General features: G+C 42.5%; 4 protein-coding genes, 2 long non-coding RNA genes and 2 other non-coding genes across 15 annotated transcripts in view; 4 read left to right on the top strand and 4 right to left on the bottom strand.

Moving 5' to 3' along the window:
• Positions 1-13,135: 13,135 nt before the first annotated feature.
• On the bottom strand, positions 13,136-51,880 carry LOC132407650 (uncharacterized). 3 transcript variants are annotated; one of them, XR_009516549.1, is made up of 4 exons: positions 30,997-31,826; positions 25,910-26,041; positions 14,543-14,643; positions 13,136-13,231 (listed from the first exon to the last, which is right to left on the bottom strand). It is a non-coding gene; the product is annotated as an uncharacterized LOC132407650 (long non-coding RNA). The 3 variants fall into 3 exon arrangements; XR_009516554.1 differs by lacking the exons at positions 25,910-26,041; positions 30,997-31,826 and adding an exon at positions 51,451-51,880; XR_009516553.1 differs by lacking the exon at positions 25,910-26,041.
• A 6,889-nt stretch (positions 51,881-58,769) lies between these two features.
• On the top strand, positions 58,770-66,529 carry LOC132407646 (uncharacterized). Its single transcript, XR_009516547.1, has 3 exons — positions 58,770-58,864; positions 62,497-62,605; positions 65,173-66,529. It is a non-coding gene; the product is annotated as an uncharacterized LOC132407646 (long non-coding RNA).
• Positions 66,530-69,644: 3,115 nt separating this feature from the next.
• Positions 69,645-84,109, top strand: LOC132407621 (eukaryotic initiation factor 4A-II). 2 transcript variants are annotated; one of them, XR_009516539.1, is made up of 12 exons: positions 69,645-69,767; positions 70,359-70,407; positions 70,491-70,623; positions 71,027-71,166; positions 76,906-77,074; positions 77,415-77,524; positions 78,038-78,181; positions 78,273-78,410; positions 80,431-80,520; positions 80,734-80,813; positions 81,041-81,235; positions 83,999-84,109. XR_009516539.1 is itself a non-coding variant. In XM_059994406.1 (11 exons), the coding sequence occupies exons 1-11, from the start codon at positions 69,742-69,744 to the stop codon at positions 81,183-81,185; spliced, it is 1,224 nt and encodes a 407-aa protein (XP_059850389.1). In that variant the 5' UTR covers positions 69,645-69,741; the 3' UTR covers positions 81,186-81,924. The 2 variants fall into 2 exon arrangements, 1 of the variants encoding a protein (XP_059850389.1); XM_059994406.1 differs by lacking the exon at positions 83,999-84,109 and having other exon boundaries at positions 81,041-81,924.
• On the top strand, positions 70,770-70,840 carry LOC132390663 (small nucleolar RNA SNORD2). The gene has a single exon (XR_009510981.1). It is a non-coding gene; the product is annotated as a small nucleolar RNA SNORD2 (small nucleolar RNA).
• Positions 77,634-77,800, top strand: LOC132390662 (small nucleolar RNA SNORA81). Its single transcript, XR_009510980.1, has one exon. It is a non-coding gene; the product is annotated as a small nucleolar RNA SNORA81 (small nucleolar RNA).
• On the bottom strand, positions 82,366-106,751 carry rfc4 (replication factor C (activator 1) 4). 3 transcript variants are annotated; one of them, XM_059994423.1, is made up of 11 exons: positions 106,492-106,751; positions 102,809-102,934; positions 98,167-98,245; positions 97,518-97,597; positions 94,176-94,295; positions 92,613-92,756; positions 88,537-88,657; positions 88,066-88,191; positions 87,098-87,178; positions 84,369-84,485; positions 82,366-83,728 (listed from the first exon to the last, which is right to left on the bottom strand). In XM_059994423.1, exons 2-11 carry the CDS (start codon positions 102,925-102,927, stop codon positions 83,639-83,641), a joined length of 1,077 nt encoding a protein of 358 aa, XP_059850406.1. In that variant the 5' UTR covers positions 102,928-102,934; positions 106,492-106,751; the 3' UTR covers positions 82,366-83,638. The 3 variants fall into 3 exon arrangements, with proteins under 3 accessions (XP_059850406.1, XP_059850415.1, XP_059850398.1); XM_059994432.1 differs by having other exon boundaries at positions 106,579-106,751; XM_059994415.1 differs by having other exon boundaries at positions 106,488-106,746.
• Positions 106,752-110,041: 3,290 nt separating this feature from the next.
• Positions 110,042-118,887, bottom strand: LOC132407614 (zinc finger protein 639-like). Its single transcript, XM_059994389.1, has 3 exons — positions 118,529-118,887; positions 116,514-116,585; positions 110,042-114,849 (listed from the first exon to the last, which is right to left on the bottom strand). The coding sequence occupies exons 1-3, from the start codon at positions 118,584-118,586 to the stop codon at positions 113,696-113,698; spliced, it is 1,284 nt and encodes a 427-aa protein (XP_059850372.1). The 5' UTR covers positions 118,587-118,887; the 3' UTR covers positions 110,042-113,695.
• Positions 118,888-122,992: 4,105 nt separating this feature from the next.
• LOC132407605 (uncharacterized) overlaps positions 122,993-124,281 on the bottom strand; it is a 134,723-nt gene continuing 133,434 nt past the window's right edge. For all 3 annotated transcript variants that reach the window (XM_059994370.1, XM_059994379.1, XM_059994360.1), the window contains exon 11: positions 122,993-124,281. This exon is cut by the window's right edge and continues 744 nt beyond it. The gene's annotated coding sequence lies outside the window, so the exon portion shown is untranslated.

The following is a 124,281-nucleotide window of genomic DNA, read 5'->3' as shown; positions in this document are numbered from 1 at the left end:
TGTATCGTGCTCCCCATTTTCATTCCTGTTTTCTGCAGTCTAGATTGGTCAAGACTAGATGGTGCCAAATTCCAGTAAGTTTTGTGCAGTGATGCTTGAAGCAGAAAGAACCAGTGACAAGTGAACAGAAATCCAATCATCATCGTTTACCTCATCTTTTGTGTGGTTGTGAAAATAGTGGATGCCGGAAAGACTCAAGTGTAATATAAAACTGAGACAGCTGGGGAGCCTCATAAATACAACATAAGAAATGAAGTGACGTGTGTATATTGTACAAAAAGAGATTACACCTGAACCCAAGGGGGAACCAGTATCCTCATGGGTAGAGCCGTGACTGGAGCCGTTCAGGAGGGTTTCAACAAGTTTGGCAGGGGCGTGGGAATTTGGGTGGTAGGCCTGAGGATGAGAGAGTTGGTTTACACACAGGGGCAGTGTGTAGTGAGACTGCTAGCAATTACAAGCTGTTGATAGAGCAAAGTGCAGCTCATCTCACGGACTGCAAAAGTAAAAAAGGGGGACAAAATCAAAAAGGGTGATCAATACAGGACTGAAAGTGTTATATTTGATTACACGCAGTATACAGAATTAAGTAGATGAACGAAGAACAGTTAGAGATTGGTATGTATGATGTTGTGGGCATCACTGAATCATGACTGAAAAAGATTATAACTGGGAGTTTAATATCCAAGTGTCAGGACACTGGAGCAGGGATCCAATCGCAGACCCAGTACTGTGCACACGGTGATATTAACAGAATAACAAATCCCAAGGTGCAAACAAAGTCAGTGTCAAAGTTCAGGCAGAGATTAAAACATCCAGAGATATCCAAAAACCAGAATCGGGAAACAGGCAGAGTCAATATTCAGACAGAGTACTGATACAAATGCTGGAAAGGCTCAGGAAAATTCACTAGTACAATCTGGCATCAAACAGGTGAAAACACAGGACTGAAATACACTGGGCAATAAACAGAGAGGCAGATGATAGGTGGAGCACAATGAGACACAGGTGGCAGCAACACAGGTAATAATGAGAAACAGATGGGAGACGGAGTACTCAGTGATAATTGAAAATTGAGAAAAGAAGAAAATTGCAAATATCATTACACTCTTCAAGAAGGGAGAGAGGCAGATGAGAGGAAATTAATGGCCAGTTCTCAATGGTTGCGAAGATGCTGGAGTCAATTGTTACAGATGTGGTTTCATGGTACTTGGAGGCACGTGATAAAATAAGCTATAGTCAGCATGGTTTCCTGAAGGGAAAATCTTGCCTCACAAATCTGTTGGAATTCTTTGAAGAAGTAACAAGCAGCATTGACAAAGGAGAATCAGTGGATGTTGTGTACTTGGAATTTCGGAAGGCCTTTGACAAGGTGGCACACATGAGGCAGCTTAACAAGAGCCCATGGTATTACAGGTAAGATTTTAGCATGGCTGATTGGTAGGAGGCAAAGAGTGTGAAGAAAGAGACCCTTTTCTGGTTGGATGCTGTGACCAGTGGTGTTCCACAGGGGTCTATGTTGGGACAGCTTTTTATGTTATATGCCAATAATTTGGATGACAAAATTGATGGCTTTGTAGACAAGTTAAGGGTGAAGGGAGAAAAGTTTAAAGGTGTTACGAACCCCGTAACTGGGTCACTTACCAGCAAAGATAGAGAGGTCCGTTGAAGTCTGATGGTACTATTTTTAACAGTATTTATTGGTAAAAATACACAAAAATAATATCAATGCAAACATACAGATAATATACGTTGTCAATACTAAATCTAAAAGTGCGGGTATAATAATAATCAATAAGAAACAGCTCTATCATTGTCTAGGGGATAATGTATTGTCCGATGGAAATATCAAAGTCACTTAGTTCATTCGGGCTGCAGCCTTTGGTTGGAGTCAAGAGACAGATTTTTAAAACTTGCCAGCTTTTCCTTTTTATGATTTCGATCCTTCGAGAGTTTAGTTTTTGTAGCCGGTCCTTTAGCTAAGCCGTTCCGTGGAAAACTCGTCATCCGGGCAAGGATGGACACGCACACGAATCACCACCGGCTGTCGCTATTAAACGCTGTCACGGGATTTCTAGCGTTTCTCCTGGTGCGTCTGAAGGGGTTGTTCCCCAGAACCTCTTTTATCCTCACTCACGGGGTCTCAGATGTCAATTAGGTTGGGATGATGCAATCCCTCAACCAGCCCATTCTGATCATCTCTTGAGGGCTTCAATGAATAGTACAGTACTCAATACACAATTCCGTCTCCAAGGGACAATGGCCGTTATCCATGGCTTTGTCTTTCGGAGGCCCAGGACACATTCTGCATGTCTCTCTCTCATTTCCTGGGTCCCAGACCCGAATTAATAGCGATCTTGCGATTCTCAAAAAGAAGGGGGCTACTTTGTACTCAGAGTTGTGGCACATTTGTAACAAAGGGAACATTGGAGGGGCTTCTTCACACAGAGAGCGGTGGGAGTGTAGAATGAGCTGCCAGTTGAAGTGGTAAATGCAGGCTCACTTTTAACATTTAAGAAAAACTTGGACAGGTACATGGATGAGACGGGTTTGGAGGGATATGATCCAGGTGCAGGGCAGTGGGACCAGGCAGAAAAATGGTTCGGCTCAGCCAAGAAGGGCCAAAAGGCCTGTTTCTGTGCTGTAATGTTCTATGGTTCTAAGTTTGCGGATGATACGAACATAGGTGGAGGGGCAGGAAGTAGCGAGACTATAGAAGGATTATCAGAATGGGTAAAGAAATGGTAGATGGAATAGAGTGTCGGGAAGTGTATGGTCATGTACTTCAGTGGAAGAAATAGAAGGTTAGACCTCTCTTTAAATGGAGAGAAAATTCAAAAATCATTGGTGTAAAGAGACTTGGGAGTTCTCATGCAGGATTCCCTAAAGGTTCATTTGCAGATTCAGTCTGTGGTGAAGAAAGCAAATGCAATGTTAGCATTCATTTCGAGAGGACTAGAATATAAAAGCAAGGATATAATGTTGAGGCTCAGGCCTCACTTGGCATATTGTGAGCACATCTAAGAAAGGATGTGCTCAAAGGAGGCTGATGAAAACAGCTTTGGGATTGAAAGGTTTGCATATGAGTAGCACTTGGCGGCTCTGGGCCTCTCCACTCTGGTATTCAGAAGAATAGGGGGGGGGTCTCATTGAGACCTATCAAATGGCGAAAGGCCTCAATAGAGTGGATGAGGAGAGGATTTTCCTATGGTGGGAGAGTCTAAGACCAGGGGACACAGCCTCAGAATAGAGGGGCACCCGTTTAGTTAGCCATGAAGAGCAATTTCTTTACAATAGACAATAGGTGCAGAAGTAGACCATTCGGCCCCTCGAGTCTGCACCGCTGTTCTGAGATCATGGCTGATCATTCACTATCAATACCCAGTCCCTGCCTTGTCCCCATATCCCTTGATTCCCCTATCCATCAGATATCTATCTAGCTCCTTCTTTAGCTAGAGGGTTGTGATTCTGTGGAATTTGTTGCCACAGGCGGTTGTGGAGGCCAAGTCATTGGGTATATTTAAGCAGAGGTTGATAGATTATTGAGTAGTCAGGGGATAAAGGGATATGGGAAGAAGGCGGGAGATTGGGGCTGAAAATGGATCAAGAGTGAGAGGTTATTCCGTATTTTTTGATGATTTGCTAAACCATGATTATTGCTCTAAATGGATACCAGAAGAAATGATCAGATCAGCACTGTTGGAGCAACATATTTTTGAAGCATTTTTATCCAGAAACTACCCTCCACCCTTTTGGGGGAAGTATGGAACAGACTAGCCATCAGTATGTTAATGGGGTGTTTCTCCATGTCACAGGAGCACTGTAGAAGTTACCAGCTGAAGGCAGCCTCCCGGGGGATCGTGCTGTACATTTAGTCCCTTTGCCACCATGTGTGGGGACAAGCCAGGCTTTGATTGGCAGTTTACAGAACCCAGTTATGTGTGCAATAATTGGGTGGCTTTTCTGCAGGAATAACGAACAAATCAACAGTTCTTTCCAGTGATGTAATGTACACACAATCAGACCCAGCAGTGCTAATACTTCCTGCCTTCTCATTTATAACTTGTCCCTAGACACGTGCTCGACATTTTTTTTTGCCAGGTCTGATGAAGTAAGTTGCTGAAAAGAGTTTATTGGTCCGATTAGTGTATAAAGTCCACAGGCATGTAGAAACATTGTGGGACACAGCCATCCATTGTTTTTCACTGTAGTTTCACAACACAGGAATGTTGTTCTCACAGGAGCTGATTCCACTTCAGACTGTTTAAATTGTTCAAGAGAGCTACTGCTGAACTGCAAGTTCCTTTCACAGAAACACAGACTTTAAACCTACTGGAGGTCCACCCACCGTCTCTGTATCCACTTTTCAAATTACAGTATAATTAGGAGAGAAGTAAGTGATTTAGCATATAGATTACAAGGAAATCTCAAAATTAGTTGAAAAAGGTTTTTAAATTGTGCTGTTCTACCAAATTTAAATTATAAATCAGAGACGATCCAAGCCCAGTTGCTCTCTCACAAACACCAAGTCTTGCCTGAAGCGACACAGTGCGTGATTGTATATTTCTATTCAGAGATACAGCATGGTAACGGGGAGCCAGTTCCACCCACATGACCAATTACCCTACTAACCCTTACGCCTTTGGACTGTGGGAGGAAACTGAAGCACCCGGAGGAAACCAGCACGGTCACGGGGAGACTGTACGAACTCCTTACAGTCAGCGGCAGGAATTGAACCCAGTTCGCTGGTGCTGTAATAGTCTTACACTAACCATGATCGCCATGCACGATGAAATGGGCGTAAACTGAAGTGTATAAACAGAAAGTACAGACCAATGCTTCACTTGTTCTGCTATTTCCTTCCGTATCTCTGCACTCGTTCCCTTTATCCATTGTTCTAATCCTTTCCTCCAAAGCCGGAAAAGTGCTTTGAAAATCACCTCCCCTAGTAACTAACACGGGGAATGTGGTAACTTTACATCCTCAGGGAAATGCAAATACTTTTTCTGGATCCTTTCCCTCTTAAAAACATGGTGTTAGCGATTATTCTGCAGTCAGGGAACAAAGTATTGCATGATTATGGACAATTTACAACCGTTAAACATAAGTTTTCAGGAAATTGAACCCATTGAGAATTTAACTTCTTCTGAAACTTTAGTCCATTGAAACCAGTTCTGATGGTGTTTAGTTAAAACTATGCAAACTGTACAGGGGAAGACAATAGATGGATGTTCCTGTTAATTGGTAGTCATTGAAAACTTCAGGATGTGATCAGGGAAGGCATTAATCATGTAGGTTTTTGCAAATAGAACAAAGTGAGTCTTGACAAAGGGTCTCAGCCCGAAACATCAACAGTGCTTCTTTCTATAGCTGCTGCCTGGCCTGCTGTGCTCCACCAGCATTTTGTGTGTGTTGCTTGAATTTCCAGCATCTGCAGATTTCCTCATGACAGTGAGGCATTTTATGTTTAATGAAACTTGTAACACATTGTATTGACCTCCAAAGTCTACACACAAAAGCTCACCAAAACTCTTTATGTCATTGTGACATCACATCACACCAGCATCTTAAAGTGAAACCCCAACTCAATTTCAATGGTTGTGAATTATGTACATTTCTCCCAGTTATATTACCCTACACAGGCCCAGCCCCCAAGAATTCATCATAACTGGCATTGTGAGCTGTCTGGAGCTCATTCGAGCCTCCCAGCTCAAGTCCTGTGTTCCATGAATGCTTCTGACTCATCCAGAGGTTTATTGTCACACTGGGTTGAACTACATATACCTGTCTGGACACGCCCCCTGATGACTTCTCTTGTGGCTCCTCTCACAGACCCCGGTATAAAGGCGATCGAGGCCTGAGCCCGGCCTCTCAGTCTCCAGGATGTAGTATGATGGACACTCACTCCTGGTTCCTTCTTCCAGTCAATAAAAGCTGATATCTCGCCTTACGTCTCAGAGTGAGTTATTGATGGTGCATCACACACTCATGATCATGTTTCACCAAGGGCATGGCAGCGGAATCCTCCAAATCTTGGTGGGCTAGTTTAAGGCGATCTACTGAAATACATTCTGGTTTACTCCTCTTATCTATGATAAAAGTCTTTTCTCTTCATTCCAACATGAGGAATAGGCCATTGTAAGGGGGCCTAAGGGGATGCGGCTGAGCGACATGGCAGACGAAAAGCAACGAGGCAGAATGTAGGTCAACAAGAACCCAAGAGTCAATACGCCATGATAGGAGGTAGGAATAGGTGCAAGGGAATTGAATTTACTGAGAAGGGTGGTACACTGCTGGGAGGCCAACCAGGCAGTTGTGGTGTCAGGAATAAAATCACTTATATACCAACTATGCGATGGATGACTTCAAGTCCTCTTTTGGAGCTGTTCTGAGATCCAGCAGGACCCATGGGAGGTCATCATGTCAACACTGTCCATCAGCAAAACCCTCAGAGCAGCATGTTAAGGAATGGTGAAGCCGATTCCATAGGCCATTTCACTACGGGTGATACGCTGTGGTATGATGTAGCCTAACACCAAGGCTCTGGAGCATTGTGACCCAGAGGTCTGAAATGAATTGGGGACCATAACCATATAATAATTAAAGCATGGAAACAGGCCATCTCGGCCCTTCTAGTCCATGCCAAACGCTTACTCTCGCCTAGTCCCACCAACCTGCTCTCAGCCCATAACCCTCCATGTCTTTCCTGTCCATATACCTATCCAATTTACCATGGTGAGAGGAAATGTCAGATGGGGTATCAAATTGAGTAACCCAGGTGCTGATGATTGCCCGAGTCACTGGTGCTAGAGGGACGGCCTCTAGTCACCTGGTGGTATGATCACCATAGTAAGAAGGTGCATGAAACTGTGGGGGGGGGGGGGGAAGAGGACCAACAAGGTCCACATTGACATAGTCGAATCATTGTTCACCTCAAAAGCTGCCAATGTTACCTGAAAATAATGGTTAAATTTTGCCCGTTGGCACTCCACACAAGCTGCAGTCCAATCGCGCACATCCTTTCTGAAGCCATACCAAACGAATTTTAATGCAACCTGTTTCTGCGAGGCCTTCCAGCCCAGATGCGAGTATGGAGTCAAAAACAGTCCATTTCCAGTTTGTAGGCACAATGGGGCAAGAGTGACCTTTTCACGCAGGAGAGAAACCCCAGCTTCCACAAACTTGACGTCAGCCAACCGCAGGCCCGTGACTGCTGTTCAGTAAGTCTGGACCTCTGGGTCAGTAGCTTGGTCGGCTGCCATGCCGGCAGAGTCAACCACAGGGTGTACAGCCTCAGCGTCTGGTTGTGAGAGGCAATCAGACATTATTGCCCCCTTTGATATATTTTATATCAGCTGTTGACTTGGATACGTAGGCCAGATGGCGTTGCTGCCACGCAGACCAAAGGGCTGATATTTTGGCCATCGTGTGCACAAAGTGTTTGCGGTCAATGATCGCTGTGAGAGGGAGACTGTCTAGAAGAAAATGGCAGACAGCCAAATAGAGCCCGAGAACCTCACGGTCTAACTTGATGTGTTTCCTTTCGGGGGGACGGAGCTGCTGACTGAAGAAGGCGAGCAGCTGCCACACACACCCGACCAACTGTTCAAGCACAGCACCCACAGGATAGTCTGAAGCATCGGTCATAATGACTATGGGTGCGCTGGCGAGCGCGCTGACCTGTCAAACACGTGATTAGGGCACTGCCTGTATGTGCACGATACAGGGGAAGCACAAGTTCATCAGCACGCGGTTTGAAGCGGCGGTAGGAATTTACCATATCTAAAAACCCCTGTAGTTTTTAGTAGTGCGAAGCGATGGGAAATCCATACTAGCGACTACTTTTGATGGTTGGGAGAGCTCTCGCACCTTCTGCTGAGATGCGATGGCCAAGGAAGTCAATGGTTGAGAACCCAAACTGGCATTTAGCAGGGTTAATAATTAACCTGTGTTGGCCTAAGTGCTGGAAAAAGTGTGTGGAGATAAGATACCATTTCAGATTTGGACCCATGGTGACAAGTATGGCATTCAGGTAAACAAAAAGAAAATCTGTCTTTTAATACGGAGTCCATCAGCTGTTGAAAAGTCTGTGCTGCGTTTTTCAGTCTGAGTGGCAAGGGCAGAAGCTCAAAAAAGCCATTTTGGGAACGTCCTCCGAGCACAAAGTAACCTGATTGAAGTCCCTAACTAGATGGAAAAAATTAACTTTCTGGCTAAACGTGAAGAAAAGTCTTGGATGTGTGGAGCCGAGTAATGATTGTGGGTGGCGGTCTCATTAAGGCGTTGGTAATCACCACATGGGTGGCAACCACCATCAGCCTTGGGGATCACATAGAGGGGCAAAGCCCAGGGGCTATTCGACTGGCATTCAATGCCAAGTTTTTCCACGTTGGCAAACCCGGACTTGGTGGTCGCCAGCTTTTCTGTGTCGGTCTACACGCTCGGGCATGGGCTGGCGGGCCAGTCGTGGGAATGTGGTGCTTGACCCCATGTTTGTGACTGTAGTGGAGAATGTGAGCTTGGTGAGGTCTGGGAATTCGCCCAGCATCAAGTAAGCTCACATGAGGCGGTGCACGTGTTTGACAGAGTTGTTGTGGTCGGACCCAAAGTCGTTGACATCCAGAAGCTGGCAGTTCTTAAGATCAATTAACAGTCCTTGGGCACACAGGAAATCTGCACAGAGCAGAGGTCTGGCCACCCTAGCCAGGACAAAGTCCCACGTGTAACATCACCCACTGAAGCAGAGTGTCACCCATCGTGTCCCATAAGTCTGGATCCTGCTGTGGTCGGCGGCCCCCATTGAAGTTTCATTACTCTTTGTCTTCTCATCAATAATCAATGCTGGCAGCAAACTCATCTGAGCACCCTTGTCACACAGGAAACGTCACCCTGAAAGGGTATCCATAATGAACAGGAGACGTCCCTGGCAGCTGGAACCCACGGTGTTCACTGGCCTTTGATGTTCTGATGCATTGGAACTGTCGAAGCTGCAAGGCAGTCGACACTTCCTCGCGCTTGTACCAAAGTGAGTGTGGTAAAAACACAGGCCTGGCATCATACCACAGCTGTCTTTATGTTCGGGGCTTGCAGACCCGGCCTATTGAGGTAGAGAAAGGAGGAGGAATGATGCATCGCTGCCCGGCTGAGTGTAGACTGTCAGCCATTTTAGCAAGCTCCCTATAGTCCATCACAGGTACATTAACGAGGAATGGATCAGGCATTGCTGCATGAAACATTCTTTAAAAATAAAACAGGGTGGTGATTTCCCGGGAGAGACAGCACATGGCCCATTAGCCACGATGGCTTACCATCGCCAAGGCTTGGCAAGGAGAGCAACTGGTTGGTGTGCACAGACTTTGATAGTCCAAAAGAGTGTAAAGGTGAGTTTTCAGCGATCAGTGTCTATCGTGTTCAAGTGGGTGTTCTAGCAGACTCACCACCCTTGCAGCCATGGAGTTGGTGAGCAATGCTACCACATAGAAATATTTGGTGTTGTCGCGAATTGAGCCTCAGCTTGTCCAAACCAAGTGACGGCATTTTGCTCCCAAAGCTCTGGCTCTCAGAGAGACAGCATTGGTTGACATGTTGACTATCTCTGGAATCATCCTTAGAACATCAGGGTCACCAGTGTAAGTTTTCACAGATAAAACAACAAGCATTTTATGTTTAAAGAAATCCGTACCACATTTTATTGAACTCCAAAAACTATATACAAAAGTACACTTAAACTCTTTACGTAATAATGTCATCACGTCAGATCAGCCTCTTAAAGTGAAACTCCAACTCAATGTCGGTGGTTGTGAATTATGTACATTTCAACCAATTACATTGCCCTATAATAATAACAACTGATTTTAGAGTACTTTTCATACGGACTATGTAGTTCAAAGTGTTTTACGATGGGATAAAGTGCAAACCTGAAAATAAAGGACAAAGCAAGGTTAAGTAAATAGGATTTTAGCTGGTGTTTAAAAATGTCACCTGAGGCAGCACTCCACAGAAAATCAAGGCTTGATGAAGGGTCTCTGCCCAAAAATGTCAACTGTTTACTCTTTTCCATAGATGCTGTCTGGCCTGCTGAGTTCCTCCAGCACTTGGTGTGTGTTGCTTTGGATTTCCAGCATCTGCAGATTTTCTCTTGTGTAAGACTGCATCTCTTAGACCAGCCTTTCTTAAACTTTTTGAGAACCCTTGAAATAACTTTCAGATCTCAGGGAACCCCTGCGTAAAAATGATTATTTCTGCAGCTCACAGAATGTTTGCAGGATCAGTAAGTTGTTGTTATAATAATGCAAAAATAATTGTCAATGCACTTTGGAGTAGAGAATAAATTTTCAGCCAAACTTTCTTCGGAAAAAAAAAACCTGGTAGATAAGCTTAGCTTATCTTGCTTGAAATAAATCTCTTTCTTTCCCTTTCATAAATTTTAAAAACTCTTAAAGCAAACTACTAAGTTTCAGTTAAATAACTGGAATTTGGGGGAGGTAATTCGGGAGGGAGAGGCTGAGGTCACAGCCCAAGTTCAGCAAGTCTATTCAATGCTCGCAGTTTCAGTTTAAGAGTGTAGTTAAAAAACTGAACTGGCAATTATCTTTTGAGGGAGGTTGTTTAAGTGGCCGTCTCCTCTATTGACAAAATGTTAAAAATGTATCCCTACTGTTCTGACAAACTAGAGAAAATCTGCAGATGCTGGAAATCTGATCAACACACACCAAATGCTGGAGGAACTCAGCAGGCCAGCCAGCATCTAGGAAAGAGTACAGTCGATGTTTCCGGCTGAAATCTACCACACTGCACAGATCAAGAGAGGTCTGGTTTATCATGTAATATTCTCTCTGTTTGTATATTCAGAGAGTCATTCCTCAACACTACAAAAGAGGTATTTTCTGGGTGTTTGGAATTTGTGCTCAGAGGTTTTCAGACCAGCCACTCATACTCAAATTTTCAAAGTGGTTGAACTAGTTGGGATGTGCTCCCATTGTAAATGTGTAATTCTGCAAAGTTACCTGTCTATATTCAAAATGTTAAAGTTGACGAAGAGATCATAGCAATGAAAATGTCAGTTGATCGCTTATTATGTCAACACTAGAGAGTCTGCAGATGCTGGAAATCCCGGGCAACACACAAAATATTGGAAGGGCTCAGCAGGTCAGGCAGCATCTATGGAGAGGACTAAACAGTCAACGTTTTAGGCCGAGACCTTTCATGAAAGGCTGACTCTTCTGGAAAGGACGAGGGACGAAGCTAGAATACGGTGGGGGGAGGGGAGGGTTATAAACTGGCAAGTGTCAGGTGAAATAAGATTTGGTAAGATGGCAGCACACTCCGTCAAGTGGCCTTTCTGGATCCAAACAAAGGTGTAATTGATTGTAATGTCATGATGTATGCAATTCACGTTTTTTTTTACATATAACCAATAACCAATTAATTCAACAAACAAAAATGCTTAATCTAACAATATATTTACAATATTTCTCAAATATTACTGAAATATTAAATGCACAACACTTCTCCCACGTAGCTATAAACTCTAATCAATATAGAATTCATCTCATCTTTTATATACTATACTGTATAATACTTTGTGTAGTAAATTTTAAATTGTCCCATTCAAGTCTAAAGATTTAATCACTGGAGACTTTTTTATGCTTGTGGGATAACATCTTTCCTGATGAGGGGGGATCACTCTGCTTTGCAGATGAGACTTGTGGCTGTGAAACAATCCCTGGTCCTGGGCGTCCTCGTGGTGGTTGTAGCAGTTGACGCTGGGCCTGTAGGAAGTGGTTGTGACAGCTCTGGACACCTTTTTTCTGGATGTGTTGGCATCCTGAACAATGCATCGTAAGCTTCACTGGACAGCGTGTATCATAATGTGTGAGGACAGTGTCTGATGTCACTATTTCCTTTACCTTTTTGGAGAGCCTCCTCACACTGTTTTCCCCTTTGCCATTTCTTCCTGATCTGTTGTTATGATTTCAAGCTGTAGAGTACAGTAGACAGATTTGGCAGGAATCTGTTGTAGTAATTGACAAACCCTATAGACCACAACTGTGACAAATGCCCTTTGGCCTTGCAGCATCCGCCTCTGCTTGAATTTTCTCGGCACACTTGTGTAATTCTTGTGCATCAATGGTGTGACCACAGTAGGTGATGCAGGATTCCCTAAAGGTTAATTTGCAGGTTGGGTTGTTGGTAAGGAAGGAAAATGTGATGTTATCATTAACTTTGAGAGGGCTGGAATATAAACCAAGGATGCAATGTTGAGAATTTATAAGGTACGGGTGAGGCTGCACTTGGAGTGTTATGAGCAGTTATGGTCCCCTTTGTTAAGGAAGGATGTATTGACATTGGAGAGGCTTCGAAGGAGGTTCACAAGAATGATTCCGGATTGAATGGCTTAAATGATTTGAGGAGCGTTTGATGGCTCTGGGCCTGAACTCACTGGAATTCAGAAGAATGAGGAGGTATCTCACTGAAGCCAATTGGATGTTGAAAGACTTGATAGAGCAAATTTGGAGAGGATGTTTCCTATGGTGTTGAGTCTAGGACCAGAGGACATGGCCTTGGAGTATAGGGACATCCATTCAAAATGTAGAAGAGGAGGAAAAGGAGCAGTCAACGTTTCGGGTTGAGACCCTTCGTCAGGACGGATTTCAATGGATTTCATCCTCCTTTCAACGGATGCTGCCTGACCTGCTGAGTTCATCCAGCTTTTTTGTACGGCTTGATTTGACCACAGCATCAGCAGTATACTTTGTTTCCAAATCCAGTTGGTGCAATTTGGTAGGGAACCAAGCAGTGGTGGCTTCCATGTGTTCCTGTCATCATTGCCCTTCTTGAAAGGAAAAATAACAGGCTTGGGAAATGCTGATGACAAGGCCATGCTGAGTATCTGCAGTATGTTTCAGGGTTGGTCTGGAGGATGTAACTTCAGGGTGTTTACCAATGTAGTCAGCTCAAAGTCTTGGACTGTGCCAAGATTGTTGAGTGCTTTTGGAGCTGCATCATCCAGAGAAGTGCAGGATATTCTTTCACACCTCTAGAAAACAGATGAGAAGGAAACTGCTTGTGAATGTTTCGCATGAGAAAATTGCACCGAAAACAAAGATCTTCACACACATTTTGAATCGCTTGCCTGCATTTCCTGTTCAAGAGCTGCTCAGTCAGAAACTGGACCTAAATTTCCTTTTGTGATTCCTATTGACACGCTGTCAATTCCCTTTTGTGTTTCCTGTATGCAAAAACATTAGGAGCATGTGAGGCATCAATCAAATTGTTTACTTAAAGGAACGGAATCTAAAGATTGAAATCAATATCCGTCATTGCTGACTCTCAATACAAGTACCTTACATGAAAAGTGACACAGCCTGTCCGTACTTACGTCTTTGTCCCAGGCTTTTTAACATAATAAGTACTCTAATGCCGGGATTTCATTTATAGATTGAAGCAACTAGGCACTGATATCAGCCACAGATTCTCAGTCTAGAAGACCCTCTCACACTCCTCCCATTTTCCTCAGTCCCACCCACCTCATATCTTGCTGAGATCCCCCTGCAACTCTCTCCTGCCCATTCTCTCTAATTCCTATAACTGTAACTGAGCATATGCATAAATAATACACATTTCATTGTGCAGCACAGATCTTACCATTTTCCCAAGGGAGAAAACTGTGTTTTCAAGAAAAAAATGACCATTTCATGATAATTGTGTGACAGATGATGGGCATTTAGTGTACCAACCTGTGGTCATTGTGCAAGAGGAAAATGTTAAAATGTCAAAAATAAATATAATTAACTGAACATAATAACTTAATAATATAATAAAGGTTAATGGATTTGATTCAGTAGCTATTGACCAAGATGGTTGCAAGGTGTTCAAAGCTTCAAAATGGACATTTGAAAGTACACAGCCTTTCAAAAAGACAATCAGAATGAAAAAAGAGCAGGTGGACAGCTCCCATAATAAAGAATGTCAAGAGGAGGGTAATAAACAAGCAACTTAGATGAGAAAATAGGAACTGAACAGAGATAATATTTGAAAGGAACAGGAAACAGATTGGAAGTAGGTTACTAAACGGGCTATATTGTTGGAGAGAGCATCAATCAGAGTGTGAAACAAAGGCAATACTTTGATGTGGAGGACTTTATTCTTCATAGTTACTGGGCAAGTCAAATTGGATAAGGCTGTTCTGAGGATATGTTCATGAACTACATATGAGACGATTTCCTGGAACAATGTATTGCCTACCCTGACTAGAAATAAGCAACTTAAATATGGTCACATGTAATGAGACAGCATTAATAATAATCTCAAAGGGAAGGATCCTCTGGAGAGGAATTACCATTTCATAACAGAACATTCAGTTTGGGAATAACAAACACAGATATAGAATTAGCAGCTTAATAATAAAGGTGATTGCATGACTTTGAGGGATGGGTTGGCCATAGAGTGAAGAGTATAATGACAGACATACATTGGCAAACATTTCAGGAAATGACATTGGCAAAGTGGTATGCCTGGTAAAGCCACCTCTCTCACTGACCAGAGTTCCATCCTGATCTCCGATGATACTTGATTGATGTTTAAACATTTTTCCTAGGGCCTTATGGGTTTTCTGCAGTTGCTCAGATGTCTTTCCACATCCTAAAAATATACAGGTTAGTAAGTTAATTGATCAGTGTAAAGCCTGTACTTCACCTTGTGTACCTCGATCCCTTTGTGGTTTAAGTGTTTGTCAGTCCCCAGCTTGAATATATTTAAAGATTCCACCTGCACAGTTCTCTAGAGTAGATAATTCCAAAGAGTCATGACCCTCTGAGTGAACAATTTTCTCCTCATTGCCATCTTAAACAGGGGAACTTATTCTGAAACATTGTGCCCTGGCTCTAGATTCAGCCACTTGGGGAAACATCCTCTCAGAATCCAGCTGTAGTGCTTCAGTGAGTAGAGTCGAGACATTATACAGCTCAGAAGAGGCCCTTCAGCCCATCACACCTATTCTTCAAGATCTTGCTGATCTTACCTTTGAGTCATCTTGCTGCACTATTCCTCAGCATGCTGAACGGGTTCCATGACAGACTTCACAGCTCTCCAGGGCAGAGGTTTACAGACATTCACCACCTTTTCTCCTCATGTCAGTCCTGAAGAAACTACTTCTTATTCTGAGATTGTGACTCCTTGTTCCAGACTCCGTGGTAAGGAGACAATGCCCTCCCTATATCCAACCTGTTGAGCATTGTGAGGATTTTGTCATTTACTTCTCTTGTTTGTCTAAATTCCAGAGATTGCAGTCCCCATCTATTCAATCTCTCTGCAAATGGCAAACTTGAATCTCCAAAGCCAGTCTACTCGATCTTTGTGGCTTTCTGCCATGGTGAGTATATCCTGTCTCAGAGACCAGCGTTCTACACAATGCTCCAGGTACCATCTCACCAAAGCTTATGTTGTTGCAGCAGGACGTCCATGGTCCTGGAGTCAAATCACAAGAACTTGGGTGCAGGAGCAGGGCACCAACTCCTCACCCCTGCCCTGCTGATCAACTCCCCTTCAGAGCCATTGTCCACTATTCCATTCATTTCAATTTGATACAATCCTTCACTTCCTTGTTTACGGACTCCTTCCTACTGCAACATACCTTTGCTGAAGTTTACGAAGCATCTCTTTAAACCTTTGCCGATACTTGTCTATTGTTATCTAGTTTAATCTTTTTTTGCCTTGCCCACTTTACCTAACATTGACATCATCCCAATGCAGATGCCAGCATTTAGGCTGATGACCTGAATCCCAGGCGCAACACAGTTGTTGGTAGGATCTCGGATACCAGTGAGGAGGCGTGCGGGAATGAGATAGGTTGACTGGTTGAGCGCAAGAACAGCCTTGCACTCAACATGAATTGATTGTGGACTTCGGGAAGGGGAAGTCGGGAGAGCACAGTCATCCTCAGTGAGGGATCAACAGCGGAAAGGATGAGCAACTTCAATTTCCTGAGTGTCTACATCTCGGAGGGTCTACCCTGGGCCCAACACATTGAGACAATCGTGAAGGAGGCAAGTCAGTGACTATTATTCTCTGGGAGTTTGAGCACATTTGCTATGTTGCCGAAGTCTCTAGTAAATTTCTACAGATGTACCGTGGAGAGAACTCCAACTGATTGCATCATTGTAACAGTAAAAAGTAACATTAGCAAATTTGCCGATGACACAAAGCTGGGATGCAGTTAATGTGGATAAATGTGAGGTTATCCACTTTGGTGGCAGGAACAGGAAGGCAGATTACTATCTAAATGGAGTCAAGTTAGGAAAAGGGGAAGTACAACGAGATCTATGTGTTCTTTTACATCAGTCGATGAAAGCAAGCATGCAGGTACAGCAGGCAGTGAAGAAAGCTAATAGCATGCTGGCTTTTATAACAAGAGGAATTGAGTCTAGGAGTAAAGAGGTCCTTCTGCAGCTGTACAGGGCCCTGGTGAGACCCCACCTGGAGTATTGTGTGCAGTTTTGGTCTTTAAATTTGAGGAAGGACATTCTTGCTATTGAGGGAGTGCAGCGTAGGTTCACAAGGTTAATTCCCGGAATGGCAGGACTGTCACATGTTGAAAGATTGGAGCGACTGGGCTTGTATACACTGGAATTTAGAAGGATGAGAGGGGATCTGATTGAAACATATAAGATTATTAAGGGATTGGACACGCTGGAGGCAGGAAGCATGCTCCCGCTGAGTCCAGAACCAGAGGCCACAGTTTAAGAATAAGGGGTAGGCCATTTAGAACAGAGATGCGGAGAAACTTTTTCACCCAGAGAGTGGTGGATATGTGGAATGCTCTGCCCCAGAAGGCAGTGGAGGCCAAGTCTCTGGATGCATTCAAGAGAGAGTGAGATAGAGCTCTTATAGATAGCGGGGTCAAGGGATATGGGGAGAGGACAGGAACGGGGTACTGATTGTGTATGATCAGCCATGATCATAGTGAATGGCGGTGCTGGCTAGAAGGGCCAAATGGCCTACTCCTGCACCTACTGTCTATTACCTATTGCCCTGGAGAGGTCAACTACTCCAATGTCCTTCGAGACAGATGGATGCCGCCTCATCATCACCACAATTGATGGAATCTAATCATTTGTTTGATACTTCGATTTATGTACGTGACAAAATTTTGGATTGGACCTCAACTCATTGCTGTCTATCCTGACAAAATAAAGCCTTGAAAAGAGATTCAGATGGGTGCAGAGAGATATTAATTATAAAAAATTATATTATACAAGGCAGCACAATATTCACTGTATTCCTCCCTTCTCAGCCTGCTGTGTCTGACTGGAACACAGCTGTGTAAATTATCAGTCCTTACAGGCTGAAAATCAAACTGGTTTGTTTGGATGTTCTGGAATCTGGAACAAAGGATACCTGAGATGATTATGACCGATCAAATCCACTTTCCAGACAATCAAATGCCACAAATGGAGACATGTGGCAGAGTTTAAAATAGAAACCATAAACAAAAGCTCAGTGGAAATTGGAAAGAGTCCATTTTACAGATGACGCATGTGCAGACACTTCTCACCCGCTATAACAAGCTTCCAGGTGTCTGGTACTTGGAGCTGTGACAGTCGTCAATGCAAATAACTCCTAAACATGCAGGCAGAATCTGCTTTGCTAAATTGCCATCTCTAATTGTTTCTTGATTCATAGTATGATATGTTTTAACCTACAATTTGAAAAGGAGAAGGGAAAATCGGATGTGTCAGTATTACAGTTGAACAAAGGGAACTATGGAGCTATGAGGGAGGAGCTGGCCAAAGTTCAATGGAACAATACCCTAGCAGGGAAGATGGTGGAACAAAAATGGCAGGTATTTCTGGGAATAATGCAGAAGGTGCAGGATCGGTTCATTCTAAAGAGGAAGAAAGATCCTAAGGGGAGTAAGGGGTGGCCGTGGCTGACGAGGGAAGTAAAGGGCAGTATAAAAATAAAAGAGAAGAAGTATAACATAGCAAAGATGAGCAGGAAACTGAAGGACTGGGAAGCTTTTAAAGAGCAACAGAAGATAACAAAAAAGGCAATACGTGGAGAAAAAATGAGGTACGAAGGTAAACTAGCCAAGAATGTAAAGGAGGATAGTAAAAGCTTCTTTAGGTATGTGAATAGCAAAAAAATAGTTAAGACCAAAGTTGGGCCATTGAAGACAGAAACGGGTGAATTTATTATGGGGAACAAGGAAATGGCCCATGAGTTGAACAGGTACTTTGGATCTATCTTCACTAGGGAAGACACAAACCATCTCCCAGATGTAATAGTGGCCAAAGGAACTAGGGTAAAGGATGAACTGAAGGAAATTTATATTGGGCAAGAAACAGTGTTGGATAAACTGTTGAGTCTGAAGACTGATAAGTCCCCGGGACCTGATGGTCTGCATCCCAGGGTACTTAAAGAGGTGGCTCTAGAAATCATGGACGCATTGGTAATCATTTTCCAATGTTCTATAGATTCAGGAACAGTTCCTGCTGATTGGAGGGTGGCTAATGTTGTCCCACTTTTCAAGAAAGGAGGGAATTATAGACTGGTTAGCCTGACGTCAGTGGTGGGAAAGATGCTGGAGTCAATTACAAAAGAGGAAATTACAACACATTTGGATAGCAGTAGAAGGATCGGTCCGAGTCAGCATGGATTTATGAAGGGAAAATCATGCTTGACTAATCTTCTGGAGATTTTGAGGACGTAGCTATGAAAACGGACAAGAGAGAGTCAGTGGATGTAGTGTACCTAGACTTCCAGAAAGCTTATGATAAAGTCCCACATAGGAGATTAGTGGGCAAAATTAGGGCACATGGTATTGAGGGCAGAGTACTGACATGGATTGAAAATTGGCTGGCTGACAGGAAACAAAGAGTAGTGATTAACTGGTCCCTTTCGGAATGGCAGGCTGTGACCAGTGGGTTACCGAAAGGTTCGGTGCTGGGACTACAGCTGTTTACAATATACATTAATGATTTAGATGAAGGGATTAAAAGTAACATTAGCAAATTTGCTGATGACACAAAGCTGGATGGCAGTGTGAAATGTCAGGAGGATGTTATGAGAATGCAGGGTTGGACAGGTTGGGTGAGTGGGCAAATGTATGGCAGATGCAGTTTAATGTGGGTAAGTGTGAGGTTATCCACTTTGGTGGCAGGAACAGGAAGGCAGATTACTATCTAAATGGAGTCAAGTTAGGAAAAGGGGAAGTACAACGAGATCTATGTGTTCGTGTACATCAGTCAATGAAAGCAAGCATGCAGGTACAGCAGGCAGTGAAGAAAGCTAATGGCATGCGGGCTTTTATAACAAGAGGAATTGAGTATAGGAGTAAAGAGGTCCTTCTGGAGCTGTACAGGGCCCTGGTGAGACTCCATCTGGAGTACTGTGTGCAGTTTTGGTCTCCAAATTTGAGGAAGGACATTCTTGTTATTGAGGGAGTGCAGTGTAGGTTCACAAGGTTAATTCCCGGAATGGCGGGACTGTCATATGTTGAAAGATTGGAGCGACTGGGCTTGTATGCACTGGAATTTAGAAGGATGAGAGGGGATCTGATTGAAACATATAAGATTATTAAGGGATTGGACACACTGAAGGCAGGAAGCATGTTCCCGCTGATGGGTGAGTCCAGAACTAGAGGCCACAGTTTAAGAATAAGGGGTAGGCCATTTAGAACAGAGATGCGGAAAAACTTTTTCACCCAGAGAATGGTGGATATGTGGAATGCTCTGCCCCAGAAGGCAGTGGAGGCCAAGTCTCTGGATGCTTTCAAGAGAGAGTTAGATAGAGGTCTTATAGATAGCGGGGTCAAGGGATATGGGGAGAGGGCAGGAACAGCCATGATCACAGTGAATGGCGGTGCTGGCTAGAAGGGCTGAATGGCCTACTCCTGCACCTACTGTCTATTGATTCTTTTCACCTCCCCCATTCATGGCGAAGTTGTTGTGAAAATGGGGCGGGGGTGATTGGAGTGGGGAAGGGAAAATATTTCTTAACCCTGTTTAATGTGGTAGTTCAAATTTACTAATTTATCACATACATTGAACCATACTGAGAAATGCCACCAACTAACATCAACACAGGGTGTGTTAGGGACAGCCTGCAAGTGACACCACACATTCTGCTGCCAATGTATAAACAAGCAGCAACAACAACAGCACAACAAATGATTGGTTAAGCTTCTTCAGCCCTTTAATTATTTGCACCCCGTTTCTCACTTCATCTTTCATCCACCATCCACCCACTTTGCCCCTCACCTAGTTTCACCTGTCAGCTTGTATTCCTTCCCCATTCTCTTCCTCCTCCTCCTCCTCCTCCAGGCTTCTGCCACCTTCTGTTTCCAGTCCTGATTGGGGGTCCTGACCTGGAACATTGATTTTTTTTCTCCCCCTCTGTAGATGCTGCCTGACCTACTGAGTTCCTCCAGAATTTTGTGTGTGGTGCTCTGGATTTCCAGGGTCTGCAGAATCTCTTGTGCTTTTGATTAAGCTATGCATTTCATGGGAAATGATGCAGGAAAATCACTTGTAATAATTAGAGAAATTTCAAATATTTTGTGAAACTACAAAGACGTAACCATCACTTTTTTTGTTAAAAAAATCAGCATTCAAAGGAAGGGGATTTTTAAATGCTCCCAGGCTGTGTAGAAAATTGTCCTGTTGGTCACAAGAGGGAGTAAAACATAGCAGATGCTAATTTCTACCATAAAAATATTTATCAAATGCACAGCAAAGAAAGGGATCCGAAAATAAATGAAATTAGTTTGTAATGGAGAGGAAAGGAGAATAAAAACAAATATAGATTGTGCTGTATAAACAGAAAGTTAATGAATGTGACAGTCAGGTTCTTTAAAGGATTTGCTGGACTTTAGCAAAGAATTTTGTTTACATTAAAGGCTTGTGGGGCTCTCAGGAATCTGAAAGAAAATTGCAACACAAAGGCAAGAGCTGCTAAAAACAACATTGTCGGTGGAACAAGGAACAGTTGATTTATCCGTGAAATGCAGCAAGAAAGGCAAGGGATCACATGACTGTAGCAGCAATATTTGCACACGGTAAAACATCAGAATCGGGTTTAATATCACTGACACATGCCATGCAATTTGTTGTTTTTGTAGCAGCAGTACAGTGCAATACATAAAAAATAACTATAAATTACAATAAGAAATATATAGTAAAACCCGGTGGCATGAATATTGATTTTTCCTTCCAGTAAACAAATTATGCCCCTCTTCCTCTATTCCCCACTCTGAACTTTTACCTCTTCTCACCTGCCCACTACTTCCCCCTGGGTTCTCCCCTCCTTCCCTTTCTCCGATGGTCCACTCTGCTCTCCTATCAAATTCCTTCTTCTCCAGCTTTTGATCTTTCCTACCCACCTGGCTTCACCTATCACCTTCCAGCCAACTTTCGCCTCCCCCCACCCCACCTTTTTATTCTGGCATATTCCCCCCTTCCTTCTCAGTCTTGAAGAAGAGTGTCGGTCCAAAATGTCGACTGTCTGTTCATTTCCATGGATGCTTACTTCCTCCAGCATTTTGTGTGTGTTGACACATATTGAAAAATTAAGTTGAATAAGCAGTGCAAAAGTGATCAAAATAGTGAGGTGATGTTCATGGGTTTGTCCCTTGTCTGCTTGTGTGAGGTATCGCCAACAATGATCAGAAAATTGACTGTGAAAACCCTATAAAATAGAGAAGACTTTTAGAATGGGTCCATTTTGTTACTTGTTTCCCTTTCCTCTTGATTATAAACAATTTTTCATTAATTTTTCTCATGGATTTTCTGACTTTCTCTTTGTCATGCATTTTGATAATTATTTTAACATAAGAACTTAAGAAATAGGAGCAGGAGTAGACCAATCAAGTCTGCTCTGCCATTCAATAAGATAATGGCTGATCTGTCCATGGACTCATCACCACCTACCTGCCTTTTCCCCATAACCCTTAATTTCCCTACTAAGGAAAAACTATTTACTGAGGTTGCCTCCACTGCTTCATTAGGCGAGTACTTAGGATGTGTGCAGCACAATTGGCAAATTGACAGTTGGGTTTACAGACATTTTTAATCTCTCCTTCTCCCAGTCTAGAGTGCCCTCCTGCTTCAAATTATCCACCATTGTCCCTCTACCAAAAAAGACCAAGAAAACATGTCCAAATGACTGGTGTCCTGTCACACTCACCTCAATAATAAGTAAATACTTTGACAGGCTGCTCAAGGACTACATCCGTAGCTTGCTAACACCCAAACTGGACCCCCTACAATTCGTCTACCAACAATAGGCACAGCTCTACACACCGTCCTTGCACATCTGGAGAAGAAGGATGTTTATGTGAGAATGCTATTCTTGGACTACAGTTCAGCATTCAACACCATAATTCCCTCCGGGCTCAGCAGGAAGCTCAGTGACGTCGGCCTTGACCCTGCCTTGTGCAGCTGGATCCTGGACTTCCTGTCAGATCGCCAACAGGTTGTAAGATTGGGCTCCCTCACCTCCATCCCTCTGACTCTCAACACAGGAGCCCCTCAGGGCTGTGTACTAAATCAGAATCAGGTTTATTATCACCGGCATGTGACATGAAATTTGTTAACTTAGCAGCAGCAGTTCAATGCAATACATAATCTAGCAGAGAGAAAAAATAAATCAATCAATTACATATATTGAATAGATTAAAAACATGCAAAAATCAGAAATACTGTATATTTTAAAAATAGTGCTGTAGTGTCCAAGGGTTCAATGTCCGTTTAGGAACCAGATGGCAGAGGGGAAGAAGCTGTTCCTGAATCGCTGAGTGTGTTCCTTCAGGCCTCTGTACCTCCTACCTGATGGTAACAGTGAGAAAAGGGCATGGCCTGGGTTCTGGAGATCCTGAATAATGGACACTGCCTTTCTGAGACACCGTTACCTAAAGATGTCCTGGGTACTCTGTAGGCTAGTGCCCAAGATGGAGCTGACTAGATTTACAACCTTCTACAACTTCTTTCGGTCCTGTGCAGTAGCCCCTCCATACCAGACAGTGATGCAGTCTGTCAAAATGCTCTCCACGGTACATCTACAGAAGTTTTTGAGTATATTTGTTGGCAAGTCAAATCGCTTCAAACTCCTAATGAAGTATTGCCACTGTCTTGCCTTCTTTATAGCTACATCAACATGTTGGGACCATATTAGATGCTCAGAGAACTTGAAACTGCTCACTCTCTCCACTTCTGATCTCTCTATGAGGATTGGTATGTGTTCCTTCGTCTTACCCTTCCTGAAATCCACAATCAGCTCTTTCGTCTTACTGACGTTAAGTGGCAGGTTGTTGCTGCGGCACCACTCCGCTAGTTGGCATATCTCACTCCTGTACGCCCTCTTGTCACCACCTGAGATTCTGCCAACAATGGTTGTACTGTCAGCAAATTTATAGATGGCATTTGAGCTGTGCCTAGCCACACAGTCATGGGTATAGAAAGAGCTAAGTGGGCTAAGCACACACCCCTGAGGTGCACCACTGTTGATCATCAGCGAGGAGGGTATGTTATCACCAATCCACACAGACTGTGGTCCCCTCCTTTAGTCCCTGTATACCCATGACTGTGTTGCCACCCACAGCTTTAATCTGCTAATTAAATTTGCCAACAACATTGTTTGGCCTTATCTCAAACAATAACGAGGTGGCCTACAGGGAAGAAGTCATCACCCTGTAAACAACCTCTCCCTCAATGTCACAAAAACAAAGGAGCTGGTTGTGGATTACAGGAGGAATGGAAATGGGCTAACCCCTATTGACATCTGTGGATCTGGGATTGAGAGGGTAAACAGCTTCAAATTCCTTGGCATACACATCACTGAGGACTCACGTGGTCTGTACACACCAGCTGTGTGGTGAAAAACACACAGCGCCTCTCACCTCAGACAGTTGTGGAAGTTTGGTATGGGCCCCAAAATCCTAAAACCTTTCTATAGGGGCACAATTGAGAGCATCCTGACTTGCTGCATCATTGCCTGTTATGGGAACCGTACCTCCCTTAATCACAGGACTCTGCAGAGAGTGGTGTGGACAGCCCAGCACATCTGTAGAAGTGAACTTCCCATGATTCAGGGCATTTACAAAGACAGGTGTGTAAGGGCCCAAAGGATCATTGGGGACCCATTACCCCAACCACAACCTTTTCCAGCTGCCACCATCTGGGAAATGGTACTGCAGCATAAAAGCCAGGACCAACAGGCTCTGGAACAGTTTCTTCCATCAGACTGATTTGAGTGTATTCTGTATTACATTGACTGTTCTATTTATAATAATTTACTATGATTGTGCTGTGGTGAACTACATATACCTGTCTGGAAACGCCCCCCTCCTCCCCCGCCCCCCCCCCCCCCCGCTGACTGCTCCTGTGGCTCCTCCCACAGACCCCGGTATAAAGGCGATTGGAGACACCGCCCCGGCCTCAGTCTCCAGGATGCAGTGTGGTGATCAATTACTGATTGTTCTTTCTTCCAGCCAATAAAAGCCTATATCTCGCCTCACATCTCAGAGAGTTAGTGATGGTGCATCATGCATATTGCACATTTAGATGGAGATGTAACGTAAAGATTTTTACTCCTCATGTATGTGAAGGATGTAAGAAATAAAGTCAATTCGATTCAATTCCACAGATTCACCACTCTCTGGGAAAAGCAGCTCCTCCTCATCTCCGTCCTAAATCTGCTCCCCCAAAGCTTGAGGCCATCTCAGAGTGGCTTTTAGATTGGTTTAGAATCTGTTTGGTTGTAAGAAAAGTACAGAGAAAGGTTAATGAGTTAATCCCAGGAAAAGGATTAGAGAGGATTTCTGTTTTCAGCTGTAACATGTGACACATGATTTTGGACATGTTCTGCAGTACTTTTTGCAGCAACCAGCACTGGATCAGGTGGTTCCTCTCACAATTTTAAGTAATGCCAATTATATTCGCCACCCTATTTTGCAGTGTGATGACATTAGTAACGTGTGCACTGTGCATGGAAGTACAGGCGCCTGCTGATGCTGGAACCTGGAACGCGAAACAAGTTGCTGGAGGAACTCTGTGGGTCCAGCAGCATCTGAGAGGGGAAAGGAACTGGCAACATTTCGGGTCGAGACTGGTGACAATTCAAGTAAATATTTTAAATAATAGACATCGGCAATAATGGCCTGACTCAAGGTCTCAAACCAAAATGTCAACAAACCCAGTAATGCTGCCTGATCAGCTGTTAACGTGTACTGTATATTTAAGATAGCAATTTGATTAATTTAGGGCCCAGACGTAGATACCAAACAGTTCTACTAGTGTGTCATGCACAATGTAGGAAAATTTACATATTTTATGTATTCCAAGAATATTGATTTTATATATCTGATATCTTTCTGGGTGGATGTATATTGGTTTAGTACGGCAATTATTCTGCACGTGTCTGCAAGAACCTGCAGAGTTGTGGGCAAGCACATCATGGAAATCAGCCTCCCTTCTGTAGACTGTGACTATACCTCTCACTGCCTCAGTAAAGCAGCCAGCATGGTTAAAGACTTCACCCACATTAGATGTTCTCTCTTCTCCCCTCTTTCATTGGGCCGGATGTACAAAAAAACTGAAAGCACAGACTTGCAGGCTCAAGGATAGCATCTTTCACACTGTTATCACTCTTTTGAAAGGACCTCTTGTACAATAAGATTGGCTCTTGACCTCACGGTCTACTTCATTACAATCTTGCACTACACTTTCTCTGCAGCTTACAAGAGAGCAGAGATTTCCGATGAGCGGAGAAAAGTTTAAAGGAGACTACTTTGTTTTTACACAGAGAGTGGTGGTGGCAGTGAATGTATTGCCAGGGCAGAGGGTATAAGAGCAACATTTAAGCATTTAGACAGATCCATGAACAGGCAGAGAATAATTGTATAAAGACTGACCGTGAGTGGGCTGGTGAGACTAGTTAATTTGGCATTGTACTCAGTACTGGTATGATGGGCCAAGGAACCTGTTCCTGTAATCTTCTATGTTCTATGCTCCATATTAAAAAATATCCATTGTCCTTCTGAATTCTATAAAATTAAATGGATACTGGCAGTAGAAAAGGATATTCAAAGTTGTAATTGATAATTAAATAAAAACACAAAATGCTGGCAGAACTCAGCAGGCCAGACAGCATCAATGGGAGGAGGTAGTAACGACGTTTCGGGCCGAAACCTTTCATCAGGAGTGAAGTAACATGGGATGGTCCTAGATTCCAGACCCAGCCAGTCACCTTCAACCACCACTCTTCTTCGCCTCGCGGAATTGGTCCTCACCCTTAATTGAGACCATCCCATGTTACTTCACTCCTGATGAAAGGTTTCGGCCCGAAACGTCGTTACTACCTCCTCCCATTGATGCTGTCTGGCCTGCTGAGTTCTGCCAGCATTTTGTGTTATTATTTATTTCCAGCATCTGCAGATTCACTCATGTTGCCTTTGATAATTAAATTATGGACACAACAATAAATACAGTGAAAGGAAGATTGTTTGCTGAAATTTCAGCTGTGTGAAAGAGTGTTTGAAGTTGAGCTTTAATTAATAAAGGTAGTTGTTCCCTTGCTTAAAGATCTGCCCTGAAGTGAAAATGTTTACTATTAGATGGTGCTTTAACACCTGCCATGAAATACAAACTTTTTCTAAGGATTTACATTTCTTGCAACTACTTAGGGAAATTAGCATAAATATTTTAAAGGAAAGACATTGGCAAAATTTCTATTTTGACTAGGCAATTAGTTTATAACTGCAAAAAGTCTGTTTATTAAATGTATGTTTGAACCTTGAAAGATTACAAGTGTTGTTGCAGGAAGAAGTCTAATTTTTAATTCTTATTATCCATTATTGTAAAAAAACAAGGCAAAGGAAGGTGGCAGATGGGCATTTTTTGACTGGAAATCTGTAACATGTGGCATAAAATCAAGATCAGTGATGGACCTTTGTTATTTTTTAATATAGATATATATATATGACTTGATTGAGATATGATTAGTAAGTTTACAGGTGACATGAACATTGATAGAATGGCAGATGACAAAGAAGATTACTTAAGGATACAGGAGATATAGATCAGCTGAAAAGGTGGGCAGGGCAGTGGCAGATGAAATTTAATCCAGACAAGTGTGAGATGTGCCTTGCAATGTCAAATTCTGGTGGAGTAAATATAGAGAACAGAAAATAAATGTCAGAGACCTTAGAAGCACTAATGTACAGAGAAACCTTAGGGCCCACATCCATAGCCTGCTGACTCCTCAATACTTGGAGCCTAGACTGACATCTACATCATTTATTATAATATTGTAATTTGTCCTCGACTAAGCCTATTGTCTTGTTTATTAATTATTGTACTGCCCTGCACTGTTTTGTGTACTTTATGTGGTCCTGTGCAGGTCTGTAGTCTAGTGTAGTTTTGTGTTGTTTAATGTAGCACCATGGTCCTGGAGGAATGTTGTTTCATTGGTCGAAATGACAATAAACTTGACTTGAAAGTGGTGACATGGAGAGGGAATGGAAGGAACATGTTGTATGAGCAAACATGAGGAAATCTGCAGATGCTGGAAATTCAAACAACAACACACACAAAATTGCTGGTAGAACACAGCAGGCCAGGCAGCATCTATAGGGAGAAGCGCTGTCGACATTTCAGGCTGAGACCCTTTGTCAGGACACATGTTGTATGCTTGTTTTCACTGGCTGGGACACACAAGATAAGAGTTGCACCTACGCAAATAGAATAGTACAGCACATTACAGGCCCTTCAGCCCACAACGTTGTGCCGACCCTCAAACCCTGCCTCCCATATAACCCCCTACCTTAAATTCCTCCATATACCTGTCTAGAAGTCTCTTAAACTTCACTAGTGTATCTGCCTCCACCACTGACTCAGGCAGTGCATTCCACGCACCAACCACTCTCTGAGTGAAAAACCTTCCTCTAATATCCCCCTTGAACTTCCCTCCCCTTACCTTAAACCCATGTCCTCTTGTACTGAGCAGTGGTGCCCTGGGAAAGAGGCGCTGGCTGTCCACTCTGTTTATTCCTCTTAATATCTTGTACACCTCTATCATGTCTCCACTCATTATCCTTCTCTCCAAAGAGTAAAGCCCTAGCTCCCTTAATCTCTGATCATAATCCATACTCTCTAAACCAGGCAGCATCCTGGTAAATCTCCTCTGTACCCTTTCCAATGCTTCCACATCCTTCCTATACTGAGGTGACCAGAACTTGATGCAGTACTCCAAGTGTGGCCTAACTAGAGTTTTATATGGCTGCATCATTACATCGCAACTCTTAAACTCTATCCCTCGACTTATGAAAGCTAACACCCCATAAGCTTTATTAACTACCCTGTCTACCTGTGAGGCAATGTTCAGGGATCTGTGGACGTGTACCCCCAGATCCCTCTGCTCCTCCACACTACCAAGTATCCTGCCATTTACTTTGTACTCTGCCTTGGAGTTTGTCCTTCCAAAGTGTACCACCTCACGCTTCTCTGGGTTGAACTCCATCTGCCACTTCTCAGCCCACTTCTGCATCCTATCAATGTCTCTCTGCAATCTTTGACAATCTTCTACAGTATCTACAACACTACCAACCTTTGTGTCATCTGAAAACTTGCCAACCCACCCTTCTACCCCAACATCCAGGTTGTTAATAAAAATCACAAAAAGTAGAGGTCCCAGAACAAATCCTTGTGGGACACCACTAGTCACAACCCTTCAATCTGAATGTACTCCCTCCACCACAACCCTCTGCCTTCTGCAGGCAAGCCAATTCTGAATCCACCTGGCCAAACTTCCCTGGATCCCAAGCCTTCTGACTTTCTGAATAAGCCTACCATGTGGAACCTTGTCAAATGCCTTACTAAAATCCATGTAGATCACATCCACTGCACTACCCTCATCTATATGCCTGGTCACCTCCTCAAACTCTATCAGGCTTGTTAGGCATGATCAAGATTAGTTAGATTTTTAAAAATTTGTTCATTTACAGGATGTGGGTGTCGCCAGCTAACCAGCGTTTATTGCTCTTCCCTAGTTGCCCTTGAGAAGGTGGTGATGAGCTGCCTTCATGAACCGCTGCAGCCCCTGAGGTGAAGGTACACCCACAGTGGTGTCAGGGAGGGAATTCCATGATTTTGACCTAGCGACAATGAAGGAACGGCGACATGTTTCCAAGTCAGGATGGTGAGTGACAGGGCTGGTTTTGCCGACGTTGATTGCACTTCGTGTTATCTATAGTTCTGATTGGCACATTACACAAAGGACGAGGTAGCAATGCAGAGACTGCAGAAGATATGCACCAGGATGTTGCTGGAATGGAAAAGTTTAATCATAAGGAGAAATGGGAGAGACTGGACTTACTCTCATTGGAACATAAGAGATGGAGGGGTGACCTAATGGAGGTTTATAGAATTATAAAGGGCACAGACAGGGCAGAGAGTCAGAGCCTTTCACACAGGGCAGAAGAGTCTCAAACTATAAGGTGAGAGGAGAGAAATTTAAAGGGTCTGAGGGACAATTTTTTACACATAGGGTGGTGAATATCTAGAATGGGTTGCCAAAGGAAGAGTGGAGTCAGATACAATTATATACTTAATTGGCATTTGGGTAGGGTCATACTACAACATGGGTCCAAAACAGGCAGGTAGGCCTGTTAAATTATTCTGTAATACTCTCTGACTCAGAAATTGCTTTGGACCTATGAGCGATGGAAAATGAATCACTCTGTGTCATAGAGGCACACAGAGACCAGCCAAATAGGACCAACTAGACCATGCCCGCCTGGCTTTCTGCCTAGTACCATCTAGCTGTACCCAGACCATATCCCTCTATACCTCTCTTAAATCAAATCAAAGTAGGCTTATTACCAAAGTATGTATGTGTCACAGTATACTACCCTTGTGAGCATTCACAGTAGGTGCAATGAAACACAATGGAATCAATGGAAAACTGCACATACACAAAGACGATCAACCAGCTAACATGCCAAACTATGCAAATACAAAAAACAATCATTAAAATATATGTAAATAAATATTAATATTGAGAACCTGAGATGTAGAGTCCTTGAAAGTGCATCCATGGGTTGTGGAATCAGAGTTCAGAGTTGAGGTGAGTGAATTTCAGAATCAGAATCAGCTCTATACACACTGACGTAAGTCATGAAATTTGTTGTGTTGTGGCAGCCGAATAGTGTAGCCTTAGCAAACTTCCATAAATCACAACAAAAATAAATACATAAATAGTGCTAATCTAGAACACTGAGGTAATGTCCATGGGTTCATGGACAGTTCCTCAAATTCCCTTTAAAATAAAGTTTAAATATTTCTCCTTTCACCTTAAGCCTATGACTCCTCGTTCTAGCCTCACCCAACGTGAGGAGGAAAAGCCTGCAAGCTTTCACCCGATCTAGATCCTTCATAGCTTTGTGTACCTCTGTAAGTTCATTCTTGGTACTGACACATTCCTCACATCACTTTGAAAATTTCTCTAGTTCATCTCAATGAGGACTGATCACCAGCAATGCTAAAGGGCAAATGTGACCAAACTCCATGTGGTCCATAGCTCAGCTCTCCCTACTCAGCTGTTATCAGAAAAAAACTTCTCAACTTTAATGTGTGAGGCACCCAAACTATTTAACAAAGGAGACATCATTACCAAAGGAAGAGTGAAGAAAACAAAAGGCGAGATTTGGAAGAGTCACTATGTGAGATAAGGAGAGGCAAGTCCAAAGTGTGATATAGGCCCAATAAGAAGTTATTGTCAAGCCAATTTCCACTGGATCATCAAAATTTAAAGATGATAGCATCTTCTACTGTAGTGGTCACCAACCTTTTTAAGCCCAGGATCCCCTACCTTGGCCTTAGTGAAAGGCGAGATCGAGCTCAGATCGATTAGTTACACGCATGCGCACTGGGACAGAAAAGACTGGAAGTAAAACCCCACAACCCGGAAATAGAAATGAAGCATAAACACCGGGGTACCCACCTTTTTTTGCACCGTGGACCAGTTTAATATTGATAATGTTCTTGCGGACCGGCCGACGGGGGAGTGGGGGTGTTAAACATGACGGGAATACAGTGATACTCGAAGCAGGTTCCTTATGTCCAGTCTATCCCGCAATTTAGTTTTCACGGCTCTCGGCACTTAGCTTCTGTCCCGCGCTGCTCATGTTTTTCCCTCTGGAAAAACTCAGCAGGTCCATCTTTAAGTGCAAGGTGCTTGGACTCAGGGTGCCGAAGCAGTTTTGAGGGCTTCGTTGCCTCATTAGACAGTCTCCCGGCCCAAACTCCAGCCTCCATCCGCCCGCCGCCAGACGCCCTGGCCAAATGCGGCTGGTCATGGGTCAGAGGACCCCGTGCCAGGGCACTGGTAGTCACAGTCCAGAGAGAGTGACCGACCAAGCGAGGTGTGTGACAGGCCTGTGCCTGCCCCCCTTGTAGGATCTATCGGCGGACAAAAGTTTGGCTAGAGGGATGACTTTAAATATATCGCAGCGAGGTAGCTGCTCTGTTACTTTCGCAACCTTGAGTCCGAGTTAGGTCGTCTGCGAATATTTTATCATCGGGTTCCCCACGAACCTTCAGTGTGCTAAACAGGTTTAGAGGCAGCGCCCATCTGTCTGCGTTCCGGGCCAGCAGCATCGACACTTCCTACCAGCCGCGCTCCAGCCAGTAGCATCGGCGGTTCTCGCCGGCTGCGCTCCGGGCCAGTAGCATCGGCGGTTCTCGCCGGCTGCGCTCCGGGCCAGTAGCATCGGCGGTTCTCGCCGGCTGCGCTCCGGGCCAGTAGCATCGGCGGTTCTCGCCGGCTGCGCTCCGGGCCAGTAGCATCGGCGGTTCTCGCCGGCTGCGCTCCGGGCCAGTAGCATCGGCGGTTCTCGCCGGCTGCGCTCCGGGCCAGTAGCATCGGCGGTTCTCGCCGGCTGCGCTCCGGGCCAGTAGCATCGGCGGTTCTCGCCGGCCGCGCTCCGGGCCAGTAGCATCGGCGGTTCTCGCCGGCCGCGCTCCGGGCCAGTAGCATCGGCGGTTCTCGCCGGCCGCGCTCCGGGTCAGTAGCATCGGCGGTTCCCGCCGGCCCCGCTCCGGGCCAGTAGCATCGGCAGTTCTCGCCGGTCACGCTCCAGGCCGGTAACATCGGCGGTTCTCGCCGGCCGTGCGAGGGTATCACTGTGTTTAGGCGACTGATGACCTCGCGTGGGTTCAAGTTCAATAGTGGCTATGACAGGGAATGAGGAAAGGTGCAGCTGACTCATATCGTTTCCTCACGGCCCAGTGGTTGGGGAGCACTGAGTACACTGTGTAGTGCAGGGGAGCTATGCACATGCGCACTGAGCAGAAAGAACGGAACTAAAACCCCGCAACCCGGAAACAATCTCTCAACAGCATTGAAGTTTGAATTTCCAGCGTCTGCAGATTTCCTCGTGTTTGCTCTCAACAGTATTTGTGTATTTATTTTTCATTTTTTTCGGGATCTACCAGGAAAGTCTCAAAGATCGACTAGTCTATAGCGATCGACGAGTTGGCGACCACTATTCTACTGGATCAATCAAATTGGTTTCTAATGATCAGAATTAACCTATGATTAAAACATTTGATCCCTTGGTAGCTATAATTCCAACTGCTGCGCAACCTAACTTTGTAACTGTGCTCCTGGCTACAAATTGCCTACGTTTTCTGTCTCAAGCAGGTTACTATCCAAATGTTCAAAGTTTGCAGAAATTCATTATTGCATTATTAGACCACAAGACATTGGATCAGAACTAGGCCATTCGGTCCATTGAGTCTGTTCCACCATTTGATCATAAGTGATCCATTTTCCTCTCAGCCCCATTCTCCTGCCTTCTCCCTGTAACTTTTCATGCCCGGACTTATTAAAAATCTTTCAACTTCTTCTTTAAATGCACTCAAAAACTTGGCCTCCACAGCTCCTGTGGCAATGAATTCCACAGATTCACCAACCTCTGGCTAAGGAAATTGCTTCTCATCTTCATTCTAAGTGGACATCCCTCTGTCCTAAGTTGTGCCCTGTTGACTTAGTCTCCCCCAATATAGGAAACATCCTCTCCACATCCACCCTATCCAGACCTTTCAATGTTCAGTAGGTTTCAATGGGACTCCCCACCACCCCCCATCCTTTTAAATTCCAGCAAGTACAGGCCCAGAACCATTAAATGCCCCTCATATATTAACCGGGATCATTTTCATGAACTTCCTTTGAACCCTCTCCAATGTCAACACATCCTTTCTTAAATAAGGGGCCCAAAACTGCTCACAATACTCCAAGTGAGGCCTCACCAGCACCTTATAAAGCCTCAGGATTACATCTTTGTTTGATATTCTAGCCCTCTTGAAATGAATACTAACATTGCAATTGCCTTCCTCACCACAACTCAACCTGCAAGATAACCTTTAGGGAATGCTGCACAAGGACTCCCTAGTCCCTTTACACCTCTGATTTTTGAACTTTCTCCCTGTTTAGAAAATAGTTTATGCTTTTATTCCTTCTACCAAAGTGCATGACCTTACAATTCCTGACGCTGTATTCCAACTGCCATTTCTTTGCACACTTTTCTAATCTGTCTAAGTCCACAAAATTGGCCCCAGGACATCAATTCTGCTATCCAAATCAGTGACATATAATTTAACCCTGACCCTGAGGACTTGTGAAAACTGTGTGATGGTTTCTTTCAAACTTATAGTCTTTTAACATCTTTGGACTATTTTTACTGTGCCCATGGTCTGTTTTTTCTTAATCAATTATGCTATTGTTTGCACCATTGTAACTATATGGTTTTGTGCAGGTCTTGTAGCTTTAGCTTTTGGTCTTGTTTTGTCTGGTGGCTTTGGAGCTCCTTTCCGGGGAACACGCTAAGATGGTAGCGCAATATTAATACGCAGCAGCCTCTCCGGACTCTGGATTGGGGATTGCCAAACGTTATGTGGATTTTCTGGTGCAGTCTGTTTTGTCATATGCTTTTGTGATATCATTCTGGAGGAACGTTGTCTCATTTTTAAACTGCATTGCATTTGTGGTTTCTAAATGATAATAAACTGCATCTGAATCTGAAAAGGAAGCAGTCCCAACACCGATCCCTGTGGAACACCAGTAGTAACTGGTGGTAAAACCAGAAAAGGATCCTTTTATTCCCACTCTCTGCTTCCTGACAATCAACCACTGCTCTATCCATGCTAGTATCTTTCCTGTAATACCATGGGCTCTTATCTTGCTAAGCAGCCTCATGTGTAGCAACTTCGCAAAAGCCTTTTGAAATCCATACACAACATCCACTGATTTTTCTTTGTCTATCCTGCTTGTTATTTCTGAAAAGAATTCCAACAAATTTGTCAGGTAGGATTTTCTCTTAAGGAAACTATGCTGACTTTGGCCTATTTTATCATGTGCCTCCAACCCACATCCTTAACAATTGACTCCAACATCTTGCCAACCACTGAAGTTAGGCTAACTGGACCTTTCTTGTTGAGCAATAATTGCCTGTAGACAGGAATTGTGAAAATTTAGAGCGTATTTGAATCCTTGCCACTGCACACAGTTCGGCCAATACCGGTTTCAGACCCAGAGTTAGAATATAAGAACTCACCCATTCTAAATATCTCTGCATCAATATTATGACCTTCCTATCATAAAATACAAGAACTGTCAATTTTTACAGTCTAACTATCGTAGCACAATGGCCATGTGATGCATGGCAAGAATAGTCACAATGAATCATATTTTGTCAATGCATTTCACATCCCTTTGCATTTCCCACCACTGACTAATCCCCACCCTCCCAGAGGAAGCTTCTGTGCCAAAGCAAAAATTACACCATTTGCTACATCCTGAGGAACAAGGTTGAAAGAATCCCAAGTGAACACAAGCTCTTTCTTGCACTGCAGTATTTTTTTGTCACCACTATTCAACAAATTTCTTTATCTGATGATAACTTTCACCAAAAGATATTCTGCAGAGGCTGGAAGTCTTGAGCAACGCGCACAAAATGATGGAGGAAGAGCAGTGTCAATGTAAATGAATAAATAGCCAATATTTGGGAACAAGACCCTTCACCCGGAATTCAATTCTGCACCTCAAGAACGTGCAAACTCCCCGTGACCGTGTGGGTTTCCTCCGGGTGCTCCGGTTTCCTCCTATAGTCCAAAGACCAACCGGATAGTGGGTTAATTGGCCCTGTGATTAGGCTAGCATTAAATTGGGGGATTGCTGCGCAGCATTGCTCAAAGGGGAAGGGCCTACATTGCGCTGTAGTCAACAAACAAACACATAAATAAATAAATATGTTGAATAGATAAATGAACAAACACATAAATAAAGTGAAGCAGTTGACTATCAGTACATGATGCCAAGCATTAAATCATGATAGAAATTAAAATTCAAAATATGGTATTAATATCAAATATGGAATATTGGGTGTAATTTCTTTAATTATTGACTGTATATATTTCCTTTAACTTTCTGGTGGTTCCAAATTCCACACATCAACAACTGCACTCGTTGCATATACCTTGGGCTGAAGGGTTGAAAGATCTGTACTATTCCATGTTCTATAGCGAGATAGCTGCCTCTTTATTGGGTTGGTTAAAGTGCCTCTGAGCCCAGGAAGGACAACTCTTGCCGCAAGGAGTCAGCACATGCAAAGAATTCAGTTTTGGTCATCAAATTACAGGCAGGATATTAATAAAGTTGAAAGGGTGCAGAGAAGGTTTACAAGGATGTTAGAGACAATAGGTGCAGAAGTAGACCATTCGGCCCCTCGAGTCTGCACCGCCATTCTGAGATCATGGCTGATCATTCACTATCAATACCCAGTCCCTGCCTTGTCCCCATATCCCTTGATTCCCCTATCCATCAGATATCTATCTAGCTCCTTCTTGAAAGCATCCAGAGAATTGGCCTCCACCATCTTCCGAGGCAGTGCATTCCACACCTCCACAACTCTCTGGGAGAAGAAGCTCTTCCTCAACTCTGTTTTAAATAACTGACCTCTTATTCTCAATCCATGCCCTCTGGTACTGGACTCTCCCAACATCTGGAACATATTTCCTGCCTCAATCCTATCAAATCCTTTAATTATCTTAAACGTTTCAATCAGATCCCCTCTCAATCTCCTCAATTCCAGCGTGTACAAGCCCAATCTCTCCAATCTCTCTGCGTAAGACAGCCCTGCCATCCCAGGAATCAACCTAGTGAATCTACGCTGCACTTCCTCAATTGCCAGAATGTCCTTCCTTAAACCTGGAGACCAAAACTGTACACAATATTCCAGGTGTGGTCTCACCAGGGCCCTGTACAAATGCAAAAGGACATCCTTGCTCTTGTACTCAATTCCCCTTGTAACAAAGGCCAACATTCCATTTGCCCTCTTCACTGCCTGTTGCACTTGCTCATTCACCTTCATTGACTGGTGAACTAGGACTCCTAGGTCTCTTCGCATTTCTCCCTTACCTAACTCTACACCGTTCAGACAATACTCTGCCTTCTTGTTCCTGCTTCCAAAGTGGATAACTTCACATTTATTCATATTGAATGACATCTGCCAAGTATCTGCCCATTCACCCAACCTATCCAAGTCTCCCTGTATTCTCCTAACGTCCTCTTCGCATGTCACACTGCCACCCAGTTTAGTATCATCAGCAAACTTGCTGATATAGTTTTCAATGCCCTCATCTAAATCGTTGACATAAATCGTAAAGAGCTGTGGTCCCAATACAGAGCCCTGTGGTACCCCACTAGTCACCTCCAGCCAGTCCGAGAAACACCCATTCACTGCTACCCTTTGCTTTCTATCTGCCAACCAGTTTTCTATCCATGTTGAAACCCTGCCCCTAATGCCATGAGCTCTGATTTTACTCACCAATCTCCTATGTGGCACCTTATCGAATGCCTTCTGAAAATCTAGGTACACAACATCCACTGGCTTACCCTCGTCTAACATCCTTGTTACACCCTCAAAAAACTCCAACAGATTAGTCAAGCATGATTTGCCCTTGGTAAATCCATGCTGGCTCGGCCTAATCCTATTTCTGCCATCGAGATGTGCCACTATTTCGTCCTTAATAATGGACTCAAGCATCTTCCCCATGACTGACGTTAGGCTAACAGGGCGATAGTTCTCCGTTTTCTCCTTCCCTCCCTTCTTGAAAAGTGGGATAACATTAGCCACTCTCCAATCTTCAGGAACTGATCCTGAATCTAAGGAACATTGGAAAATGATTACCAATGCATCCGCAATTTCCTGAGCCACCTCTTTTAGAACCCTCAGATGCAGACCATCTGGACCCGGGGATTTATTAGCCTTCAGTCCTACCAGTCTACTCATCACAGTTTCTTTCCTAATGTCAATCTGTCTCAATTCCTCTGATATCTTATGACCCTGTCCCATCCATACATTTAGGAGATTGCTTGTGTCCTCCCTGGTGAAGACAGATCTAAAGTACACATTAAATTCGGTTGCCATTTCCCTGTTTCCCATAACAATTTCTCCCAATTCATTCTTCAAGGGGCCAACATTGTTCTTAACTATCTTCTTTCTCTTCACATAACTAAAAAAGCTTTTGCTATCCCCTTTTATATTCCTGGCTAGACTGAGCTCATACCTGATTTGTTCTCTCCGTATTGCTTTTTTAGTTAAGATCTGCTGTTCCTTAAAACTTTCCCAATCATTTGTATTCCCACTCATCTTAGCCCTGTCATACTTCTTTTTCTTTAATGCTATACAATCTCTGACTTCCTTTGTCAACTACTGTGGCCCCTTCCCCCTCTTTGAATCCTTCCTTCTCATTGGAATGAACTGCTTTTGCATCTTTTGTATTATGCCTAAGAATATCTGCCACTGCTGATCCACTGTCTTTCCTGCCAGGGCATCCGCCCATTTAACTTTGGCCAGCTCTTCCCTCATGGCTCCGTAGTCTCCTTTATTTAATTGCAACACTGACACCTCTGATCTGCCCTTATCCCTCTCAAATTGTAGATAAAAACTTATCATGTTATGATCACTGCTTCCTAATGGCTCCTTTACTTCAAGATCACTTATCAATTCCTGTTCGTTACACATCACCAAGTCCAAAATAGCCTCGTTCCTGGTTGGCTCAAGCACAAGCTGTTCCAAAAATACATCCCTTAGACACTCCACAAACTCCCTATCCTGGGGTCCAGCACCTACCTGATTCTCCCAGTTCACCTGCATGTTGAAATCTCCCATAACGACTGCATTACCTTTAGCACATGCCAATGTTAACTCCCTAATCAACTTGTACCCAATATCCATGCTACTGTTTGGGGGCCTGTACACAACACCCATTAGGGTCTTTTTACCCTTACTGTTCCTCAGCTCAATCGACACAGACTCTACTTCCCCTGTTCCCAAGTCACCTCTTGCTAAGGACTGAATCTCATTCCCCACCAACAGGGCCACCCCACCCCCTCTTCCTATATTTCTGTCTCTACGATAGCACGTATACCCTGGTACACTCAATTCCCAGGCCTGATCCCCTTGCAGCCATGTCTCCGTTATCCCAACAATATCGTAGTTCCCCATTTTGATCTGAGCTTCAGATCTGTTGCTGGGACTTGAGAAACTGAGTTACAGAGAAAGGTTGAATAGGTTAGGACTTTATTCCCTGGAGTCTTGATAGAGGTATATAAAACTATGATGGGTATACATAGAGTGAATGCAAGCAGGCTTTTTTCACTGAGGCTAGGGGAGAAAAAAAACCAGAGGACATGGGTTAAGGATGAAGGGGGAAAAGTTTAAAGGGAACATTAGGGGGAGCTTCTTCACACAGAGAGTGGTGGGAGTGTGGAATGAGCTGCCAGATGAAGTGGTAAATGTGGACTCAATTTTAACATTTAAGAAAAACTTGGACAGGTACATGGTTGAGAGGTGTATGGAGGGATATGGTCCAGGTGCAGGTCAGTGGGAGAAGGCAGAAAAATGGTTCAGCACAGCCAAGAAGGGCCAAAAGGCCTTGTTTCTGTGCTGAAATGTTCCATGGTTCTATGGAGAATAAGACACTCTAACCGTGTTCATAGAAAACACTGCTGTGACTGACTCAACTGAGCCAAACGGAGACTGAGGGAGCTAAAAATCTTTATTCACACAGCAGACCTTCTGGAAAGAATCTTGTTTGCCTCACACAGCTGAACACTGTTATGTCCGCAGCCCCCTCCTTTGTGAGAATCGCAAGAACACTAGTTGAGGGGGAGTCAATAGACCCAGGAAGTGGGAGAGAGAGAGAGACGTGCCGAATCCCGCGTTCCACCGGGATGCAAAACAAGGCGATATTGTCTCATGGAGACCACGTGTAAAGCCCTCGAGCAAAGTGGGCTGGTTGAGAGAGAGATTGCATCATCTCAACCTGATTGACACCTGCGACCCCGTGAGGAAGTGTAAAGGAGGGTCTTGGGGGGACAACCCCTTCAGACGCACCAAGAAGACACGATAGCGATCCCGTTGTAGCGGGAAGCCATTTTGAAGGAAGCCACGTGCGTTAGATTCCAAATCTGGAGTCTAATGCTGGAATCACGGAAAACCGCTTTTAACTAACATTGGGCGGGGGTGGGGGAGCCCGCTCCCCTGGTTCAACGGATTGGCTTCATAAAGATCCGGGCAAGTTTTCCTTTCCTCACCAATCTCTCTCTCTCTCCAACACGTGAAACCCAGCGATTCCCAAAAGACTGAATCCTGCAGACTTCTGAGTGACTTTTATATTTCCAACGGACAATATATTATCCCCTAGACAACAGTAGAGCTAATTTCTTAATGATGATTATTACTATACCCGCGCTTTAGATTGAGTATTGACGACGTATATTATCTGAATGTTTGTATTAACCTTACTTTTGTGCCCCCTTATAAATAAAAACGTTTGAAAATAGTGTCATCAAACTTCAACAGACCTCTCTATCTTTGCTGGTAAGTGATCCAGTTATGGGATACGTAACAACACAAAGACAATAAACCTTCCAGCTTCTCACAACATCCTACCTCCCTCCCCTACCCATCACCCATTCACCTTCCCCCTTACCTGGTTTCAAACTTAATTGTCATTCAACCATTCACATGAATACAGCCAAACCAAAGTGCAAGCCACTGTACCAACAGTCACACACAGCACATATAGCATATAAAATTACGATAGTTGTAAAACGTACAGTTACAACAAAAAAATAGCCCAAACCGTGAGTGTCATGGCCTGTAGATTGGTGGTGCATGGAAGCGAGCAGCAGTCCTCATCACACATGAGAGCAATGACAGATGAATGTAATCAGTTTATCTTCCACCGAGCAAACACTGGAGACAAGTACCCAGAGGAGAAGCCGTGGATTTAATATTTCCGTAATACAGCATTTGAATAATATTGTAAGTATATTGTTTGATTAAGCATTCTTCATTTAAGTAACTTGTTACTGGTTATATGTGAATGGAATAACTGTTTTTATGACACTACTGTGGTGACCCACTTCCCAGTGCACTCGAACCGGCTCACAAAGTGGCACGCGCCGGCATAGAGGCTGGTCCCAAAGAGGGCGCCAAGTCTGCTTCACCAGCAAGGGGAAAAGCCCACGTGTGGGACGGGACTGTGAATACGCGCCCCCTATTGTATTCCCGCCTGGGGAGGGCAGGATCAGGAAGGCTTTAAAGCGAGGCCGCGAAGTTTGAATAAATCTCTTTTGCAACTGCAGCTCACCGACTCTGTGTCGTTTATTGCAGCACTGCGTGTAGCCAATGCTACAATTGGTGACCCCGACGGCCCAAACGATGTTTGGACCGGAGATGAACGACGCCGCATCTGTTCATGTAGTTTCGTTAAAACTGCCAAGCTTCTGGATGCTGCGACCTCACCTATGGTTCCAGCAAGCAGAAGCCCAATTCCACATTCGGCAGATAACCTCGGAGGACACACGTTACTACTACGTGGTGAGCTCCCTCGACCAGGAAACAACGGCCCAGGTTGAGGAGTTCATACAGTTGCCCCCAGCGGACGGCAAATACACAGAATTCAAGGCCTTGCTCTCACGGCGCGAGTGAGCTGCCCGCTTACTGCACCTGGATGGTTTGGGAGACAGGCCACCGTCGGCTTTGATGAACAAGATGCTCTCCCTGGCCAGAGGTCACAAGTCCTGCCTCATGTTTGAGCAGGCATTCCTGGAGCAGCTGCCCGAGGACATACGCCTGCTGCTGTCCGACGCGGATTTCAGCAACTCCTGGATGGTGGCCGCCCGGGCGGACATGCTGTGGAATGCCAAGAAGGAGAGTGGGGCATCCGTCGCACAGATCACTAGGCCACGCTCCCAGCAGCAAACCAGACCAGGCCGCAGAGTCCGCTAACCCCAGAGGCAGGGGTGAGGAGGCCAACAAACAATGGTGCTTCTACCAGCAGCGGTGGGGCGCAGAAGCCCACCCTACAAGTTCCCGGGAAACGCCAGGGCCAGCCGCCACTGATGGCTACAGCGGCTGGCCATCGGGATAGCCTCCTGTATGTGTGGGACAAGCGGTCAGGACGCCGCTTTTTGGTCAACACCAGAGCCAAGATCAGCGTCTTACCTCCGACGAGTTACAACACCCGCAACAGAGAACCGGGTCCCACCCAGAGGGCCGTGAACGGCAACACAGTAAGAACCTACGGCACCCGTATGGTGCGGCTACAGTTCGGCTCCAGCCAGTTCACGTGGGACTTCACACTGGCCGCCGTAGCCCAACCGCTTCTGGGCGCGGATTTTTTGCAGGCTCACAGCCTACTGGTCGACCTGCCCAGGAAGAGACTGGTCCACGCCGAGACCTTTCAAACGTTCTCCCTGGGTGAAGCCCAGTTGCCAGCCCCACATCTAGCCTCCATCACACTTTCGAACACGACTTCACCAGAGTCCTGGCGGATTTCCCATCGGTTCTGGCACCACAGTTCACGGCAGCCATGCCCAGACACGGCGTACAGCACCACATCCTGACACAGCAACCACCCCTCCACGCCCGCGCTCGAAGGCTTCCCCCGGACAAGCTCCTTGGCGAAGGAGGAGTTCAAGAGGATGGAGGAATTGGGGATCATCCGGCGGTCCGACAGCCCATGGGCCTCCCTCCTGCACATGGTGCTCAAAGCAACAGGGGGCTGGAGACCATGCAGCGACTACCGCAGGCTGAACGAGGCTACCACATCAGACTGCTACCCTGTGCCGCACATTCAGGACTTTGCAGCAAACCTGCACGGTGCACGGATCTTCTCCAAGGTAGACCTCGTCCAGGGATACCATCAAATCCCGATGCATCCGAACGACGTCCCCAAAATGGCACTCATCACTCCTTTTGGCCTTTTCAAGTTCCTCCACATACCGTTCGGCCTAAAGAATGCCGCACAGATGTTTCAGCAGTTAATGGACGCAGTGGGACGCGACCTGGACTTCATTTTCATCTATTTGGACGATATCCTCATAGTCAGCAGCGGTCGTCAGGAGCATCTATCCCACCTCTGCCAACTCTACGCCCGACTGAGTGAATACAGCTTGACAATCAGCCCAGCCAAATGCCAGTTCAGGCTCGACACCATCGACTTCCTGAGCCACAGGATAACCAAAGACGGGCCAACCCCTCTGCCCACTAAGGTAGATACGATCCGCCATTTCCCCCGACCCAACACAATCAAAGGCCTTCAGGAATTCGTGAGTATGGTAAATTTCTACCACTGCTTCCTCCCTTCAGCTGCCCGAATCACGTGCCCCCTTTTCACCCTGATGTCGGGTAAGGGCAAGGACATTACCTGGGACGAGGAGTCCGCCGCCGCTTTCATTAAAACCAAAGAAGCCTTAGCAAATGCCACGATGCTGGTGCACCCCAGAATGGACACCCCTACCGCCCTCACAGTGGACGCATCTAACACGGCAGTCGGTGGGGTGCTGGAGCAACTCACCGAAGGTCGCTGGCAACCCCTGGCGTTCTTCAGCAAACACCTGCGACCACCCGAGCTCAAATACAGTGCTTTCGACCGGGAACTGTTGGCGCTATACCTGGCAATCCGGCATTTCAGGTACTTCCTAGAAGGTAGGCCCTTCACCGCGTGCACGGACCACAAACCGCTTACCTTTGCGTTCATGAAAGCATCCGACCCCTGGTCATCCCGCCAGCAATGACATCTCTCCTACATCTCCGAGTACACGACGGATGTCTGGCATGTCTCGGGAAAGAACAATGTTGTGGCGGACGCCCTCTCCTGCCCTAAGATCCAAGCCCTGTCCCGGGGGTAGACAATGAAGCACTGGCGGAGGCGCAGCAGGCTGACAAGGAGATCCCTAGTTACAGGACTGCAGTCTCCGGTTTGCAGCTCCAGGACCTCCCCGTAGGCCCAGGTGAGAGTACCCTACTCTGTGACGTCACCATCGGCCAACCCTGCCCTGTCGTCCCGGCAGCCTGGCGGCGGCGCATTTTCAACTCCATTCACAACTTAGCGCACCCCTCCATCCGGACAACCGTCCGGATGGTAGCCAACAGGTTCGTTTGGCACGGACTCCGCAAGCAGGTCAGTGAATGGGCTAAAACGTGCATGCACTGCCAGGCAGCCAAGGTGCAGCGGCACACCAAAGCTCTGCTGCAGCAGTTCCACCCCACCCACCGGCGTTTCGACCACATTCATGTGGATATCATGGGCTCCCTGCCAGTGTTGCAAGGAGCACAGCACCTCCTGAGTATCGAGGACCAGTTCACAAGATGACCAGAGGCGGTCCCGCTCACCGACACCACCTCCAAATCTTGCACCCAAGCACTGATTGCCACCTGGGTATCTTGCTTTGGTGTACCGGCCCACATTACCTCCGACAGAGGCACCCATTTCACCTCCAGCCTGTGGTCAGCTATGGCCAGCCTTTTGGGGACACAGCTGCACTACACAACTGCCTACCACCCACAGTCGAACGGCCTGGTGGAGCGTTTCCACCGTCACCTGAAGTCGGCTCTCATGGCCCGCCTCAAAGGGTCTAACTAGGTGGACGAGCTTTCCAGGGTCCTGCTCGGAATCCGCACGGCACCCAAAGAAGATCTGCACACGTCGTCGACTGAGTTGGTGTACGGCGCACCACTGGTCGTCCCAGGGGAGTTCATATCAGCCCCAAGGGGGCAAGAGGAAGAACCCGCAGCAGTCCTGGGCAGACTACGTGAGAGGCTCGGTAACCTGGCCCCCATACCCACTTTGCAGCATGGGCAGAACCCGACCTGCGTACCCAAAGACCTGCAAAAATGTAAGTTCGTTTTTGTACAATGGGTCGGACATCGGGCACCGCTACAGTGGCCCTACGAGGGGCTGTTTATGGTGATCAGAAACAACGGGTCCACATTCGTGCTGGACATTGGGGGGGAAAGAGGAGGTTTTCACAGTGGACCAACTCAAACCGGCCCATGAGAACGTGGCGCAGCCGGTCGAGATTCCGGCACCGTGGCACAGAGGCAGACCTCCCAAACAGAGTCCGACCCAGACTGTGGACATTGGGGGGGGGTGTATCGCCAGTTCTGGGGGGGTGGTTATGTGGCGACCCACTTCCCAGCACACTCGAACCAGCTCACAAAGTGGTGCACGCCGGCAAAGAGGGTGCCAAGTCTGCTTCACCAGCAAGGGGAAAAACCCACGTGCGGGACAGGACTGTGAATACGCGCCCCCTACAGTATTCCCGCCTGGGGAGGGCAGGATCAGGAAGGCTTTAAAGCGAGGCCGCGAAGTTTGAATAAATCTGTTTTGCAACTGCAGCTGACCAACTCCGTGTTGTTTATTGCAGCGCTGCTGTAGCCAATGCTACACTACCGCATTATACGTATGCCCCTTGCTTACAGTAAAAATGAAGTTAGATGTGTTTAGGTAGTTTTCATGCTTTGGGTTACAAAACATAACAGTGGTAACAAGAAAGTTCTAAATGAACCCAAGGTGACTACCTATCTGCTGAAGCGCAATGAAACGTGCAAGTTTTTTTAAAAGTATGGTGAGAAACAGTCAATTTTAAGTAATATCACGATCTTTTCTTTGCAAGGGCAGAAAGTCCTTCAAGTTAGGAAAAGGCAGAAAATGGAAGAACAGGTTAATAAACTGAGTATTGGGTGATAATATCCACAAATTTTAAAAAAAGAACAGCTGGCTGGCTGCTTAGGAAAGATGGACCTGTGTAAAGGGGTTTCTTTCTTTTTTCTTTGTTACTGTGTATGTAATCAAAAGGGCTTCTTTTGTTTTGTTAACTAGCAGGAATGCTTCTTTGTTGTGAGAGAGTGCTGGGAGAATTGTATTCCTTTGTAAACCAAATGGGGATTAATGTTCTTTCTTCTGAGTCTGTAAGCTTTTGTTGACGGGCTTTTGGGGAGATCGGCGTGAGGGGGTTGAGAGAGAGGACGCAATGCTGTAAGCTGGGTGAGGAACGGACCCCAAGCGGGGGTCCGAGGCCAGGAGGTACTCCGAGGAGGGGGCGGGGATGAAGCTAGATGTGCTTGGTTGACCACTCGGAGGGTCCTGAGCTGCGATTCGAGGAGTTCGGAGGGAATCGAATGGTGGCCAGAAGACTTCAGTAATTGAGCTCCAACGGTTGTGCATGAAGTGGTTTGGACTTTGATAAGTTTGGCGCCTTTTCTTTATTTTTTCTCTTCATATATACTGTATCGTTATTAATCACTTAGTTATAGTAACCTTTATAAATTGTACTCATTTAATCGCTTATGGTGTACTGTCTGTTTTTTGGCGAGGCGGGGACATCACACAGCATCCACACCAGCTGATTACCCAGTTTGGCGGGGCCGAAGGTTGCTCCCCCTAGACGAGAATGAGCTGAGCGAGCCTGAGGTGACCCAGGGGGTTACACGTGTTTGAATGCATAAGAGATAACTGGATTTTGTTTACTGAATAGATTGAGCAGTATTTTGAAGCAAATGAATTAGCCACTACAAAGTACAGACCAGTTTTGCTGAGTGCATTGGAGGCATGCTTACGAGTTTAACTGCTCCTACCAAACCAGCTGAAATGTACTTTGCTGATATTGTTAAAGTAAGCATATAGAATTAAAACCATTGTTAATTGCAGAATGTTATCGATTTCATAAGCAGAATTCAAAGGAAGGGGAGTCCATTTCAGCATACGTGGCTGTATCGAAGAGACTCTCAGTAATAGGCTTAATGATCCACTGAGAGATCATTTAGTTTGTGGAATCTTACTGAAAAAATTTCAGAAATGGCTCCTACTAAAGCACAACTTACAGTTAAAAGAGCAGATGAAGTAGCTGTATCAATGGAAACAGCAGACGGAGACATGATTGAGTTCCAGACAGCAATGAAAGTGTGCCTGAACGATGTGGCAATGTCTAATATTGAAAGTGACATGACTTATGAGATTTACAATGTAAAAACTAACCAGAGACAAGCAATATGGCTTACACCAGATCAATTAAATTAATTAAATGAAATTGTACACTGGCTTGGCTGTTTCAGTCATTCCACAAAATGAGTTTAAGTGGCATTTCAAAGATATTGGACTGAAGCTTGCAGATATCCAACTAAGAACATACCGTAGAAAAGATGACTCCTGTGAGAATGGCATTCATAACCGTGAAATACAACAGCCAAGAAGCCGCATTCGGCTTGTATGTGGTAAAAACAGGAGGGCCATCACTGTGGGGTTGTGATTGAGACAACTACAACTCAATTGGAGATCTATCCATCATTTACATGCCATGTTCCCTCTGATAGAGTCAACTGAAAGTGAATTAAGAAAGTTACTGGTTGATGCCACAGCAGTGTTCAAGGATGGCATTGGAAAGCTCAAACATATCAAGGGTAAAATAGTGTCAAATGAAAACGCCACGCCCAAGCTTTGCAAAGCCCATCTGGTTCTTTATACCGTCTACGATAAAGTAGCCATCAAGCTAGACCCACATGGAGGCTGAAGGAATATTTCCAAGTTTGAGTGGAGCCCATGGGCAACATCAGTGGTCCCAGCAGCCAAGAAGAATGGGCCAAGAAGATCAGTGGTGATTTTAAGGACATCATCGACCCAGTACAGAAAGCAGATTAATACCCTCTGCCCAGGATAGAGGATATATCTCTGCAAATCTTTCTGGAGGGAAACACTTCAGCAAAGCACTTAGCTGAGGCCTACCGACAGATGGAGATGGAAGAAGAGTCCAACGTGTTCCTCACAAAGGGCTTTATCAATATAATAGGCTTATTTTTGGAGTAGCATTCATGCCTGCACTCTGGCAGAAAGCTATGGATCAGCTGTTATAAGGCTGTCTAGGCACTCAATGTTACCTGGATGAGATTATTCTTACCAGTAAGGATGTCAAGGAACATCTCCAAAATCTCAAGAGAATATTAAAAAAGATTATAAGGTTACAGGCTCAGAGCATGATGCATCAAGTGTGAATTCTTTAAACTAAGCATCACCTACTGTGATCACACCATTGATACGCATTGATTACGCAAGTGTGCTGAGGTGGACGCCCCAAGGCCAAAGGATGTGTCACGGTTGTGGTCCTTTTTAGGATTTTTCAATTACTAGAACAGGTTTCTGCCAAACCTGTCTGCTGTGTTCCACCCCTTGAACTCGTTACTACAGATCAGAAAGAAATGGCACTGGACAAAGCAGTGTGAGGTGGCTTTCAAAATGGTAAAATAAGTGATGATGTCAGACGCTGTCCTCACACATTATGATCCACATCGTCCAATGAAGCTCGCCACGCACTGTTCGGGATGCCAACATGTCCAGAAGAAAGGGATTGAGAGCTGTCACGACCACTTCCTGCAGGCCCATAGTCAACTGGTACAATCGCTGCAGAGGAGGCTCCAGAAGCTGAGATAGTTTCACAGGCACAAGTCTCACCCGCCAAGCAGAGTGGCCCCCTCCCCTTGTCAGGAAAGACACTATCCCACAAGCGTAAGAAATCCTCCACAGTGATTAAACCTTTAGACCTGAAAGGGACAATTTAAAATTTACTATGTTATGGATGTCTATATAATAGTAATGGTACATTAAACAATACACTCTATACATATGTACTGTATAAGTTGTGATTGATTGTATATTGATTGGCATTTATAGGTAAGCAGGGAGAAGAGTTGCACATTTAATATTTCAGAAATGTTTGAGTACTATTTGAGTGACGTTTGTATCTATATCATTTGATTAAGCATTCTTGTTTGTTTAAATAATTCATTCTGGGTAATATGTCATACATTCACACCTCACTTAAAGTAAGAACAAAGTTAGACTCGTTTATCTCCTGGCTCCTTGTTTTGATGTCAATTAACATTAATTTTTTGGAGTTACAAAACATACCAGCAGGGCCCAGCCCCCAACCTAGCACAGACTCCAGCTCTCTCCCCCTCTGCCTCGCCACCTCCTCCTCCGAGCAGCTGCAACAGGCGACCTGGCTGCATGAGGGCCTGGTTCGTGCAGCAACCAAGGCCATACAACCTCTCCGCCATCAGTCTCCCCAGTGATCCAGTGAGCCAGACTTGCAGTATTCGACAACACCAACGTCCGACAGGGTCTTGCAATCACAAGAAAAACATCCAAGATAATAATCTGACCTGTCCGTTGGACCGCGTACTGCCTCTGATGCCTGGTGTGCAAAGAGCAGCTCCACTGCAATCAAGCAAATCGCTAGTGAGGAAATCCTGAGTACTTGATGTGCTTAATACCAAGCAGTACTTTGTGATCGTAAAAAAGACATAAAGGATGAACAATTGCACCTTTGTTTGGATCCAGAAAGGCCACTGTGACGGAGTGTGCTTCCATCTTACCAAATCTTACTTCACCTGACACTTGCCAGTTTATAACCCTCCCCTCCCCCCACCGTATTCTAGCTTCGTCCCTCGTCCTTTCCAGAAGAGTCAGCCTTTCATGAAAGGTCTCGGCCTAAAACGTTGACTGTTTAGTCCTCTCCATAGATGCTGCCTGACTTGCTGAGCCCTTCCAATATTTTGTGTGTTGCCCGGGATTTCCAGCATCTGCAGACTCTCTAGTGTTGACATAATAAGCGATCAACTGACATTTTCATTGCTATGATCTCTTCGTCAACTTTAACATTTTGAATATAGACAGGTAACTTTGCAGAATTACACATTTACAATGGGAGCATATCCCAAATAGTTGAACCGTTTTGAAAATTCGAGTATGAGTGGCTGGTCTGAAAACCTCTGAGCACAAATTCCAAACACCCAGAAAATACCTCTTTTGTAGTGTTGAGGAATGACTCTCTGAATATACAAACAGAGAGAATATTACGTGATAAACCAGACCTCTCTTGATCTGTGCAGTGTGGTAGGCGAACATTTTTAACACTGTGTCAATAGGGGAGACAGCCACTTCAACAGTCTCCCTCAAAAGATAATTGGCAGTTCAGTTTTTTTCAAAGACACTCCTAAACTGTGGAATTCAGTATCTAAAACTATAAGGGATGCAGTCAGTTGACATTTTTAAACACCAGCTCAAAACCAATTTATTTTAATTTGCTTTTAACTAACATTATTTTTTCTTTTTTGTTCATGGTTGCGCTTAATCCCATTGCAAAGCACCTTGAACTACCTTGTCTGTAAGAAAAGTACTCTATAAATGTTAGTATTGTTGTTATTAATGCCTTCCCTGATCACATCCTGAACTTGTCAATGACCGCCAATTAACAGAGACATCCATCTATTGTCTTCCCCTGTATAATTTGCATAGTTTCAATGGATCACCATCAGAACTGGTTTCAAAGGACTAAAGTATCAAAAAATTCTCAATGGGTTCGATTTCCTGAAAACTTACTTTTAACCATTGTAAACCATCCATAATTATGCAATGCTTCATTTCCTGACTGCAGAATAATTGCGAACACCATGTTTTTAGAGGGAAAAGATCCAGAAAAAGTACAGTATTTGTATTTCCCTGAGGATGGAAATTACCACATTCCCCATGTTAGTTATTAAGAGAGGTGATTTTCAAAGCACTTTTTCTGCTTTGGAGGAAAGGATTAGAACAATGGATAAAGGGAACGAGTGCCAAGACGCGGAAGGAAATGGCAGAACCAAGTGAAGCATTGGTCTGTACTTTTGTTTATACACTTCTCAGTCTTCAGTTTATGCCTATTTCATTGTGGTTAGTGTAAGACTATTACAGCACCAGTGAACTGGGTTCAATTCCTACCACAGACTGTAAGGAGTTCATACAGTTTCCTCGTGACCGTGCTGGTTTCCTCTGGGCGCTTCAGTTTCCTTCCACAGTCCGAAGGCATATGGGTTAGTAGGGTAATTGGTCATGTGGGTGTGTTACAAACCCCGTAACTGGGTGTCTTACCAGCAAAGATAGAAGTGTCCTTTGGAGTCTGGTGATACTATTTTCAACAGTATTTATTAGTAAAAATACACAAAAATAATATCAGTGCAAATATACAGATAATATACGTCATCAATACTAAACCTAAAAGTGCGGGTATAATAATAATCAATAAGAAACAAGCTCGATCGTTGTCTAGGGGATAATGAATTGTCAGATAGAAATATAAAGTTCAGTTCAATTCGTGCAGACTGCAGTAGTTGTTGATCGCTGTGTTGCAATTGTTGGGGGGGGGAGAGAGAGAGAGAGAGAGAGAGAGAGAGAGAGAGAGAGAACAGTAGCAGCTATTGACTTGCCATCTTTCCTTTACGATCTTGATCCATTGATGCGTTGTTGTTGTGGCCATTCACTTATGACCCCTCCGTCCTTTAGCTAGACTGTTCTTCCGTGGTGGACTCATCACCCAGGCAAGGGTGGACACACACAAGCCCCCACCGGTCTTGTAGTGTTTCTCCTGGTGCATCTGAGGGGTGTTACCCCAGACCTTACTTTTATCCCCACTCACGGGGTCTCAGGTGTCAATCAGGTTAGGGTGATGTAACCCATCAAACCCAGCCCACTCTGGTTGTCCCCTGAGGGGTTTCAATGAATAGAACAGTACCAAGTACACAAACCTTCTCCACAAGACAATAGCAGTAATCAGTGGTTCCGCTCACTTTTGTTGGTAGGAGACATTCCACTTTGTGTATCTCTGAGTTGCCTCTCTCTCATTAATTTTTATGAGCTGTTATCAATAACAACTGCCCTGGCAGAGTCCCTCTTGTCTCTCTGACTTCCTTGATAACAGCATCGAAATAGTAGCGATTTGTGATTCTCCAAAGGGGGGGGGGGCTTTGGCGATTCTGTACCCTTCTGCCCATCAGAGTTGTTCATCATTCGTAATAGGTGGAACTGGCTCCCCGTTACCATGCTGTATCTCCGAATAGAAATATACAATCACGCACTGTGTCGCTTCAGGCAAGATTTGGTGTTTGTGAGAGAGCAACTGGGCTTGGATCGTCTCTGATTTATAATTTAAATTTGGTAAAACAGCACAATTTTAAAACCTATTTCAACTAATTTTGACATTTCTTTGTAATCTAAATGCTAAATCACTTACCTCTCTCCTAATTATACTGTAATTTGAAACGTGGATGCAGAAACGGTGGGTGGACTTCCAGTAGGTTTAAAGTCTGTGTTTCTGTGAAAGGAACTTGCAGTTCAGCAGTAGCTCTCTTGAACAATTTAAACAGTCCAAAGTGGAATCAGCTCCTGTGAGAACAACATTCCTGTGTTGTGAAACTACAGTGAAAAACAATGGATGGCTGTGTCCCACCATGTTTCTACATGCCTGTGGACTTTATACACTAATCGGACCAATAAACTCTTTTCAGCAACTTACTTCATCAGACCTGGCAAACAAAAATGTCAAAAAAAAACAGGACTTCTCCTTGTAGGGCCTTGATCGAGAGGACGTGGGGAAGATGAACCTCCTGGGTTCATCCACAGCTTTTGGTTTGAGACTGTACAGTAAGTTTCCTTAGGCACACGCTCATCTACAAGAGTGTAAATTAAATAAATTTAACATTTAAAATTACAGAATTGAAACATAATCCCAAAAAAGGAACAAGCAATAACATAGCTGGAAAGATGATTGTCGTCCTCCTGCAATACAGTTTCTCAGGTTTCAATGAATAACAGAGTTACAAGAGCAATTTTATGGCATTCCTGTGTTTAAGATAAATCCATATAGACATGTTAAATGTTCCAGGACTCACCCCACTAAGTTCAGAAACAGTTACCCCTCAACCATCAGGCTTTTAAACCTGCAGCCAAGCAGAAAAGGCTTCCTTTATTCCCACTTTTTTGCCTCCTGTCAATCAGCCACTGTTTTATCCAGAATGTTGGAGGAACTCAGAAGGCCAGGCAGCATCTATGGAAAAAAAGTACAGTTGATGGTTTCAAGTCCTGCTGAAGGTTTTCAGCCTGAGATGCCGCCTAGCCTGCTGAGTTCCTCCAGCATCTTGTGTGTGTTCCTTCGGATTCCAGCATCTGCAGATGTTCTCTTGTTTACTACTTTATTCGTGCTAGAGTCTTTCCTGTAATACCATGGGCTCATGGTTTTTTAGGCAACCTTGTCAAAGTCCTTCTGAAGATCTAAGTACACAACATGTATTTCATTGTACTGCTGCCATTAACTTAGCAAATTTCACGACATATGCCGACCTGATTCTGATTCTCTTTAGTGGCCATCCCAGACCTACCAGCATGTAAATTCAATTTCCCCTTTCCTACTCTGTCTCTTTTCTCCCTCTTCCTCCCCCCATCGTTCTCTGTTCGTTTTTTTTCTTTCTCCTATCTCTCTCCTATTCCAGTTGACCTTAATCCCCATTTTTGTTTCCCCATCCCACAGCCCATCAGCCTCCCATTATCATCTCCCTCATATTTCCCTCCACCCATTTCACCCACCAGCTCCACCCCCTCCTCCATCTGTTCCACTCTAAGCTTCCACTTACCATTCACCTCCCCCCATGATGGCTCTCATTTTCACCTGCTTACCATATTCATGCACTGGAAACCTTTTGTGTTCCTACTTATCACCCATCAGAAGCTGTCCCCACCTTCTCCCACCCCACCCCCTCCTGACCCTATCTTCCTACTTTATTTTTCAATACTCCACTCAACTCTGGCCTCTGACTCACCACTCTTCTCTTCTGGCTATTCGTGTTCTCTTTTGGGAAGGATGGTCTGGTTTTATGAGAATGATCCCAGGATTGAAAAGGTTAACACACGAGGAATGCTTGGTAGCTCTGAATGATAGAATCGTAGAAAATTAGAAATCTACAGCCCATTAAAAGCCCTTCACCCACAATGTTGTGCCAACCATGTAACCTACTCTAAAAGCTGCCTAGCATTACCCTACCACATCGCCCCCTATTTTTCCAAGCTCCAGGTAGCTATCTGAGAGTTTTTACAAGACCCTAGTGTATCCGCCTCTACCACTGTCTCTGGCAGTGCATTCCACACACCCACCACTCTGTGTGGAAAAAATTGCCCCAACATCTCCTCTGTACCTACTACCAAGCACCTTAAAACTATGCCCCCTCGTATTAGCCATATCAGCCCTGGGAAAAAGCCTCTGACTATCCACACGATCAATGCCTCTCATCACCTTATACACCTCTATCAGGTCACCTCTCATCCTCTAACGCTCCAAGGAGAAAAGGCCGAGTTCACCCAACCTATTCTCATAAGGCATGCTCCCCAATCCAGGCAACATCCTTGTAAATCTCCTCTGCACTCTCTCTATAGTATCCACATCCTTTCTGTAGTGAGGTAACCAGAACTAAACAAAGTACTGCAAGCAGGGTCTAACTAAGGTCTTATATAGCCTCATGGCTCTGGAACACAATCCCACGGATGATGAAGCCTATCACACCATATGCCTTCTTAATAACACTGTCAACCTACACACACAGTTTTGAATATTCTATGGACATGGACCCCAAGGTCTCACTGATTTTCCACACTGCCAGGAGTCTTACCATTAACATTATATTCTGTCTTCAAAGTTGACCTACTGAAATGAACTACCTCAGACTTATCTGGGTTGAACTCTATCTGCCACTTCACAGCCCAGTTCTGCATCCTATCGATGTCCCTCTATAACCTTTGACAACCCTCCAGACTATCCACAACAACCCCAACTTTTGTGTCATCAGCAAAATTACCAAACCACCCTTCTAATTCCTCATCCAGGTCGTTTATAAGAATCACAAAATCCCTGCAGAACACCACTGGTTACTGCCCTCCATGCAGAATACGAACCATCTACAACCACCATTTGCCTTTTGTGGGCAAGCCAATTCTGGATCCACAAAGTAAGGTCTCCTTGGATCCCAAGCCTCATTACTTTCTGAATGAGCCTTGCATGAGGAAGCTTATCAAATACCTTAATAAAATCCACATACACTACATCCACTGCTCTACCTTCATCAATGTGTTTTGTTACCTCTTCAAATAATTCAATCAGGCTCATAAGACACGGGGTCTGTATTCACTGGTGTTTAGAAGAATGAGAAGGGATCACATTAAAATCTATTGAACTTTGGAAGGCTAGATGGAGTGGACTGGACAGAGAGGAGGTTTCCAGTAGTGGGAGAGCCTAGCAACAAAGGGCAAAGCATCAAAATAAAAGGCCTTTAGAAAGTGCCTCTTTAAATTAGTCCAGATACAGAAAAATATTCCTTCATCTATCATTTGCACAATAGATAACTTTCTCTGTCTCCCCAAAATGCAAAATGTAACAACATAAAAAACCAAAGCTTGTGTTCACTAAATTAATAGCTAATACGTTACCTTAGTGCCAAGTTCATCTTTCTAAGTATCTATAATACCTAATAATATATTAGACATTGTTTTAAAATTGCCATGTTAATAACAAAATAGATTCATATTATAATTCAACTCATCTGAAAAGGTCATTACAGCACCACTTTAGGCTGTGTTCAATGTAACTTGTAAATAATTTATAATCTGCAGTAACCAATAAGTGGCCAATGACGTAAGGCAGAGCGGTAGATAATATGTGGAGAGGGGAAGCTCCCTGACATCTGAACACAGTTGGAGGAGTTCTTATCACATCCTTGCACTCAGTTACATTCAAAGACAATATATATCTTCATGTGTGCGAGCAGGAAACTGTGAAATGGCCACGGTATCCAGATCACTTTGGGCTCAGTGTTTAAATTATCAGGAGAAACTGAACGGCTTCTGTTCATTCAAACAACAGGCAGGAATTTATAGAGATGTTCAAAAATTACAAGAGAGGCACAAGAAAGTGCAGATGCTGGAATGCGGATTCACAAACAATCTGTTGGTGAACTCAACACGTTGAGCAGCATCTGTGCGGGAAAGTAACTGTTGACATTTTGGGTTGAAACCTTGCATGAGAACTGAGAGTGGAGAGGCTATAGGAGCAGAATTAGGTCATACAGCTGATCGAGCGTGGTCTGCTATTATATTGTGGCTGATTTATTTTTCCCTCTCAACCACATTTTCTTGCCTTCTCCACGTAAACTTGAACAGTTACCAATCAAGAACATATATATCAACTTCCACTTTAAACATGTGCAAGTACTTGACCTTTATACTTGTCTGTGACAATTAATTCCACAGATTCACCATTCTCTGGCTAAAGGTATCAAAGTTCAAAGTATGTTACCTGTACACAACCTTGAGATTCATCTTAGAAACATAGAAAACTTACAGCACAATACAGACCCTTTGGCCCACAAAGCTGTGCCGAACATGTCCTTACCTTAGAAATTACCTAGGGTTAATCATGGCCCTTTATTTTTCTGATCTCCATGTACCTGTCCAGGAGTCTCATAAAAGACTCTATTGTATCCGCCTCCACCACCGTTGCTGGCAGCCTGTACCACGGACTCACCACTCTCTGTGTAAAAAACTTACCCCTGACATCTCCTCTGTACCTACTTCCAAGCACCTTAAACCTGTGCCCTCTTATGCTAGCCATTTCAACCCTGGGAAAAGACCTCTGACTATCCACATGATCTATGCCTTTCATCAACTTATACATCCTTATCAGGTCACCTCTCATCCTCTGTCACTCCTATATAGCTGCAACATTACCTCTTGGCTCCTAAAATTATTTCAACGATTGATGAAGGCCAATGTACCATATGCTTCTTGCAGGCAGCCACAAAACAAAGATACACAGTTGAATCCATGAAAACCCCACATAACAAAGACCCAATGTGCGACAAAAAAAAGAAATCGTGCAAACAATAAAAAAGTAAAGAAATACAGACAGAATGCAACTATTCCTCATCTCTATTCTAAAGGAACAACCTTATGTTATGATGCCATGCCCTCTTGTCCTAGACTTCCCCACTACTAGAAACATCTCCAAATCCACTCAGTCAAGATCTGTCAATGTTTGGTAGTGTCTTTATGGTATTACAGATACAGGAATCAGTTTCAACTTTTCAACTTCTTTTGTGCGATAATTAATCACAGTCTATTGGAAAATCTCCCAGTGGCCACCTATTTTAATTCTGCTTCCCATTCCCATTCCGACTGTCCACTGCCTCCTCTACTGTTCTGATGAGGCCACACTCAGGTTGGAAGAACAACACCTTATATTCCATCTGGGTAGCCTCCAAACTGATGGCATGAACGTTGATTTCTCGAACCTCCAGTAATGTCCCCCCTTCACCATTCCCCATTCCCATTTCTTTCTCTCACCTTATTTCCTTACCTGCCCATCTCCCCCCTTTTCTCTCTTCCATGGCCTTCTGTCCTCTCCTATCAGACTCCCCCTTCTCCAGTATCTCTTTCACTAATGAACTTCCCAGCTCGTTACTTCAGCCCTCCCGGTTTCACCACCTTGTGTTTCTTCCTCCCCTCCCCCCCACTTACTTACTCTGATTCTTCATCTTTTCTCCCCAGTCCTGATGGAGGGTCTCGGCCCAAAACATTGAATGTACCGGTATTCTTTTCCATTGATGCTGCCTGGCCTGTTGAGTTCCTCCAGCATTTTGTGTGTGTTGCTTGGATTTCCAGCATCTGCAGATTTTCTCTTGTTTAATTCCAGAAAATTACAAGCTTCTAAATATGACATTACTATTCCTTGGTAGAATTTCCGTGGGTTCTGCTAACTGATGTCTCTCAAGTATGGTCACATGTTCAGACTGACAGGTGATGTCATTGATGGCCCCCCACCTTCACAATGCCATCTCATCCCTGTGACACCTGCAAACTTGCTATTCCAATCATTCAAAACAGTTTCATCTGAGTTCTTTAGGGTGCCTAAGACTTTTGCACAGCACTGTAGTAACTTTATGTATTGCACTGTACTGCTGCCACAAAAAAATTAAATTTCATGACCAATGTGAGTGATGATAAACCTGATTCGGATATGCATCTCTATTGTGGACTGAGAGTGGCAAGGGGGCAGGGAGAGGGGAATCATGGGTTTGGGAGAGAGGAGGGAACAGGAAACACCAGAGAGACATTGTGTAATGATCAATAAACTAATTGTTTGGAATCAAATATCTTTGCCTGGAGTCTCAGGGCTGGGTGTGTCTGCACCCACACCATCTCTGGCTTTCCTTCTCTGTGACCTGTCCCACAGCCCTCCCATGGTGCTCTACCCTCACCATTCCCAACATCCTTTGCTCCCGCCAGATTCACTGACACACCCTCTAATCCATTTTGACAAATACAATACTGTGCAAAGGTCTTAGGCACGCTAGCCATAATACTGTAAACTAACTATATCCCACAGTTGTACTTCCCTTAGTCTATCAAAAACATTTAATAGTCGTTTAGCAACACACGCAAAATGCTGCAGGAATAAAATGGCACTTGAAAATGGGAGGTTTAGGAGGATATGAACTTAATGAGTGCAAATAGGATTAATGTAGATGGGTAAAATGGCTGGTGTGAATGTGATGGGCGGAATGGCCTGTTTCTGCACTGTATGATTCAATGACTCTATCTATGACTCAATGAGAAAATTCTATCATCAGTCTTCCATTTCCATTCTAACTTCAAGTCTTTTACTCTGGAGGTGGCTTGCAGAATAGGTCTTGACTTTCATCTGGACCCTCAAAGCAGGAAAGCAAACATAATTTTCATGTGTTGCAAAATATACCAAGGCAGGGAACTCGATAAACTGAGAAACTTTGTAACTGCTAGTAAAGGTAGCAACTCTGTATTCAGTGCAGATGCAATAATTTTTCAAGTCCAGGATAAACAGTTGCAAAGTTATATGTGGTTTTATTTGGAAGCAACAGCACACACAAAATGCTGGTGGAACACAGCAGGCCAGGCAGCATCAATAGAGAGAAGCGCTGTCGACGTTTCCGGCCGAGACCCTTCGTCAGGACTGGGTCAGAAGGGTCTCGGCCGGAAATGTCAACAGCGCTTCTCCCTATAGATGCTGCCTGGCCTGCTGTGTTCCACCAGCATTTTGTGTGTGTTGTTGTTTGAATTTCCAACATCTGTAGATTTCCTCGTGTTTGCTCTTTATTTGGAAGCAACTGGTTTGTGAGATTTACTTTGCCACACTTTGTCTCACTGGAGTATTTCACCTTTTAATTTAAAGTTGGCAAAGAAAAATAAATCAGAATCAAGTTTAATATCAACAGCATAATTTGTTACCTTTATGGCAGCAGTACAATGAAATACATGATAAATAAATATAGAGAAAAAACTGAGTTACAGTATATATAAATATATGTCTATTAAATAGTTAAGTTAAAATAAGTAGTGTAAAAAGAAACAAAAATAACAAAAATAGTGAGCTAGTGTTCATGGGTTCAATGTCCATTTAGAAATCAGATGACAGAGGCGAAGAAGCTGTTTCTGAATTGCTTCAAGCTTCTGTACCTCCTTCCTGACAGTAACAATGAGAAAAGGGCCTGTCCTGGGTGGTGGGGTTCCTTAATAATGGATGGTGCCTTGCTAAGGCACCACTCCTTGAAGACGTCTTGGATACTATGGAGGTGAGTGCCATGATGGAACTGACTAACTTTACAAGTTTCTGCAACTTACTTTGAAGTAAATAACAGTTACCCACCCCCACATACCAGGGGGTGATGCGGTCTGTCTCCATGGTACATTTGTAGAAGTTTTTGAGTATTTTAATTGACAAAACGAATGTCCTCAAACTTCGAATGAAATATAGCCGCTGTCTTGCCTTTTTTATAGCTGCACCAATATGTTAGTCCTCAGGTTAGGTTCTCAGAGATATTGACAGCCAGGAACCTGAAACTGCTCACTCTCTCCACTTCTGATCGCTCTGTGAGGATTGGTTTGTTTTCCCTTGTCTTACCCTTCCTGAAGCTCTCAGTCAGATCTTTGGTCTTGCTGATGTTGAGTGCCAGGTTGTTGCTGTGGCACATTCAACTAACTAGTATATCTTGCTCCTGTACGCCCTTCCATCACCACTTGAAATTCTGCCAACAATGGTTGTATCATCAGCAAATTTGTAGATGTCAGTTGAACTATGCTTAGTCTCATAGTCGTGGGTGTAGAGAGAGTAGAGCGGTGGGCTAAGGACACACCCCTGTAGTGCGCCAGTGTTGATCATCAGCAAGGAGGAGATGATATTTCCACTCCACACAGACTGTGGTCTTCTGGTTCGGAAGTCAAGGATCCAGTTGCAAAGGGAGGTACAGAGGGCCAAATACTGTAGCTTTCTGATCAGGACTGTAGGAATGATAGTGTTAAATGCTGAGCTATAGTCAAGAAACAGCATCCTGACACAGGTACTTGCAATGTCCGGGTGATCCAAGGCCGCATGGAGAGTCATTGTGATCATGGCTGCTGTAGATCTATTGAGGCAGTAGACAAATTGCTGTGGTTTCAGGTCCTTCCTGAGAATGTTGTTGATTCCTGCATGACCAGCCTTTCAAAGCATTTCAAATGGCATCAGAGATAGTAACTGAAAATGCATTGTCATCTGAAAATGAGACATGTCAGAGAATAGATTGGAAGGTCAGCAGAATTCTGCAAAACCACATTTAACTATTCTTGTTAAAAGTCCACATCATACTGTTTTGGTCTGGGATGTAGAAATTGTGCCCATACACTTCTTGATAAAGAACAATCCTATTCCATTGCTCAGATTGCATAGTTCAAAGTTACTACAGAAGGTGAAACAACAAATCCTATGATGATAAAATAATTTTTATCCTTCTGTTCATTTGGCTTTTACTTTATTAATCTGTTAAAACAATAATTGTTGCCCAGCAACAGTGAATGCCAATACACTCTCTGTGAGCTGAATTCTTGGCCTCACTTATCCGTATTACAAGGGGAATTACAACATGCAAAGAAAGCACAGCCCAGACACAAACATTTCAGAGGCAGAGCAACTCTTCCTTGTTTGTTGCACATACCTGTAAGTTATTTATGCAGGTATCCTGGGTGACAGTCAAAAGCAGTTCTTATAACTATCAGATACTTCTCTCATGATTGGTTCGACAGGTATGAGCCATGAGAGAATCACTGGTTCTTATTGTTATTCCTTGGATTTGAGTCTGTGACGACGAGTTTTCTAAAGCAATATTCTGATTTAATTTCATATTTTTATATCTTTGTTCCAAGTAGGACTTAAAAGCTACTTTTCACACTAACTGGTGTTTGGCACATCCCTCAAACCCCTTGTTCAGTCTGGATGGAATCACCCTCACTCAAGAAGTGTTGGGAAGCATATGGCTGGTGTAGATCCAGCAGCAGTTTATTACAACAGTACAGCTCTCAGTTACCCTTACTACTAACAGCTTTAGTCATGTCAATAGATTAAGATCTTAAACGAAGTAACACCCTTTCACCACAACAGACATTATGAAGTCAAATGTGCCAGGTTCACAATGAAATTGCTGTGCATTGGCTGTTAATGTTGCCTTCAAACTTGAACTTTGATTTTGTTAATGTGAACCATAATCCTGACTGTGGAAACACAAGAGAAAAGTGCATGAACTCTAACTTCAGCATTCACTCAGCTTTGGAGACTGGAGTCCTTTATGTATTGTAAAACATGAAGTTGCAACTTAATCTGCCAAATTTTATTCATATTCTCTAGAATAGGAGAGACTTCCAATCCATTCCTGGTTTATCAAAATATTCTAAATATTTCTTGTATAGTTTGTAAAAAGACTTGGCCATTTGCTTCCTAAGTGATATTAGCCCTGACGGAGGGACGAAGGGTCTCGGCCCAAAACGTCGACAGTGCTTCTCCTATAGATGCTGCCTGGCCTGCTGTGTTCCACCAGCATTTTGTGTGTGAAGTTAAACTTGTGTTTGTTTTATGTGAATAAGACCTAATTTTGTTGGCAGTTGAGATTGAGTGATGACAAATGTTCTTCACACCTTTTTTCATGCATAATCTTTTCTTTGGGGTCTCAGACTGGGATTGACTGCTTTTGAGGGACTGAAATGCTGTCCCACTCCCATCAGGGAGCTGGTGACGTAGCATCCACACCAGGACCATCAGATTCAAAAACAGTTACTTTCACAAACAATAAGGTTGATCAACACCTCCACCCACTAACCCACTCCATCACCAGGGCTTTATCAGTTTCTGTCTGAGTCACCTTATTTACAGACACTCCTGTAGCTAGCGTCACTTCATGTAAGTATAATCAATCTGTGTATATAAGCTATCTTATGTATTTATATTATTGTGGTTTTTAAATTTTTATGTTCTTTATCTTAGTGTTTTTATACGCTGCATCAGCTCTGGAATAGCAACTATTTTATTCCCCTTTACACTTGTGTACAAGAAATGACGTTAAATAAAATTGAACAACATTGGCTTCCTCTGCAAAGGATCCCTAAAGCTAAAGTATAACTGAAACATATTAACATCAATTATTTGCCATATATATTTACATGTACATATCAGGAATTTGCTGCGATGTGTTGGTCGGGGCACAACATGCAACAAAAAACACCATTCAACATTTATAAAGAATAAAGAATTATATAAAAATAAAGTCGGGAGGTTCAAGGACAGATACGGAATAAAATGTGAATAAATTCATAAATACCAGCATGCATTTACAGTAAAAAATGTTTTGAAGTGTCTATAGCGCAGTGATGGGTATAATAGATAGAGGGGGGTAGGGTGGGGGTTAATGAGAATGGTTGATCAGATTAACAGCCTTGGGGAAATAAACTTTTAAGATTGTGCGAGATTTTTGTTTCAATAGCCCTATAGCACTTTCAGAAGGGAACTTTTGAAAAATGCAGCTTTTTAGGTAGTGCCCAGAATGATATTTCCTGCCTTCTTCTTTCTCCTGAACACATACAAGTCCTGCAGTGATGGTAGACTGCAGCTAATTAACTTTTCAGCCTTCCTGACAGTTTACTCTACATTCTGTGAGAGGATGCTGCACTAAACCAGACAGTAATGACTGTGATAACACTCTCTATGATGGCATTTCTGTGAGTCATAGTGTAGACTTGCACCAGCATCTTCTGGGAAAATTGAAATTTACCAACTGCCGTAAGAAGTACCAGCAGAAGTATCTGCCCAGCCTTTTTATTGATGAAGGGGTTATGGTTCCTCCACATGAGGTCTTGAGATATAATGATTTCCATTTCCTGTTTCTGTTCCTTCACCTTACAGGTTCATTAAATCTTTAGAATTCCTGTGCAGTAGTGAAGCTGGAGTTGCTGAATTTCACAAATGTGAATTTCACAAATCACAGATGACTCTGCAATTTGAAATGACATGGGTAAGTACTATAGAGCAATTGAGATATCACCCATAATAGGTGGATATTTATTTCATGATCGACATTACCAAAACAGAATATCTGGTCATTATCACATTGCTATTTGTGGAAAACATATCACTGTCACTTTAATAAAGCATGTTGAATCTACATTGGCCGTCCAGTATTTTGGAATGATCTGAAAGCTATACCAAGGCTTGTAGTTCTTTCTACTCAAATTGCCCCATGGAGCGACCTGACAATGTTGCAAATGCCCACTTGAAATGCACACAGGATATTCAATTCAATAGTTCCATTTAATCTCAGAGAACGTATACAATATACAACCTGAAATTCTTGCTCTCCACAGAAACAGAAGAGTACCCAAAGAACGAGTGATAGTAAAAATATTAGATCTTCAAAGCCCCCATTCATGTACAAGCAGCAGAAAAGCATCAAGCCCTCCTCCTCCCCCCATTTATTTCAGCAAAAAGCATCAGCACCCACCACCCACCAAGCAAGCAACAGCAAAGCCCCCAAGAAAGACCATGATAGGCTGTACAACAAAAACTTATCATTCACCCGACAATTTGACATGCCACAGTGTCTCTCTCTTTCCCCGATAAAGAGGCAGAGAGGTGTCACACAGGCAAAAGCAAAACGACTTGCAAATTACGATGTTAAAGTGTGATGATAACTCATTAACCCTAAAAGCATGCTTTACGTAGTTTGGACAAATATTATCGGTACCAAGTCCAGCACAAGCAATTCATCCCTACAGATTTCCTGTGCAAAGCCACCTGGTGGCAATTTCACCAGTTCATTAAATTCAAGGATTTATTTGCAATATCAATCACCACCTTTGGTGCAGTTGGTAAATTAATATCATAGTGATTCAGATTCACACAGAGATGACAGCACTCCCTGTTGACTTCGAAAATAACTGCCAAATTAATTTGGTTATCTAAGTTGTGCACACTAAAGCCAGCTCCTATCAGGCATTATTCCCGGAGATCAATGGGGTTGAGCAACAGTGATAAGCGGACAGCTAGATTGAATAATTCTCACAAACATCAGATCAGTGAGTCAATAGCACAGTTTTTAACTTAAAAATTAAATATCTTACTATACTAAAGACACAACAAAGAAGCTGAAGTTACATACTACTTCAAATACAAAAGTAAATTATTTTAGTGTCTATAATATTTTAGACAAGTCCAGAATTCACATTAAAATTCTTTTTCAGCACTAGAAAATTTGCTAGGCAACAATTATTCTACAGAATGCTGTTCATTTGCACCTCGTAACGAGCATATTAATTTACCTTTTTTACACTGAGAAACAGTTGATGAACATCTTGGGTTGTTTTTAGATCAATGACTTCTGCATACTAAACTGGAGAGTTTGCAGATGAGTGATCCCTGTGGGGAAACAGCAAGTGGCTGGCAAATGTTTCTGGTTTTAAGTGTTTAACAGAACACGTATACTCTTTTAAAATGGTGTCGGTTTCATCGTGTAATGGCCGTGAATGATGACAGTTTTGCTTTTATGAGTCTTAAATACAGGTTTGTTTTAAATACAATTTGCTTGCTTCTACTTCTTCTGACAGGTCCTGAATTATTTGATTACTTACCTGTAATGAATCTCAGAGAAGGAAGAAACTTAATAAGTTCACTGGCCAAACATGACTCATTTTACGCTGTCAGGCAATTTTATAGAACATGTACGCCCTGTTACCGTTCTTTCTAAAGGTCAACTTTATACTGGCAACAAGTCCACTCTTCAACATTGTACTTTCATAATGTTTCCTTTTTAATATATGTTAATAATAAGGACATGACTCTCCCGATCCGACCACACCTTAGTAATTGGAATTCTTTCAGTTCCTAAGTCATAATGCCAGTTTGGGCCACGTTGAACCCAAAGAGATCCTGTATCCGGTTACTCTGAGCAGCAACTGAGTTCCCTAAGGCATTTGTTAATCTCTCTGAATTATATATCTAACTAGATATAATCTTGAAAACTCATTTCTGGCCCTTTATTGTCACAATCCGAATCACTTCTTGTCAGAGTCACCCAAGGTACAGTCACTCCTGTATCTAAAATCACCACTGGGAAGGAGGTACAAAAGCCTTAGGTCCCACAATACCAGGTTCAGGGACATTCATTACCCCTCAACGATCAGGCTCTTGAACCAGAGGGGGCAGATAACTTCACTCAATTTCACTTGCCCCGTCATTGCCCCACAACCTATGGACTCACTTTCAAGGACCTTTCATCTCATGTTCTCAATATTTATTTATAATTACTATTTTGCTTTTTGTTTTTGCATTTTGTCTTTTGAACATTGTTTGTCCGTCTTTGCAGTGTCATTGATTCCATTGAGTTTCTTATAATTTACTGTGAATGCCCATAAGAAAATTAATCTCAGGGGAGTACATTGTGACACGTGCACTTTGATAAAATCTTTACCCCTACATAGAGTACATATGATCAGTATATGAATATAAACTGTCTTATGTATTGATATTTAGTGTGTTTTAATATATGCTGCATCAGATCTAGAGTAACAATTATTTCATTCTCAGAGTAGCACACACATGTGCTGGAAGTGCTCGGCAGGTGAGGCAGCATTTATGGAGGGGGATAGTCGATGTTTCGGGCCAAGACCCTTCACCAGGAGTAAAGAGTCACCAAAGGCTCTGAAACCATCTGCTTGGTCTCCCAGTGTTCTCCACCAGCACCTCTTAGAATCCTCAACCTTTACTTCTCCTTAAAATGTTGCAAAAGCAAGTTACTAATGTTACCCTGATTATTGACAGACAAATATAATATGTATCAGGAAAGATTTAATAGGCAGAATGCATTTATATGGTGATCAAAACCCATAAATTTATCATTTCTGGATATCTCAATCACTCATGTTCAAGTTCAAGTTTATTGTTACAGGTATACATATGCACACAGGGTATAAATGATGGGAGAGTGGGGTGGGTGGTAGCATGGGTGCAAACACACCCAGCCCTGAGACACCAGACAAGGCTGTTTGACACCACACAACTGGAATATTGATCATTACAGAATGTCCCTCTGGTGCTTCCTGCTCCCACCCTTCTCCCTTCCCCTTTTCCCAACCAGGATTCCCCTCTCCCTGCCCCCCTTCCCACTCCCAGTCCCCAGCAGAGACCCATATCAGAATTAGGTTTATCATCACCCATACACATCATGAATTTTATTTTTGTGTCAGCAGTCAGTACAATACATAAATTTACTACAGTACCGTGCAAAAGTGTTAGGCATCCTAGCTCTATGTGTACCTTAGACTTCTGCACAAGGGTTCTAAAAGAGGTGGCTCAGGAAATTGCGGATGCATTGGTAATCATTTTCCAATGTTCCTTTGATTCAGGATCAGTTCCTGAAGATTGGAAAGTGGCTAATGTTATCCCACTTTTCAAGAAGGGAGGGAAGGAGAAAACGGAGAACTATCGCCCTGTTAGCCTAACGTCAGTCGTGGGGAAGATGCTTGAGTCCATTATTAAGGACGAAATAGTGGCACATCTCGATGGCAGAAATAGGATTAGGCCGAGCCAGCATGGATTTACCAAGGGCAAATCATGCTTGACTAATCTGTTGGAGTTTTTTGAGGGTGTAACAAGGATGTTAGACGAGGGTAAGCCAGTGGATGTTGTGTACCTAGATTTTCAGAAGGCATTCGATAAGGTGCCACATAGGAGATTGGTGAGTAAAATCAGAGCTCATGGCATTAGGGGCAGGGTTTCAACATGGATAGAAAACTGGTTGGCAGATAGAAAGCAAAGGGTAGCAGTGAATGGGTGTTTCTTGGACTGGCTGGAGGTGACTAGTGGGGTACCACAGGGCTCTGTATTGGGACCACAGCTCTTTACGATTTATGTCAATGATTTAGATGAGGGCATTGAAAACTATATCAGCAAGTTTGCTGACGATACTAAACTGGGTGGCAGTGTGACATGCGAAGAGGACGTTAGGAGAATACAGGGAGACTTGGATAGGCTGGGTGAGTGGGCAGATACTTGGCAGATGTCATTCAATGTGAATAAATGTGAAGTTATCCACTTTGGAAGCAGGAACAAGAGGGCAGAGTATTGTCTGAACGGTGTCGAGTTAGGTAAGGGAGAAATGCAGAGAGACCTAGGAGTCCTAGTTCACCAGTCAATGAAGGTGAATGAGCAAGTGCAACAGGCAGTGAAGAGGGCAAATGGAATGTTGGCCTTTGTTACAAGGGGAACTGAGTACAAGAGCAAGGATGTCCTTTTGCATTTGTACAGGGCCCTGGTGAGACCACACCTGGAATATTGTGTACAGTTTTGGTCTCCAGGTTTAAGGAAGGACATTCTGGCAATTGAGGAAGTGCAGCGTAGATTCACTAGGTTGATTCCTGGGATGGCAGGGCTGTCTTACGCAGAGAGATTGGAGAGATTGGGCTTGTACACGCTGGAATTGAGGAGATTGAGAGGGGATCTGATTGAAACGTTTAAGATAATTAAAGGATTTGATAGAATTGAGGCAGGAAATATGTTCCAGATGTTGGGAGAGTCCAGTACCAGAGGGCATGGATTGAGAATAAGAGGTCAGTTATTTAAAACAGAGTTGAGGAAGAGCTTCTTCTCCCAGAGAGTTGTGGAGGTGTGGAATGCACTGCCTCGGAAGACGGTGGAGGCCAATTCTCTGGATGCTTTCAAGAAGGAGCTAGATAGATATCTGATGGATAGGGGAATCAAGGGATATGGGGACAAGGCAGGGACTGGGTATTGATAGTGAATGATCAGCCATGATCTCAGAATGGCGGTGCAGACTCGAGGGGCCGAATGATCTACTTCTGCACCTATTGTCTATTGTCTAATGCTTTAAGTTAACATAAATTATACAAAAGTTATAAAATGACCTTAATCACACTAGTACAAGTTGAGAAAGAAAAAGTACAATCCAAGGACTTGATAGTCATCAGAATGCTTTTTAAAGTGTGATTACTGTCACAATCTAGGGAACACAGCAACCAAACTTCCACAGATTTAATCTCACTACAAACTGGTGCCAAACAAGTGAATTCCTTTGGTTCAATGCTTTCCTGAGTGCAATCTTCATCTCATTACTCACAAGATATTTTACCCACACTGAGTCAGTTTAATATCTCATCCAAAAGATATCTGAATAAAGCAACAATCAGTCAATGGTGTGGTGTCATCACATTTCTGTTTAAATTCTCTGAAGTGGAGCCTGAAGTTGTAATGAAGAAAGGATTGGACAGATTTGAAAATAAGACTAAATGAACAAAGAGGCTTAAAAGCACAAGCATGTTAGGCCAAAAGTTCAGTTTCTATGTTATCAATCTATTGTAATGCCCTTAACTCCTCAACTGCCTTGGTCTGTGCACGTGCAATACTTCGAGTTGTTAATCTTAAAATCTATCTGAGTTCAAACTGGTCTCTCTCACTCCAACATATTCATGCTCATCTCATTGCATCTGCTCCTCATTTTGCAAAGAACATTTGAAATATACGAACAATTCTAAAATATATTTCAGAATCTAATTGCAACATCAAATTCTTACAATGTGCAACTAACCCAATATTTTGTGCGTGTGTGTGTCTGTATATAGTACTTGCATGGAGTGTGGGGGAGGAGGGAATTAGTGTGTAATAATATTTGACAATGAATCAGTGAAAATACCATCTGCCTTTTGTTAAATATGTTTAAGTAGTAATATAGAGCCCATATCAAAATAGTATGTAGAGTTATATAACAAGTTTCACGACATGTGCCAGTGATAATAAACCTGATTCTGATTCCTTCACCTATCTTTACATTTATATTTTATCATGACTTTTTGGCCCATGGACACATGCCAACTCAGAACATTTTTATTACTTCGCATATATTTTCCATGTGACCTATTCTCTTTCACGTCCTTGAACTTCCCCACCCACTCCCTCCACCAATTTCTCCTACCTACTTATGTTAGTGGTAGTTTACAGCAGGCAATTGACCTACTAACCAGTATGTCTTTTGGCGTATGTAAACCCACATGATCAATAGGAAAAAAGCAAATTCACACCAGCAGCAGTCCAGTTCAGGACTGAATGCAGATCTTTGGAACTGTGATTCAGTAAACACTGCCTGCTGCATCCCTGTGCCAAATGAACCCTGTCGATTTTCTACATCGAATGAGTGTATTCAAACCATAATTTTTTTCACTTTATTCAATAAATAGTACTTCATCAGTGTGACACCTCCTCAGGTCACTGGAATAGGATTTAAACCTACAGCCTTTTCAAATACGAATGAGAATACTGCTAAGTCCTGTATGATGGTGCTTCTCCAGGACTCAATGGCAAGTTGCACAGCCGGACTCATTTGCGACAAAACCCATCCAAGAGATCAGGATCATAAACACCAGAAAACCTATAAAATGCTGGAAATTCAAAGTAACACACAAACACACACAAAATGCAGGACTCAAGAAAGGTCTCATCCCACAACGTCGACTGTTAATTAATTTCTATAGATGCTGCCTGACCTGCATCAGTTACGCTAGTAATTTGTGTGTGTTACTCAAGAGATCAGGGCATCTAGTTTATAAGAATGATTCACGATTTAAAAATAATGCTGCAGAATTGAAGAAAGGGTAAATCATTTATGATTTTTACATTTGAAATAACTGTAGTTGCAGTTATTGGGGGAACTGAAGGTAAAAAGCTGATAAGTCCCCAGCAATTGTCCATTTGGGCCCAGTCTCAAGGACCATTGATACAGTGGACAGGAGGGTGGGGGAGGGAGCGGGGCAAAGGGGGCGTGGCCTACACAAGGGGCAGTTGGAGAAACCCCGTCAGTGCGGAGTGCTCGGATCGGTTTTTCCCAAGGCGATATTCCTCCGCTGCGGAAAATAGCGCCTTGGCCAAAGATAAGCGGGAAGCAGCAGCCCCGGTATAAACAGTGTCCGATTCGGACCCATCGGCGGGTTGGCAGCGAGGCCGTTTCTGAGCGGACTGGTTGGCGGCTTGTAGGCGAGGTTTTGGCCCCTCACCGGAAGTGGCTCGGCGGCGACGGTATAAAGAAGGCCAGGACGGGCTGAGTGCTTCCTTTCAGTTAAAGGGCGTGTGGAGGAGCGGTTGGTCAAGATGTCGTGCGGCTCGGCTGATTACAGGTAACCGATGCTCCGGCTGTGGATCACCTTAGCTCAACTCCCTTCTCTCTGCCGCTCTCCGACCATCTCCTAAATCAAGCGGCGGCGTTTGACCTGTGTTGCGGTGGTAAGGGGGGGGGGAGGGGCGACAGGTAGGCCGCTCCGGCTTTGGGGCCCAGGCTTTGTTACACTTGTAGGCCCGAGTTTCCACACCCTCTCAACCGCTGTGCTCGCCGGGCTCGGGCCTTCCCACTAGGTCTGAGCGGCGACGGCGCTGCGAGCGGCTCGGCCTGGGCCCGCACGAGGCCGAGGGTCTCCAGCACGTGAGGTGGGGGAGGGAGGCGGCTGGTGTGTCTAGGGCACTTCCTGGTAGTTTCTTCTTAACGAGGGGCATTTGTTTCCTTCCGAAACCAGTTGAAGGGGTCGATTATCCAGTAAATTACTTAAGTGGATACGGGTTAGAGAGTCTCTTTGAACTTGACTGCGAAGTTAGGTGGGGTATGAAAGATCCAGGTGACTACTAAATCACAACTAGTTGGACCTGTCAACAAAAAAGCTTCTTAGTAATCGGCCTTTACAATGATTAAACAACACCGCTTTTTATACTTACAGTAGCAAGGATCAAGGCCCAGATGGGATGGACCCAGATGGCGTTATCGAGGTGAGCTTGTTGTATGTCTAAATGATCAGAAAGCATGAAGAAAAACGCTGCAGAACTGACATTGTTTTGTTTTACTCTTCTAGAGTAACTGGAATGAGATTGTCGATAATTTTGATGACATGAACCTGAAAGAGACACTCCTTCGAGGAATCTATGCGTATGGTTTTGAAAAACCTTCAGCAATTCAACAGAGGGCAATAATGCCATGTATTAAAGGTGAATGTTGACTACTTGTTGGAAAAGTGTAGTTATTCAGATTGTAGTTCAGTGGTATTCGGGTTGGTAACCTGACTTCTGTTATTAGTCTAATAAATATATTTTTAATGGTTCGGTGTATAAGATTGTATATCATGTTGAACCTAGAGTGAAATGATGCTTTACCATCTTTCGGGACTGACATCCCATGGAGAAATTGTTTATTTACTGATCACTCTAGGTTGACTTGAATTAAACCCTGGTTTGTGAAGCAGTGTTTGGCTATATTTTTCTGGACCTTTGTAATATCTGAAGGGTTGTGTCAGCCTTTAGCTGTTTGGGGAAAAACCTAGCATAGTAACATGCAGATCTTGGGAAGACCAGGCAAATTATCAGTCTAAGTAATTGTATTTCTGTAACTCAGGTTTTGATGTCATTGCCCAAGCTCAGTCTGGTACTGGCAAGACAGCTACATTTGCAATCTCCATTCTGCAGCAGTTGGAGCTGGATATGAAAGAATCACAAGCATTGGTTCTGGCTCCTACCAGGGAGCTGGCACAGCAGGTAAATCATGTAAAGGGTTTGGTCTGATGTTGATTTCTACTATTGTCAGAGCATGTTCCAGGACCATTAGATGCCATAGATTTTTAAATGGGTCTGATTTCCATTACTTCATTGACAATAGTTTTAAAGCCAATATTCAGAGCCTAAAATGAATATAATACTTGGTTTTGTATTTCTTGAAATGTGTTAATTTCCTGCCAACCCCACATTATGGAGCTGAGTATGGATATTGTCCCTTCCACTCTTGTGACACGTGCTGCCTTTTCCTATCAAATCCAATGTTACCCCAGTGGGATAATATTCTCTTGCATTAAGCTATTTTATTGTAGTAGGCAGTGTGACTTGCTGCTGTGATTTAACATTGGATTTGTGTTGGGGGGGGGGGCAGAAAAGATGCATGCATTTCCCATTTGTCAACTTTTATTTGTAGTTAGCATTGAGATTTGGTTATGATGATACCCCATTGCTTTGGTTGGCAGTTGAATGCCTACTTTGCCATATCCTGTCCTTGCATTCTGTAGTGCAGCACTATTGTGCTGTTCACCTGTGAAGTACTTTCTCTGACACTCAGTGTTTGTAGGTGAGGAAGGGGTTTAGCTAGTGGGAATATTGAGGAAAGGGATGTGATTTGAAGGTTAGAAAGTATGGTGACTTTGTAGAAGAAAAGCCAAGGATTATTTCAAGGAACTGAATGGCTCTTTGCATGCCGTGCAGTATAAGAACATGGTAAAGGTGAGATTGGTCTGATTGATTAAAAACCTTATTCATCTTCTATTTTTTTCCTGTAGATTTTGAGATCCAAAGTAATAGTCTATAATTTTTTTAAATAGTGATTAATAACATCGATAGGATCACACTTATGTTAGAGTATCTTTAACGTGGGTTGCCTTTATCCTTTCACTAATTTTTCCTATAAGCACCGTCAGTTAATATCTATTAATAAGAAATTCCTACTTTCTGAGTGGGTGATCTCAACTCAGTTCCTATTCTGACCATTTACACAGTGGGTACCCATTTGCAAATAGTTATTATGATTAATTGCTTCAAGGAAAGCGTTAAGGTGTTGGCTTATTTTGTTTATCAAGATATCAGTGATGACCTTGTCCCCCGCCCTTTTTTGAGAATTTACTTTATCCCCATCTCCCAAGTGATCATTGATCTGTTGCATTACTAATCTTTTAAATTGAGATATACAGTGCACATATTGTGGATTCTTACTAGAATGGTTCCTGAGTTGGTGAATTTGAAGAGATTGTCAAGTCTGTGTGTGTTTGGAATGATGGAAATATTAAAGCATACATTGTTATGGGACTTCACAGATTTTTTTTAAAAACTCCTAAGATGAGGAAATGTGGTGAACATCACTGCTCAAAATTTTGTGGATGTTCAACTAAAGCAGATGATGGATTTTGTGTATTACAGGATATGGGAATAATATACAGCAGGGGCTCACAACTTCTTATATGCCTTGGACCAATACTATTAAGCAAGGGGCCTGGTAGTAAGTGACGAGCCATAATCTTGAATAGCAGATCTAATTCAAAGAACCTGGTGTTGGTGTGTAGCTTTTCATTTTTAATCAGTGCTCTGTGGTCTCAGTATGAGTTTTTTTTTGTTTGGTATCTACTTAAAAATATGGATGTATTTAAGCTGCTCTGTGACTGGGTTTGCTTTTTAAACTTCAACATGTACCAGTAAAACCAGTTGGCATTGTGCTGTGCATAAATAAGCCAAGTAGATTCAATCACCTGGATGGGGTGTCACGGTACTCTGGGAAAGATGAAAAGTGACAAAAGGAGTCTTGGGTTTATGTACAAGGCAGTGACATACCCTGTGATGTAGAGATAATGAAAAACACTTCCTGAAGAATTGGAATCAAATAAATTTAAAGTTTGAGTATTCAAATCAAACGGTTGGAAGTTATGGTACATATTGATACTGTTAACATAAGTGGGGGTGGGGGGGGGGGAGGTCCTGAAGAGAGAATATAGGAGTTGCATAGAAAGCTGAGAAGTAGAACCTCCAGGGTAGCCTCTGGTTTGCTGCCTATGCCACACACCAATGAGGCCAAGAGGAATGAGTGGCTGAGGAGTTTGTGCAGGAGGCAGGGTTTCAGATTTCTGGATCATTGTGGTTGCTTCTGGGAATGGTATGCCCTGTTTTTAAAAAAAATAATAAGGCCACGTTACACCTGAACCTGAGGAGGACCTATCTCCTTGGGAGCAGCTTTGCTAGATTCTGTTGGGGAGGGTTTAAACTGATTGAACCAGAGGGGGCTGAGGATGGGGCAGTAGGTATACAAATTAGTATGTAGTGAGACTGAGTAAGGCCACAACAAAATTGCAGTTAAAGTGTAACAGGGCCAAAATCAAAAAAGGGTAATGAATGCGTGCAGTATACTGGCTAATGTAGATGTTGAAGCAAAGTTGGAGATTGACAGGCTGTTGTGACTGAAAAGAGGTCATAACTGGAATTTAATACCCAAGGAAACACATTGTATCAAAAGTATGGGCAAGTAGGCAGAGGGGGTAGTTAAAAAAAATCCTTAGAAAAAGGTGACGGTATTGGAAAATGGAGTGTCCTTGTAAATAGTTAAGAAACTGAAGGTAATAGGACCCTGGTAGGAATTGTATACAGTAGCCAGGATGTGAGTTAATACTTTGATGGGAGATGGAAAAGCAATGTAAAAAGGGCAATGTTACAATATTTATGGGGGATTTCAGTACAGTGGTAGATGGAGAATATCAGGTTGGTGCTGGATCCCAAGAGGGAATTTGTATCAATTAAAAGCAGGCTTTTAATTGTGGTTCAACCCACTACGTGAAAGGCAATTCAGGATTGTATGTTAGTAATGACCTGAATTTGATTGGGGAACTTGGGTAAATAATTCCTTGCTTGGGAGGCAGTTTTCCTTTTGAGCAGGAGAAGCTGAAGTCAGATTGTGTTACAGTAAAGAGAATTAGAGGCACAAGAGAGGAGCTGGCCAAAGCTGATCGGAAGGAGACGCCAGTGGGTTGACAGCAGAATAAGCTTGAGTTTCTGGGAGCAGTTTGAAAGGTGCAGGAAAGATTCATTCCAAAGATGAAATATGAAGGATGAGGCAACCGCACAAAAGCAAGAGGGCATATAATATTACAAAACTTGGTGCAAAGGGAGAAGCTTGGGAAGCTTTTAAAAACCAACAACCAACTAAAAAATAATAGAAAAGATTAAATAAAAAGGTAGAGGATACAAATGGGTGTTTTCAGAGAGATCGAGAGAGGGTGGATATTGGTCGAGTGGAAAATGGTGATTGGAGAGTTAAGTGATTTGCTTAGCCTTTTGAAAGTCACAAGCAGAAGGCCAGAAGTGTGAGTGTGTTTCCTTACTAAGGAGGTGCTTGGAGAGCTGAAAAGTCAGAAGGTGGTCACCTGGACCAGATGGACTATACCCCAGAGCTCTGAAAGAGGTAGTTGAAGAGATTGTGGAAGCATTAATAATGATCTTCCAAGAATCACTAGGTTTTGGCATGGTCCCAGAGGATGGGAAAATTGCAAACGTCACTCCACTCCAGGGAGACAGAAGAAAGGAAATTGTAGGCCAGTTAGCCTGGTTTCAGTGGTTAGGAAGATGTTTGAAATGATTAAGATTGAGGTTTTGAGGTACATGGGAAAGAGGGGCAAAGTCAGCATGGTTTCTTCGAGGGGAAATCTTGCATGACAATCAGTTGGAATTCTTTGAGGAATTAACAGGCAGGAGAGACAAAGGAGAGTCAGTGGACGTTCATTTGAATTCTCAGAAGGCTTTTGACGTAAGGCCTTACATGGAGTATTGGTGGTATTACAGCATGGATAGATTGGCTGACTGGCAGGAGGCTAGGAGATGGAATAAAGGGGGCCTTTTCTGTTTGGCTGCCAGTGTCTTAATGGTGTACTACAAGGGTCAGAGTTGGGACAGCTTATTTTTACATTATGTTGATAATTTGAAGGAATTGGCTTTGTAGCCAAGTTTGCAGTGGATGTAAAGATGGATTGATAGGTAGTGTTGAAGAAGCAGAGTAACAGACGGACTTATGACATTATAAGAATGGACAAAGGTGGCAGTTAGGAAGTGTATGATCATGTACTTTGATAGAAATAATAAGTGTAGACTATTTTCTAAATAAGGAGAAAATTCAAAGATCTGAGGTGCAAAGGGACTGAGTTCTTGTGCAAGATTCTCTGAAGATTAATTTGCAGGTTGATTTGGTGGTAAAGAAGGCAAATATGTTCGCATTCATTTTGAGAGGACTAGAATTCAAAAGCAAGGGTGTAATGCTAAGGGTTTATTGCATTGGTCAGACAAGTATTATGAGCAGTTTTGAGCTAAGAAAAGATGTGCTGGAGAGGGTCCAGAAAAGGCTTAAGAAAATTATCCCAGGAATGAAAGGGTTAACATTGAGTGATGGGTGGGACTTAACTTGGCATTTAGAAGAATGAGGGTGGAACATCATTGAAACCTTCAATCAAATAGTAAAAGACCTAGTTAGTGGATGTGGAGAGGATGTTTCCCATAGTGGGGGAGTCTAGGAGCAGAGGGCATAGCATTAGAATTGAGGGACATTGTTTTACAACAGATAAGAAAATTTTAGGCCGATGGTAGTGAAGCTGGAATTTAATGCCAGAGAGAGCTGTGCAGGCAAGTCAATGGGGAGTTGATTGGTTCTTGATTACTTTAGAATGTTGGAAAATGGGGTTGCGGAATAATAAATCAGTGATGGTGGAATGGACTTGAGCTGAAGGGTCCAATGCTTTTCAACTCCATGATCTTGGAGAGAATGACCTTGGCTATGTGGTAATCTGGAAATATTTCCCAAGATATTCAGGGGATTTGCTATTGAGTCTGTTTTCATTATTTCATGGGCAAGCTGTGAGGATACAATCTGAAACTTAATGCTGGGCCTACTAGAGTAAATCTGTGGAACAGTTTTAAACAAATAGAAATTTGGAACATCTGCATGGGATATCTTTAGTAATTTATTCACTAACTTAGTTTTAAATTGAGTGGATTTTTGGTTAACTAGATAGATTGTGAAGGTGCAATAGATTCAGTCAATTCATTATAAACTGGGTTTTTAGATTCAAATGTTCAGTGGAGCTATTTTTTTCCCTTTGTACTGTTTTGAACATTAAAATCATGTAAAGTAGCTTCAAAGTTTTAGCTGGGTCTTTGGTTTTGGAGTTCTGTATGTATGCAGTGACTAAATCAGAATCAGGTTTATTATCACTGGCATGAGACTTAAAATTTTAACTTAGCAGCAGTTCAATGTAATACATAATCTGGAAGAGAAAACATAAAATTAATAAAACAAGTAAATCAAATGTGCAAAAAAACTGCATATTAAAAACTGAGTGTGCAAGGATTCAATGTCTATTAGGAATCCATTAGGAATTGGATGACGGGGGGGGGGGGGGGGGGGGTGGGGGGGGGAGGAAGAGAAGCTGTTCCTGAATCACTGAGTGTGTGCCTTCAGGTTTCTGTACCTGCTACCTGATGGTAACAGTGAGAAAAGAGCATGCCTTGAGTGAATTGCAATTTGTTGTGGAGATTGCCAGGTTATTAGTGTGTAGGTAAACTTTATGAACAAATGGGAGTACAATCTTCTTTCATTGTGCAGTATAAATGCTGAATATATACATACAGCTAAAGTAGTAAACTTGCTAGTTTATGCATTTGTGCTTATTTTAAACTAAAGGGTTAAATCACCAATCTTTTCTTTAGATCCAGAAGGTTATCCTGGCTCTAGGAGATTACATGGGTGCTACTTGTCATGCCTGCATTGGTGGCACCAATGTTCGAAGTGAGATGCAGAAGCTGAATGCTGAAGCTCCCAACATTGTTGTAGGAACTCCAGGGAGAGTGTTTGACATGTTGAACAGGGGATATATATGTGAGTACTGACCATGAATCAAAACCATCCAGTTGAGAGTGAAATGGTTAACATCTTCCAGACAGCCTTGAAATGGAGATGAGCCATTTGACAACTTAGTCCTTTGTGTGTGTGCGCATGAGTGATCAGAGATTTGATAGTTGGGTCTCTAGTGTGAAAGCCTTTGAGGTATTACCTGTAGTCTAAATTAAAGAGAAGGCAGAAGACGACTGGATATTTGAAGTTTATCGAAAGAACTGCTAGGTGTGGCTGCTTTTGGCAAAATTTAGTCATTAATCAGTAGGCTTTGTTGTCATGCACTAGATTATTGACTCAACTTGATTAAATTGTCTGTTTTCAGCTTCCAGATGGATCAAGATGTTTGTTTTGGATGAAGCTGATGAAATGTTGAGTCGTGGATTCAAAGATCAAATTTATGAGATATTTCAGAAACTAAGCACAAACATTCAGGTAAACTGGTCTGTTTTCCAATGGGAAGTAGTCCTGGCAAGATGTGGCTTCGTGTAAATACTCTGGATAAGGAGCAGCAAAGTTTTCCAAGTATCATTACTGGTAGCTTTCCTTCTTCTTAAGCACTCTGCTAAAATTACAAAATTCAGGAACCCTGCCTTTTGTGATGATGCTAGTAGAGTACACCGAGGAAGAAGAAAAATTGCACAGTGTTGTGAGGCTAGGTTGGACAACTTGCATGTCCGGTGGCCATTTTCTTCAAACTGTGCTACATTACTATTGCTGTGTTGTTGCTGGGAAGTTAATTACAAGATTGGGGCAAACAAATCTTGACAAAATAGCCACTTAATGCATTCTGTCCTGTTTATTGGGCTAAATAGCAACATGTTAAATCTGTTAGGTTAATGCATAGCAGCAATGCCATTTAAGAATGTACAAGAACTATTCAAAGTTAGCATTCTGGAATCTAGGAGGAAGCGCATTCAAAGTATACCCAATTAACTTTGTTCTTAGGTTGTTCTGTTATCTGCCACAATGCCAAGTGATGTCTTGGAGGTGACTAAAAAGTTTATGCGTGATCCTATTCGTATCCTTGTTAAAAAGGAAGAACTCACTCTTGAGGGTATCAAGCAGTTTTACATCAACGTAGAAAGAGAGGTTTGTTGATTACATTTTACTATTGGACCAACTGAATAGTTTGGAATTGGTGTCTTATTTTATACTTATTTGAGACATCTTATTCTAACAGGAATGGAAGTTGGACACACTGTGTGATTTGTATGAAACTTTAACCATAACGCAAGCTGTGATTTTTCTTAACACAAGGAGGAAGGTCGATTGGCTGACTGAAAAAATGCATGCAAGGGACTTCACAGTTTCTGCATTGGTAAGATTTCTAGATTATTACTCAGTTTCACCTTTGAAAGTGTTGATTCAGGAATATGGCTCACCCTACATTGCTTTTGTAGAAGCTTTTCCATTAGTTGGTTTGTCCTGCATATATTAGACAACTATTTTAAGTTAGTCCACTTATAAAACAATTGAATCATGGATGGTGTCAAAACTTTTTTTTTGGATAAGTGGCTTTTGAAATCTGAGAATAAAACATCCTGTTTGGAGATCTGATTCTCCTGGGACATCACTGAAATACGTTCTGCAAACATTTAAAATGGCAAATGTATTTGGATTCAACGTGATATAGATAATTATACAGTGCCTTGCAAAAGAATTCAGCCCTACAACTATTATCACATTTTATCATTTTCCAAATTTAAAATTGAAGTAGGTAGATATTAGAAAATTGGAGGATCATCTGAACAAATGCCTGTCTGTATCAGTATCTGGTACAGTCCAACAGTATCTGGTAGATTTTCAACGGACCAAAACAAAATGAAACAAACTGAACAGCATTCAAGGCAAGTCAAGAAAGTGACAACACAGAAGTACAAATCTGGGGAGGGGTTCAAGACCAACCCAAAGGTACTTAACATGCCAGAGCTCAGTGTAGGCCGTTGTGGAAAAAGTGGGAAAGATGAGCCCAGAGACACACTGCCTAGATCAGACCGTCCCTCTAGACTTAGTTGCTGGAGAAGATTTGGGGGGCACTTGTAAGTGAGACTAATAAAAGCACCAACCATCACTGAATGAGCTGCAGAAGTCAGTGGCTGGAAGTGGAAATAAAATTAATGGCTCTACAATCAAGGGCCTTGCACAAAAATGTTATTTTTGTTAGTTTTTGTAAATGATTTTGCAAAAGATACTGTGGAAGGTAGTCTTGTGGTCTGATGAGATTAAAGTGGAACTTGGCCTCAACACTAGGCAGTACGTGTGGTGTAAAACTGATCCTGTGTATCAGTTGGGTAACACCATTCCTACTGTAAAGTATGGTTGAGATAGCATGTTATGATGATGCTTTTTCAGCAGCAGAAACTGCAAAACTGGTTAGGATTGATGGGAAGATGAATGCTGTTAAATAAAGATCTTAAATAAAAACCTGCTAGTGTCTGCCAGAAAGCTTAAACTTTTGGAGGGATTTAGTTTTAAAGGGCAATGATCCAAAGTACATAACCAGAGCTACCATGGAGTGACTTCAATTGAAAAGAATTATCTTTTTGAGTGGCCCAGATTCCTGTCCTTAACCTGCTTGAATATCTCTAGAAAGACTTGAGTTTGTGCCCACTGCTGCTCTCCCAACTAACCCAGCACAGCTTGCTAATGTTGCAAGGAGAAATGGGCAAATCATCTTCCATCACATTGTGCAAAGCTATTAGATTTGTTCATAACAGGCTGTAATAACAAGTAGTTAAACTAAGTACTGAGCAAAGTGGAAGGAATAGTTATGAACTGGTGACATACCAGTTTTTGAGTTTTTAGTTCCACGTGCTTTGCAATTTTCTGTTTATTGGACTCAAAGCATGTGATTCACAAATATTCTCAGTTACATTGATCAAAATCCCTGACTGATGCTCATTCCTCTGAACAGAGGATTGGGGGTTGAGTACTTTTCCAAGGCACTATGGCAGATAATCCTGTCAAAAAGTGGCCTCTCAAATACTCTGGAATGATCAGCAGCAATGTTTTCTATCATTATTCTCCTTAAGCAATCTTCTGAAATTGAAAAATTCAGGAGTCCTGCCTTTTGGTGATAATGCTGGTAGAATACTCTTAAGGGAGGGACAATGCACAACTATACTTTTGATTCTCTAAAGGAAACAAATTTGCAAGGGCTGTGGAGTATGTGCTGGGAAGGGTGAGTTTAGCTATATTGTTCGTGAGTAGCTGTGATTCTGTTGAATGCAGCCTCCTGTACCATTCTATGAATGAAAGTTAACACTTTTTGGAGGATTCTTTAATCTTAATCCAAGTAATGAATCTTTTTTGTAAATTCGGTTTGTCCTTCATTACAGCATGGAGATATGGATCAGAAAGAGCGTGACGTGATCATGAGGGAATTCCGTTCAGGATCTAGCCGTGTGCTAATCACTACTGATCTACTGGTATGCGAACTGAAATTTGTTTCGGAACTTAATTGCATTTTTAGTTGGTGATTTAGATAACTAAATGAAGATTTACTATTACTCTGTCTTGATGTTGTAGTTGACCATTTTTGTCTGAGATTGATTTGATTATTTGTGAAATGTGTAAATTTGAATAAAAAGAGCCTTGTGTGTAGTTTTATTGTCCAATAAATGAATTACTTTCTTTGAAAGGCTCGTGGCATTGATGTGCAGCAGGTGTCTCTGGTAATTAACTATGATTTGCCTACAAATCGGGAGAACTATATTCACAGGTTAGTATATTTTTATATTCAGCTTGGAACATGTAATCTGTTATTGAGTAAAAGTAGAATGTAGTCAATTGGGTGGTTGTCGTGAGCAGTAATATGATTTAATGTGAGAATAAGTTGGTAGATTTTAGTAAGATTCGAAGCATTTCTCCCCCATAAACCTATTCTTGGATATTTTAGTTTAGCCTCCAAACCACTGAGTACTCAGCTTGATTTCTTTTTCCACACAGAATTGGCCGTGGTGGTCGCTTTGGAAGGAAGGGTGTTGCTATTAACTTTGTTACTGAGGAAGATAAACGAATTCTTCGTGATATTGAGACATTCTACAATACAACTGTGGAAGAGATGCCCATGAATGTGGCTGACCTGATCTAATGATGGCATGAGAAATTGCATTTGCAGCTGCTGAATTATCAGGCTACATGGTGCGTTGTGCTGCTTCACCAGAATTGTTGAATTTCTTCTCCCATGTGCAAACAGGATCAGAAATCCAGCAGTGATAAGTGACTTGAGGAAGGCCTTTGGTTATAATCCTCTTATGGTGTTGACTGCTGGGGTGGGAAGTTTAAGTCATGGGGTGTTTAAATGTATATGCCCTTCAGTGTTTTGAAAGTTCTGTAGTAGCATTTCTGTTTGATATTCTTTATCACTTAATAGTTTACTTATGGACTAAAAAATTCAAGTGCTGTGTTAAATCAGCCAATTATGTCAAACTGGCATATCTACAACTATTTTAAAATGAAGCTTGCCAATCAACTGGTAATGTATGTGCACTTTTCTAGAGTAATCTACTACATGTATTTGTATTAATAAGACATTTGAGTTGTGCAAAGACCTGCACAGTTTTGGCTTCCCAGTAGCTGTTTGCCCAGGATATGTGTGCAAATAAGATTTGGAACTAGTTTGGAAAGAAGCTGGATGTTGTAACTGCATTCCTGCATTGCATCTTTATTTTTGTAACTTTGTAGTTTTGTTTATTGTATATGGGCTGTTCTAATTTATGTATTCTATCGCTACCCATCTTCTGAATATTTATGTTTACTCTGAAAGACAACCGACTAGGAGATTGTACAGACTGCTCAATAGTAAAAATACACATCTTTCAACTTTTAAACCATGTCATTAATACTTATGGAGAGTTGATGTATAGGAAATATTAGCCGTAGATTTGTAATGGTGCATATTTGCACAATTTTTGTGGTATAAAATATAGCAAAATAAGCTGATATTACAGGGTCATTCCTGCTGTGCTTTTGAATAAGTGACACTAATACTTGAGGGTTACATACAATTATCCCACTAATTGTGGTTGCCATTTAGATTTAAGCTATGCATGCACCATGGCTCAATATGCAATTAGAATTTCAAGTATTCCATATGCAAATTGAATATATGATTAGGTCTTTTGGAACAGGACTGTTTGGGTGCTATAATTCTGCTGAATTGCATTTTGAATTCAAATTGTTGGCATGTAAAGCTATTAAAGTTGATTTGAGCATGCATTGTTGACCTCTTTGTTAGGAGGAGCAAAAAAAATTGCATGGCTGTTTTGATATTTAACAAGTTAGTTGCTAGGAGGTTCAGCTGGTTGTGTAAATGATGCTTGTAGAAAGTTGTGTTGGCACTTATATATAAGGTAGTGTAACTGCAATTTATGCCTTAATTTTTGAAAAGGGTACGACATAACTGCTAATTTGGTAAAAGAAAAAAACTTAAATCTTTTAGAAACCTTAGTCAAGAAAAATGTCAAATCTAATGTTACACAGGTGTGGCTGATCAATGTAGAGGTGAAAAAATACTGTTGTGGGTGATTTTTTTCTATGGGTGGTTAAGCAAGGATCATATTACTGTAACTGAAGGATGAGGGTCATGAGGTGCAAGTTTAAACTTCCAGTGAATGGGGATACTATATCATGTTCTATAATACATGAATCCATGCCTGCTAGTGTTAAATTTGTGGGGTTCTGATGATGATGCAGAGTTTATTCTGGTCACCTAACAGTCAGTGGCTTAGAAAAGCAGTGTTATAATTTAGATTTATAGAAAACTGGTACAGGAAATGGGACAGGAAATTGAAATTGTTTTAATTTCTGCCAATGCAACTTTAATAGCTTAAAATCCTCATCCTGACTGAAAGCAATGAAAAGTAGGTTTTAAAGGATTAAGATGCCTGTAGCTAGAAGGATGCCAATTCCTTTTCAGAATGCAGTCAAAAGCTATGCTTCCAGCCACTCACATTAATTAGGCATTTTATATTTTAACCACAATGCATCCTGAATTTTACTGTACCTGAATTGCTGCAGGATGAACAGAAATGGACAAAGCCTACAGCTGGTTTGGCAATGCAGATAGTAACTTGAGTGGGATTTGAACCTCCAAAGCTTTGACTTTAGTGTGCAAGCAATAAGTTTGATAGAAGAAATAATCGCTACTGCTGACCATAAGGCTTTGTTGGAACACGCATAAAGGTACAAAAATATGCATGTACTAACTATACTCGTAGGTAAAGCCTGACTTTTTCCCAAAGAGTATGACTGAAGAAAATAGAAGTAGTGTTAGGACAGAGGAGCAAAAACTTGGTTTAAAGATTCTAAGCTTGGGCCAAATTTCAGTCAAAGATTTATTTTTCTGTGCACAAAGTGCACATCACAATATCATAAACTTAATTCCAAACATGTACATACAGCAAGTCTTACTAATGTATGGGTATGTTGGCAGTATTAAAGAATTTATGTAGTTAAAAATGTCATCAGGTTCAACGTGGTTTTGGTGTAAATTGTACTTGCACATCTTGATAAGAAAAGTTCTGTAGCTCAAAAATTTATTAACTATTGTGTAAATTGTTGCATAATAACTGCACAAAGAGCAATCATCTGCAGATACTCATCAGCGCCATCAGCCAAGCACTTGTCAACTTCCTGGAAAAAACAACCCATTAAAAAAATTAATGTAAGACTATGCCATGCTTTCCAGTTTATTTGTTACATTTCAATGCAGCTCTAACACCAAAACAAATAAGAACCCTTTAGAAAGTATGCAGGAACAATTTCAAGGCTTTTCAACCCATTGTTCCTCACTGCAGAAAAAAATAAATTTTCTGATCAGTTGAAGAACTAAACTCAATCAGCAAAATACTGCTGTACAATTCAAAATGCAAAATTTTAATTAATTGCATTTTTGTTTTGCAGGATTTGGTGCTGGGTCATAGAACAGCTGTTGGATTCAGAAATATGAAACCAGGACAAATTAAAAGGACATCAGTTATAATTTTTAATAAAATCACACCTAACAACAAAAAAGTGGTGTACTCTGTTAAACTATGGCAGCTAAAAGAAATACTTGCTTTTAAACAATTACATCTTTGAATACCAGGAAAAGTAGATCCATGCTATTAAAAGCTATTTCTAGGGTAACTACCATTAACTTGTTCATTACATCTTTTATCAAAATCATAATTGTGGGGATCAAAATCATCTAAGGATAAGATTTTGACTACTGGATAAGCACAAATCAACAGCTTGCCAACATGTTCTAAATTTATAAAGGAGACATACTTACTGCCAATTTTAGTGTGAGGGCAGACTTCTGTTTGTCATTAAGATCATCTTTATCAACGATGACATCATGTAGCTGGGTGATTAATTGTGTTGCAGCATAACCTTCATTAATCACGTTCTGACAGAATGGATGAAAAAAATGTTCTCTTAAATGCATACCATGGAAATAGAAACAAGACCCTACTCTCATTGAGTCATGCACAGTACAATGACATATTTTCTACAGAAACAGGCATTTGTTAAACAGATAAAGAGCACGAGTCATTGCCAATATGATAATGCAGAAGCTAATAGAGGATTCTGATCAGATTTGTACTATATACATTCCTTTATCCAAAAGAACAGAGTTGCAACCAAATACCATTCACAATTGTTTACCAGTAAGCATATTCTGAGATGCTGGTGAACTGAAGTCTTGTGAAAGGAATTCATACGATAGAAACATAGAAAATAAGTGCAGGGGTGGGCCATTCAGCCCTTTGAGCCTGTACCAACATACATTATGATCCAGACTGATCGATCATCCTGTACCTGCTTTCTCTCCATACCCCCTGATCCCTTTAGCCACAAGGGCCATATCTAACTCGAATATAGCCAATTAAACTGCCTCAACTGTTTCCTGTGGCAGAGAATTCCACAGATTCACCACTCTGTGTGAAGTTCTTCCTCATCTCGGTCCTAAAAGGCTTCCCCTTTATCCTTAAACTGTGACCCCTCATTCTGGACTTCCCCAACATCGGAAACAATCTTCCTGCATCTAGCCTGTCCAATCCCTTTAGAATTTTATACATTTCAATAAGATACCCCCTCAATCTTCTAAATTCCAGTGAGTATAAGCCTAGTCGATCCAGTCTTCATATGAAAGTCCTGCCATCCCAGGAATCAATCTGGTGAACCTTCTTTGTACTCCTATGGCAAAAATGTCTTTCCTCAGATTAGGGGACCAAAACTGCACACAATACTCCAGGTGCGGTCTCACCAAGGCCTTGTACAACTGCAGTAGAACTTCCCTGCTCCTGTACTCAAAATCTTTTTGCTATGAATGCTAACATACCATTTGCCTTTTTCACTGCCTGCTGTACCTGCATACCCACCTTCAATGACTGGTGTACAATGACACCCAGGTCTTGTTGCACCTCCCCTTTTCCTAATCGGCCACCATTCAGATAATAAATGTTTTCCTGTTCTTGCAACCGAAGTGGATAACCTCACATTTATCCACATTAAATTGCATCTGCCACGAATTTGCCCACTCACCTAACCTATCCAAGTCACCCTGCATCATCCTCACAGCTAACACTGCCGCCCAGCTTCACATCATCCGCAAACTTGGAGATGCTGCATTTAATTCCTTCGTCTAAATCATTAATATGTATTGTAAACAACCGAGCCTTACGGTATCCCATCAGTCACCACCGCCTGCCATTCTGAAAAGGTCCCGTTTACTCCAACTCTTTGCTTCCTGTCTGCCAACCAATTCTCTATCCACGTCAATACCATACCCCCAATATTGTGTGCTTTAAGTTTGCACACTAATCTCCTGTGTGGGACCTTGTCAAAAGCCTTTTGAAAGTCTAAATATACCACATCCACTGGCTCTCCCCTATCCACTCAACTAGTTACATCTTCAAAAAATTCTGTAAGATTCGTCAGACATGATTTTCCTTTCACAAATCTATGCTGACTTTGTCCGATGATTTCACCGCTTTCCAAATGTGCTATTATCACATCTTTGATAACTGACTAGCATTTTCCACCACTACCGATGTCAGACTCACCGGTCTATAATTCCCCACTTTTTCTCTCCCTCCTTTTTTAAAAAGTGGGGTCATATTAGCCACCCTCCAATTCTCAGGAACTAATCCAGAATCTAAGGAGTTTTGAAAAATTATCACTAATGCACCCACTATTTCTTTGGCTACTTCCTTAAGCACTCTGGGATGCAGACCATCTGCCCCTGGAGATTTATCAGCCTTAATCTCTTCAATTTACCTAACACCACTTCCCTACTAACATGTATATTCCTAAGTTCCTCCATCTCACTGGACCCTCGGTCCCTTACTATTTCCGGAAGATTATTTATGTCCTTAGTGAAGAAAGAACCAAAGTAGTTATTCAATTGGTCTGTCATGTCTTTGTTCCCTATGATCAATTCACCCGTTTCTGACTGTAAAGGACCTACATTTGTCTTCACATATCTATAAAAGCTTTTACAGTCAGTTTTTATATTCCCTGGATAAGGAGCTTCAGTGTTTAAAGGATCACTGTCTAAAGGAATGTTTTCATCAGTATGGTGACTTAACATTTCAGGAAAAAAGTAAAAACGCTGCAGATGTTCACTGTACACTGAATTTTAACAAAGGCTATTTTATACACATGACAGTAAAATTTTGATTATTTACTATTGCACGGGAAAGAATGGTTGAATTGAACAAATATATTTTCCATCCCAAATACCTAATCTTCATCTAGATTAAAATAAAAGCATTTTTGACTATCACATCCCCCAATCTGATGGGAAAACTTGTTTGAAAGTTTTAAATATGTCACTATTAGCTTTCTACTTGGTTGTATTAGGTTGTCATTCTACAAACCTGGTAATTAGCTTGATGTAATTAACTTTCCAGTATTTCTTTTCATAAAACAATATTGGGGCATTTTCATCTTTGACTTTAATGGCCAGGCTGTCAAAAGCTCTGCCCAATATTTGATTAAATTAAGAGTTCTCACCTTTACCATGGTTTCCAGTTTCTCAAATGAACTACTGTGACAAGCAACTAAAAGACCATCAATTATATCAGTTGGCACAGTCTGGGGAAACAAAAATACAAATGAACAATTCTTAATTCAGATTGTTGCCGAAGTGGGATTGAAAGAGAATTGAATAAATATGAGACAATAGAAAAGTAAAAAAAATATACTGGTAAAGTCTCAATGCCAACAGCACAAGGCAAAGTATCATAGAATGGCAGACACAGCTTTGCTGGTTCATAATGAATGAGAACCTGTGAAGTTAGTAGGAAATTGGATTGCTTAAAGGTGACAGGAAACTTGCATATTAGCCTGACAGTTCCAAGTAGTCTTTCAACTTCATCACAGATATAAATCCTAATTGATAATCACCATTACAACCTACAAGATAGGGGTCACATGTGTCCTTCCTGAAATGTAATGATACTTTTTATTGTCTTTATATCATATCAAAAGTCTGGATTTATTTTGCCTCTACCATAGTGAGACATGAACTCCTGACCCATGGTTGCTAGCTCAGAATCAAAACTCCATTGGTGTATTTTCCACATCTGATAAATGACCTCTCACACCATGAAGTAATTGAAGAAATATGCTCATTTCCAGGAAGAGAATAGCAAGCATTCTTTGCTTTGGGTTAGTCTTAACTTTTGAAAATACAGAACCCACCAATAGAAATAAATATGGCTACAGTTATTAAAAATGCATATTCACAGCATTGATCATTTTTAGCCTTTAAATTAGAAACTGCTCTTAAAAAGAGAACTTCAACAGAAAAACCACTCAAAAAAATTCTTAGCTATCAATGGAATGAGCTGATTGACAGAAAATCTGAGTACATCAAAGAGTAATATCACTATGACAAGATGGCCCTCTGAAGAAATGCTTTACAATATAGTTTCCTGCAGATCCACCTCTATCTTATAGATGAGAAAAAGTTTTCTTACTCCAGAAATTTCAATGATGACTTGCTCAGTAATGTCTTTTCCTCCAGTAAGTCTTGTTGCACATTGAAGGTAAGTTATTGCTTTCCTCAAGTCACCTTCTGATACATTGATGAGCATATTGATTGTCTAAAACAAAATCACAACAGCAAATTGAAAATATTTGCCAACTCAAATTTACATTCAATACAATCACACAATCTAGGCAAGCCAATGTAGCACCCCCTGTTTCAAATGCAGTTTCACTGCATTTGCAGATCATGTTTATAGATTTCTTCCAACAGGAATTTTTAACCTGCACAATTTAATCCCAAAAAGGAAGTAATAAAACAGATCTTGAAATAGTTATTTGCTGTAGTAAAGCTAGCATTACAACCCTCACCTCTAACATAACAAAGTTACAATCACATTGGCTTCCAAACCAAAAGTTGCGTTTGAAATGTATCATACAATTCCAGATTGTATAAAACTTACTTCATTGCTGCATTTGACATTCTCCTTCTCACAGATGTCACGCAGCCTCTTTTCTTGTATACTGTCTGTCAAAGGCTTAAACCGGAATTTGGAACAACGTGACGTCAATGGTTCAATTATCCTAAAACACAGGAGAAAAGTCACTGAGTTTCAATTGAGTTATAGATAAATGAAACCATGTGTTGATGATTCATGATTTGCATTGAATTAAAATATAAAAGACAGCATAGCTTTGTGCAGCAGAGGTCACACCTTATAAACTTGATTGAGTTTAAGTGATGAAGATGATTGATGACAATAGGGCAACAGATATTGTCCACATGGAAAATTCCTCATGGTAGGCTGATCCAGAATATTAAGGTAAATGGGATCCACAAAGGCTCGGTAGATTTTTTTTCCCATCAGATGATAGTCAAGAGTCTGAAACACTCAATAATCTGGGCAATGAAAGTAGAGACTATCACAGCATTTGAGAATTACTTTTCTGAGAACTTGAATATAGAATGATGAGGATATGATGGAACTTCCAGTGAAAGTTTTAAATGGGTTGGTGGGGGGTGGGGGCGGTGGTTGGCGTACTGGAAGGCTGATTATAACAATTTTAGGCAGCAGATGGGATGAGTAACTTTGAGTGCAGTTATTGGGGATGACAGGAAATGTTGCAAATTTAGTCACAAATGTAAAAAAAAGCCTATATAATGATTACAAAGTTAAAATTGGACATGTCCCTTGTGAAATATTAAATAAGCAGGAAAGAATTTAATCAGGGAACCAGGAGGACTTAATAAATACTACAAGTAATATTAAGGATATTTTCAAGGCATTTTTGTAGGTATACATTCAAAATTTGTGGTGTGGTACAGATCCTGTCCTTTGCATTGTCATTTATTGTCCTCCCAAATCCAATGCCTGCTTTATCCTTTATTATATTGAACTACAACAGGATTCCCATCCCTGGTGATTTAAAGATTCATATTAATGATCTCTCAAATGCAAACTTTATGGCAACTGAAGTCATGAGCTTACTAGATAGCCTAGATCTTGCCAATCGTGCCACTGAGCACACTTGGAAGTACACTTGATTTAGTAATGACAAAAGGGTTAAGGTTATTAACGTCTCTCTGTAAGATACCACTATATCTATCATTTTGTGTACTTTTTGACATTCTCTGCCTGGAACCAAGACCATGAAGTAAATTAGTTAATAATTTCTTGATGCTACAACACAACCTAAATTGTCTGAGCTGCCTCATTTATCTGACCCATGTGAGATAAATTGCTCAGTAAATGAAATGGTTGATTCTTTCTAGAATAAGTTGATAAATATATTAAACACAGTGGCACCATTTAGGGTGAACAAGAAAGCACTTAGAAAAACTTCACCGTGGTTAAACAATTCTGTCTGTGAACTCAAGAGATTACGCAGAGCAGCTGAAAGAAAGTGGTTGAAAACTGGACTAGAAGTCCACCATAATATATTCCAAAAAAAAACTAGCCTCCTTTAAGAGACCATTTAGCAAGATTATTACAAAGAATAGCGACGATTCAAGAATATTCTTAACTATAAACCAACTATTGAACCCTGCCATAACCTACAACATCCTCAGTCAAACATCTGTCACAAAATGTAAGGAATTTGCAAATGTTGTTCCATTAGGTTCAGTATGACTACAGTACAAGTAAACTCTACAGCCAACCTTGTAAAAAGACAGTTAAACTATCAAAATTTACAAGTATTCCTGAATCAAAACTCCACAAGAAATTGTAACAAAGTGTAAACAGTTTACCTGCTGTCTTGACCCTGTCCATACCACACCTTTTAAGGACTCAGAATTGAAAACACTATTAAGTTAGGAATGCTTATGTAAGAATGCTGTTCTTGGACTACAGTTCAGCATTCAACACCACAATTCCCTCTAGGCTTGACAAGAAGCTCAGAGACCTCGGCCTTCACCCTGCCTTGTGTAGCTGGATCCTGGACTTCCTGTCAGATCGCCGGGAGGTCTGACAGGTGGTAAGAATGGGCTCCCTCACCTCTGCCCCTCTGACCCTCAACACAGGTGCCCCTCAGGGCTGTGTACTAAGCCCCCTCTTTTACTTTCTGTCTACCCATGACTGTGTTGCCACCAACAGTTCCAATCTGCTAATAAAATTTGCTGATGACACTACACTGATTGGCCTAATCTCAAATAATAATGAGACAGCCTACAGAGAGGAAGTCATCACCCTGACACAGTGGTGTCAAGCAAACAACCTCTCCCTCAATGTCGTAAAAACAAATGAGTTGGTAGTGGACTATAGGAGGAATGCAAATAGGCTAATCCCTATAGACACCAATGGATCTGGGGTTGAGAGGGTGAACAGCTTTACGATCCCCGGCATAAACATCACCGAGGATCTCATGTGGTCTGTACATACCGGCTGTGTGGTGAGAAAGGCACAACAGCGCCTCTTTCACCTCAGATGGTTGAAGAACTTTAATATGGCCCCCCAGGTTCTAAGAGCTTTCTACATGGGCACAATTGACTGGCTGCATCACTGCCTGGCATGGGAACTGAACTTCCCTCAATTGCAGGACTCTGCAGAGAGTGGCGCGGACAGCCCAGCACATCTGCAGCTGTGAACTTCCCACTATTCAGGACATTTACAAAGAGAAGTGTGTAAAAAGAGCCTGAAAGATCATTGGAGACCCGAGTCACTCCAACCACACACTGTACTAGCTGCTATCATCCGGGAAACAGTACCGCAGTATAAAAGCCAGGACCAACAGGTTCAGGGACAGTTTTTTCCACCAGGACAACAGACTGCTTAGTTCATGCTGATGTACCCGTATTTATGTCATATTGACTATCTTGTTGTACATAATATTTATTATAAATTACTATAATTGCACATTTGAACGAAGATGTCAAGATTTTTACTCCTGTATATGAAGGATGTAAATAATAAAGTCAACTCAATTCAATTCTTAACGCATCCCTTGAAAATGAAGTTTTCCCAGACATTTTCAAAACTGTGGCTGTCAACCCTCTACTTAAAAAGCCAAATCTTGATAGCAAGGTATAGGCCAACTACAGGCCTATAATCAAATTTTCTCTTCCAGGGCAAGATTCCTGAGAAACTAATTCTGAACCAACTCAACATCTTTCTGAATGAGGACAATGTTCTACAAAAAGTTTCAGTCGGGTTTTAGGGCAAATCCCAGCATGGAACAGAGCCCTTACCAAGATCAGCAACCTTAGGCTTCACACTAATACCGAACGAGTCTCAGTTCCAGTTCTTCTATATCTAAGTGCTGCTTTCAACACAATTGACCACAATATTCTTCTAGACTCCCTTGAGAACTGTTTCAATATCATCTTACTAGTCTGCTAGAAACTAGTGAATGGAAATGGGCAGTTACAAGTCTCCTGCAATCGGAAGGTGTTATAAATGACAACACCCAATCTATCTACTCATCCAACATTAGGGTTTTCCATTAAGTAGCAAGAATCATCTCAGAGTAATTCAACATTTGTATAGGTTGAGTACCCCTTATAAAAACAAGGTAAAATACAAATACTGTGCTCTATAACCTTTTAATCAAAACTCTGTATCAGAGGTGGAGACTGAAAGCCTGCCATTGTTTGTTGTTTCTCAATAGCCGATTCAGGCATTTCCCCGAAGCCACTCTGCTGCCTTTGTTACCTTGCACAAGTCATACTTAAGGTATGTAATGATTTTTACTGTCAAGTACATATTTGTGATGAAGTGCAAGACAAGGACTAATTACCGGTAGCATATAAATTTGGAACCAGAAAAGATTGTGATTCCTAGTTATTTCATTACATACTCCAAAATCTGAAACACTTCCAGCCCCAAGCATTTCCGATAAGGGACAATGAACCTTTATTACATATTGATTATGAAAGGAAAATAAATTCTCTGCTTTCAGAACTAAATGTTTGAGTTCAGAATAACTCCATACTATAGTTCTAGACTTTATTGACAGGCAATTAAAGTCTGTTTAGTAAAAAGTACGTTACTCTGCCTGCCATCCCTTCAAGGAAACATTTCTTTAGTTATGGCTCTCCTACCTGCTGATGTAGTTGCAGATGAGACAAAACCGTGTGGTTTTTGACTCCCTTTCCATTGTGCGTCGAAGGGCAGCCTGTGCAGCGCTTGTCATGGAGTCAGCTTCATCCAAGATGATTATCTTAAATGGAGGAGCAGGTTTCCCACTGGAAGAAAAGGCATGACAGGAATGATTAAAAACATTCAAGCTGGGAACACTTGCGGTAAGAGTCAGATTCGTAAGAGGAACCATTTACAGAGCTGTGAAACTACGAGGATAAGTGTGTTTTGATGAATGAGTTTATTTAACTTTCTTTCCTCCACTGAGTTTATAATAATTAGAAGCTAATTAATCATTTCCATTACAAATGGCAACTTCAGCTGTAATTAGCACCTCTGCAGAGTGCAACACAAGACATTAATGCAACAATACAGAAGACACTGTGACATTTAATTGCAAAATGTTTAGTAAGGGAATGGGTAGTCCACAGAAACATTCGGGGAAAGAAAAGGAGTCAATATAAAATAGAGGTCAAAATAATCTGAACAGTAGAGATTCGCAAACCATGTAGAGAAACATCTTTAATTGGAAAAAAAAGACAGAGAAATCAAAGAGGGGATGGAGTAAGTTTCTTCATTTAGTTATGTAGGGTCTCATATTATAATAGGGATGTTGAAGTACTAATAATTGGTTTATTATTGTCACACCTACCAAGTACAGTCAAACGCTGATCTTGCACACCTTTCACATCAATCAGTTCATTAGAAGAGTGCAGTGAAGTAGTATAAATTAAAACAATGAACAGAGAACAGAATGATGTGCTAGTTAGAGAGAAAGAACAGTGCTGACAGGCCATTGCAAGGTACATTGTGAGGTTGAGGGACCATCTTATTTCACTAGTCTTAAAACAATGGGGTAGAAACTGTTCTTGAGCCTGGTGGTAACTTGCTTTCAGGCTTTTGCATCTTCTGGTGGGGGGGGGGAAGGAGGAGGAGAGAATGACTGGGGTGGGTGAAGTCCTCAATTATGTCAACTGCCTTCCTGAGACAGCGAGAAGCATGTGTGAGAGGTGGTGATGTTGGCTTGCAGACACAAGCCTTCAGTTGCCATACCAGGCCGTGATGCATCCGGATAGGATGCAAACAAGATTTGCTACGATAGGGTAGGTCAGAAAAGACTGAAGAAGCTGAGAATCCTTCCTTTAGGCTAAAGAACAATGTGATAGGAAGACTCTAAGATTATGAAAGATGACAGATTATATTTGGAGATGATTCCATATATGGAAGAAGCTAAAGGTGGTGACTATAGTGTTGAGATAGTGACTCAAGAAGCCAGTAGGAAATTCCTGTGAATCCTCTATCTACCAGGCTTGGTAGAATGCAGAACTTTAATTACAGTGAATAACTGAGGCAAATAATCTCAATGCATTATAAAGTGAGAGAAAAGCACTGGAGTTTACACTTAGCTTCAGAGAAGGATGGGTGATGCTTCTAAGGAACAGCAACCTGTTGAACCTGTTACACTGCTGCAAGCTCAACAATAATAGAACCACCTTTTAGAACAGCACTAAAAATTTAGTACTTACTCTGCACGAGATCCTGCTACTGCCAACTGTGCAAAATTCTTCACCTTTTCTCGCACAACCTGGATCCCACGTTCATCAGAGGCGTTCAGCTCGAGAACTCGCTTGCGATAAAGTTCAGGTCTACAGATGGGATGTGATGGGAATTAATTTTATCCACTCTAGGAAGGTACAATCATTTGGGTGATGTGCATCATAAAGATTATAAACCCTCAAAATGCTTTACTAAATATAGATATTGCTGTTACAAACTGGACAGAACAAAGGTGCCAGGTGTATCACAATATGATTGATCTGAAACATAAATGCTTTTATTCTTTTTACCCTTTTAAACACCGAACAGCTAAAAAAATTATTCAAATTCAGGGAATAGGTTTGGAGAAATTACCAAAATATGCTGGAATGGAAATAACAGACTTAGATCTATGATCAATAATTCCATACTGATACACATGAAGGATTATGAAGGAAAAAAAAAAGCTTAGCAAGAATGTCACACTTTATAAGAAAAATTATATATAAAAAGAGTACTATATTAAGACCAAAAAGAGTTACTGATCCACCTTCCCCCAGTAAGAATATCTTTAGAAAGGGATCATTAAGTACTGATTTTAAGAAGTTGATTTTTATTAGATTGTAGACGGAGATGTGACCCAGACTTAGCTTTGCTCTAACCAGAAATCAAAAATATATGCTGCCTTTGATAATAGGGATTCATTATACCACATTGAATCTAAATAGAACTTGTAGAAAGAAACAATTAGTTCAAGTCCATGGTCTTTCAAAACTGGAAAAAGTTAGAAAATAGGCAGCAAAATGTAGAAAAAGATAATTTCGTATTCAGTTTTTCTCTTGGCTGAATTGTTTCTTGTTCTATTTATCCCCATTTGCACTTTCTCAGTCCAAACTTTTATCACCTTTACTACCCATCTTACCTTGTTGGTTTATTCACCACATCAGTATACTGAGGTAGTACAATAAAAGAATGTGAATAAAGTGCCATGGTTAAAGAAAATATAGTACAGGCAGACAATAAATTGCAAGTCTATAATGAGGTAAATGAGGTAAAACTCCACCTTATTGTACTAGGAGACTGTTGAATTATCTTTTAACAATCGAATAGAAGCTGTCCATGAGCCTGGTGGAACATGCTTTCAAACTTTGGGAAGGGCGATGAACAGAGAATGTCCAGGAATGGAAAAGGCTAAAGAAAGTTGTGGCCCAGTCCATCGTGGGCAAAGCCCACCCCACCCCACCAGTGAGCACATTTACAAGGAGTCTTAGATTTGGCTGATTGCTTTACTGAGACAGTGAAATGTGTGGATAGAGTTGAATGAGGGGAGGCTGGGTTCCACGATGTGCTGAGCTGTGTTCACAACTCTGCAGTTTCGTGCGCTCAGACAGATCAGTTGCCGTGCCAAGCTGTGATGCATCCCGATACGAAGCTTTCTATGGTGCATCAATAAAAAGTCAAAGGAGAGCTGACAAATTTCTTCAGCCTGAAGTAGTAGTACAGGTGCTGATGCCTCAGCATCTACATGGTTGGACCAGGACAGGCTATTTGTGACATTCACTGTAAGATACTTGAAACTCTCAACCCACTCCACTTCAATCACCGTTGATATAAACAGAAGTATATGTATCGCCTCTTCCTGCAGAGAATGACCAGCATTTTTGCTTCAATCCTTTTCATTATTTATTCATTCTTGCCTTTCATCCAATTTCAAAAGTCTCTGTTAGAGCATAGAGAAATGCAGCGCAGGGACAGGTCCTTCTGCCCAAGACGTCATGCTGAACTGATTAAGCTAATGAGTTCCCGTTACATTAATGGACCATACCCTCCCATTCTCCACATATTCCTCTGCCAATCCAAGAGTCTCTTAAATGCCTCTATTACATCTTCCTCCACTACCAACCCTGGCAGTACATTCCAGGCAACCGACACACGGTTAAAGGAAAGCTTATCCCATGCCTCTTCTTTCATCTTTCCCTTTCTCATTTTAAACACATGCCCACTAATATTAAGACTTCAATCCTGGAGAGGAGGTAACAGCTGTCTGTTCTATGTACACCCCACCTAATCTTATAAACTTCAATCAGGTCTCCCGTCGGCTTCCAATACTCCAAAAGTCAACACTAGTTTGTCCAAACTCTTACTTTTGCACGTAGCCTGCTGCACCCTTTCCTAAGCTTCCACATAACTCCAAATATAAATAGTGGGCTGATATATTGATTATTGCTCAGGATTCAACACCACCATCCCCTGTACTAATCAGTAAGCTTCAAAACCTGAGCGTTCAAGACATTTACAGGGGTCACGAACAGCAGAGGTCCCAGTACAGATTAAAAGTATGTATATATCACCATATACTACCTTGAGATTTATTTGCTTGCAGGCATTTACAGGAAAGCAAAGTACAATAGAATTCATTTAGAACCATACATAAACCAAGACTAACAAAGAAAAGTGCAAAAAAAAAGACATCATGCAAATAATAAATACTGAGAACACGAATTGTAGAATCCTTGAATTGAGGAATCAGTTCAGAGTTGAGCGTAGTTATCCCTGATGGTTCAGGAGCCTGGTGGTTGCAAGACAATGACTGTTTCTGAACCTGGTGGTGAGGAATCCAAGGCTCTCGTGCTTTCTTGTCGACAGTAGCAACGGGAAGAGTCGCAGCTGGATGGTGGGGGGGTTTCTTGTTGATGGATGCTGCTTTCTTGTGGCAGCACTCCTTGTAAACATGCTCAATGGTGGGGTGGGCTTTGCCCATGACGGACTGGGCCACAACTTTCTGTAGCCTTTTCCATCCCTGGCCTTCGGGGTTTCTATACCAGGCCATGATGCGACCAGTTGGGATACTCTCCACAGTATATCTATAAGCATGTTAAAGCTTTTCATGACATACCGAATCTATGCAAATGTCTAAGAAAGTAGAGACGCTGTTGTGCCTTCTTTGTGATGGTCCCAGGACAGATCCTCTGATACAATAACACCTAGGAGTTTCCTGATCTTCTCCACCGCCGATCCCTTAATGAGGACTGGACCACTAATAGAGTGAAACCAGAACACTACCCTGTCTTCCATGGGCAAGCTAGTCTTGAATCTAAGTGGCCAAGTCACCAAGGATCCCATACATCTTAAATCTTAATTTTAGCCTAACATGGCACTTTTTCTCTCCCCCTTCCCCCTTTCTCTGCACCTCAAAGCTTATTTCCAGCTTTTTCCAGTTACGACGGAAGGACATCAACTCAAAACAATAAGTGTTTCTTTCCCTACTGATTTTGCTTGGCTTACTGAGCATTTCCGGCACTTTCTGGTTGACAAGATGCAAGTTACCTTACCCGAAGAGTTCTCTTGCTGCAGCCAATATCGTGGAAGTTTTCCCTGTCCCAGGGGGCCCATAAAAAAGCAGGTTGGGAAGCTGTAACAGGCAATTGCAAATAGATGTATTTTCAGATTGGCTAGCTACCTTTGTATCATGTTATCTTTTTACCTTAGATGTGTTTTCAGCTCTAAGCCCACTTAGAACTTATTACATACTTTTTGGTTAAACACTCGCAAGGATCTGTCTCACTTTTACACAAACGGGCATCCCCCCAAGTGGCCTGGGAATTGTGAACTGCTTTTCATACAGCGCTAAATTACTCAGAGCAGAATTACTGGACCCAAAGTTCTTGCCACCGATCAATTCAGCCACTTACCCTATCCCATTCCCCAGGGGGAAGTGCAGTGTCACGCTCTGCCTAGCAGGCTCCTCTATATACAGTATATTGACACAGGACACACTCCACAAATTCCACTCTGTGCACGCTCTTAAAATTCTGGATGGTCCAGTCAATACCAGGGAAATTAAAATCTCCCATAAATTTGACGAGCTGATGCAACTAAAAACATTAACAGTCACTTAGATGGTTTAATTCTCCCATTTACCAAGGTGTTGAAATATAAATGAATACAACTTCTATAGCTGAAACTATAAATGCCACTCACATCTGCTCCTTCCAGAGACTTCTTTAGCACAGACACAACTTCCTCCTGAAACGCAACTTCAGCCACACATTTTGGCCGACTGTATGATGACGACAAAAGTTAGCAAGACAAACTTTAGAGGGCAACTGTAGTACATACACATACTCACTGAATACCCCACCGCATAAAGGGAGAAATGCAAACATTGCAGATCTGAAACCAAAAACAACATGCTGGAAACACTTTAGCAGGTCAGGCAGTATATGCAGATAGAGTAACAATTAGAAGGCCTTTCCCCAAAACTGAGAAGGCCAGCTTTAAGTTGCATTTGATGGAGGGACAAAAGAATACTTGTGACAAGGAAGGGCCAGGTCAAGTAGGTCAATGGCTCAGTTGGATGGTGAATTTGCTCGTTTGCGTTGTGTGCTGCCAATAGTGGGGCTATGGGATATGGCCAACAGTCAACTGATCGTCCTTCCCATTTTCAACAAGATTCCATCAAACACACTTTCCGCTTCCCACTTCCCTCCTGCATTTCAGAAGCACCTCTACCTTTTTGACTGCCTGGTCTGCTTTCTCCCTTATGGCACCTTCCCAAACACGGCAGATGCAACACTTGATCCATTACTTCTTCCCCTCCACTACCCAGAGCCCCAGACATCCTTTCAAGTTCTTGATTATTCAGCGCGTCAGGGAGAGGAGAATGGGGTTGAGAGGGATGATGGAAAGATGTAGCAGACCCAAAATATTAACTATTTCCCTTTCCACAGATGCCATTGAACTGCCAAGTGTTTCCAATATATTATTCTTTGTTTCATATATAAACTGCACCTGTCTTGATGCAATGAGGATTAAAACAGTATGTACTGAAGGCTGTCATCTCTTATTCAAGTGACCTCTGCAGGAGACTAGCACGTAGCTCAAATACAAGCTTTGTTCGCTTTTTTTTTGTGTGGGAGGAAGAGGAGGGATTTGGGGGTTAATGTGCCGTTTGTTTTTTTTGTGGGAATCATGCTGCCTTTCTTTTTCTTTCTTGTTTTCATGGCTACCTGGTGAATTAAAGAATTTCCAGAGTTGTAAACTCTGATAATAAATGAACCTTTGCACTTTTCATTTATATAAGGGAGTAGGGGGACAGGAAGGGAGGTGTTTCACAGGTACAGCAGAGTTATTGAATTGAAGTGATTTTATTACTTACTTCCTTCATATGCAAGGAGTAAAACTCTTTGCGTTATGTCTCCATCTAAATGTGCAATTTATAATAAATAGTATGCACTGTCAATATAACAACTGTATCAGCATTAATCAGTCTGACGGCCTGGTGGAAGAAGCTGTTCTGGAACCTGTTGGTCCTGGCTTTTATGCTGCAGTACTGGATGGTATCAGCAGGAACAGTTTGTGGTTGCGGTGAGTCTGGTCCCTAGTGATTGCTCGGGCAGTTTTTACACATCTCAGTAAATGCCCCGAATAGTGGGAAGTTCACATCTACAGATGTGCTGGGCTGTCCGCACCACTCTGACAATCCTGCAATCGAGGGAAGTACAGTTCCCATACCAGGCAGTGATGCAGCCAGTCAGGATGCTCTCAATTGTGCCCCTATAAAAAGTTCTTAGGATTTGGGGGCCCCACACCAAACTTCTTTAACCGTCTGTAGAGACCACGTGAGATTCTTGGTGATGTGTATGCCAAGGAACTTAAAGCTGTTCACCCTCTCAACCCCAGATCCATTGATTTGAATAGGGGTTAGCCTGTCTCCATTCCTCCTGTAGTCCACAACCAGCTACTTTGTTTTAGTGACGTTGAGGGAGAGGTTGTTTTCTTGACACCACTGTGTCAGGGTGATGTCTTCTCTGTAGGCTGTCTCATTATTATTTGAGATTAGGCCAATCAGTGTAGTATTGCCAGCAAATTTAATTAGCTAGTTTTGGAGCTATGGGTGGCGATGCAGTCATGAGTATACAGAGAGTAAAGAATGGGGCTTAGCACACAACCCTGGGGGCACCTGTGTTGAGGTCAGAAGGGTGGAGGTGAGGGAGCCCACTCTTACAACATGCCAGCGATCTGACAGGAAGTCCACGATCCAGCTACACAAGGCAGGGTGAAGGCAGAGGTTTCTGAGCTACTTGTCGAGCCTGGAGGGAATTATGGTGTTGAATGCTGAACTCTAGTCCAAGAACAATATTCCCAAATAAGTATTCTTCTTCTCCAGATGTGTGTAGGGCTGTGGGTATTGCATCGTCTGTCGATCGGTTGTGTTGGTAGGCGAATTGTAGGGGTCCAGTGTGGGTGGAAGCATGCTGCAGATGTAGTCCTTGACCAGCATGATTGGGAAGTCAATACTTTTAAAATAGAGTCACAATTATGTTTTCCCCCCACCCCCAATCAATGGCTTCAGATAAGGCTTCAACATAATTTTCAGAATCCGTATTTTGACAACGGATTCTCCCTCAAGGAATTCTCATTCAACATCGCAATACTGCCCTATTTACCAAGCTAGACATATTTCTACTGCACGGCAATGGGGAAATGTTACAAATGCAAACGATGTAATGTGTTTACATTCCTGATCTTCCATAACACAAGCTCCTAATATTAGACATGTTCTCCATACAGATTAGACTGTAAAAATAATTCTTTCCCTTGACTGCATCCACCAATTAGACAAGGCCTAAATTAAAAATATTTCTCCTGCAGTCACCTTCTGAGATATTTATTCTGTTAAGAGGGCTAGAGATTTATGAAGCCAACCAGTAATGATACAGTTTCATAATAAGCTCAGAAGCTGATGGCAAGAAGCATGCTGCAGCAGCAGACGGCACAGCGTGGCAGTGGTTAACTCAATTACTTTACAGCAGCAGCGATCACTGGTCGGGGTTCAAATCCCGCAGCTGCCCGTAAGGACTTTGTATTGAGTGTTTTCTCCATGTGCTCCAGCTTCCTCCCACATTACAAAGATGTACAGTTAACATTAGTGAGTTGTGGACATGTAATGTTAGTGTTGGAAGCGTGAGATTATTATAAATAAGTACAGCACAGGCATGTGGGACAAAGGGCTAGTTTCTCCCTATGATAATGTGGATTTCCTCCGGTTTCCTCCTACGTTATAAACACATACAGTTAACATTCGAGAGCTGTGGTCACGCTATGTTAGCATTGGAAGTGTAGCAACATTTGCAACCTGCCCCCAGCACACCCCTCACTGATTCGATAATGATGCATTCATGTTTTTTTGTGACAAATAAAGCTAATCTTTCAAAAAAAAAATCAATGTTATTGTACAGGTGAATGTGACAGGCTACAGCTAGATAGAAATTCATGTTCTAAAAGCACCACTTGCTCCTTAACTGTACAAACAAAAACCACAAAATAGGCCGCATGCTGCAACAAGAGTGTAGTTTAATTTTTGTTGTATTATGTGAAAATCCAGAACTGTCTGGAAGATCTGTACAGTCAAGCAGCTTGCAAATTTTCATTACCAATTTTCCCTCCAATTAAAAGAAAGTTGGCTTTACACACACGTTACTCCTATGCCTGACCTGCAGTGTGTCAGAGTTAATCAACGATTCAGTTTTAGTTTCCATCCTTGTGATCTTATTTGTAGAGCACAGAAACTAGCCCTTCGTCACACATGGCTAGGCCGACCCCGTACCCATTTATAATAATCCCCTTTACACAATTCATCTAAACCCTTGACATGTGGATGCTCATCTACACGCCTCCTAGTGTTGCGAAAGTTCCTGTGTCCACCACCACCTCCCTCATGCTCTCTAATCTTCCCCAGCCCTGAGGTGCCAAGACGTTCTAGGTCCTTAATTGTAACTTATTCCTTATTTGCACACTTGATTGCTTCAACCAGTCATACCCTAAAGGCGGCCATAAGACACAGGAGCAGAATTAGGCCATCTGGCTCATCGAGTCAGCTCTGCTACTTGATCATAGCTGAAACTTTTTTTTAAAAAAAACTATCTCCTCCTCAACCCCAGATCCTGGCCTTTAATGCCATGACCTATCAAGAACCTATCAATTTCTGCCTTAAACAACCCAATGACCTGACCTCCACAGCTACACGTGGCAACACATTCCACAAATTCACCATCCCTTGGTTAAAGAAATTTCTCCGCGTCTCTGTTTTGAAAGGGCGTCCCTCTATCCTGAGGCTGTGCCCTCTTGTCCTAGACTCTCCCACCATGGGAAACATCCTTTCCACATCTACTCGTCTGGGCCTTTCACCATTCAAAAGGTAAATCAAAGAAGTCCAACAACACCCCACCACACCCATCACCTCCACAAAGTTATTGACACATACTCCTGTAAAATGTGTTGGGACTCTTTAAATCATATTTCAGATGGCATGCAAATAGATTTTATTATTAATCAGCTCTGAAAAAATACGAGCTGCCATGATTACAAATGGGACTTGCAAAGTGGACAGTACACAACTTGGACATATGGCTGTGAATTGAGTTCCTACCCGTCAGGAAATGCCTACGGTCTCACAACAATTGGCAAATTCATCCTGCTGGTCTGCCAAATGTACAGTCTGCACACACAAGTTGGGCATTTGTAATTATAGATAGAGTTCCTCCCCAATTTACAAGGGAAAGGGACACTCCATGTGATGTGGAAACACTATATAAAGCATCATGTGCAGTCCGTTTCTTACTATTTTTCCACCCATGGCACGGATTTTTGCTTCTTGTTTTCGCCACTGGTTCCTGCTGCGCTTTTCTCTCTTGTAGGTTTAGTGCCGATCACACCAGCTCCTTTTAAAAAGGCTTGCATTTTTCACCTTTAAGCAAAAATTACAAAGGTTTAAATTTTTCTTCTAAGAAATTCCAAGGGAAGAAAAGCACTGACACAACAAAAGCAACACTGAAAATAGAGGCTGTCAATATCCATGCATGATAAAACCGGTCTCAACTTGATAGCAATAAAGATTAATGAGCCTTCCTCACTCTGAAGAAGAGTACAAATGCTCATTTATTGTCCCAGCCACATTCAACATCATACAAATCCGATTAACTGATAGGTCAGTTGTTGCTGTGTACAACTTGGCTGCTCTATTTCCTTATAAAACTGTAATTACACTTCAGATTAACTAACAAGAAAGTTTGTCGAGGTGACCCAAGGATGAAAAAGGTCTGTTTTCCTTCTAGCAAATGATGGACATTTCATTTTGTGAGATAATCCATAAGTTCCCATTTCTACATTTCCTTCTATTGCTCTGAATTCCAGGCTGAATGCCCAAGGCAACACGTTTTAGAAACCAGGCCTTTAGGATGCCCATCACTGCAGTCTGCAGGGCAATTTGTCTTTTTATTTGCCATGAACTAACAATGTAATACAATGGGCATCCACCTAGATTTCAAGTGATGAGATAATAAACTAGAGGCGGCAGGTTTAAATCTCAACACACAAACAAGAGAAAATCGGTAGATGCTGGAAATCCAAAGCAACATATACAAAATGCTGGAGGAACTCAGCAGGTCAGGCAGCATCTATAGAAAAAATTAGTCAACATTTCGGGCTGAAACCCTTCGGCAGGACTGGAGAAAAAGAAAGATGAGCAGTACGTTTAAAAGGCGAGAGGAGGGTATGGCCATGGAAGAAAGAAAAAGGGGGGGGGGGCAGGGAGGAGCACCAGAGGGAGGTGATGGGCAGGCAAGGAGATCAGGTGAGAGAGGGAAAAGGAGATGGGAAACGGTGGGAGGCATTACCAGAAGTTTCAGAAATGGATGTTCATGCCATCAGGTTGGAGGCTACCCAAATGGAATACAAGGTGTTGTTCCGCCAACCCAACTGTGGCCTCATCACTACAGTGGAGGAGGCCATGGATGGACATATCAGAATGGGAATGGGATGTGGAATTAAAATGGGTGGCCACTGGCAGATCCCGCTTGTCCTGGCAGATGGAGCGTAGATACTCGGCAAGGTGGTCTCCCAATCTATGTTGGGTCTCACCGATATACAGGAGGCCACACGGGGAGTACATCTCCTTCGTTCTAGAATGAAAAGCCTCATCCTGAGAGAAGATGCAGCTGAGATAGAGTAATTGAGAGAAGGGGATGGCGTTTTTACAAGCAGCAGGGTGGGATGAGGAGTAGTTCAGTTAGCTGTGATAATCCGTGGGTTTGTAACAGATATCAGCAGATAAGCTCTCTCAGGAGGTATAGACAGTGAGATTGAGAAAGGAAAGGGAGGTGTCAAAAATGGACCAGCTGAATTTGAGGGCAGGGTGGAAGTTGCAGGCAGAGTGGATGAAATCGAAGAGTTCATCATGGGTGCAGGAAGCAGCACCAATACAGTCGTCGATGTAGCACAGGAAAAGTGCAGAACAGCCACCGGTGTAGGCTTGGAAAATAGACTGTTCCAGTTAGTTGACAAACAGGTAGACATACCTGGGACCCATCTGAGTGCCCATAGCTACAACAGGCCTAACCAGTTCCCCTGCACCACCACTCTCCTCCGCCTAGCAGAACTTATCCTCTAAATAATTTTTCCTTTGGCTCCTCCCACTTTCTTCAAACAAATGGGGTAGATATTGATAGGTAAAGGGGATGTGATGGATGTTGAATATTTTGGATTTTCAGGAGGCCTATGAGGCTGCTTACCAAGTTAAGAGCCCGTGGTATTACAGGAAAGTTACTAACATGGTTAAAGCAATGGCTGAGTGGTAGGAAGCAGCAAGTGGGAATAAAAGGATCCTTATCTGGTTGGCTGCCAACGACAAGTGGTATCCCGCAGGGGTTGGTTTTGGAAATACCCCTTTTTATACTGTATAAAAATGATTTAGATGATGGAATAGATGGCTTTGTTGCCAAGTTTGCAGATGATATGAGGATTGGTGGAGGGGCAGGTACTGTTGAGGAAATAGGTAGGCTGCTGAAGGACTTAAGACATTAGGAAATGGGCAAGAAAGTGGCAAATGAAATACAATGATGCAACATGCATGGTCATGCACTTTGGTAGTAGAAATAAATATGCAGACTATTTTCTAAATGGGGAGAAAACCGAAATGTCTGAGATGCACAGGGACTTGGGAGCCCTTGTGCAGAACACCCTGAAGGTCAACGCAGGTAGAGTGGGTGGTAAGGAAGGCAAATGCCATGTTAGCATTCATTTCAAGAGGGCTTGAATACAAGATGAGTAATGTGATGCTGAGGCTTTATAAGGCACTGGTGAGGCCTCACCTTGAGTATTGTGAACAGTTCTGGGCTCCTCATCTTAAAAAAGATGTGCTGGCATTGGAGAGGGTCCAGAGGAGGTTCACAAGGATGATTCCGGGAAAGAAAGAGTTATCATATGAGAAACTTTTGATGGCTCTGGGTCTGAACTCACTGGAATTTAGAAGGATGAGGTCAGATCTCATTTAAACCTTTTGAATGTGGAAAGGATGTTTCCTATGGTGGGGGAATCTAAGACAAGAGGGCACAGCCTCAGGAATGAGGGACATCCATTTAAAACAGATGCAGAGAAATTTCATTAGCCAGAGGGTGGTGAATTTGTGGAATGTATTACCACAGACAGCTGTGGAGACCAAGTCATTTGGTGTATTTAAAACAGAGCTTGATAGGTTCTTGATTGGACATGACATCAAAGTTAATGTGGAGAAGGCTGGGAAGTGGGCCTCATCAGCCATGATTGAACGGTGGAGCAGACTCAATGGGCCAAATGGCCTAATTCTGTTTCTATGTCTTATGTTTCAGCCCAAGACTCTTCTTCATGACTGTGACAAATGTTGCACTCACAAATCTTGAAACATCAAATTGAGTCAAGTATTCTACCAGAGTGAATCAGCAGTGACCAGAAAATCCAGCTGCCTGAAAGGGTCAGGTGTTCCTTAAAGAACACATTTTGCTGCTCTTAGGATAGTTTCTATATCACAAGTCAAGGAAACATCTGGAAATATAAATGCTGAGGCACTGCATGGTGACGCATTATGGCTTAAAGATAAATTACAGGATTCTTTTTAAACATTACTTTTTGCAAATGCACAATAGGAACTTCATAATAAATATTAACATCCCCAACAACATCCACAACCAGAGTGCATCCATTAACCCTTGACGTCATACATTATTTCCCAATTCCATTCACAGACCCGAGACTCCAGTAACTGTATTGTACAAGTCCGACCCCTGCTAGAGAAGCATCCCCCACCCAACCCTCGTATATACCGGCTCCCAAGAGCAGCTTCTGAACTGCCCCCCTCACCTCCAAAAAAAATACAGCATGCACTCCACCCGAGAACCCAGTGACCCCCCACTCTCCTTCCCGACCCCATTACAGAGGCCAGACATTCACATTGCGCCTCTCCCACCACGGGCGGCCAATAGACCAACCTGCCTCCTGCTCCGGCCCGGGATGGATCAGTTCGGCAGGTAGTCCCAGCACCCGGGCTTTTAACGGGGATAAAGAGGCACTGATCGTTACCGGCAAACTCCCGCCAACAGGCTCAATCCCCGGCGCGTATTTCCGGTTCCGTGCGGTGTCTCGGTCGGAGATGTCCGGGCTTTCGTGGGCCGTCAGATTCTGATTCCCCGTCCGCGGGTTGTCTTTATCCCAATGAGCTAAAGTGGTTGTTTCAATAGCCGGTTCAAACCACCTCCTCCAGATGAAAAGGAAATCTTCCTAAAATCCCTTCTTAATATCCTAATCCATGCAATGCACGAAAAACAACACATTTCACGACAGTATGCAAGTGATATATACCCGATTCTGCGCCTGGAATGGTTTCCAGGATACAAGCCTGGGCAAGGTTGTATGGAAGACCATCAGCAAGTCTCCCCTCTCCATGCCACCGATGTTGTTCAAGGGAAGGGCAAGGGCCCATACAGCTTGGCACCAGTGTCGTCGCAGGAGTTGACAGAACGAGGTTGAAGGCAACGTCGGACTGCCTTAGGGACTCCAGCTCCGGATTTGTCCTCAGGGTTTACTCCTGAAGCCTTTCCCATGAGTGGTTATGGCCGCAAGGCAGCGAAGGTTTGAAATCTGAGTTTTCCCTCTCTCAGATGGACTGCCTTCCCAGGCTGACGAACTCCATCTACCCGAAGTAGAAATATTAGATACAAGCATACAAGTGCACTGCATGAGAATCATTTGGGTGCCCTGGTAGATTCATCACTATCAACACCTTGACAATGACCGGAAGCAAATCGGAAGGCTAACAGAACGCTATATAATGCGCTCCGTCGAGTTCAAGTCTAGACATTCTCCTTAAGCTGTAGGATGTGCTTGTGAGGCCACACCTTGAATACTGTGTATTATTTTGATTTCCATATTTTGTGAGGGATGTGAAGGCACTGGAGAGAGTTCAGAGAAGGGTGCCGAGACTCATTCCAGGTATGCAGGGCATGAGCTGTGAAGAAAGGTTGAAATAATTAAATCTTTTTATCCCAAGTAGACGTAGAACGAGAGGACACATGATAAAAGTGTTCAAAATTATTAAGGGTATAAGCAAGGTGGATGCCAGCTACTACTTCAAAATTAATCCGTCAACGAGGATACAGGAGCATAAGTGGAGATTTCAGACTAACATCAGGAAGCAGTTCTTTACTCAGCAAGTTGTGGACACATGGAACAAACTACCTAGTTGTGTAGTTGAGAGTAGTAACTTGGAGACTTTCAAATCTAAATTCGATAGTTGTTTCAACACACTACGTGATAGGACTTTGGCAAGCTTTGTGTTGGGTCAAATGGCCTGCTGTCAAAAATCTTTCAGATGTTCTAATGTAACGCTGAGGCTTTATAAGGCATTGGTCAGACACCATTTTGAGTATTGGGAGCAGTTTTGGGCTCCTTATCTTAAAAAAAACGTGCTGTCATTGGAGAGGGCCCGGGGCAGTTAACTGGAATGATTCTGGGAATGAAAGTGTTAATGTATTAGGAGCACTTGATGGCTCTGGGCCTGAACGCACTGGAGTTCAGAAGAATGCGGGGGAACCTCACTGAAACCTAGTGAGTATTAGAAGTCCTAGATAGAGTGGATCTGGAGAGTATGTTTCCTGTAGTGAGAAAGTCTAGGACTAGAGGAGACAGTTCAGAATAGAGGGATGATCATTTAGAACAGAGTTAAGAGGAATTTATTTAGCCAGAGAGTTGTGAATTTGTGAAATTCACCATAGACGATTATGGAGGCCAAGTCATTTGAGTATTGTATTCAAAGTGGAGGTTGATGGGTTCTTAATTATCCAGGACATCAAAAGTTATGGGGAGAAGGCAAGAGAATGCAGCTGAGATGGATAATAAATCAGCCATGATGGAATGACAGAGCAGACTTGAAGGGGTGAATAGCCTAATTCTGCTCCTATGTCTTATAGTTTAAGATTATTTCATTCGCTCTTAAAAGCGTTTCATTGCCCTGAGATACTAAAAGATGCTCGATTAAAATTTTCATTAATTATTGGCTTGGATGCATCAGCTAACACAGACAAGGATGTCTTTTGAAGTACATAGCATGTATAAATTCATTTTTTGGTTTTATAAGAGTCAAAGAGTACAACACAGAAACAGACGCTTCAGCCCATCTGGTCTATGTCAACTTCTGCCTATCCCATCTACCAGTACCTGGACCATAGCCTTCCAAACATCTCTTAAATGTTGCAATTGAACTTGCATCAAACACTTCCACTAAGGTAGCTCATTTCACACTTTCAACACCCTCCGAGTGCAGAGGTTCCTCTTAAATATTTCATCTTCACCCAAAACCTATGACTTCTAGTTCCAGTCTCACCTAGCATCAGAGGGAAAAGCCTGTATATGTATTTACCTTTATACTCCTCATAATTTTGTACACCTCTACAAGATCTCCTCTCATTCTCTTAAACTGTTCAACCTTTCCCTATAACCTCAGGGCCTCATATCCCAGCAAATTCCTTGAAAATTTTCTCTGTACTCTTTCAGTCATAGTGGTATCTTTCCTGTAGGTAGGTGCCTTGAACAGCACACAGTACTCCAAATTTGGCCACACCAATGTCTATACTTCAACATAACATTCCAACTCCTGTACTCAGTATTTTGATTTATGTAGGCCAACTGGCCAAAAGCTCTCCTTACAACTCTATGTACCTGTGACACCACTCCCAAGGAATTATAGATCTGTATTCTGACATGAAGAGATTTTGGTCATCAAGAAATATGGGGATAGGGCAATAAAGTGGATTTTTAAATATACAAAATCACATTGAATGGCATAATTGGATCAAGTTCTCTTTGTCCTGTTCCCATTTCTTGCTTTCCCACTGGCCATGTTAATTGTCAAGCAAATGCAGGTACCTCACCTTCTGCCCATACTATTATTCTTTACAATACAGGGCACACAGCTGTAAAAGAACACAGAGCAGCTTCTGAACTTCTGCTTGCCCATTCATGCAGCACAGGGACCAGCCAATGGATCTCAGCTGTAAGGTATCAGTCAATGCTCAGGCCCTAGCACATGTGGTTCAGAAACAGGTTATTCTTATATTTCCTCTTCCAGAGATGTCCACAATGATCTACGCTGACTGTGCAATATTCAGGGAATCCTGTATTTCAGGTGAATTCCCCATACATGTGCCATTAAATCAAAGCCCAATCTCAGCTAGAAAAGATCTCATGGCATAATTTCCAAGGTGGCCAGCATTAATCTTCTTTACCAATATTTATGCCTCTCTGGATACCAATCACCACACTGCAAATTTATACATTTTTATCCTCCCCCAAAATACACCAAGTATTTAGTCATCTGCCCTAACACCGCATAGAGTTTGGCCAAATTTTGTTTGATAACACTTTTGTGAAGCACTTTCACTAGAATAAGCATGTTTTCTAAGTATGTTGTGGTGAGCAAATATCTAGAAATTGCAATAACTATGCAGAATTTCTAAATTGATTGTGGTGTTTAAAATGAAGAATCATGTCAAAGTGCAAAAAATATTTTAATACCATTATCTTATAATACTACAGTATAGCTTCCACAACAGATTACAGCATATTTCCTGCTCACACTAAAAATATCTATTCCACAACTTTGTCAGTTAATTTGATAGATTACTATCCAATGCTACAATATTTTACATGCCTTCTCATTTAAACACAATCAAGAACAGGGATGTACAAAAATAATTACCAAGATACTTGCCAGATCTTTACAAACTGTCAATTAATATTGCATGTACAAGATATCAAATACTTTAATGGTGTAAGGCAGTTGTCACTTTCCCACAGAAATTCAAGAGAACCTATGACTGAGAATCCTAATTTACATTTTGCATATTGTGCATTTAAGAGTGTAATCACTTAACACAATGAAAGAGTAACCAAAGGTCAGTAAGCGAGTGTTTATTTCAAATTTGTATCACTTCCTTCACCACTATCTTAACGCAATTCCACTACAACATTTAGCTCCCCTTCTAAAATCCCATTTACTTTTGAAGGGTCTGGGTTATATTACTACCAATCACTGAATCACATTAGGTTTTACATTATACACTCATGAGCTTGTGTATCAAAAGAATTAATTTGCTCTGAGCTGCAGAGCAAAGTGATTACATTTGGGAATAAATTTGATCTACCAAGTTCAAATCAAATTTGTCAGCTCATTCAGCCATTATCTACAAGATAAAATTCCAGCTGAATATTATAGTCGCTAACAACTATACAAGCTTTAAAACTCTGTAATTTTGGGAGAAGGGTTATATTTTTTTAAAACAGTAAATTTGTAGCACAAAACACATGGCATGTAAAAGAAACTCCAGTCCTTCTGTTAACTATTGCAAGAATTACTTTGTATTAGATCTTCAATATGAGTAAGTTGACACGTTTTAAAATTGTAAAGTTTAATACATTTACAGATCCCATCAATATCATTTAAATAAAATCACTGTGCATAGTCTGTGCTTAAACTGTAAATGCTATACTGGTTTTGAATTCAAATTAAGTGTTTTGATGTAGTTTTTTTCTCTTCACATTAAATGGTGTCCATGCCAAGACCATTTTCTGTTGCCAGTGCTCATCACAAGATTGTCAATTTGTCTAATAACGTAATTTTCTGTTGTTATACTTCTGTCTTCTGCCTGATTGGGTAAATTATGATTCACTTTAGAAGGGTACTCTTACTTATGGAGCTGAACAAACTCTTCGTAAAATCTTGCACAGCTTTAGAGAATAGGAAGTTGTCAGTCAGACTGATCTGAAGTACATAGTATTTTAAAATGAGTTAATGGATTTTGTCCCATATTTTGTTAAAGAATGTACTTCCTTTGTCTGATATGGCACAGTACATGCATGATACAGTTCAGCTCAATTAAGTACACAATTGCATGTGCATGTGACACCTAAGTCTTAAGAATAGGTCACTTTTCCACATAAATGTAAAGAATTCAAAGCCAAGTTGAGCACTTCACACATGTAACAGCATAATCACACTGAATACAATGAATCAGTTACCATAGTCTCTACTGAGCTGGTAAAGCTTATTTCAAAAGTGATATAATTTACTCCATCACTGACACAATCTTCATCACTGTACAACAAACTCAACCAAGATAGAGATAAGAGGAAGAGAGCAACATTTCACGCAGACCACTTTAGAACAGTGGTACAAGTTTGTCATGTAGTCTGTGAACTAAATCCCATCAAGATTAATGGGATTAATGGATGTCAGCAAATCATCAGAAAATTAGCCAAAATGTTCTGATGGACCTCTTGAAGCCACTAGAAGCAGATATTATTTCCGTATCATCTTCAAAGTATGCATTTTACCATTGTGTCCACACAGCTAAGCTATGTTCTGACCAGCTGAATGCAGGCCACTTAACTTCAATTCGTTACATAGACCAGACCAAATCCAAATGACTTTCCTCCACTAGAAATGATGCTTCTTTAATTTATTTTTAAAAAACAGAAAAATAATAAGGTTCACATTGCACAATTGTTTTTCAGCAGTAAACTTATGAAGTGGGTATGGAAAGTTAAAACAGAACAAGAAAAAGTTAGAGGTGCACTGGACAAGTATCATTCAAGAATATACTCTACCCCTATTCTCAAAAAAGCAGGGCACAGATCACAAGCCACAAAGTTGAACTGTGGCAAAGGAACTTTACACTTAATGGTACAAGTGTTGGTTAGAGGTAAAGGACATGTTTCTGCATCAGCAGAAACATTATTCCTAAGGAGCGTAAAAAAAATAAGGACAGTATCATTACAAAATAAAATATTAATGTTGGATCTGAAAAATTAGTTTTATGTAGTAAGACAATATAAGTTCTGTTATCACTCCTGGGATAATTAAATATTACCGAGATGTAATATTGTTACATAATTATACAAATTTGTTCAAAGCACTCCTTACCCCCAGTGTCTATTTCTGGTCGACTGAGAACAACACAACCAAAATTACTCCATGATTGATTTGCGGTTCACTTCTTTCATTTAACTGTATATTTGCTAACACTCATTCCTTTCTCATCAATGCAATGCCCACAAAGCTGCAGGAGTCCTGTTTCCCAAATCCAGACCAATGGAAAAGTAAAAACTTGTAAATTACTTAAAGTCATGCCATGATTTTACAGGAAGGTGAGCCCAGAATCTCTTTTCAGTTGTGCATACTTGTATATCACAATATTGTCAAGTTATTATTAAAGTGAGGAAAGCCAAGAGCAAATTAGGACCGACTGAAAAATCATTGCACCATTAGCCAATACGGACCACATTCACAGAACAAATCAACAGAACCACTGTAAGCTTCTTCAGATTGGTTCCGCTTGTGGTGCTTCTCAGAGTTGTTAAATTAAGCTGGTGTTCTGTCTACAGCTATAACAGGCAAGTTGTACGTGATTTTTGAGTCTAGCAATTTACTGAAGAACAACTTACAAGTAGCAAAGGATTCTGGTTATTTTTAAAAACAGCTAATTTTTTAGAATTCAGTTATTTGCAGGTGGTAAGGAAACAGATTAAAATGCTTATTTTTGGCATGAACCTGAGCCAGATTAATGAATCAACACTGTTACCACTCAATCATGATAAAAGAGCATAATTTAAAGCAAAAAGCTCTTACTGAAATATTATATGCATTTGATGATACTTAAGTGAGTTCGAGGAGAAACTTGAGAAAATAAAACAAATGAAAATGACATCTAGATCACCAAATGCACCCATAGCAGAAAATCTACTCTCTCGCTGCTTCTACTTCCCAGACGCAAGAACAAGAACTCCATATGTAGCCACATTTCACGATGTTAAAATGTTCACATTTTATGTCCTGGGATTTGGAATGATTTCTTGTTTTGTTCTCAACCTTCAGACATGACGCCACAATCACCAAAATTTGAACACAATTTAAAATGCTATACATCTTTAAATTAAGTCACCCACGAAGCTGACTGCATAAGCTCATTTAGTGCACATGGTAAAACACTGGACAAAATTCATAGGAGTTAGAAGGACTTGTGATAAATTACATGGTATTCTTCCAAGGTAATACTCTCCCAAATAGAAACAAAAGGCTAATTGTGTTTCCAACTTTTGCTTTAACTTCTACATTTATAGTCAAGATTGCAAGTTTAAAAGATGCTTAATCATAAACCTGATAGCATAGTTGCTCATTGTTCTGTTTGTGTTTAGCAAGATGCCACATGAGCTCACTGTTGCTTGTAAATCTCAACATGCACATCTCACATTTGTACGGTAAAGCTGCAGTGTGGCCCACATCGATGTGTGCTTGAAGGTTTGCAATTTGCTCCGTAGAGTAATCGCAGTACTGGCACAAATAAATCTCCTGAGACGAGTGCAAGTTCAAGTGTTTGTCATATTCTGCCGTGTTGCAAAACCCCTTTCCGCAATCGTCGCACACGAATGGAAAGAATCGGGCATGTTCGATAGCTACATGCCTGTTGACGTTGGCGAACAGCCGGCTCCTGTAGCCACAGGACTGACATATAAAGAAATTTCGGTCCCGGTCAAAGCTCACTTTACTCAGAAAGCCAGCTGCTCCATGAAGTCCATCTTCAGAGGTGTCATTCATCTCCATGAGGCTGTATGCATGTTCAGCAAGGACATGGCCATGCAGCTCAGTAGCATCATCCGTACCGTACTCACAGAACTGGCAGAGGTACTCCTCATCGCCGTCGTGTTGCTGCAGGTGAAGATGGAGGTCACTGGTGCTGCAGAAGTGAATGTTGCACTGCTCACACCAGTACAAATACTCACCGATATGGGCATCTGCCACGTGTAACTCAAGCTCCTTGGGGTTTTCAGCACTGTGGCTGCATAGCTGACAAGCACTCGGCTCTTCCGTCTCGTGGGCCTGCAAGTGCTTGTGGAGCAGGCTGTACGTTAGGAATTCACGCTTGCAGACTGGGCAGATGTTAGACAGAGTGTCGGTGTGCCTGAGAATAACATGTTGCTTCAGCTCGAGCGGGTACTTGCTGTTGAAGTCGCAGTGCTCACAGCTGTAGAGTCCATCGCAGGATGGTTTTCGCAGAGGCCACTTGTGCTGGTAAAGTATTCCCATGCAAGGAGATTTGTCCCGTCTGTCAGAACCATCACTAACTGAACTCTCTGTGGTATCATCTTGGTGTTTATTGGAGAGAGAAATGCTCTGTTCAGAGTGGTAGGTGTTAAATTTTCCATCTTGGTCATTAAAAAGGCTCCAGTTTTCAATCCCACACTGCCTCTTGTTAGTTCCTTTCAAAACAGCGTTTACTGGCCTCACTGTCATGTACAGGTCTGAAAAGCAAACAGGAAACATTTTGATGTACTTAAAGACCTTATTTTGGAAATTAGTTCATTGCCCACCCCCCCAAACTTACAAGGACAAGATTTAAGTATTCCCCACCCATGTTGCGATCATGGTGGAAAAGAAGATGATGTTTTAAGAAGTGAAAACTGCATGGCTTTTTAGAACAGTAGAGTTTCGAGAGCTGTACACAATGTTTTGTTTACTGCGCACACACACTGAAAATCAAGCATCTTTTACTCCAATCCTACTTTAATCCCTTTTTTATTTTATGCATTTCCCTCAAACTCTTACCACTAATCTACACACTGGGAGAAATTTACAGTCACTGATTAACCTACATGTCTTTGGCATGTGGAGTGACAGGAGAATTAGTACATGGTCACAGGCAGAGAACGTGCAAACTCCACACATCGACAAGATCGGGACTGAACCCAGAACATTGGCACTGTGAGGCAATGTAATACTACTGGCTATGTAATTGTGCCATTCTTCTAAAACAGGTTGCCATTCTGCAATAAACCTGGGCAGTACTCTGAAAGCCAAGCCCCGGTTGTCTCAAATCACACACAGTCACCACGATCCAAAGAACAGCCGACATTAGAAATCTAACCCAGCATGGTTCATTGCTACAAAGCAAGGACTGAGTGAGAAAGTTACCGGAAGGGGAGAAAGCAAATGTCTCTAAGGTTTCACTAGCTCAAGTGGCATGTTGTCATGACAACTCCCTTTCCCTCAAAGTTGACAAAACTAAAGAGCAGGTCAATGACCTCAGGAAGTGGGTCAGTGGACTTGCTCCTATGTACATGAAGCTGAGAGGGTTGAGAGCTTCATGTTGCTATGAGTGAACACTACCAACAGATCGCCCTGGTCCAATCACACAGCCAAGAAATCTCAGCAGTGCCTCTACTTTGTCAGGAGGCTCACGACATTTGGCATGTCCCCACTGACCCTGACTATCAATGCACTGTAGAATATACCCCATCCGGATGCATCACGGCTTGGTACGGTAACTGCTCCACCCATGATCACAAGAAACTGCAGAGAATCGTGCCAAGCTGTGTCTACACCATGGAAACCTAGCTGCCCTCCATGGACGCTGCCTTAACTTGTTGCTGTCTCAGTAAAGCCACCAGTATAACCAAAGATCCCACCTACCCCTGACAATCTCTCTTCTTCTCCCTAGCAGGAAGAGGTTGCAAAAGCCTAAATACAAGCAACACCTGATTCAAGGACTGCTTGTATAAGACCACTGAATAATTCCCTAGTGCAATAAACTGGACCCCTGACCTCAGAATCTACTTCATTATCCCCTTACACCTTATTATCTCCCTGCACTGCACTTCCTCAGTACTGTAACACTCCACACTGTTATAAGGAATTGATCTTTATGGACAGTATGCAAGAGAAGTTTTCCACTGCACCTTGCTTCATGTGACAATAATAAACCAATTTAATGTGAACTTTTTTCTGTTTCGAAGGATGCATCTTTTCCAGAGCTGTTGTCAGTCATTAAGAAACATCTAGTTTTTGTTTCCCTTCTGCAACCATAAATGTACAATTCAGAATAGCAATGAGGGAGTGCAAAATTGCACCTCCTGGAAAAACAATGCTCACAAGTACAAAATGTTCTTCATTAACAATTTTATCCTACCTTGTGAATCATTTGAATGTGTACAGTATTCAGGACTGCTTTCTCGTTCATCTTCAACTGTAGAGTCTAACCCTGAAAGAGAAACGACGCTTATTTTGGGAACTAATCCAGTTAAAGGTAGATTGCCTACTAAAAATTTCCTGGAAAAATACACATGCAAAGTCATTATTCTAGTGCACATTCCACTTAGAAATCTGAAGGGTGTCTTTAAGCTATTAAAAGCTTTACTGAAATGCTCCTCTTCTGTTGCATTTCAGAAGACATGTTTTTTTTGTCACTGAGAAAATTAAGCACAGATGCATCTAAGTAATTAGAAAAAAATGGGATTATGTTTAGATAAGGCCCTACATTCAGGCTTTGGTAGAGATATGTCTCTACCAATGGAGGTGTAAGGCCCTCCTTCCCTCTGCTAGCCTGCAGGTCACCCTCGGGCAAGGTGTAGCACCTGCTTAGCTCCCACAACTCCACCCCCGGATCAGGGTCCCGTGAAGCCACGGGAGCAGGTGGTAGACAGTCATATGAGCAGCTGGTGCATATCACAAGTCCTGGTTATGCGAACACTGGCACCAGGCAGACAATCTCTGAAGAGTATTGTTAATAGCTGGGGTCACCTGCCTTGTAAAGACACTGCCCACCTGGAAGGCAATGGCAAACCATGTCTGTAGAAAAAATTTGCCAAGAACAAGCACGGCCAAAAGACCATGATTGCCTACACCATATGACATGGTATATAATGATGATAAAGGCCCTAAATGACATTCTCTGCCTATTTCACAATAGTATAAATGCCACAGCGATTTCAGAATTGCAGGGAACATAATGATCATTTTACACTCAACAGTACTTCACCACATGTGGGAATACTGTGTGCACTTCTGCTTGCCCCCTTGTAGGAAGGAGGTGGACACTGTGGTAATAGTGTAGAATAAGTTTACCAGGTTAACACTTGGTTAAGAGGGAATGAGCAACAAGGACAAACTTGGGTTATTCTCCTGGAGGCTGAGGGGCGACCTGATAGTTTCTTTTTTAAATTATGAGGTTAATTTCCAGAAATCTTTGGTGAGGTACAGTCAGAATCTCCTCCTTAAGATAGAAATGTCAACCACCAGAGACCAGGAAGGAAGAGTAGGTGATGCAAGTGGCAATTTTATTATACAGAGAGTGATGGGGCAGTATTTGAATCAGACAGTTTCTGGAGTTTTAGAAGCTTTTTGATGGACACAAGAATATGAAGGGAATAAAGGTACATTTAGTTTAATCAGCATCAAGACTGGCCCAGCATCGTGGGTAGAATGGGCTGTCCAGTGCTATAGTGTTCACACTGTAATCACGACTGAACAGTTTATAGACGCACATTATTTTTGTGCTAGACTCCACGAACTGCAGTCTACTGGAGGAACTTAGCAGGTCAAACTATATCTGTGGGAGACACTGCTAGAGTGAGTTCCTCAAGAAGGTATTTTAAAAATTCTAGCTAGGACAACGGAGATGACAAAATGCCTTTCTATGACACTTTAACACAGGATGAGAATATATGTGGGACTTTGGTTTAGTCATTTCATCTCACCTTTGACATCTCCACTTCAGGGTACTATTTGCCATCTCCCACCCTCACTCACCTCTAAAGAACCAGTCTCCACCGTCAAGCCCGGCCTAGACACAAACCCTAAACACTAACTCATGACTCCTAACTTATGAGATGGACTTTTGAGCTCACAACCGATCTTGAAATGATCTTGCACCTTATCGTTTACCTGCACTGCACTTTCTCTGTAGCTGTTGCATTTTATTCTGCATTGTTATTGTTTTACCCAATGATCTCATTTGTATTAACAATATGCGAGTTAAAATTACCGCAGAATCTCGGAACAATAATAAAGCAATTCCAATTTCCCTTACTTACCAGCCCAAGTCCATGCAACGCCATTCCCCCGGTCCCTTATGCCCTATCCCTGGGATTAATTTACCCTCTATTTGTATTTCTGAGCCTCTTCATCCACCCCTGCAGCTTATACCTGAGTAACGCGAGGGATTTAAACTCTTCCTTCTCTTCCTCTTGCCACTTTCGCTCATCCTGCCCCCTGCGGGACGCGCAGCCCGGGCTTGCTCCGCTCCTCACAAGGGCCTTGCGGCCTCGAGGCTCGGCTCAGCCCGGCCCGCCCCGACCCAGCCCGCTCTCCGGAGCGCGTCCACTGCAACTACGCACTCCTCATGCAAGAAAGGCCCCGGGCTGAAACCTCTTCGCTCAATGGAAGTCGCAGGCAGGCGATCTCCCCACTCAGCCCGGGCCCCGAACCGCTGCCTCTTCGCTGCGCTCCACTTTTCGGTTACAAATGGAGATAGTCCCTAACACTATGACGTCAGCCCCGTTTCCGCCCAGTGCAGCCACAAAGGGAGCGTCTGTATTTGCCACTTTCGGGCAGCGGTGAAGATCCTCCATCTCAGTGCAATACACGGATCTTTCTTTTAGCGCAATGGATCCCCTTAGCAGCAATCATTGACCGAAAACTTACCCTTGTGCTCTCTCTGCAAAGAGAATACACAAGTTAACTTTACCTCTGAGTGCTTGCCTTTATTGATTTGATATGTAGTTGTACAGACAAAACATTCAGGGTTCTCACTACTGTCAGTCGTGCGACTCAGGAATACCATCGCACACAGATTTTGGAAGTATTTTAACAATTCTGTTTTACCAGTTAGCCCTGAGCCGAACCCGTGAGCCTGGAAAACCGGTGGACCACCGGATGAGGCACCTGTTCGGCATGGGTGACCCTCCTAAGAGCCAAAGCATAAAGCCCTGACTTCAGCCAACATAGCTGTCCAGGCCATTGAGGCTTGTAAGCCTCCAAACCCTACGGCAAGGTTGTGGTCTTCTTGGAGTTGTATTTTCCACTTCAGGGCAGAAAAAAGTGATCCTCTGTCTGGTATTATCATCTGCCACCTACATGCGATTTTCAATGTTGGCTGCAAAGATTTATTCATAAAACTAAGGTTACATTTTGGGACGCCTCTCTTCACCTTCACTCTCACCATGGAGTTGAGAACGACTCAGGACGTGATTTTTTTTAATGTGGGGCGGGCATTGCTGCTACCTGACTTGCGAGAACAAGGTCTAACAGCGAGAAGATTTGAGATTCTGTTGCCCAGACTTAGTACCCGCACATACAAGCTGATGTTTCTGAAACACGATCCGAACGTGCTGGAAATAGTCATCAAATTAGTGCAGTAATTCCCACACGGGGAAATAGAAGTCATCAGGGGTGTTTCAAGGTTCTTGGGGGGATAGTAAGCGGCCCCCTAACTTGAGGCACTCGTCCTGACCGACTGTTAGTGCAGGCTTTTCAAAAACAAAGGATGAGACTGATGCACCATCAATAACTCTCTGCGATAAGAGGCGAGATATAGGTGTTTATTGACTGGAAGAAAGAACAAGCAGGAATTGACCACCATGCTACATCCTGGCGACTGAGGGCAGGGCTCAGGCCCCAATCGCCTTTATACCGGGGTCAGTGGGAGGAGCCACAGGAGCAGTCAGCGGGGGGGGGGGGGGGGCGTGTCCAGAGAGGTATATGTAGTTCACCACATTGGTACTGGAACACAGGAAGAATCCTAGCTTTGCAGGCTATGAGCACTCGCCATCACAATGGGTCTGATACTCAGCAACCTCATCCTACCTTACCAGCCAAACATACTTTATTGGGGATGCACAAATTAGCAACCAGGGTGCCCAACAATTCCCCTTGACTCGCAGCACGGAACGAGCTCAAGGAATTTAAGTCAGGTGCACCCTCTCAACCTTCTCTACAGAAGGCCGGCCGCACAATGATAGACAATAGACAATAGGTGCAGAAGTAGACCATTCGGCCCCTCGAGTCTGCACCGCCATTCTGAGATCATGGCTGATCATTCACTATCAATACCCAGTCCCTGCCTTGTCCCCATATCCCTTGATTCCCCTATCCATCAGATATCTATCTAGCTCCTTCTTGAAAGCATCCAGAGAATTGGCCTCCACCGTCTTCTGAGGCAGTGCATTCCACACCTCCACAACTCTCTGGGAGAAGAAGCTCTTCCTCAACTCTGTTTTAAATAACTGACCTCTTATTCTCAATCCATGCCCTCTGGTACTGGACTCTCCCAACATCTGGAACATATTTCCTGCCTCAATCCTATCAAATCCTTTAATTATCTTAAACGTTTCAATCAGATCCCCTCTCAATCTCCTCAATTCCAGCATGTACAAGCCCAATCTCTCCAATCTCTCTGCGTAAGACAGCCCTGCCATCCCAGGAATCAACCTAGTGAATCTACGCTGCACTTCCTCAATTGCCAGAATGTCCTTCCTTAAACCTGGAGACCAAAACTGTACACAATATTCCAGGTGTGGTCTCACCAGGGCCCTGTACAAATGCAAAAGGACATCCTTGCTCTTGTACTCAATTCCCCTTGTAACAAAGGCCAACATTCCATTTGCCCTCTTCACTGCCTGTTGCACTTGCTCATTCACCTTCATTGACTGGTGAACTAGGACTCCTAGGTCTCTTTGCATTTCTCCCTTACCTAACTCTACACCGTTCAGACAATACTCTGCCCTCTTGTTCCTGCTTCCAAAGTGGATAACTTCACATTTATTCACATTGAATGACATCTGCCAAGTATCTGCCCACTCACCCAGCCTATCCAAGTCTCCCTGTATTCTCCTAATGTCCTCTTCGCATGTCACACTGCCACCCAGTTTAGTATCGTCAGCAAACTTGCTGATATAGTTTTCAATGCCCTCATCTAAATCGTTGACATAAATCGTAAAGAGCTGTGGTCCCAATACAGAGCCCTGTGGTACCCCACTAGTCACTTCCAGCCAGTCCGAGAAACACCCATTCACTGCTACCCTTTGCTTTCTATCTGCCAACCAGTTTTCTATCCATGTTGAAACCCTGCCCCCAATGCCATGAGCTCTGATTTTACTCACCAATCTCCTATGTGGCACTTTATTGAATGCCTTCTGAAAATCTAGGTACACAACATCCACTGGCTTACCCTCGTCTAACATCCTTGTTACACCCTCAAAAAACTCCAACAGATTAGTCAAGCATGATTTGCCCTTGGTAAATCCATGCTGGCTCGGCCTAATCCTATTACTGCCATCAAGATGTGCCACTATTTCGTCCTTAATAATGGACTCAAGCATCTTCCCTACGACTGACGTTAGGCTAACAGGGCGATAGTTCTCCGTTTTCTCCTTCCCTCCCTTCTTGAAAAGTGGGATAACATTAGCCACTCTCCAATCTTCAGGAACTGATCCTGAATCTAAGGAACATTGGAAAATGATTACCAATGCATCCGCAATTTCCTGAGCCACCTATTACCAATGCATCCGCAATTTCCTGAGCCACCTGATACGGTGATACAGTGCTGTCTGGAACCATACAGTGAAATACAGACAATCAGTCAACTTGCCAACACCGAGGTATTCAAAGCGACCTCGGCTTCACAGGTGCGGTCAAGAACCATATTTGGGGCTGAGTCCTAACGTGATTGGTCAGCCACGCTAACTGGAATAGTATAAAGGTAGCTTGCCGAACACCAGCTCTATCCCGACTGACATACAGATTCCAATCCTTGTCAGCGTAATTTTTACTGTTATGACCACCTTCATCTTCGCCTCGCCGTTACTTTGTGTGCTTCTACCGTCATTCCACCCGTATCAAACTGCTGCCGTCGTCAACATCCGACAGACAACCCTAGTTTGTGTTAATTTTTGATTTTAATTAAGCCCCATTAATGATGAATAAATATATACGGTACGATCTTTATGAGCCTAAAAGTGGTGAAGCCTTGAATTCTAATCCTGCTTAGAAACAGAAAGTGGTCAATACAATGTCACATACCTGGAGCAAACACAAGGAAATCTGCAGATGCTGGAAATTCACACACAAAATGCTGGTGGAACACAGCAGGCCAGGCAGCATCTATCGGGAGAAGCGCTGTCAGGCTGCCTGGCCTGCTGTGTTCCACCAGCATTTTGTGTGTGTTGTTGTTCACATACCTGGAGTGTGGTTTTATTCCATTCCCGTCAGATCAGCGACGCCCCATGTGTCTTATTTGTAATACGGTACTGTCTAATGAAGCCATGAAACCAACAAGATGGCAGGAACACTTCCGTAATAGACACCCTGAAAAGGCTACTTATGGTATTGCTCAGTTCCAGAAGATGAAAGGAGCATTTGAAAAGCGTTGCATACTCGAGTGATTTGCCAAGAAAGCTAAAAATGACCTGATAGTGGTCTCATTGCTTCTTATAACATTTCCAAAATGATAGCAAATTGTGGAAAATCTCATACAATTGGTGAAAGGTTAATAATACCTACAGTATTTTAAAATCATTTCCTTTGAGTAATAACTGTAGCTCGTCGTATTGATGAAATGAGTATCAACTAGACACTGAGCTACAAAAATCAAAGTCTATTGGTCACTTTAGCTACTTTATTAGGTACTGTTTTGCGATCAAAACCTACAGGTAAAGTCAAAAGTTCTACAGCTTATATTGTTCTTGTCTGGCATTTATTTTACATTCTGAGTCACAAAAAAGTGTAATATTGTAGAGGGAACTGAAAAAGTGGAATAATTTCAAAAACTTCTTTTAGAAAGCTCTTTGAATTATGTATGTCAAAAATGATTCCACACTTGGAGGCTGTCTTTTACAAATCATTACATTATTTAGGAGTAATGTTTCATTCATCTTTTTGACAAAGTCTTAGCAATAAGTAACAAATAAGGAAAATCAAAAGTGATTTGTAATCCGGCATTGTGAATTAGTCCCCGCACTTCTTTTGCAAATGAAATCACAGCCTTTAGTCAAATCCATTGCTACATGTAGGTCTCTGAGGCAAAAAAAGATTATTTCACCAGCTAATGAGGTTTGGTAAACGTACACATATTTGTAATATGTGAGTATATATTTTAAAATCATTCATAAGATTTACAGGATTTAGACATCGTTGGTCAGAACTCCATTCATTCCTCATTCTGATTTGCTCCTGAAAAGATGGTATCCAATCAACTTCTTCCATTGCTGCGGTCTGCGTGCGTAAGGGCGAGGATTTTGACAGCGACACTGTAGGCATGCCAATACTTTTGCAAGTCAGGTTGATGCATAAATTATGGGACATAGCGTTAGTATTCCACTGATGTCCTGATCCTGCTGGTGGCTTTAGATTTATTAAAGAAACGCTTGTAATTTTCTGTGCTGCATTTTATAGGTGGCGTACAGCTCTGTCCCAGTGAGCTGGTAGTGCAGGGGTGAAATGCTTGAACTGGTGGATATAGCGTCATCAAATGGGTCCCATTGGCCTGCATGATTCTTAAATTCGTTCATCCAGACAATTGGGGAATATTCTATTACAGCAACACACGCAAAACACTGGAGGAACTCGGCAGGTCAGGCACGCCTATGGAGGGGTATAAACGGTCGATGTTGTGGACTGAGACCCTTCCTCAGGACTGGAAATGAAGAGGGCGGAAGCCAGAATATAAAGGTGGGGGAAGGAGAGGGGTACCAGCTGGAGGGTGATAGGTGAAATCATGCGTGTTAGGGTGAAGGTGTGCGGGCGGGGGAGGAGCGATGAAGTAAGAAGGTGATAGGTGATAGGTAAAGGTGTACAGGCGGGGGAGGAGGGGTGAAATAAGACGGTGATAGGTGGATGAGATGGAAGGCTGAAAAAGGAGGAATCTGATAGAGATTCTGACCTCCACTCCCCCCCCTCCCCCT

This window comes from Hypanus sabinus, chromosome 2 (genome assembly GCF_030144855.1).
Source record: "Hypanus sabinus isolate sHypSab1 chromosome 2, sHypSab1.hap1, whole genome shotgun sequence".
Lineage (NCBI taxonomy): Eukaryota > Metazoa > Chordata > Chondrichthyes > Myliobatiformes > Dasyatidae > Hypanus > Hypanus sabinus.
Note: the sequence above shows the minus strand (reverse complement) of the source record. Positions and strands in the feature narration are given on the sequence as shown.

Coding starts and splice junctions, on each gene's coding strand:
- LOC132407621 (XM_059994406.1), top strand. CDS start 69,742: ATGTCGTGCGGCTCGGCTGATTACAG. Junction 77,525..78,037: donor AACTAAGCACAAACATTCAG/GTAAACTGGTCT, acceptor CTTTGTTCTTAG/GTTGTTCTGTTATCTGCCAC. Junction 78,411..80,430: donor ACTTCACAGTTTCTGCATTG/GTAAGATTTCTA, acceptor CCTTCATTACAG/CATGGAGATATGGATCAGAA.
- rfc4 (XM_059994423.1), bottom strand. CDS start 102,927: ATGCAAGCCTTTTTAAAAGGAGCTGGTGTGATCGGCACTAAACCTACA. Junction 92,757..94,175: donor GTAGCAGGATCTCGTGCAGA/GTAAGTACTAAA, acceptor CTTTTCTTCCAG/TGGGAAACCTGCTCCTCCAT. Junction 88,192..88,536: donor ATGTCAAATGCAGCAATGAA/GTAAGTTTTATA, acceptor ATTTTGTTTTAG/ACAATCAATATGCTCATCAA.
- LOC132407614 (XM_059994389.1), bottom strand. CDS start 118,586: ATGAGCGAAAGTGGCAAGAGGAAGAGAAGGAAGAGTTTAAATCCCTCG. Junction 116,586..118,528: donor AAATCCCTCGCGTTACTCAG/GTATAAGCTGCA, acceptor TTTCTCTTTCAG/GGTTAGACTCTACAGTTGAA. Junction 114,850..116,513: donor ACATTCAAATGATTCACAAG/GTAGGATAAAAT, acceptor TTTGCTTTTCAG/ACCTGTACATGACAGTGAGG.